The sequence below is a fragment of the Ochotona princeps genome, chromosome 27 (assembly GCF_030435755.1).
Source record: "Ochotona princeps isolate mOchPri1 chromosome 27, mOchPri1.hap1, whole genome shotgun sequence".
Lineage (NCBI taxonomy): Eukaryota > Metazoa > Chordata > Mammalia > Lagomorpha > Ochotonidae > Ochotona > Ochotona princeps.
The window spans coordinates 21,955,799-22,091,493 of NC_080858.1; the positions used below are offsets into that span (position 1 = coordinate 21,955,799).

The 135,695-nt window shown below is 53.6% G+C and overlaps 9 protein-coding genes across 20 annotated transcripts in view; 4 read left to right on the plus strand and 5 right to left on the minus strand.

Annotated features, from left to right (window-relative positions):
* Window positions 1-1,290: 1,290 nt before the first annotated feature.
* ACRBP (acrosin binding protein) lies at window positions 1,291-9,951 on the minus strand. The gene is made up of 10 exons (XM_004596459.4): window positions 9,801-9,951; window positions 9,315-9,533; window positions 9,055-9,149; window positions 8,530-8,647; window positions 6,888-7,359; window positions 6,240-6,372; window positions 3,285-3,464; window positions 3,019-3,186; window positions 2,118-2,201; window positions 1,291-1,648 (listed from the first exon to the last, which is right to left on the minus strand). Exons 1-10 carry the CDS (start codon window positions 9,922-9,924, stop codon window positions 1,526-1,528), a joined length of 1,716 nt encoding a protein of 571 aa, XP_004596516.2. The 5' UTR covers window positions 9,925-9,951; the 3' UTR covers window positions 1,291-1,525.
* Window positions 9,952-13,965: 4,014 nt separating this feature from the next.
* On the minus strand, window positions 13,966-24,119 carry ING4 (inhibitor of growth family member 4). 3 transcript variants are annotated; one of them, XM_058655850.1, is made up of 8 exons: window positions 23,970-24,119; window positions 17,740-17,811; window positions 16,012-16,178; window positions 15,757-15,862; window positions 15,484-15,589; window positions 15,058-15,202; window positions 14,726-14,787; window positions 13,966-14,620 (listed from the first exon to the last, which is right to left on the minus strand). In XM_058655850.1, the coding sequence occupies exons 1-8, from the start codon at window positions 24,004-24,006 to the stop codon at window positions 14,581-14,583; spliced, it is 735 nt and encodes a 244-aa protein (XP_058511833.1). In that variant the 5' UTR covers window positions 24,007-24,119; the 3' UTR covers window positions 13,966-14,580. The 3 variants fall into 3 exon arrangements, with proteins under 3 accessions (XP_058511833.1, XP_004596432.1, XP_058511834.1); XM_004596375.4 differs by having other exon boundaries at window positions 15,058-15,205; XM_058655851.1 differs by lacking the exon at window positions 15,058-15,202 and having other exon boundaries at window positions 23,970-24,118.
* A 2,472-nt stretch (window positions 24,120-26,591) lies between these two features.
* Window positions 26,592-50,109, minus strand: ZNF384 (zinc finger protein 384). 8 transcript variants are annotated; one of them, XM_058655764.1, is made up of 11 exons: window positions 49,897-50,109; window positions 48,725-48,784; window positions 39,522-39,592; window positions 39,011-39,248; window positions 38,733-38,780; window positions 38,161-38,494; window positions 33,126-33,350; window positions 32,220-32,402; window positions 30,361-30,439; window positions 28,800-28,958; window positions 26,592-28,018 (listed from the first exon to the last, which is right to left on the minus strand). In XM_058655764.1, exons 3-11 carry the CDS (start codon window positions 39,585-39,587, stop codon window positions 27,611-27,613), a joined length of 1,740 nt encoding a protein of 579 aa, XP_058511747.1. In that variant the 5' UTR covers window positions 39,588-39,592; window positions 48,725-48,784; window positions 49,897-50,109; the 3' UTR covers window positions 26,592-27,610. The 8 variants fall into 8 exon arrangements, with proteins under 8 accessions (XP_058511747.1, XP_058511748.1, XP_058511749.1 ...); XM_058655765.1 differs by having other exon boundaries at window positions 48,725-48,935; XM_058655766.1 differs by lacking the exon at window positions 49,897-50,109 and adding an exon at window positions 49,685-49,876 and having other exon boundaries at window positions 48,725-48,785.
* A 12,236-nt stretch (window positions 50,110-62,345) lies between these two features.
* Window positions 62,346-67,002, minus strand: PIANP (PILR alpha associated neural protein). 2 transcript variants are annotated; one of them, XM_004596382.2, is made up of 6 exons: window positions 66,865-67,002; window positions 65,198-65,257; window positions 64,457-64,968; window positions 63,960-64,041; window positions 62,958-63,179; window positions 62,346-62,687 (listed from the first exon to the last, which is right to left on the minus strand). In XM_004596382.2, the coding sequence occupies exons 2-6, from the start codon at window positions 65,212-65,214 to the stop codon at window positions 62,666-62,668; spliced, it is 855 nt and encodes a 284-aa protein (XP_004596439.1). In that variant the 5' UTR covers window positions 65,215-65,257; window positions 66,865-67,002; the 3' UTR covers window positions 62,346-62,665. The 2 variants fall into 2 exon arrangements, with proteins under 2 accessions (XP_004596439.1, XP_058511859.1); XM_058655876.1 differs by lacking the exon at window positions 66,865-67,002 and adding an exon at window positions 66,458-66,661.
* Window positions 67,003-74,797: 7,795 nt separating this feature from the next.
* Window positions 74,798-80,086, plus strand: COPS7A (COP9 signalosome subunit 7A). Its single transcript, XM_012930135.3, has 7 exons — window positions 74,798-75,251; window positions 76,972-77,047; window positions 77,263-77,351; window positions 78,071-78,273; window positions 78,758-78,863; window positions 78,980-79,131; window positions 79,272-80,086. Exons 1-7 carry the CDS (start codon window positions 75,090-75,092, stop codon window positions 79,309-79,311), a joined length of 828 nt encoding a protein of 275 aa, XP_012785589.2. The 5' UTR covers window positions 74,798-75,089; the 3' UTR covers window positions 79,312-80,086.
* A 5,261-nt stretch (window positions 80,087-85,347) lies between these two features.
* Window positions 85,348-90,049, minus strand: MLF2 (myeloid leukemia factor 2). The gene is made up of 9 exons (XM_058655754.1): window positions 89,837-90,049; window positions 89,282-89,359; window positions 88,992-89,118; window positions 88,564-88,599; window positions 88,012-88,065; window positions 87,055-87,183; window positions 86,780-86,939; window positions 86,116-86,329; window positions 85,348-85,884 (listed from the first exon to the last, which is right to left on the minus strand). Exons 2-8 carry the CDS (start codon window positions 89,329-89,331, stop codon window positions 86,142-86,144), a joined length of 744 nt encoding a protein of 247 aa, XP_058511737.1. The 5' UTR covers window positions 89,332-89,359; window positions 89,837-90,049; the 3' UTR covers window positions 85,348-85,884; window positions 86,116-86,141.
* Window positions 90,050-100,811: 10,762 nt separating this feature from the next.
* PTMS (parathymosin) lies at window positions 100,812-105,123 on the plus strand. The gene is made up of 5 exons (XM_004596386.3): window positions 100,812-101,396; window positions 103,849-103,920; window positions 104,098-104,176; window positions 104,354-104,415; window positions 104,565-105,123. The coding sequence occupies exons 1-5, from the start codon at window positions 101,352-101,354 to the stop codon at window positions 104,613-104,615; spliced, it is 309 nt and encodes a 102-aa protein (XP_004596443.1). The 5' UTR covers window positions 100,812-101,351; the 3' UTR covers window positions 104,616-105,123.
* A 2,195-nt stretch (window positions 105,124-107,318) lies between these two features.
* Window positions 107,319-113,163, plus strand: LAG3 (lymphocyte activating 3). Of its 2 annotated transcripts, XM_058655800.1 has the most exons (8): window positions 107,322-107,789; window positions 108,066-108,213; window positions 108,513-108,754; window positions 109,332-109,595; window positions 109,952-110,227; window positions 112,082-112,315; window positions 112,604-112,728; window positions 112,965-113,162. In XM_058655800.1, exons 1-8 carry the CDS (start codon window positions 107,729-107,731, stop codon window positions 113,109-113,111), a joined length of 1,497 nt encoding a protein of 498 aa, XP_058511783.1. In that variant the 5' UTR covers window positions 107,322-107,728; the 3' UTR covers window positions 113,112-113,162. The 2 variants fall into 2 exon arrangements, with proteins under 2 accessions (XP_058511784.1, XP_058511783.1); XM_058655801.1 differs by lacking the exon at window positions 109,332-109,595 and having other exon boundaries at window positions 107,319-107,789; window positions 112,965-113,163.
* Window positions 113,164-127,262: 14,099 nt separating this feature from the next.
* Window positions 127,263-135,695, plus strand: part of CD4 (CD4 molecule) — a 14,090-nt gene continuing 5,657 nt past the window's right edge. Inside the window, 1 exon segment of the mRNA XM_004596387.2 lies at window positions 127,263-127,430. The gene's annotated coding sequence lies outside the window, so the exon portion shown is untranslated.

Below are 135,695 nucleotides of genomic sequence, written 5' to 3' on the forward strand. Positions count from 1 at the left end.
TGCCTTGCATGTGCCAGGATCCCATATCGTCACTGGTCCTCACCCCAGTGGCCCTGCTTCCCATCCAGCTCCCTGCTTGTGACCTGGGAAAACAATTGAGATGGCCCAAAGCCTTGGGACCCTGCACCTGGATGGGAGACCCGGAAGAGCTCTTGGCTCCTGGCTTCGGATTGGCTCAGCCCCAGCTGTTGCAGTCACTTGGGGAGTGAACCATCGGATGGAAGATCTTTCTCTCTGTCTCTCCTCCTCTCTGTATATCTGCCTTTCCAATAAAAATAAATGAATCTTAAAATAATAATATAATAAAAGACACATGGCCAAGTGGGTTCAGGAAACACTAGGTAAGAAGGCTGCTGCGTTACCTATCTTGGGGTGCTGCTGACCGCGGGGGAATGCTGCAGGCCATGTGGTGGGGTGGAGTGGGGGTGTGTCCGTACATGTTTGAGCTTTTCTGTAACAGATACTTTTTAAAATCCTATTAATGACCATGAACCCACAGAAGAGGGAGAAGCCTCTAGTTTTCCCAGAACACACTTTGGGAGACCCCAGCTTGTTCAAGGCCAATGCTGGATATTGTCCAGATACCACCATCTACCTCCCTGTGGCAAGTTGTTGCATGAAAACCCAGGGGCTCTTAGTTCTCGCTGCAGCTCTGGCTTCCTCCCTGCTGCTCAAGTGTAAGCTATGAGGGCCAGCACAGTGGCTCAACAAGCTAATCCTCCACCTGTGGCACCAGCATCCACTGAGGCACCAGTTCCAGTACTGGCCACTCCACTTCCAATCCCAGCTCCCTGCTTATGGCCTAGAGAGCGGTAGAAGATGGCTCAAGTCCTTGGGCTCCTGCACCCACATGTGGGTGACCCAGAGGAAGCTCCTGGCTCCTGGCTTTGGGTCAGCTCAAGCTTTGGCAGTTATGGCTATTTGGGGAGTGAACCAGCAGATGGAACATCTCTCCCCATCTCTCTGTAACTCTTTCCAATAAATGAAAAAAAATTTTTTTGATGCAAGCTATTATCCTACACGCGCCATCCCAGGATGGGGCTCAGTTCAGCTCTGGTGCTTATGTAACAGAAGGACAAGCCTACATGCACATCTGATATGGGGCATAGGGCCCCTGCGTGGAAGCATGTGCCCTCACAGCCAGTGGCAGAATGCCTTGGACCACCACCCCTCCTCGAGTGGCATCCCCACGAGGCACTCTCCTCTGCCAAAGCAACTGCCTGCCGCTCAGTGCCAATCTCATGGGCTGGGTTAAGGGGCGCACCTCATAGCTCACACAGGCCACACCAGTTGAAAAGAAATGCTTTATGGAAATATAATCCTTTTAAGGGGGAAGGGAGTGGGGAGAGAGCTCCCTTCATAGGCTCTCTGGGAACCGGGAATTGCTGCCCCAACCCAAAGAAAATGCGACTAGGAGGGGCAGTGACCCTAACAAGCAGCCTGAAAGCAAACTGAGAGGTGGGGTCTTGACGCTACGGAGAAGGTGGTAAGGTCGGGCTGGGGTGGGCACAGAGCCCATGGTGGCTCATCCTATATGGCCCAGGGTCAAGGTGCTGAACTCCTGGCTCCAGCGCAGCACTATGTCCTCACTCTTGCCCGGGCTCAGCACGCTGTATGTCTCGTTCTGAAGGCACCTCATGCGGGACACCTTGGAGGAGGTGGAAGGGGTTGGGGTGGGGGACATGATGTCATGGCCAGGCTGTGTTACCACAGGAACCAGAGGCAGCAGAGGGAAGCAGGAAATGTAGTGGGGGGGCGGTGCTCCCAACAACCAGTAGCCCACCCCCCTTTTTCTGTACAGAGAGAAGAGGCTGAGAGGCCCAAATGGGGAAGTGACTTATCCTGGGCTACCTGGTGAGTAAGAAGAGGAAGCCAGCTGGGACCTCAACACCTCCTGTGGGGGCCCCACCTCTGCAGGCGGCCCTCCCCTGCCCTCCTCCCACCACAGCCTGGGAGAGCTTTGCTTATTCCAGGGCTGCCTCAGTAGAGGGAGGCGCCAGAGGTGCGGGGATGGTAATTGCCTCCCCCTCTTCCCCCCAACCCCTCCAGAGTGGCTCCGGTTTGAGTGTGGTGATGGAGGTGAGGTTGGTTGGGGGAGGAGGCAGGAGGAGGCTCACCTTCCGGTTCCGGTTTCTCATCAGACACTGCTGGCTTTTAAAGGAGCAGTAGTTGGGATACTGGACATAGTCTGTGTCACACACCTAGGGCAGGAGTCATGGACCAGGATGGGCAGGCTATCAGAGGCCTCCTGAGACACCAGCCCTGCAGGGGACCCAGGGACAGGGCTGTGGCCTTGAGTGGCTGGTCTCAGATATGTGGGCAGCTGTCTGGGGAGAGAGCACAAGGCTGCCATACTGGCTGTGCTCAGCGTGCTGGGGAATAGGGCACAGAGAAGGGGGCTCATTTCTGGCTCCTTTTGGGAACAGTGAGTGACAGGTGCAAAAATGTCTGATATACTTGGGGCCCTGCTGAGAACTCTCCAATAACTCCTCCCACATCTAGGGATCTAGGCAGGCAAGTGGGCCACAGGGCTCTCAGCTCAGTTACCAGAATATTCTACTTTTCCTTGCCTTGGTTTGGCCTGGCTCTTGGCACCTGCAGGGAATCCTACCATGGAGGTAGCTTTGGGGACCAGGGAGCTGAGCTGAGCTGAGCTGAGCAGAGCTGATGCCCTCAAGCAGGGAGAGCAAGCACCATAGGAGCCAGGGAAGGGAAACAGAGGCAGGGTCGTGTGGCTACAGGGTCAGAGAGTGCCTGACCTTTTGCTAGACTTGAACCTGGAGAAGGAAGTGATCTGACCAAAGCCACCCAGTAGCAGGTGACAACTGATGGAGCTTGGGGCACTCCTGAGCTTTCTCATCACCCTGGATTCCCACTCCTTTGCTTTATGTGTGTCTGTGTGCACAGTGGTCTGTGGAGAGAAGCGGGGTGAGTGCCCCTCACAAACCAGAGGCCTACATCCCTCCCACATTCTAGCAGCAAGTAACTGGAGGGACCTGTAGGGAGAAAGACTCTGACCTTGGTGGGGAAATCGCCATCTTGGAAGCTAAGGAACTCGGTCTGGAGCCAACCAGAGACGCGGGTGTCCTCACAGCCCTTGGTGGCCAGCCGGGCGCACCAGAAGTCCATGCGTAGCCCGCCGTACACATCGAGCCCGTAAAAGTGGCCCGCTTCTATGGGCCCAGGCTGGGATACAGGAGATAGGGTGTGGGGGATTGGGGAGGGGTGTAGGTCTGCCCTTGCACAGCCGAGCTTCCCCCACCGCCATCAAATCAGATGGGTACCTGGGTGCCCACAGACACGCTCTGGGCCGCGAGCAGGGGACTGACGAAGGGTGTCTTGTGTGAATCGTCACACTGCTGCCGTTGCAGGCTGCTTTCTGAGTTGCACTGTTCCAGCTTCAAGGAGCAGAAGTCGCAGAGTGGACAGGTGGAGGTGTGTTGCCTGCCAAGGCTGTCACAGACCTGGGGCAGGCAGGAGTGGCGGTTGGGGGCTGTGGCTGAGCCCCAGAGGCTGGTTCAGTCCCCTGCCCGTGGGCCCACCCAGAGTAGCCCCCACCCCAGCTCTTGATCTGTAGATTCTTCCAGCAGCTTCTCTGGCCAGTATCCGCCCCCGCCAACTGCCACCCACCCCTCGGCCCCAGGGTTCCTCGAGAACCTCCCCCTTGACATTTTCTTGTCATTTAAAAAAATGTATTTGAAAGGGAGACAGAGGGTATGGCACAATGGTTCAGTGGCTAAGTCCTTGCCTTGCACACGCTAGGATCCCATATGGGTGCTGGTTCGTATCCTGGCTCCTCCACTTCTCACCCAGCTCCCTGCTTGTGGCCTGGGAAAGCAGTAGAGGACTGCCCGAAGCCTTGGGACCCTGCACCACATGGGAGACCTGGAAGAGCTCTGGCCATTGTGGCAAGTTGGGGAGTGAACCAGCAGATGGGATATCTTTGTTTCTCCTTCCCTCTGTAAATCTGCCTTTCCGACATGAATAAATAAATCTTTGAAAAAAAAAAGAAGAAAAAAAGGAGGGGAGAGAGAGGCAAATAGACAGATCTTATATCCACTAGGGTTCACTCTTCCCAGAGGCCAATAATAGCCAGGGCTGGGTTAGACCAAAGCAGCAGTTAGGAATCCTAGCTGGGCCCCCCATGTGCTTGCAGGAACCTGAGGACTTGGGAGCTCACTTCCACAGCTGCACCCTAGCAGCATGCCGACATCAGAAGCACCCCCAGGACTTGAACCAGGGAACACCCATATGCCTTGTGTGTGTCCCTAGCGGCATTTTCACTGTTGCACCGAATGTTCACCCTCTAATCTGGTTGCTTCACCTGCTTTCTGGCAAGTTTTTCTATATCCAGGTAAGCCCCACCTATCTGGGGGGTAATACCCAAACATCACTAGTTCAGATCTCTCTCCCAGAGTCTCATTGCCAAGTGCCTGATTAGCTAACAGTCATCCCTAACTGAGCCCTTCTGCAAAGAACTCACAGCCCTCCTCCCTCCCACTTCACTGTTAACGTTTACGCTGCAGGGACAGGTGCTGGCGCTGTGGCTCTCCACACTCCCCTCTGGTCAGCACACGGACCCTGTAAGGGCACAGGTGCTTATGGCATCCCTAACTGCTGGTGAGGCGGTTGAAAGTCAGGGAGGCCAAGGAAGTCACCAAAGCCACAGGTCGAACAGATAATGGGAGGGCCTGGCTTTGGGTCTCCTTCAGAGAGGAAGTGCTCAGGTGCTTGCTGTCCACACTGAGTGCCCTGAGCTGTGTCAGGGGGAACTTGCTGGGTAGCATCTTGAGTCAAGCCCATCAGCAGATTAAGCCGCCCCCTGGAATGCTGGCATCCCTCATCAGGGTGCTGGTTTGAGTCCTGGCTGATGTTCTTTCAATCCAGGTCCCTGCTAATGCATCTGGAAAAGCAGTGAAAGATGGTCCAAGGACTTGGGCCCCTTGCCACCCAGGTGGGAGATCTGGATAGAGGTCTAGACTCCAGGCTTTGAGCTGGTTTAATGCAGACCATTATAGCCATGTGGGGAGTGAATCTGGCAGATGGAAGACCTATCTTTTCCTACTCTGGTTTTGTCAAGAAATTTTGTTTATTTATTTGAAAGGCAGAATGACAGGGCCCAGTGTGATGGTTCAGAGGCTAAATCTTTGCTTTGCAAGTGCTGGGATGCCATATGCCACCAGCTCTTGCCCCCGCTGCTCCACTTCCCATTCAGCTTCCTACTTGTGGCTTTGGAAAGCAGTCGAGGACAGTCCAAAGCCTTGGGATCCTGCACCCATTTGGGAGGCCTGGATAAAACTTCAGGCTCCTCCTGGCTTTGGGCTGGCTCAGCTTTAGCTGTTGCAGTCACCTGGGGAGTGAACCAGTGGATGGAAGATCTTTGTCTCTTTCCTTCTTTCAGTAAAATCTGATTTGCCTTTCCAATAGAAATAAATAAATCTTAAAAAATCAAAAGGGCAGAGTGTCAGGTGGAGAAAGAGATTTAGCCCTGAACTCCATCTGGGTCTCCCTCATGGGTGGCAGGGACCCATATAACTTGAGTCATCATCTGTGGTTTCTCAGGGTGTGTACCAGCAGGAAGTTAGATCAGAAGCAGAGGAGGTGGGACTTGAACCAGGCACTCTGGCACAGGATGTGGGCAGACCAAGCAGCAGCTTCATCCACTGTGCTCCCACTGCCTGTATATGTCTTGCACTTTATACCCACCCTTTTAACAGAACTGACCTTACCACACTGTTCGGTCTCTCCCTGACTGGATCCCAGGAGGAGAAAAGGATGGGCAGCCTGTGTGCACTATTAACATTTAAGAGACTTAATGCCCACTCAGAATTTGTTGAACAAATAGAGGGATGCAGGTCAGTCATTACTGTGCTGCAGTGCTTGTTGAACCATAAACTCTTCGGAATAGTCTGGATGGGTGTGCAGGACACACTGAGATCCCTAGACTCACTCCTGGGAATGTTCTGGAGAAAAGGTGAGCAATATTAACAAGGTAGGGACTGGAGGTGGCACACGGGATCCAGAGATGGCCCAAAGCCCAACCACACCTCAGAGAGTTACAGAGCGACTCCCAGAACGGACTTCCTCCTCTCAGCGTGAGCCAGAGAGAGCGTTCCACATGAGCAGGATCTTCACAACTGAACCTCAGGCTGCCCTGCTTGCCTCCACTTCACAGCTGGTTTAGCACAGTGCCAGGTCCCAAGGGAGCCCAAGGGCATCCAACAGCAAGGCAGGCTTACCGGCTTCCCAAAACCAAGGACCTGCTCTTCTATGTACTTCCAGGCCTTGGCTGTGGGGGTTATGACGCAATTATTCTCCATGATTGAATAGCACAGCACTAGCAATGCGTCGCTGTGGGATATCTGTAGGAGGCTGCGAGAAGACAGGACTGGCTGGGAGGATGGGCCACAGGGTTAGGAGGGAGCCTAATTTGCCACCCCAATCTCCACTCTCCCCCATCGCCCCTCCCGCATTGGGCATCTCGTCTTGATCACACACTTTCAGAAGCTTAGCATGGGGTCAGAGAGGCCCTGGCTCCCAACTGCCGCTTTCACAGAGGAGGAACCGAGAAGCTGAAAGTAGAAACAGTTTTGTGAGGACTACGGTGCTAATCAGGGACGAGACCAGACCAGACCCCGAGCTTGTGAGCTCCAGCTCCAGGGCTCATTCTACCACAGCACACCGGAAATGTACACCCAATGGCTACGGGGGTGTCAACCACAGCTGTCGACCAGGTGGGGTCTGCCAGCTGCGCCTGAGGCCACACCCAGATGCAAGGAAGTCAGGCTGAGGCTGAGGAAGTAAACTTCTGATTGCCAGAGTGGCAAGCAGGGATAGCAGGGGCCCAGGGGTGAGGGTGGGCGGGAGCCGGGACCCCCAGTGCATACCTTCCAGTGTTCTGGTTCCCATTGTAGGAGGAGTCCTCGTCATATCCTTCATTTGTGTCATCCATTTCCTGGGCTGACCGAATGAACTCCTGGATGTCCTCCATCATTGTGCCAGAGGACTCTGCTTCTCGTGCCCGACGAGAGAGTGGGGGCAAGTTAGAAGATATAGACTGGGCCCGGAAAACAGAGCCTAGGCTTCGGTGCAGCCGGGACAGGACGTCCAGGCCCTCCTCGGTGCTCTGCCCCTCTTCTTGCTTCCCCTCCTCTTCTTGTTCTTCCTCTAGTTCTTCTTCCTCCTGCCCTTCCTCCTTATGCTCTTGGCCTTGCTCCTGCTTGTGCTGCTCCTGGTTCTGGTCCTGCTTGCGATCAGGTGTTTGTTCCTGGCCCCCCAGGGACAAGGAAGACTGCAGCAGCTCCTCCACATTGTTGTTGAGGCGTTCGGGCCAGGGCTGGAAGGCCTGGCGTTCCGTGGCTGCAGGAGAGTGCACCAAGGCCCGAGAAAGACAGGGGAGAGAGCAGGTGTGTGGTGGGAAGTGGTTAGGATGGTGTTTGGGGTGCTCACGTCCCACATCTGGGCCCCTGGAACCCCATCTCCATTCCTGAGGTCAATGTCTTGCTGTTGCAAACTCAGTGAGGGGACAGTAGGTGATGACTCGGGTATTTGGGGGGACTTGCGTGAAGGCCCAGGCTCCTGGCTGCAGCCTGGCCTGCCTCTGGTTGTTATAGACATTTGTGGCATGCACCAGCAAATGGAAAATCTCTCTCTGTCTCTCCTTTGAATAGACTGAAAATAGATAATATACTTTTAAAAATTGATAAGCATCTGGCCTGAGCATCTCAGTTCACAGCTGGATATAATACATAAAGGCAGAGATAAGCATGGCTCAGCATAAAAGCCAGAAGGGAATGTACATACTAAAATAATAAATATATTTCCAGGGCTGGCATTGTAGTGTAGCAGGTTAAACAAATTCCTGCAACACTGTCAGCATCCCATAGGAGTGTCAGCTCGAGTCTTGGCTGCTCCACTTCGGATGCAGCTCCCTGCAAGTGCACCTAAGAAAGCAACAGAAGATGGCCCAAAGTGCTCGGGCCCATGCACGGACATGGGAGACCCAGATGGTCTGGCCTGGCCCAGCTCTGTCTGTTGTAGCCATTTGGGAAGTGAACCCACAGATAAAGAATGATCTCTCTCGGCTTTTCAAATAAGTAAAAAAAATAAACAATAATAATCCAACAACAACAAAACCAATTAATGACTATTCCCATGACAGTTGTGCTGGGAGTAAACGCGCTCTCCCCATTGTCCTTGCAAGAGCTTCTCTTCCCTAACTGTTGCCTCCAGTGCCACCTTCTGTCCCCCTCCCTTCTGGAACTCCAAGGATTCGAAGTAGCTAGCAACTTCCTTCACACACTGAAGATGCTGGCTTAGCAAAGTCCCTGAGCACTTCAGGCACAAGGCGCCAGGAATGCGCTCCCCTGCAAGCCTTGAAGCAGGTGTGTTTCTAGAAGCAGGGCCCTCCCTGGCAAACACAGCTGTCTGCTGTGTTGGCATCGCTTGTCCCGACCCCCCACTCCCTCACCACCACCACAGCCTTATGGCCTGGCCCTGAGAACCGTGGGAGATGCAGGGAGGTCTCACCTGTCATGTGGGATGCGAGAGAGGAGGACACAGTAGTGGGTGGGATTTCGGCTGCTGACTCTATTTCCTTGAGACTGTTAGGTGAGAGGATGGAGACCGGCTGGGAGCATCGCACCCTCTGTGGGGAGAGAGGGAAACGGAATCACTTATGCTTCTGTCCCAGGTCATTCGTGGGTGTGGCCCAGTTCCCTGGGTGCACATGAAGGAATCCAGCGCCCTGCCAGAATCCTCTAGACCGAGAGAGTCCTCCTGGAGCAGAAACCCTTAATCTGTCTCCGCTTCCCGTCTGACTTGCTTCCCATGTTTGACTTTGGTGAGACCCCTGAGCTTTTGGAAGGGGTGGAATGGCTTGCCGCTGCCTCCTGAATACTTCTCCCACGGTCACAGGCACCTGGCTGCATCTGCGCTACATCATCTGGGTCAATGATGGGTGAGAGGTGCGACCGAGCCCTTGCTCGGATCTCCTGCTGTTACCAGCCCTGTGCTGGTCCAGGGATGCAGACCCAACCTTTCCTCTGGCCTCACCTTGGCATAATAGACGTGGTTGGCACACCTGTACTGGGCGAACTGGCAGAAAGACTCAAACCAGGAGGCATAAGGGAGGTCCGAACAGACGGCACCTGGGCGAGAGGAGGAGTAACGATGAGTAGGGGGATGGGGGTGGAGGAACAGCGCCCCTTGGTGTCTGCAAGAAAACACGGCTGCACGCAAGGTGCGCTGGCCCCTGTATGCTCCGCTCCACTGTGAGCGCTGGGTGCTTGTCTCCCCACTAGCCTAGCCCTCACCGTCGGGCACCAAGCCGTGGTTTTCATACTGGTCCAGCTGGACGAGCGTGGGGTTGCGGCAGCCGTGGGTTGCTCGGAGCCGGCAAGTGGTCTCTGCCTTCCAGGTTGGAGTCAGCAGCGCAAAGAAGCGTTCATATTCAGAGGGAGGAAGAGGGCTGCCTGGGGTAGAGGATGACGTCGAATCCTCGACTGGGGCAGGTACCAGAGGTAGGAACAACACTGTGGAGGAGGGAGGAGTAGGAGGAAACTCATGGATGGATGACCTGAAGCCCCAAATGTGCTCCAAGCCAAGGACACGACCAGACTGGCAAGAGGGACTCAAGAAACTTAGGAGTCTGTGGCCCCTGGACGGATGAACCCTGTGGAGTGGGTGAAGGAACCAGGGTGGGAGTGGAGCAGAGGCAAAGGTCTGACCCCAGCGCTAAAGCGCAGACCCCAGAGACAGCGCTCTGGGTAGGTCCGTTCCAGCAGGTGGGACTGCCTTACCCTTGAGGAGCGAGAGCAGGAAAACAACAGCTAGCTTCTTCATGGCCCCGACAACAGCCCCACAATGTTTCCCCGGGCCAAAGCCGCTTCTAACGGGCCAAGTCGCAGGCCCCGGGTGCGTCATAAAGGCACTGACCGGCTCGCGGGGAGCGGGCAGGGGCGGGGCCTCGGAAACTGCCGCGCCCACGGGCGGGGCTCGCATGTGTCCCCGTGGCCCTGGGCAGGATGGTCTGTGGCAGTGGCTGCTGAGGCCCTGCGTGGTCCTTGACATGTAGCACGTTATCTCACACTCCATGCAGTTGTGTCGGACGACATGGGTCTGTGATGAGCACCTCTCTTCAATTAGCAAGGCGGCGAGGAGTTTCTGGCTGCCTGGCAAGGCCTGGCAGAATGTCTCTTTTCACCTCATTGCTGCCTCACCCCATTGTGTGGACACTTGATCATCTCGCTATATTTCATAAAATTCTCCTGAGGGTGGTGTTGTTTTTCTGCAAATGTGAAAGGATTCCTGCAACTGGTAAAACACCTCAAACTGATCAACCATATTATGGTAAAAGCGTCTTTAGCGATGTAAGGCAGTGACACACAGGTAAAAATCATACAATAGTTCAATTGAGCCCACATTGTCTGCAAACATCCTGTTATGTATCCACCTTTGTTCTGGAGCTTGCCCTAAAATAAGCAATGTTCTCCATCAGAAATGGCTTGATAATATCTTGGCAAACTTGGACATACAAAGCATTTGTTTACCGTGTAGCCTCGAACTATTTTTTTTAGATTTATTTATTTTTATTGCAAAGGTAGATATACAGAGAGGAGGAGAGACAGAGAGGAAGATCTTCTGTTTGATGGTTCATTCCCCAAGTGACCGCAATGACTCAAGCTGAGTCAATCCGAAGCCAGGAGCCTCTTCCGGGTCTCCTATGTGGGTTCAGGGTTCCAAAGCTTTGGGCCATCCTTGACTGCATTCCCAGGCTACAGGCAGGGAGCTGGATGGAAAGTGGAGCCACTGGGATTAGAACTGGTGCCCATATGGGATCAAGGAGTTTAACCACTATGCTATCATGCCGGGCCTTGTTTTTGTTTTTTAGTTTTTTTAAAAGATTTATTTTATTTTTATCACAAAGTCAGATATACAGAGAGGAAGGTCTTCCAGCCTACGGTTCACTCCCCAAGTGACTGCAACAACTGGTGCTGTGCTGATCTGAAGCCAGGAGCCAGGAACTTCTTCCAGGTCTCCCATGCGGGTGCAGGGTCCCAAGGCTTTGGGCCGTCCTTGACTGCTTTCCCAAGCCACAAGCAGGGAGCTGGCTGCTGAGGTTAGAACCGGTGACCACATGGGATTCGGTGCGTTCAAGGTGAGGACTTTGGCTGCAAGGCCCTGGTGCTGGGCCCAGGCTTGAACTGTTATAACACATGAAATGACACAGATGAAAGTCGTTGAAGTGAGTGATCAGCAACCTCTGGAAAGTATTATGTATAATATCAGTATATAAGTTTCCCTCACTGAATGCACTCTGTGCCGTTTTTTAGCTAACAGAGGGAACAATGCTTCTCAAAGAAAAATGTTCTGACTATTCACCCCCACCTGATCTGAACTCTTATCAGGGGGCCTGCAGCGCCCTTGGGTGAAGTCCCGTCCACATTGTGAATACCAACATCAATATCAATAGAGAGTAAGGAGGCTTACCTTTGTCGAGCCCCACATTGGGCGCCACTTGCTGGAGACCTGCAAAGGATGTGTGGATCAGCGAGAATACAGGAAGAGAAGGCATGGACTTCTTTGGCATGATGCTCATAATGGGCAACTCAGAAAAGCTGCCTTCTTTTTTATACACAAATCATCACAAACTTTGGCACAACATCTAATTATTTCATTTTTATTTCATTATAAAAGAATGTTTACAAAAAAACCTAAAAAACATCATTATAATTTAACTTCAGAGAAAATATTTTCAGCAAGGTATTACTCATTCAATCCTGCAGTGACCAGGCTGAAGCCAGGAACTTCATGGTTGGCAGCACATGCAGTTACATAGTGACAAGTAGTTTACTTATATCCAAATCAATTTTCACTACAGTGACCAGGCTGAAGCCAGGAACTTCATGGTTGGCAGCACATGCAGTTACATAGTGACAAGTAGTTTACTTATATCCAAATCAATTTTCACTAAAACTACACTAATATTACTTTAAAAAATATCAAGAATACAGAAGTAAAAGGAAAACTCATAAATGAAAGGAATTTATAAAGGCATATGTCATAGATTCTTTATTAAATCTTATAATCAATCATGCATTAATTACCATCACCCTCACCTAGTACTGCTTCAATTTTTTTTTTTTTTTTTTTTTTTTTGCTCTTTTGTTAAAGTCCAGTGAAAGGGATCAGGGCAACTTAGCCTTTCTACAAACAGAGGGCCTTTACAAGAAATTTCTTTTTATTTTTATAAACTGTTTTAATTGCCAATATAAGGTAGAAGTTTAAAGTCATTTTTCTTTGGGGGTTCACATTTGTTTCCCTTTAGAAGATTCCCCATTGGGCTCGGCACGTTGGCCTAGCAGCTAAAGTCCTCGCCTTGAAAGTAAAGGGATCCCATATGGGTCCCGTTTTTTTTTTTTTTTTTAAGATTTATTTTATTTTTATTACAAAGTCAGATATACAGAGAGGAGGAGAGACGGAGAGGAAGATCTTCCATCCGATGATTCACTCCCCAAGCAGCCGCAATGGCTGGAGCTGTGCCGATCCGAAGCCGGGAACTAGGAACCTCTTCCGGGTCTCCCATGCGGGTGCAGGGTCCCAAGGCCTTGGGCCGTCCTTGACTGCATTCCCAGGCCACAGCTGAATGGGAAGCGGGGTTGCTGGGATTAGAACTGGTGCCCATATGGGATCCTGGTGCATTCAAGGCGAGGACTTTTACCACTATATGATCGCACCAGGCCCCAGACCCGATTCTTGTGTGTGCAAGCCAATACAGGGTCCAGCAGTCTGTTACCCAAATCAACCTACGCACACACTGGTAGTTGCAATTGCTGGGTCAGTTCTGTTTACAGTCCAATGTTTTACACAACCTACCGGGTGTTGGAGCCCAGCCCGATCTTGCCCACCACATACTTGGCCTTCATGTAAACCAGTGGGAGCTGCAGTCTACTCAGAGCGACCCACAAAACCCCCCACCAGGCCTGCCCTGGTTCCCGTGCTTGCCAGTATATACAGCTGACTGGTCCCGTCTGTCCCACATCCCATTCAGCTCTCCTACATGTGGATGGGTATTGAAGCCCAGTTAGTCCCAACCAGACCCACCATCCAGTCCACACTGGTGCCAGTGGGTGCCACCATCTGTCTAAGCCATGTCTGTACCTGACAGAATTTGGTCCCTGTGTCAGCATCTGCCAGCTGATGCTGCAGCAAAGCCCAATCAATCCACACTGACACTGGCTTATGCATATACCAGAAGGTACAGTCAGCCCAGCCTGGCTTTTCCCTGATCAGCTCACATGTAGGCCATCGGATATGGCCCTGCCAGGCCTCGTCTGCCCCCATCCCAGCTCTCATGCTCCCCAGTGAGAGTGGTGGTCTAGCAGGGGTGCCCTCGCAGCCCCCTCACTGGAAGCCATTTCTGATGGAGAACATTACTTATTTTAGGGCAAGCTCCAGAACAAAGGTGGATACATAACAGGATGTTTGCAGACAATGTGGGCTCAATTGAACTATTGTATGATTTTACCTGTGTGTCACTGCCTTACATCGCCAAAGACACTTTTACCATAATATGATTGATCAGTTTGAGGTGTTTTACCAGTTGCAGGAATCCTTTCACATTTGCAGAAAAACAACACCACCCTCAGGAGAATTTTATGAAATATAGCGAGATGATCAAGTGTCCACACAATGGGGTGAGGCAGCAATGAGGTGAAAAGAGACATTCTGCCAGGCCTTGCCAGGCAGCCAGAAACTCCTCGCCGCCTTGCTAATTGAAGAGAGGTGCTCATCACAGACCCATGTCGTCCGACACAACTGCATGGCTTCCCACACTGGGACCAACTTCCGATTGCAGGTCTTGCCCGTCTCTGGCAGGCCATCCTCCCACCTTGTGTTCCACTCGCAGTGCACACCAAGAACACTCCTCGTGTGCACTGTGTCTCCACAATAAACACAGCAGGCCAGCGTGTATGTTTTTTATTTATCCACCTGGATTTCTTTCACACGGATGCTGTCTGTAACCACCTTGCCCCTCCCCCACAAGGCCAGGCTAAATTCCCTTGGCACAGAGGAATGGGGTGCTCTGCCAACTGGGGCCCAGGCAGGGATGGTGTGGGGCACACCCCACCATGAAGAAATGAGCAAGAAAAGGGAGAACAAGTTCATCACACCCAACCCCCATCAAAGGGGGGAAGGGAAACTAAGAAGGCTGCGGCAACCACCCCCAAGCTCCTGCCCAGTCTTTATATACAGAAAGCAAGGGGGAACAAAGTGGGCCTTCCTTCAGAAATACAGCACCAACATCAGCACAGAGGCCAAAGGACAGTGGGCAAGATGGCTTCCCTCTGAGAGGAGGGTTGAGAAAGAGCTCACCCCCCCAGTGGCTGGGGCAACCTCTCTTGCTGTGGCTGGGTGCAGCCAGGACACTCGGCGTGGGGAGCAGAGAGTAGGGGAGGAAGGGATGACAGCCTGGGCCACCCACTTCTCCCAGAACCCCTGGCCCCACACAGGCATGCCTTTGCCCAGGAGCCCAGGTAAGGGGACATGGAAGAAACTGCTGGAATCCAAGGCCCTTATCTATTTCTTCTTCCGTTCTTGCGAACAACGTGGGCAAAACCTGGGAAGGAAGAGGAGAAATGGTGAGCAGGGGTGAGTGACAGGAGCCTGCCCTGGCGCTCAGGGTGCAGGACAGTCAGCTCTGGCCACATCTCTCCTCTCTTACCATTTTCCCCGAGGCTTGGTGGTCAGCCCCACACAGGCAAAGTGGAACCACTCAATGGAACACTAGAAAAAAAGAGGAAGACGGAAGTGGTCAGAGGCCGGAGGAGGCGGGGCGGGGAGCCAGAGCCCCTCGCAGACACCCTGGGTGTATCCCTTCACTCCATGCCCTTGGGAGCATTCTTGGTGAGCCCACAGCCCCACCCCCCGGGCTGCCTCCCTCGCCCCCCCTCCTGTTCTGGAACAATACTCTGCACCCGTAGGCACCCCCTCACCGCCTGGACCCACTCCCTTTACGCCCCTCAGCGCCCCCATCTGAAGCAAAATGGCTCTCACATCAGGGTTGTCACAACCAATCATCTCTCCATAGGAGACCTGGTGACAAAGGCAATAGGTGGGTTCGTTGGGATCCACAGGCATATCCAACACATCAGAGGGGTGGACACTGCCAAAGGCCACTGCGGGCATCCCATACTCAGGACTTCTGCGTGCCAAGAGGAAGAGAAAGTGTCATCTGTGGAATGGGAAGCTGCGACCTGCGGCCCTCAGACGTGGCAGGAGGAGACCCTGGGTGGGGGGCGGGGGCGGGATGGGGGCGAAGGACTCACGGCTTCTCCTCTCTAACGAGCAGAAGCCAAAAGGAGAAGGAAAAGAAGCTACCAGCAAAGAAGCCAGACAGTAGCCAGGGCTGTGCTGGGGAGGAGTGCGGCCTGGGGAGAGGGGAGTGCGCCGCTCGGCACCGGGGTGCCCTGCTTCACTCACGTGCGCACAAGTTTTAGCTTCTTCTGGGCAGCCTTGGGGGCCTCCTCGTCCGAGTTCTTCCCTTTGGAGCGAGCACGGGCGGCCTTCTTCTCCTTCTGGGTTCGACCTTCCGGGGAGCACGCCAGGGAGCCAGGAGGCAGAAAGACAGAGAGACGGGTTAAGTCCTCTTCCTCGCCGCTCGTTCCAAACCTGCGCCCCTCTCACTGGGGGCACAAGCCGAGCTCCTGGCCTTGGGTTTCCTTGTCCCACCCTCTTTCCCCTCACTCTTTTTGCCTTTGCTCGAAGAGCTGTCACAGTCACTTGATTCAATCTGCTTCTCCTTCAGATCAGCCTCAAAACGGGCCAGGTCCGTGTCCAGGCGCCGGATGTGTTTGTCCACCTGGGCGGTGGGGAGGAAGGAGGGAGAACACAAAGAGGGTGAGCTGGTTTCAGTGGCATCTGGGCAGTGCTCCCTGTGCCCAAATAGGAGGGGGTCTACACCCCGAGGACTAGCTGGGAGGTGGGTGGGGAGCCCCAGACAGAACATACCATCTCATAGGTCTGCATGGCCAGCTGTACTTTGTCATCCCCGAACTCCTTGCACTTGCCGTAGGCCTCCTGGATCTGTTTGAGAAGAGCCAGTTTCTCCTCGGGGCTCAGGCTGCGGGCGCTGCTCATGTACTCGGTGGCCAGCTTGTCAATCTCGGCCTTCAGGTCTACAACAGAGAGCCAAGTCACAAGGGTCCTGAGTGGCTAGGTCACACACGTTTTTTCTCTGTCTCCTTAGATCTTTCGTCCACTGACCAGAACCTTCGAACCAACATGGACTGAGCCTTCAGCAGCACTGTGCCATGCACCCAAGCACTATGACGTGGACAACACATGCTCCAGAGGCGCCTTCAAGACTGGAAGCACTGCTCTTGGAGTTGGAATGGCAATGACAGAAACTCACTTTGCACAGAACGTTAACACGTGGCACACTCTGGTGGACGTCTGAGGATGCTCCTTGGTGGGCCTTACTGCTCCTTTACTTTGATCTCCAAAGATGCCTTGTTTCTTGTCTCAAAAAACATCCCACGGCGGCCCTGACTGGAGGTGCCAGCTGCTGCTGGCTGCCAGGTGGGTACATCTCTACTTCAGGGCGCAGAACCACGCCCTCCTTCACTCACGTTACAGTGCTGCCCACAGACCCTGCCGGTCCACAGCCGGCTGATTCTGCTTATCACCTGCAGCTGGTATCCATCCCCTACTCACTGTGGCTCTAAACGCTCTGATCCTGGGATGCTGCCCACAGCCTGGAACAGCCAGACTGCAGAGGTTTACTCCCTAACATTTGGTAAGGCTCATGAAAACAGCACAGGAAGAGAGCAGAGGCCCGACTGTAACAGTTACAGCTAACAGGAGGGCTCCCTCAGCACCCCCCTCGCCTCCCGGCCAAAGGAGCTCCAGAGGCGGCCAGTTCCCACAAGCTACCAGTGACCTTTGTGTGTGTGAACTCCAGTTACCTCTGTGTGACAAAGCAAGTGAGCGGGTCCCCAGGACTTGGCAGGTGGCACTCCGGGGTCTACCTCCTGGACTTCAGATGACGTTCACTTCTTCAGGGGTCCACTTACCCAGAGTAACTTTAGACACAGGTTCCTGGATCCCAACACCACAGGATGGCAGACAGGACCTCCCCGGTCCATCCTGAAGAGACCTACCTGCCCGCTGCAGTAGCCTGCCCCTGCCTCCAAGTGAACAACGCAGCCAAGCTGCCTTAACATCCAAGGCCAGAGATGCAATCGAAAGCCTCTGGGAGGCTGAGGAACACCTAGAGGCCCTGACGCTGGCTTCTGCTTTTCTTTCCCTTCTTCCTTTTTTTCTTTTAAGAATCTCTTATAGAGCCAAAGTCCTATCTCGCAGCATGAGCCACAGTCTGAAGCTACGCTGAATTCTGGGATAGGGACATGAATAATGCAGTGGAGGAGACTACGTTATCCCATGAATTGCTGAAGGTGGGGGGCAGAGATCATTCGAGATGCTCCACTTCGCATCCTTAAAATTTTTCTGGAGGGAAGTTATAAACTGCTAACATCTTCTGAGTTTGTGAGCACTGTCTCAGTATTCCATTTGTCATAGAAAAACTGACACAGAAATGAAGTTCACCACTATCCTGGCTCAAGAATTACGAGCGAGAGACAAAGAGACAGAAGCCTGGTTTCTCCAGATCATAGCACGCAGAAAAACTAATGATTATACCCACTCCCCACACCCAGCAGCACCTTGCCCTGCACGCACCTTCTGTTCTTTGGTCTAGGTCCCTCATGAGCTGGAAGTTTCTCTGTAATTCGAAGGGCAGGTTTTCAATACCTGGGGAAGAGAAAGACACCGAGTGTCACTGGGCCACACAGTGCCCTTAAAATACCTGTGCAAGTGCAGGTGGTTTTTCCCACCTGGGAATCTCTCAAGACCTGTGCCAAGATTCTTCTCTCTTTTAGAGGATCTATTAGTCTGAAAGAGTGATAGAAAAAGGAAAAGACAGAGATCACACACCTGCTAGTTCACTCCCCAAATGTCTCAATGGCCAGGGTTGGGCCAGGCTGACGCTAGGAGCCGAGAGCTCTGTCCTGGTCCTCTTTGTGAGTGGCAGGAGCCCAAGTCCTTGGACCATCCTTTGTTGCCTTCTCAGGGACAAGGGGGGTGGGGGGACTGAATCAGAAGCAGAACAGCTGGAACTCAAGCCTGCACTCCTACAGATATTGTGAGCAGCAGCTTAACAAACTGCCATACCACCAGCCCCCTCACTGTCCCTTTTCTCACAAGAGACCATTCTCACTGCCTTCCCCCTCAAATCTGCATGGCTTTCCCATTCTCTCTCTTCTCTTCTACCAGCCAACCACGCCCTCTCCCATATTTTCAATATTTGCCTCCAAACTTCTTATCTCCAATCTCCAACCTCCTTTTGTTTCCCCTCCCCTCCCCTCCCCTCTCCTTTCCTTTCCTTTCCTTCTAGATTTATTTATTTATCTGAAAGATATAATGACAGACAGAAATCTTTCACTTAGTACTTCATTCCCCAAACGGCCTCAATGGCTTGACTCAACCAGACTAAAGCTCGGAGCCTGTAATTCTATCAGGGTCCCCCACGGTGAGTGGTGGAGGGTCCAAGCACTTGGGCCATCATCTGCCCTTCCACGCATATTAGCAAGGAGTGGAGCAGCTAGAACTCAAACCACCAGCCACCCAGCTGGCAGCCTAACCCTCTGGGTCACAATGCTGACCCCTATCATTCATTTCTACAAGAGGCCACATTCATCTTCACTACCACTGCCTCCGCCTCTCCTGCCATCCTAACCCCTCCCCAAAGGCAAAGGGCTATCCTGCCATCCTCCACTCTGATGACCATACTCTACCTATTAGCTCTGCTAAGATTCACTTACTTGGGTGAGGTGATTAGCTCAACTGACTAATCCTCCACCTCCAAGAGCTGGGATCCTATACACGTATTGGTTTGTGTCCCCACTGCTCCACCTCCCATCCAGCTCCCTGCTTGTGGCCTGGGAAAGCAGCAGAGGATGGCCCAAAGCCTTGGGAGATCTGCAGGAAACTTCTGGCTCCTGGCTTCAGATTGGCTAGGCTCTGGCTATTGTGGCTGCTTGCAGTGAGCCAGTGGAAGCAAGATCATTCTCTGTCTCACTTCTCTATGTAAATCTGCCTTTCCAAAAAAAAAAAAAAAAAAAAATATATATATATATATATATATATATATATATATATATATAGCAAATAAAATCAATCTTTTCCATAAAAAAAAAAAAAACTGTTTGAAACAGAGATAGACAGAGATGACCTGTCTGTTGGTTCCCTCCCCAGGCAGAAGGCAGAACTCTGTTCTGGTCTCCCAGGAGGGGCGGCAGGGGCCCCAGTACCTGGACCATCTTCCACTGCTTTTCTAGACTCATCAGCAGGGAGCTGGGTCAGAAATGGAACAGCTGAGCTCGGACCTGGCACTCAGCAGGCGATGCTGGTGTGGAAAACAGCGGCTAGACGCTCTATTTCGGGAAGCTGGCCCCATCCCCAAGGTTCATATGGCGCCCTTGTCTCTACTGCTCACCACACACCCTGGCAGTCTACCCTCCACATGGCAGCCCGAATGTCCTTTCTGAAGATGTAAATTGGGGCAGGCTGGGCACCTGGTGAGGCAGTCTGGACGCTCACAGGCTCACCTGTGTGCTATAACCGAATGCCCAGGCTCAAGTGGCAGCTCTGCTCTTCATTGTAGCGTCCCACAAATGGGTACCAGTTCGTGTCCCGGCTGCTCCACTTCCCTTCCAGCTCCCTGGGAAACCAGTGGAGGACAGCCCGAAGCCCTGGGATCCTGTACCCGCATGGGAGACCCAGAGAAGGTTCCTGGTTTTGGTGTCAGATTGGCTCAGCTCTAGCCTCTGGCCATTTGGGGAGTGAATCAGCAGATGGAAGAATTCTCTGTCTCTCCTTCTCTCGGTAAAATTTGCTTTTCAAATAAAATAAATCATTTTTAATAGTTTACTTTTTAAAAAGACTTATTTATTTTTAGAGATTTGCTTATTTTTATTGGAAAGGCAGATATACAGAGAGGAGGAGAAACAGAGAGGAAGATTTTCTGTCCGAGAGTTCACTCCCCAAGTGGCCGCATGTAAGGCATGTAATGCCATGACTTTAGCCTCTAGACTACCATGCCAGGCCCATAAAATAACTAATTAAAAAAAAGGCCTGGCGCTGTAGCCTAGAGGCTGAAGTCTTCGCCTTGCATGCACTAGGATCCCATATGGGCGCTGGTTCTAACCTTGGCAGCCCTGCTTCCCATCCAGCTCCCTGCCTGTGGCCTAGGAAAGCAGTCAAGGATGGCCCAAAGCCTTGGGACCCTGTACTCGCCTGGGGGATCTGGAAGAAGCTCCGCACTCCTGGCTTTGGATCAGATCAGCTCTGGCCGTTGTGGCCACCTGGGGAGTGAATCATCAGACAGAAGATTTTTTTCTCTCTCTCCTCTCTGTATATATCTGACTTTGCAATAAAAATAAATAAATCTTTTTAAGACTTACTTATTTTTATTACAAAGTCAGATGTACAGAGAGGAGGAGAGACAGAGAGGAAGATCTTCCGACTGATGATTCAACTCCCCAAGTGAGCCGCAACGGTCGGTGCTGCGCCGATCTGGAGCTAGGAGCCAGGAACTTCTTCCAGGTCTCCCACACGGGTGCAGGGTCCCAAGCCTTTGAGCCATTCTTGACTGCTTTCCCAGGCCACAAGCAGGGAGTTGGATGGGAAGTGGAGCTGCCGGGATTAGCACCGGCGCCCATATGGGACCCCGGGTGTGCACTTTCGCCAGTATGCTATCGCGCCGGGCCCAAAGCTAATGTTTTCTTGAGATAGCACTTTTATTCCTTTCAGGTTCTCATCCTGCTTTCCTGAATAATTCTGTTCATTCTCACAGATATAACTGGCAGTCCTGTGCTCATGCCTACATGCAATTACACACATCGTGGGTTCTCTTGGACCTCCCAGCTTGCTGATGGCACACAGTCAACGTCATGTTGCAAGCAGGAAGAAGTTCTCTTAAATTCTTTCATCTCTCAACCACTCAGTCAGCCCTGTCATAGGTAACTCCTAAATAAACCGGCCACGTGCTAAAATCAGGCCTACATCTCTGATCTGGTCGGTTTTAACTAACTAATCCACCCTGCCACACACCCCACTCCAACAATGTTATCAGGACCCATACACCACTTACAGAAACAGCACTGAGGGCTGAGACTGTGGCGCGGCACATTGAGTCACTGCCTGTGACGCCAACACCCGTACTAAAGCGCAGCTGCGGTCCAGCTGCTCCCTTTTGAGCCAGCTCTGTTCAGAGGCCAGGGAAGCGGCACTATGTGCCCCAAGTCACTGACACTCATGCGGGAGAGCTGCAGGAAGTTCCAGACTCCTGCCTTGGCCTGGCTCACTAGCTAGCAAAATACTTGGGAACTGAACAAAAGATCCCAACCTCTGTGTCTCTCTTCATTCAGGTAAATAGGTCTTACAAAACAAAGCATAAGTTAAACACACACACACACACACACACACACACACACATTCATTCTCCTTTAAAATACAAACTCGTCAATAGAGCTTAACAGACTTTTTGCCTATGGACCCAGTGCAATGGCTCAGTGGCTAAAAATCCTCACCTTGGCCCTGGTGTGGTCACTTAATGGCTAAAGTCCTCACCTGAATGCTCCACGATCCCATATGGGCAACAGTTCTAATCCCTGGCGGCCCCACTTCCCATTCAGCTCCCTGCTTGTGGCCTGGGAAAGCAGTGGAGGACACCTCAAAGCCTTGGGGCCCTGCACCCACGTGGGAGACCCGGAAGAGCTCCTGGCTCCTGGCTTTGGGTGGGTGCAGCTCAGGCCGTTGCGCTGTGGTCACTTGGGGAGTGAATCATCAGACGGAAGATCTTCCTCTCTGTCCCTCCTCCTCTCTCTATATATATATATCTGACTTTGCAATAAAAATAAATAAACCTTTAAAAAAAATCCTCACCTTACATGTGCTAAAGTCCTTGCCTTGTCCGCACTAGGATCCCATATGGGTGCCAGTTCATGTCCCGGCTGCTCCACTTCCCATCCAGCTCCCTGCTTGTGGCCTGGGAAAGCAGTCAAGGACAGCCCAAAGTCTTGGGACCCTGCACCCATGTGGAAGACCAAGAAGAAGCTCCTGGCTCCTGGATTTAGTTCGGCTCAGCTCTGGCCAATGAGGCCACTTGGGGAGTGAACCAGCAGACAGATCATTCTGTCTCTCCTTCTCTCTGTGACTCTACCTTTCCAACAGAAATATATAAATCTTAAAAAAGAGAGACCTTGCCCAGTCTAGCCTCAGCCTCCTCCTCTAAGTCTCATTTTCCCAGTTCACTCCTTGGTGTCATACGAGACCACTTCAAAACACCTAGGGGGGAAAATTGTTTTTAAAAGTCTGTTGTGGGGCCCAGCGGCATAGCCTAGTGGCTGAAGTCCTCGTCTTGAACACGCCGGGATCCCATATGGGCGCTGGTTCTAATCCCAGCAGCTCCACTTTCCATCCAGCTCCCTGCTTGTGGCCTGGGAAAGCAGTCGAGGACGGCCCAAAGCCTTGGGACCCTGCACCCGCGTGGGAGACCAGGAAGAAGTTCCTGGTTCCCGGCTTCAGATCGGCGCAGCACCAACCGTTGCGCTCACTTGGGGAAAGAATCATCGGACAGAAGATCTTCCTCTCTGTCTCTCCTCCTCTCTGTACATCTGACTTTGTAATAAAAATAAATAAATCTTGAAAAAAAAGTCTGTTTTGGTTTCAGAATAAAACTAAGTTCACGTGCTTCAGAATATGAATTTTCTACGAACCTTTTAAAGCTCTTACATATGCCAAGATTTTAAAAAAACAGGGGTGGGGTGGGGGTGGGACCACATTTGGTACAGCAAGTTAAGCAATGGCTTGCAACGCCAGGATCCGATCAATCCTATAAGGGAGTGTCCCTTCAAGTACCTGCTAACAGGCCTGGGAAGGAAGCAGAGGACAGTCCAAGCACTCAGTTCTCTGCCCGCTGTGTGGGAGACCAGGGGGAGGCTTCCGCTGGCCCAGGCCTGGCTGGTGCCAACATTTGGGGAATGTTACTTTGCTTTACACCTCCACCCCCCACACACTGTGGACCCAAACAGACATCTTTTAATTCTACTCTCCACAAACTTGGGGACGTACCCTTGCATATATAAAAGACCCATTTTTCCATGATCTTGTCACAAACATATCCCAAGACCTTAGCCATGACTTTCTCCACGGTATTCCACTCGTCCTCCACAGCGCATGTAAACAATCTTACAGATTGTGCTCAAACATCGCTGCCTCTGCAAAAGCCTGTTGTTCCCGAGGAACCCCTGTCCCCAGGGGTTCGCACTGAACTTCCAACACACCCCTACCACATCACAGGTCACACTATTTTATGCACATTCACAAAGCCTTGCAGAAGCCGACTTCTAACGAGATCGTGTCTTCCTCGGAGCTCAGTCCCCGTAACCCAACGACAGCGCTCCGGAGAGCGGCGGCTCACAGATTTCCACGTCATGGGAACTGGGGCTTCCGCGAAAACAACTGGGTGAAGCAGATCCGCACCCGAAGACAGCGGCTGACACCGCTTCCCAACGCCCCGGCGCTGGGGCGGGCGAGGGGAGACAGCCACCCCGCGGTTGTCGAGCCTTGCAGAATGGCAGCGACAAGCACTGTCCAGGCTCCGTCGGCTAGTCCTTTCCAGCCAAAGCCCGAGCCCCGCCGCGCAGCTTCTCCCTCGTCTCCACACAGACACCTCGACGCCGCTGCCCCGCCCCCTCTTTCTTCACGCCGTTCCGTATTTCCTCCCGTGAATCCCTTTCAGAAATGGAGACATGCTCAGCCCCGGGCCTCCGAACCCACAAAGCCTCTCGGCCCCAATCCCCACGCCCATCTACAACCCCTGGACCCCTCCTCCAGCCTGTTCTTACTGTCCAGATAATGTTCCAGATACATCCCCGCAGCCATCTTGGAGCAAAACAAAGCAACTTCCGATTTGCTCCGGAAGCTATTTGGCTGAGCATTTCCGCCCTTAAAAGAAGTTCCGCCCTTAGTAAATTACTTGGGCAGACACATCCGCCTGACGTTCAAAACTTTCCTTTTGCGTGAACTGCCACGAGCGCCCGGAGCGAGGCGGCTGCAGCCGACTTCCGCCCTTACTGAGACTCCAGTACGCGACCGAGACAGGTATGACGTCACTGCAGGTCGCCATTTTGCATTCTCTTGCAAACTTTTCTTTTTCCCTCCAAAACGAATGTGTTTATGGGGGTGGAAGTTTCTCTTGAGATTGGTTTATGAAGATCTCTTTTCTGAAAGTAGGGAATCCAATATTGTTTTTCTTCTTCAGAGAATGACTCTGATGATCAGGAAAAAGATTCCGGCGGTTAAAGGACTTGCGCTAGAAGTGGGAAAGTGGTGTAAGGCTTGGAGATTGAAATCCCCGGTTTTGTGCTCACACGAACACCGTTGCCTGGTGATTGTATCTCAAGTTAAGATTTATTATAAACTTCCTACTTATAAATAGCGGCGTACTTCTGGCTTTAGTCTCCTGTCACTAAGGAGGAAATGTCACTTTTTTTTATTTTTAAACTTTTATTGGAAAGGCGGATATACAGAGAGGAGGAGAGGCAGAGAGGAAGATCTTCCGTCCGATGGTTCACTCCCCAAGTGGCCACCACAGCTGGAGTTTAGCCAATCTGGAGCCAGGAGCCAGGAGCTCTTCCGGGTCTCCCATGGGGTGGGGGGGGTGGGGGGGCGGGCCGGGGGGTGCAGGGTCCCAAAGCTTTGGGCCGTCCTCGACTGCATTCCCAGGCCACTGCATTCCCAGGCCACAAGCAGAAATCATGGCCGCTGTGATTAGACCCGGCGACCATATGGGATCCCGGTGTGTGCAAGGCGAGGACTTTAACCGTTATGCTATCACGCCGTGCCCAGAAACGTCATTTTTTAAGAAAAACACGTTACATTATTCTGAAGGGGTTGGGCCAGTTAAATGTGAGCAAACCTATAGCCCCAAGAACAGTTTCCCCTCAAGCTCCCACCGCATGGGAGAAACAAAACTCAAACCATGTAACCGAATAGTGGTTAGTTAAGTCTCCCTGACTTACACACACAGATCACAATTATTCTCAAGGCAGCAAAGTCATGTTCTGATCTTTTCAGGTACAGTGTGTGGGGAAAGGCAAGATGACCCCCCGGGTGAGGACCTCTGAGCAATGATAAGGTGCAATAATGGAATTTGAATCTCCCTTCTACTTACAGAGGTCATGCCCTTGGCTAAGATATCTTGGGATTATTTCCTTTTCTATAAAGTGGTGATAGTAAATCCTTAAAAAATAGATTGGGAGGGGGAGGTGATTCCAAAGACTAATCACCTTCAAGCGCTGACATCCCATACGGGTACCGGTTAGTGTCCCAGTTGCTCCACTTCCCATCCAGCTTCCTGATTGTGGCCTGGGAAAGCCATGAAAGATGCCCCAAAGCCTTGGAGCCCTGCGCCCATGTGGGAGACCTGGGAAAAAGCACCTTGATTTGGACTGCCTCAACTCCAGTCATCGCAGTCGTTTGAGGAGCAAACCAGCGGATGAAAGATCTTTCCTCTGTGTGTTGATTTGCCTTTTTAGTGAAAATAAGTAAATCTAAAAAAAAAAGATTGATAGTGGTGAGGATGGTCAGGCCCTTTTCACCAGGGAGTGCAGAACACGAAATAAATGCTCAGGGAGGTAACAAAACCCTGGCATATCTGGTCACAGCTGAGCCTCCTCCTAAGGCATTATCTTGGATGCCATTTACCTAGCACCAAGTCATTATTTCATAAGATGTGTTCTATGCCAAACACTGCTTACCACTAGCCCCAGACGCCCAATCCTCCCAGTCTTAAGGTGCTGGAGCTTGGTCACAACTTTTCTAGCTTTCAAAAAGTAATCTTGGACATTACCAAAAAAATTTTTTTTCCATTCTTTATATTACCAAATTCTTGAAATCTTGGGACCTGCACGGAGGGCCATAGCCAACAGGGCTTCATGTCTCCCGACTACACTCACTCCTCAGAGAGCCTTGTACACCTATCAGCTGGTGGCGTTTGCAGTACTTCCAACACTGTTTTGTATGTATGCACTCAATTAGTGGAATCCTTCCTAGGTCCTTCAAACGGGCCACCTCTGCTTAGCTACCGTGGTAAGATCTAACTGTTGGCAATGCAGTCCTTATGAGACTGTAAATCAGGATTTCACTTGGGAGAGAGCGCCCCCTTCACTAGCTGGGGGAATTACACACACAGAACCCCACCCCACCAGCACAGGCTGGAGCACCCAGAGGTGTCTGTCCACAGGCCTGTCCTTGGAAGTGTCCCCAGAGCTTTTCCCCATGCTTGCTCACACCAGCAGCCCCACTGCCTCTGATCCTTTTACATGAATTTATTTCTATACAATATTCTAAAAACACCCCTTAGTTTGTACATAAGGTTTTTTCCTTCATTTTTTTAAAACTGCTTTATAACAACTTGTTTCCTGATTTTTAATTTTTCTCTGAAATCTGCCATTTTTTTTCTGTAAAAAAAAAAAGGCAAAAGAAAATAAAAATGTCATGGTCAGAGGACAGGGTGGAGAAAAAAAAGGAAAAAAAATAAACAGAACATCAAATATGAAAATTCTCAGAGATAATGCATTTATAAACACAGAAATGGTTACAACAAAGATGGCCGTGATGAGTGGGTATATATATATTTATATATATATTTATATATAAATCCGTGTCCAGCATCTGACCGTGGCACCTAGGGGGCTAAATCCAGTCCTTGCTTGCCCTGGCTCTCCCCTTCTCTGTAACACCTCTGGAGTCTGAGAACACAACCTCCCACAGTTCCCCGGGGGTCAAGGATGGGAAAACTGAGCGTACAGGGCCTTGGCTGGCAGAGAAGGGGGAGAGGCTCCAAAGGACACTCCAAACCCACACTTCTGTATGCCAACCCTTGACCAGCCCTTGCCCCCTTACAAAGAAGAGGTGGTCTAATCCCCCCGCCACACCTGGCCCCATCTCCTTCTACCAGTGGTAGGTAGGAAGTGCAGTGAGGTCACGGAGGGCAAAGGATGGCTTTGAGGGAATAGGGCCTGTGAGAAGCGTCTGTTCTCTTTGCCGGGAAGAGTAGAACAGGAGGCTGGCTACAGTTAGGGCACCCTGGTCAGCAGGGAGGGCCAGCCTCTAGTCTACACCAGCCCACATTCTGAGGGTGAGGAGGGTGAGAGAGCATGTCCCGTGACGGGCCAGTTTCTTTGAGGTCATAGCAGATCCTTCCCGTGAGCACCAACCCCCAGTTTAGAAGCTTTGCTTGGGAGGGGAGGCTGCTGGGTTCACTGTCAGCTCAGAGTCCTTGGCCAGTCAGGAAGACTGACGTTCCTTCTCAAGAGGAGCTCAGAGTAAGGATGGCGTCTCAGTGATGGAAAGCCGGACCTGAGGCCCAAGGGGAGGAGCCAAGGCTTGTCAAGAAGAGGAGGATTTTCCCCACTGGGAGGAGTCGGAGAAGGAAGGGCCCAGAACTCCTTCCTGCTCTCCCAGCGGGTGGAAGCACGGATCTCTAAGAGCTGGCCAGGTGCTCCACCTGGATGGTGCTGGTGGTGACCGTGAGGCAGATGTCCTTATGATGCTCCGCCGTCTTATAGGGGGTCAGGTCAAAGGAGCACTGGGGCGGAGGGTTAGGGTTGCTGTCCCCACCACCCCCACTCTGGGGGGCTGCCCCAGGGGACTGAAAGTGTGGTGGTTGTGGCTGCTGCTGCTGCTGTTGCTGCTGTTGTTGCTGCGAAGCCTGGGAAGCCTGGGCCTGGGCCTGGGCCTGGGCCTGGGCCTGGGCCTGGGCTTGGGCTTGGGCCTGGGCTTGGGCCTGAGCCTGGGCTTGGGCCACTGCTGCTGCTGCCGCCGCCGCTTGCACTTGCTGCTGGAGATCAGGAGGGTTGTGTTTGCGCATATGTTTCATAAGGTATGTTTCCTAAGGGAGATGACAAAAAGAAGTTGACGGGTCAGAGACACGACAGGTTACTTGGAACTAGCATCCGGGGCTGCATTAGGTCGGGTGCTGTTTACAGATACTCTGGGCCAGGAGTCGGCAGAACTCAAGCAGCTCTGGGTTCACGGCCAGGCGGACAGCAGAAAGTGAACTCGACCTTTTGCCATGGACACTGAAGAGGGAAAAGCTGCCATTTTTCTTGCAGTTGTGAATGGAACTTTGCATTTGGCAAATACCCAATCCTTCTCTCCCCCAGATTTCCTGGGGTTTTCCTTGGCCTTATATTTAAGTCAAACCAAGAAAGATGATTTATCCATCCCTACAGGCTGAGGCATTTGGTATCAACATTCCTCAACAGAAAGTCTAATGCATTTCTGAATCCTGTTTCTTTTTTTAAATCTTTCATCCTGTTTATAATTTTATTTAATTTTTATTTCTTTTTTTTTTTTTTTAATTTTATGATACAATTCTACAGGCTCTGGGATTTCCCTTACCGAAAACCTCCCAAAGTTCTTTCCCCCCAACTTATTTCCCCCATACTATTACAATACACAATCCTTTATAAGCATTCATAATAGCTAGGATGCTGGACTGTCTGCCATTGTCTGTACTGGCACTGTCAGGACACAAATAGCAGAATGATGGACCTTAACCGCTTATGAATTTCTGAGTCCTTAAAGACTGTTAGGTTGGGGCCAGAGAGCTGGGGTGCTGCAGGGAGATTCATGTGACCGCTGGGAGGGAAGAGAAATTGAGTACTCACTGATGTGTAGGCCCGACTACAGATGGTGCAGGTGTAGACCTTGGCATGCTTCACCGTGTGCGTAGACAGGTGCACCTCCAGTGAGGCTGCGTCCGTGTACGCCCGGTGACAGTTGTGGCACTTGAAAGGTTTGTCTTTGTTGTGTTGCCGCCTGTGGGACTGAGAACACAGGGGGAAAGCAGTTAAGGGCAACAGTCACACTCCTCTGGCTGCCCCAGCCTCCCTGCCAAGCCCCGAGGTGAATGTCTCTGTTCCGTCCGGAAGCAGCGGCAGCCGTCTCCAGAGGAACTCCGGGAGCGAAGGGCTAAGGCAGACAGCCCACACCAGGAGGGAGACAGACTGACAGAGTGAGGCATGGGCATCTCCAGGGACAGGAGGATTTTTCCCCTAGGGGCCCACAAAATCAAAACTCATCCAAGTGACAATGAAATAGCATCATGCTCTCCTGACTGCAATGCAGGCATATGGCTGGTAACATCACAATGGACTGAATGCAGCAGTTAGAAGGTCAGCTTTTCTTCTGATAAGCCAACAGGAAAGAAACATGCACGAATACAACACTACTCTCCCTAGAAAGGTTTCTGCTTTTTTTCCCTAACATTTGCGAATATACCATGTAAGTTAACATGCAGTGCACTTATTATTATTTTTTCAAAGTTCTGTTTTATGATATCTATGTAGGCAGATACAAAGGCTCAAGAAGTTCATGAGAAACCTGAAATATATTAGAAACTCAACATTTTCTCTTAAAAAAAAAAAAAAGAATCACTTTGTGTATTTCAGTTGTTTGCAAGGCAGAGCGCCAGGCTGATGCAGGAGGCTAGAGCTTCTGTTGGGTCCCCCACCTGCTGTGGCAAGGACCTGAGGCCCTGAGCCACCATCTGCTGCCTCCCAGGAAGTGTGACTGGACAGTTAGACCACAAGTCCAGGAAACCAGGACTCAAGGGGCATGCAGATCTGGATAGTGTGTGTCCTCAAGGGTGCTGAAACATCTGTCACTAAACTCATCTTTTAATTCCATTTTTCCATGACTTGCTGAGCACCCTTATAATTATATAAATGAACTCTTGGGGTTCCTCACTAACTTTTTTTTAATATAAAATGGTTTTTTTTTTTAGATTTATTTATTTTTATTGTAAAGTCAGATAAACAAGCAGGAGAGACAGAGGGGAAGATCTTCCGTCCGATGATTCACTCCCCAAGTGACCGCAAGTGGCCGGTGCTGCGCCGATCCGAAGCCAGGAGCCCAGATTCTCTTCCGGGTCTCCCACGCGGGTGCAGGGTCCCAATGCATTGGGCCGTCCTCAACTGCTTTCCCAGGCCACAAGCAGGGAGCTAGATGAGAAGTGGAGCTGGCAGGATTAGAACCGGCGTCCATATGGGATCCTGGTGCTTTCAAGGCAAGGACTTTTAGCCACTAGGCCATGATGCTGGGCCCGGTTCCTCACTAACTTTTAAGTGTGTAAAGGAATTCTAAAAAAGTCTGAGAATCACTGTCCTAGTTCAGCACCACTCAGCCTATGTCTCCATGCCAGGTCTCAAGTAGAGGGTGAACGTTTACCTGCAGGTTGGAGAGTTGTGTGAAGGCTTTCTCACAGCCTGGGTGTGCACATTTGTACGGTCTATCACCGGTGTGGATTCTGCACAAGATAAGAGGGAAAGGGTGTCAGCGCTGAGGGATGGGGCTGCTTGCTAAGCCCCCGCGAGGCCGCCCTGGGCTCCCTCCTAAGGAAGCCCCGCGAGGCCGCCCTGGGCTCCCTCCTGAGGAAGCCCCCACGAGGCCGCCCTGGGCTCCCTCCTGAGGAAGCCCCCACGAGGCCGCCCTGGGCTCCCTCCTGAGGAAGCCCCCACGAGGCCGCCCTGGGCTCCCTCCTGAGGAAGCCCCCACGAGGCCGCCCTGGGCTCCCTCCTGAGGAAGCCCCCACGAGGCCGCCCTGGGCTCCCTCTTGAGTAAGCCCCCACGAGGCCGCCCTGGGCTCTCTCCTGAGGAAGCCCCCACGAGGCTGCCCTGGGCTCCCTCCTGAGGAAGACCCCACAAGGCCGCCCTGGGCTCCCTCCTGAGGAAGCCCCCACAAGGCCCAGGCCCTCTCTGATCCGCATCAGGCTGCCATGACAGCTTTCTGGCCACCACCTGCACCGCTCAACCCTAGATAAGCCCCCTCTCACTGGGGGAGGGACCGCACCTTGGCACCCTAGAGACAGGCAGTCCAGGATCTGGCATACAAGTCAGCGCCTTTAGTAGCTGTCCTGAGGAACATTCAGAAACACAAGGCAACACAACAGCAAGGAAAAAGAAAAGCACAACATTGCTTCCCTGGCCCTGCTCTGAAGTCAGAACCCAGACCTTGGCCTTGAAATACCTGCAGGGAAAGTTCTCTAGAGCAAAGGAAAGCAGGGGTAGGCTGATTGACAAGGGTAGCAACGACAAAAGTAATATACAAACTCCAGGAAACTCCTACAGGTTTTTCCCACTCTGGCTCCCTGATGGCAGGAAACACCTGGCTTAGGAACAATGTGACCTCTTGCCCCAACACTACAGGGCCCTCTGTTCAGTGAGCCAAGGACTTGAAGATGTGCTGACACCTGCTCCTCATGAGAGGTGGTGGAACCTCCTCTGTGACCCGGCGCTCTTCCAGATGGCTGGTAGAAAATCTCAGGCATCACAGGTTGTGTCTCATCCCTCTGAGGAAGGTCCGACTTTCCTTGCAGAGCAGTCATCAGGTCCACAGGCAGCTAGATGTCATGGCCTATGGCCAGGAGGAGTGCAGGTCATGCTTGAATCTGACATGGCACTGAAGGAAACTGTCAACTCTTCCCATTGGCAGGATCACTCCCGATTCCATTGTGTCAACAGTGGCCATCCATATGAATGAAGCCCAAGCTTTTTCCACTTGTCAACTTTTGATGAAGATGTAGCAGCTTTTGTTTTGTCTCTACCCGGAGCTTGGCCTGTTGCTGCATCACCAGGCTGGTACTCAGTGATGTCTCACTTTATCTCCTGCTCACAACTGGTGCCAAGTGCTAGAAGGCTGGTCTTCCCCACTGAAACGTCTCTGCTTTAGCATCAAGTAGAAAATCTTGCAAAAAGTGACTGTACAGATATTTCCAGAGAGTCAAGCACGTGAACGGAAAGCGGTCTTTGCTCCAGATGTGTGTCGTGTTCCTGCCCCAGCTGATCTATCCATCCAACAACGCATCTCCCCGACACAACTCTGATCTCAGAGAGGCTGTTTCTCTGTCAGTGTCCACTTGTGTTGCCAACACCGCTGCTTGGTCGTCTTTACTCCAGATGCCAGCCTTGTTCTCCTCCAGCCAGGCCTCTCCCCCGCCCCCCGCATGCGGGTGGTTGTGTGTGTCCGGGGCGGGGGTGGGGAGGGCATGCCAGCGGGGCAGGGTCAGTAGCCCGCCACTCTCCCTTACCGTGTGTGCTGCTGGAGGTGGGAGAGCTGGCGGAAGGCCTTCTGGCAGTAGGAACAGTTGTAGGGCTTGGCCCCCGAGTGGATACGGAGGTGCTGGGCCAGGTAGGAGGTGTTGGCGAAGGTCTTGGAGCAGTGCGGGCACTTGTGAGGCTTGATGGTCTCCGTGTGCATCTTGGAGTGGATCCTGCCGGAGAGGAGAGGAGGGAAGGAGGGAGGAGGAAGCAGTTCGACACCATGGGCTCAGCTCTCTGCTGGGTGAAATGATGTTGCTTGACGGATGAGAGCACCCCTCCTCCCTCCTCCCAAACACACTCCGGCCTTGGGAGGCTAATGAAGAGGACACCCAGAGCTAGGTTGCTGCTGATCGGAAAGTCGGTGGCTAGAATGGTAGTGGGATGATGGAAGAGCGATAACCCGTGGCTCCTGGTCATCTTAAAGCATCCAGTCTCGTCAACCCTCTGTCCTTCGCCTAAGGTTACACAACTCACCACAGTTACCCTGCTTCCAAATAGCAATCTGAATAAAGACCAATACCGCCTGGTCCCCAGGGACCGGAAGCAGAATGCACACCTTGGTTCTGAACGGAAGCATAGAGTAAAAGCAGGGCCTGCTCTGCAGAAGATTTCCAAACAGAGACACAGAGAGAAACCACAAACATTGTTCCAGACTCGGGCAGGGATGAGAGACCACAGTTTTCAAGGCCCTCCCCCCACCCCTGCAGCTACGACGACATATAGTTTGTTTATTTATTTATTTATTTTTCCAGACAGTAACAGGAGAGTTTGAGCTCCCAAAGGGAGAGGTGAAACGAAGAGAAGCATATGCGTGGAGAGTGGAGCAGGTGCGGGCCACGTGGCCTCAGGACGGGACCACAGCCTGGTGGGGTAAGAACCAAGAGCAGCCTTACCGGGTGTGCTGCTGAAGGTGAGAGAGCTGGCGGAAGGATTTCTCACAGAAGTTACAACTGTAGGGTTTAGCCCCTGAGTGTATACGAATATGCTGGGCCAGGTAGGAGCTGTTGGCGAAGGTCTTGGAACAATGTGGGCACTTGTGGGGCTTGGTCTCGGTGTGTGACTTGGAGTGGATCTGCATCTCCGACTTGGAGTAGAACGTCAGGGAGCACATCCTGCACCTGGCCAAGTGAGGGTAGCAGTTAGAGCCCTCTCCGCCACGGGCACTGCCGCGCCCCATCCCACCCCCAGTTCCATTCCCAAGCAAACCCCCCCAGCTGATCTCTCTCCTATTCCAGCTACACTTGTGAGGCCCTGTGGAGCCGGAGTGCTCATTTTATTGACTTTCTAAGCCTCTCACACAGGATCCGAAACATTATGAACAATGTCTGTTGTATGTCTGAATTCCCTGCATTTGCAAAACCAAGATTCAACAATAAGGGCAATAAGGCCAATGTACATGAAGGCCTCTGGGGGCGCTGTGGGGTTCAGAGCTAACAGTTACCCACTAACAGCTGTGTTCCTGCTGCCCCTAATCTGCTCTCAAAGAATGCCATTCTCTGATCTCTCCACGTACAAAGCATATCCTTGGCTACTCCTTAAGCCCCCTGGACACTAACAGGAAGCAACTCACTAGTTGCCCTCCGAATTCCACAGCTGGCTTTCTTCTCTCAGGCTCCCTCTACTTTCTACTTGGCAATAACTCCTTTAGGGATGGAGGTGGGACGTGTCAGGATTAGTTGGAGCCAAGTGTTCCAAGCCATGCACACTTCCTCACTCTGCACTGACTTGCAGCATCCATCTTCCAGCCTGCTGCAGCCCCTTGGCAGGCAAGGGTGAAGTACCTGCAATGAGCTCAGCATCTGCTGGCAGTGGGCGACAACCCTTAAGTATTCAGGACAAAAAGGTTTGTAAAGCAACCATTTTTGTTCTTTCCTCTTTCCTAGCACATGGGGCCAAGATCTGTACTTCGAGTCGACATTAGGAGCACCTGGACATATTTTCAGTTGTCACCCGAGTGGTGACAAAAATATCACTGTCCAAAAATATCAAACAACGTGGCCTCTGTAAGTTAAGGCATGATGACTATTACAGACTATTGGGCAGAAGCCATCATATGAGAGCTGGCACCCTGTCATTGTCACAAGGTGCACGCAGCCAAGTGACCACAACCAGTCCCTCTTCTGGAGGTTCTCCCAACTTATAGGGTGTTGGAGGGGTATGGGGTGTTGATTTTTATCTTAGGAATTTTTTTTTTTTAAGAGAAAAACTGAGATCAAGATAAAGAATACAGAGATGCTCAGAGAGTCTGGTAATATTGTTTGTTAGGGTGTGGTCTCTGCGTAATGCTTTAGCTAAAACTTCAATTATTAACATCAGTCGCCGCTTCTTTAGTCACCTGCTGACCATGAAGAAAATCGGACTGTCCTATGGCTGTAATCCCTAGCTGTCCTATGACAGGAGGGAAGGTTCAGCACGGTCCAACGGGCTCTACTCAGTCTGTTATACACTTCCTGAATAACCTAGACCGCAATTTTCTGGTCTCTAAAATAGAGTTAATTTCTTACCCCTAGAAGAGCCAAAGAGCAGATCAGAGGCTAAGCAAGGTTCTCAAGTAGTACAGCCGAGCTAGTGTGACGGCCTCCACACTGACACATCAGCTCAGACAACTAGACATTTCACTAGGACTGAGGTTGGAAACTGCGTGCACTGTCGGAGGGCAGGGCTGTTACAGCCGCAGTCATCTCCCTTGATGGCTAAACACAAACAATGCGTCGTCAAAATCTCAGTAGTTTGTGTGGGAGCGTGTCAGTACACAACTGTGCTGTTAACATGAAAGTAATTAAATCACAAAAATTAATCAGTTATAAAAGGAGGGCCAGTGCAATGGCTCAAATGGCTAGTCCTCTGCCTACAAATGCCAATACCCCATGTGGGTGCCAATTCATGTTCCAGCTGCTCCACTTCCAATCCAGCTCCCTGCCTGTGGCCAGGGAAAGCAGTAAAGGATGGGCCAAAGCCTTGGGTCCTGCACCCATGTGAGAGCTGGACTGGTTCAGCTCTGGCACTGCTGCAATCATTTGGAAGGAATGAACCAGGAGATGCAAGATCTTTCTCTCTGTAAACCTGCCTTTATAATAAAAATAAATATTTTTAAAGTAAACAAAAAAAGAAAGGGGCCAGCATTATGGCACACCAGGTTAAGCTACCTCATGGGATTGAGTGCTGGTTTGAATCATGGCTGCTCCACTTCCAATCCAGCTCCCTGCTAATGCACCTGGAAAAGTTAAGTGTCTCCCAGGTTCACCATGTGGAAGACCAGGATGGAGTTTTAGGCTCCTGGCTTCAGTCTGGCCCAGCCCCAGTAGTTTGCAGCTATTTAGGAGTGAACCAGCAGATGAAAGGTTGGTCTCTCTCTCTCTCTCTCTCTGAAAAGCTTAAATTCACTGGAAATGAACTAAAAAAAAACCAGCAGGCTGTTTCCGAAGGTTCCTGGTACAATAGTGATGGTTATACTAAGGATGATGACACTGGCTGCCCTCTGACATTGCACTGGATCCTGCCTGGCACTGGGTGAATTATCTGAAGCACTTTACTTCACTGTTCACAGCAACTTGTCAAGTTAGCATTCCTGTTTTACAGAAACAAACACAAAGACACAGAAAGCAAGTGACATGCCAAAGGGCAATTATTCCCTATGAAGTCCTGGTACTAATCCACCTCCCTAGAGGCACCTCACACCTAGAGGTCTATGAGCACAGGCCAGTCAGGCACCTGCAACAAAGGTGACCAATCAGCTAGTCCAATTCAGGACTCCTAGGAACCCAAATCACAGGGGGATAGTCCTTCAATGTGTGGTCACAAAGACATTTGATTTAGCAGAGTTGTGGCAGCCAGCAAGTTAGCAGGGGAAAGCGAAGCCAGCACTATCACCACCGGGTCCTCCAGAGACCAGCAGGCCTGCATAGCCGAGAACAGTGCCCCTTGGAGGAGGCAGCACATCACGGCCTTGGGTTCTCTGAACTGTCATCCTGCCTCCACTGCCAAGATGCTCAGAGCAATTCTAAACACTCAGAATTATTCCTCAAAACATTTCTACAAGACAGTAAGGGCATGACTGATGGGAACAGATACAGATACAGAAGTAGTCTTGCCCACAGTAACACAACTTTTTGCTACAAGAAACTCAATCCCCATCAAAGGCTGAGGAGCACTAGAATGGGCGCATCAAGACTGAGACTGTCTGCGACAGAACATCCCTTTGGCACCTGAGTTCTGAAGAAATTCTGTTCATCTAGGCTACAATTAGCCCTCCTTACACTTCTGGGTTCTTCAATCACCAGGCCGTAGCATCTTTCTAGGGTTCCTGAAATACCAGGGATATGGAACATCCTCTCAGGCTTCCTTCCAGCAGTGTATTCACGTTTCTTTTACATATGCACAATTTACAAAGTCCACTGACTGTTTCAATGTGGGACCAAAATTAAAGTCTGCAGAATCAGAACCCTGAGCTAAATAGCAGAAGGGCGGCTGGGGTGTCCCCAAACCCTCTCACTATGCCCCAGCCCCACGCTGTACAAGTGTGCATCTCCAGGTCACGGTGACCTCATGGGAAGCAGGCATGTGAAAACCCAGACAGCTGCAGAAGCCCTTTTGTAAACTAGATTTTCATTTTATGAAGCGAAAGGCTTAAAAGTGCCTTTAAATGAATCAAACTTGTCAGATACCTTTATTCTATGACATGATACAAACATTTTTCAGGAATACTTTTACTGGATAAAGGGGGGTACACCTGCAATAGTCCAGCTGCAATGAACTTCTGGATTATAAGCTGAATCCTGCAGTGCTCCACACTTCCTGCAGTGACATGCCCTCACTTATAAACACTGCAGTAGTGACCACTGACCAAGCTAAAAAGACTACACATTGACTGTCTGATTTGAGAAGTTCCCAACATTTCAGTCTTATCTGAGATCTACTCCCAAGAGACGGGAGGCAGCGACAGCAATCTCCCCATTTCACAGATGAGGAAACTGAGGCCCAGAGAGGAGGGGGGAGGACTTGCCCAGGGTCACACAGCAAGCTCGTGGTGGAGCCAGGAACTGAATCCATGAGCCCAAGGCTCTGTCCATTTCCTGTGCCGCAGTTCCCTTCGCTCCTAAAATGGGAACAACATTGCCCATCTCGGTACGCTAAGGACAGACCCATCTCCCAGCCATGCACCTCTGCCCCTGTCTGCATCAAAGCTCACAGCAGTGACCCCACTCTGCATCCTGGGACCAAACTCCCCAGACCTACATAGGCCCAACAGCTCTAAAGGGGATGCAAAGGTTTTTGCCGTTTGAAGGGCAGGGAGCTTACATCTTAGATCCTTACGTACCACATACAGATAATGCATGTAATACTTCTTGGTAATAGACAACTTAGAGAAAGCAGAGGACTCCAAGAATCAGGGAGGGAACAAATAGTCACCTTACACACATATACTCCAGCGGAAGGGAGGTGTCCTATTCCTCCCACCTGTGGGTAGCCCCTCCCATCACCCCCACCATGCAAGGTCAGGCAGGCTCAGCGCTCCCAAATGGCCCAAGAACCAGGGGCCTCAAGTTACTTCTAGAAAGACTTCCTGGAAACACAACAATGGAGAATGTACAGAATCAGCCAAAGGAGATGAGGACAGAGTCTCAAACCCACACAAGGGTCTTGCTATGAGACAGAAACTCTACTGTCATTTAAAAACAAGTCTACTCTGATGGTCACCAAAACCAGGGTTTGCAAAGGGTAGGAGTGCCAAGGGCCTGCACCCTGGGAGAAGGGCCTGGGTGAAGGGCCAGCAGCTCTGCCTTCCTAGCTCATGACAGAACACTGGACATGCAAGTAGCTCTGCAGCGGGATGCTCCAGAGTAGAGCCCTCCACGGGCAGGCCACAAAGCCAGTAGGGGAGCCCGAGGTAGTGATCCTCGCTTCACTCTGGCCCGGGCTCCGACTCACCTGTAGGTCTTGCCGTCTTTCTGATGGTCGTCGTCATCCTCGGGGGAGAGGACGTAAGGGTCGTTCATCTCAGGCAGTCCCGACTCAAGCATCCGCTTCTTCTTCCGGCCCCGGGAGGGCTTGGGAGCCACATTGCCGCCTCCCCCTCCACCTCCCCCTCCTTCCTCGGTGAGGGTGGAGGCTACCTTCTTGGCAAGATCAGGGACCACCTGCAGGGCTTGTGAGCCAGGGGGAAGAGCTGACACAATCATGGGAGCCGAGATAGGGAAGGTCTGAGCTGACGAGGCTGTGGTCACAAGAGAGCCTGAGGGGGACGTGATTACCAAACCCGGACCTAGGAGGGGGAGAAAAGAGAGATGGTGTCACGCTGCTCCATTCTGCTGCTAAGTCTCTGTCAGCTCCCCCAGACCACTGTCTAAGAAAACCCCCTCACCACCACCCCACAGCCCCGAGTTCATAGGAAATCCCAAACCCTGCGGAACAACAACGATCTCCTGACCCCTGTCCCCACCCCCCCCCGTAACAGTGATCTCCTGACCCCTGTCCCCACCCCCCGTAACAGCGAGATTTACCCCTTGATTGACTCCCTTCTCTTCTCCACCTCTGAGAGCAGGAGACTCCTTGATTCAGAGAAGGAAAGAATGTCACCTCCTCAAAGGCAGGGACCGCATCTTCTACTTCTTTGTATTCCCCACAATGCCTAGCACATGGCTAGGCACACAGTAGGCACTTAATAAAAATTCGAGTCATCAAACACATTGCCCACTCCCCAAGTCCCTGGAGCCCTCCAGCCTGGGGTACTGATCGTGGAAGATCAGCACCTCAGCTGGGAGACCACGGAGTTGCTCACCAGCAGTCATGAGCCCCGTAGACGGCACGGGGACCACCGTGATATTCTGGGTAACGGACGCCTGGCTATGTGGGGCCAGCTGCTCTGACTTGGACTCTGTGTCCATGCTGATGCCCGAGGGCAAGGACACGGAGGCAGGCACTGTCAGCAGGGTGGGATAGTGCGGAGGAGCCAGCCCGCAGCCCTTCTCCGGCAGCAGCTGGTCCTTCATCTTGTTGATGAACATGGTGTTCTCAATCTGAAAGAAAAGAAGGCAGAAGTCTTGCGTCTCATCTTGTCCATCTGTTCTGTAAGCACCCTTCAGTGCTGGGCCTCCTGACAGGCCAAGGGATGCACAGCGAGTGTCTCTGTTACTTCCAGTAAGAGGATGGAACCACCAGATGATTCCATCTGGTGGTTCATCTTATTTGGTGCCGCAGGAACAAAACTGACTACTCTGAACTGAAGAGAGTAAATGATGGGGAAGAGCAAAACAAACAAACAAAAAACAAGCAAAAACCCCACCACTCACCTGTCCTGAGACCGTGGGGATGGAAGGCCAGAAGTACGGGTTAGAATTGAAGTGAGATTCTTCCATTCTACCTGCAGACAGACAGACCTTATCACACTCAGGAATGAGTGTGGGGCTTAGACATGGAGTTGGGGGAGCTGGGAGCCCCTGGTCTCGGGCACACAACCACCTGGCTGGCTGACAATCAGTGGCCAAGACGTTCTTGTCCAGCAGCCTGGTCCTCTAAGTCACGGCTCGCAGCATGTCACCCCCATCCGGCTTAGTTAACGCTTACTACACACATCTCACTTATCCACAGAATGCCTCTCACAATGAAGAAACAGAGCTGGTCCGACTTTCCTTTGCTGACAAGAAAAGCTGGTCACAAAGGGAAAGGTGTGCACCTGTGGCCCCAGAAAGCCAGGGTATTTTTTTTTTTTTTAAAGATTAAGATTTATTTTATTTTTATTACAAAGTCAGATACACTGAGAGGAGGAGAGACAGAGAGGAAGTGGAGCTGCCGGGATTAGAACCAGCGGCCATATGGGATCAAGGCGAGGACCTTAGCCACTAGGCCACACCACCAAGCCCAAAGCCAGGGTATTGATCACTGTTCCTCCTCCTTCTCATCCCCCAAACACAATTTTTAAGCAACACGATCAGTGTGCCTGTAGCTCTGTATAGCTTGGTACCACACTTGCTGGGCCAAGCAATAACTAAAGACTGGCTGGTTAAAAAGCGTGTTCTAGTACCAGATTTAGCATCCAGGTTTCCACTCACAGGAGTCTGGAATAGGGAATAGTGGATGCATTCACAGTACTGCACTCCTGCACTCCTGTTTTATACTTATTTTTCAATTTTTATTTATTTATTTCCTATTCAAGGGAAAGAGATCTTCTATCCGCTGTTGTACTCTCTATCTAAACACTTCCAACAGCCAGGCTGGACAGGCCGAAGTCAGGTGCTCCATCTGTCTCCCATGGGTACCAGGGACCCAGGTGACCACCTGCTACCTCCCAGGGCGCGCTTCAGCATGAAGTGGGATGAGAAGTGGAGGAAGCAGAACTTGAGCCAGGCATGCCAACATGGCACGTGGGCATCACCATGGCAATGACACAAACATGGCCCCAATGCCTGCTTTTGCCTTTTCTTTTTTTTTCTTTTTTTTTGAGATTTATTTATTTTTATTGGAAAGTCAGATATACAGAGAGGAAGATCTTCCACCTGATGATTCACTCTCCAAGTGACCACAATAGCTGGAGCTGAGCTGCTATGAAGCCAGGAGTCCAGAGCCTCTTCCAGGTCTCACACGCGGGTGCAGGGTCCCAAGGCTTTAGGCTGTCCTCGACTGCTTTCCCAGGCCACAAGCAGGGAGCTGGACGGGAAGCGGGGCTGCCTGGATTAGAACTGGTGCACATATGGGATCCCGGTGTGTGCAAAGCAAGGACTTTAACTGCTAGGCTACCACTCCAGGCCCTGCCTTTGGTTTCTTAACATTGTTTCCAAGAGTTTCAGTTTGGTGTATGGACAATAAATTCAGCTGAAACTTTCTGAGGGAGGAATAAGCTTCAGGAAAAGTAATCCCTCGGAATCATGCCGTCAAGTCCTGCACAGGGACACAGGTGTCGCAGCCCTGACCTTGACACCGTGGTCACAGCTGACAGGCATTAACTTAACAGTATGTCGGTCATGAGTGGCTCCCCACGGTCCAGGACGTTTTAGGAAAGTTCTCCCCTGCAGAGGGCAGGTAAGAGAGAACATGGGACTAGGGGGACAGTGGGTAAACAGACACAGTGTTGCTACTTGAAACCAGCCTCAGGCAAGGTTCAGGTGGGGAAGGCAGACCCAGAGGGACAACCATGTTAGACCCGCCGCCAGGTTAGACCCACCAGACCCAGAGTCAGAGGGGAAGACGGGCCCAGAGACTGGGCTTTTAGGGACGGAGGAAACGAGGTACGCCTTCAGCCAAGGTGCTAAGTCCAAACACACACCACCATAAGCCCCACTCTATTTCTTCGCTTTCTCTATTAAACACCACTGTCGATTTCCCTTAAACCTACCAAGGATAGAACTAAATTCCAGCCTACTTTTCTTAAACAGTAGCAAGAAGAATGCTCCAACACAAATAACTTCACAGCTTTACCCAACAAAGTTCAATGCTCAATAACCGAGGATCAACAACTGGAAAATCCGATTCAGAGCTGGGAAACACTGCCAGCCTCAGCATCCATGGGGCACTGGCTCCAAGACACATCCATGCAAGGGGAGCCACATTTGCAGATGCTCAAGCTTCTACACAAAATGGGGAAGCATCTGGGGCCCGGTGCAACAGCTCAGTAGGTAAATCCTCCCCTCACACGCACCGGGATCCCATATGGGTGCAGATTCTAATCTTGGTGGCTCCGCTTTCAATCCAGCTCCCTGCTTGTGCCTGGGGAAGCAGTCAAGGATGGCCCAAAGCCTTGGGACCCTGCACCTGCTTGGAAGACCCAGAAGAACTCCTGGTTCCTGGCTTCAGATTGGCTCAGCTCCGGCCATTGCAGCCGCTTGGGCAGTGAGTCATTCAATGGAAGATCTTCCTCTCTGTCTCTCCTCCTCTCTGTATATCTAATTTTCTAATAAAATTAAAATAAATTTAAAAGGCATACTGGAAATAAATGCATTATGACTGGAAACTTAGGAGGGAAGAACAGAGAGTCTGAAAATTAGAAAAATTCCATGTTAAGATTCTGGTGAGGAGGCAGCGTGACAGCGTAGTAGCCTAAGTTTCAACCTGCACACCGATATCCCAGATGGACGCTGGTTCGTGTCCCAGCTACTCAACTTCCAGTCTAGCCACCTGCTCATGGCCTGAGAAAGCAGCGGAGGATGGCCTGAATCCTCGCGCCCCTGAAACCACATGGGACACCTGAAAGAAGATCCCAGCTCCCAGCTTTGGACTGGCTTAACTCTGATTATTGCAGCTATTTGGGGAGTGAACCAGTAGATGGACGCTGTCTCTCTCTCTTTGCCTCTCTTTGTGACTAACCTTCACGTAAATAAAATAAAATAAATCTAAAATAAAAAAAAATTCTGGTGAACAAGGTGCCTTCCTTCTTCCAAAAATAACATTCATGTGGGTCCTGCACAGTAGCGTATTGGCTAAATCCTTATCTTGCATGCGCTGGGATCCCATATGGGCACCAGTTCATATCCTAGCTGCTCCACTTCCCATCCAGCTCCCTGCCTGTGTCCTGGGAAAGCAGTCAAGCATGGCCCAAAGCTTTGGGACCCTACACCTGTGTGGGGGACCCGGAAAAAGCTCCTGGCTCTGGATCAGCTCAGCTCCAGTCATTGAGGCCGCTTGGAGAGTGAACCATAGATGGAGGATCTTCCTCTCAGTCTCCCCTCCTCTCTGTATACCTGTCTTTCTGATAAAAATAAATAAAACTTTAAAAAAATAATAATAAAATAAAATTCAGTCGCATTGTCCGCCACATGGTTCAATAGGGGCAAGGTCATGTGGTGGACTAGTCACCACCATCAGCATTTACCAGCTTCCTTAAGGGAGTGTGCCAAGCACCTCCGAACCTCATCCTTTCATCTAACAATTGTGTACGTGGATCCTGTCAGACATCAAAAGCACACGCACAGTACATGGCAATGCCAAGACTGCAGCACAGATGCCAAAGAGCAAATGAAGGGAAGGGAACTACGAGGGACCGGGAGTGAATGCCACACTCCCGGACGTTTCGGCCTCACCTGGGCGCTGTCACTTTGAGCACTTCCAGCACTAGCTACACACGCTTCGGGATGGTCTCGAGAATTTTTAAAACTTGTAGGTCCCGGTCTCCCAAGGGTTAACTCCACAACTTACCTTGTTTCTAAGGGGTAACAGAATGGGCACTCTTGGCCTGATACATTTAGCCCCTGGCTTGAAAGCAAGTTCCTCTTCCCTGCTTCCCCTTTGTTAAGATGCCCCCAGGGGAGCTTAGGAGTTGCTTGAGCATTGGGATAATACCGGGAGGGACTAGGCAGACTATAAAAGATGCAGGCTGACCCCAAATAAATGGCATTCGGTTTACAAGAGTGATCCACTGCGTGTTGTCTTGTGTTGTCTTGTGTGTTGTCTTTTTGTAACCCTAGTCCCTCCGCTTGGCTCAGGGTACGCAGCGAGAGCTGGGGGGGGGGGGTACACGGAACCCGTTGCTGACAAAAACTGAAGTTCTGATAACAGCAAATGACAGGCAGCCTGATGTCTCAGTCTGTCCACACCCTGTGAGCCACCACTTGGCTCAAGATAAAGTGAAGGGCTCAGGATAGAAAGGACATTCAGAGGAAAATAAATAAAAGGCTCCTCCACTCACGTGGGGGCCCAGTCCCGGTCCATCACTCTGCTTTGGTCTGCCTTGTTTTTTTTTAAGATTTACTTATTTTTATTACAAAGTCAGATATACAGAGGAGGACAGACAGAGACGAAGATCTTCCATCCGATGATTCACTCCCCAAGTGACCACAATGGCCAGTGCTGCACCCATCTGAAGTCACAAGCTTCTTCCAGGTCTCCCATGTGGGTGCAGGGTCCCAAGGTCTTGGGCCATCCTTGACTGCTTTCCCAGGCCACAAGCAGGGAGCTGGGATGGGAAGTGGAGCTGTTGGAATTAGAACTGGCGCCCACATGGGATCCCAGCGAGTTCAAGGTGAGTACTTTAGCCACTAGGCCACAGCACTGGGCCCGGTCTGCTTTATTTTTACATTTTTATTTTTTGGGAGGGAACATAGACACTCAGAGACAGATTCACTTCCAAACACTACTGACAATTAAGGCTGCTAAAGTCAGGACCCCTTGGATTATCCACAGGCGAGGCAGGGACCCAGTGCTGAGCCCTCACCTGCTCCCGCCAGCGTTCTTAGCCTTGGACATGAAATGAGGAATCACAGAATAAGAAGCTGCAACTGGGCTTCAGGGCTGGGACTTGGACCAGGGCACTCGGATGCGGGATGTGGGATGTAGGAATGGGTCAAGCAGTGTCTTCACCACCACACCAAATGCCTTCCCCTGCTTTGGTTCTTCAGAGAAAAAAGCTGCAGTTCAGAAAAACAGATTGTCCTGGGACAGGACAAGACAATGTGTGTGCTTCATGGACTTCTGATAAACAGACCAGCCCCAAACAAGGGCACATGGAAAGCACCACTTGTTTGGCTATAATCAATGGTGACCTACAAAAGGACACCTGAGAAATGATACTCACTATGCTACTAATAAGCTTAATGTAAAAGCTCTGCATGCCTCATGGGTTCAGCCAAAAAGCCAAGAACTGAGGCTATTGTCAGAATACAACATAAATGACATGTGATGGCTCAGTGGCTAAATCCTAGCCTTGTGCGCACCAGGATCCATACTGGCATGGGTTTGTGTTCTGGTTGCTCCACTTCCCAGCAGCTCCCTGCTCATGATCTGGGAAAGCAGTGGAGAACAGCCCAAAGCCTCGAGACCCTGCACCTGCAGGGGAGACCCAGAAGAAGCTCCTGGCTCCTGACTCCTGGCTTTGGATCAGCTGAGCTCTGGCCACGGCGGCCACTTAGAGTGAATCAGCAGATGGAAGATCTTTCTCTATCTCCTTCTCTCTGTTAAGTCTGCCTTTCCAGTAAAAATCAGTAAACCTTTTAAAAAAAATTCACATCACTCACTGGAGTTGGTAGCTATGAGCCCAGGTACTGGACCACCTCTCATTCTGTCTTTCATGCAGGAAATCTCACCACCCCAACACCCAAGCAGGCACACAGCAACATTCTTACAACTCAAACTCGTCACTGTATCCAGGGGCCAGCTTTGATGATTATGCCAATATATAAAAGGTTAAAAAAAAAAGTGACGGTGTCCTGGTGTAGCAGGCTAAGCCATTGCCTGAGGTTCTGACATACCACACAGGTGCCAGTTTGAGTCCTGGCTATTTCATTCCAATTCCTTGCCAACAGCCTGGGAAGGTACCAGAAGACAGCCCAAGGACTTGGGCCCCTGTGAAGACCCAGACGGATTTCCTGGCTCCTGGCTCCAGATAACACAGCTCCAGCCATTTGGGGAGTAAACCAGCAGTTGGAAGATCTAACTCTTTCAAACAAATAAATCTTTAAAACAACAACAAAAAAGTAACATGCCTTAAACACGCAGGACTTGAATTCTGGTGTCAGAGCTTTGTCCACTGACTGCAGCCTTTCTAGGTACTACCAACCACCAGGGATGAAGATGCCAGGCTGCCAGCTGGTGGTTCTGGCAGATGTGGTCAAGACTGACACTTAGGGCCCAGTGCAGTAGCCTGGCAGCTAAAGTCCTTGCCTTGAACACGCCAGGATCCCAGCAGCCCTGCTTCCCATCCAGCTCCGTTTGTGGCTCCAGAAAGCAATCAAGGACAGCCCAAAGCCTTGGGACCCTGCACCCACGTGGAAGACCCAGAAGAGGCTCCTGGCTTCAGATCAACAGAACTCCGGCCATTGCAGCCGCCTGGGGAGTGAATCAATGCATAGAAGATCTTCCTCTCTGTCTCTCCTCCTCTCTGGATATCTGACTTTCCAATAAAAATAAATCAATCTTGACAAAAAAAAAAAGCCTCCACTTACTTCCAGGTACCCACAATTGCTGCTGGTTTTGAAGTGAAGCATTCTTTTTTCCAGTTAATAACATTTCCTTAACACAACCAATCCTTAGAAAAATGAAGAAATTGTGCATCAATTAAGTTTGCATGAAAAACATGTCCCCTAGCTGGAGAATGGACCTAGCATCAAGACTTGGATTCTCATTCCAGCCCCTGCCCAAGCGGATGGATGACTGCACACTCAGCTATCCTGCTAAGATTCTTGGTACACATTAGGGTGGAGAGCAGAGGAGAGAGTTGATCAAGTTATCTGGTGAGGAGGAAGTGGCACAAAGAATCAAACGCTCCAAGCTCCTCAAAAGACAGTCGGAGAAACACACATGTTCACGTGTGGATCTCATTGGTAACAATGAATGGGGGTCACACAGGGACCACAGAACTGCAAAGGAACTGCCCGCCAGTGGTGCATCTAGAGCCTCTAGCGTAGCAGTCACCCAGGAGAGCAAACAGCAATCAGTTCAAAGTCAACCACTGCAAGAACGAGTGTAAATACCTTATAGAGAGAAATACTTTCAGAATCAACAACTGCAGAAAGCTGCAAAGTTAGCTTAGGACATGAAATGAGGAAACACCAAAAACCATGTATTTTTTTTCCCTCTCAATAAGGAAGCGGATCGTTCTCTCAGGACGCAGGGCTGGGGACTTCCTACTACAGGTTAAGCATCTCTAATACAAAAATCTCAAATGCTCCAAAATCACACTTTTTTTTGCATGCTGACACGATGCTCAGAAAGTTTCAGATTTTTCCAAAGGGGAAATATCAACAGGTTGAAATATAGGCAAATATTCCAGAACCCCAAAAACTCATATCTGAGCAACTTCTGATCCTCCGGCAGTTCAGACAAGCCATCCTCAACCTGCACGCTCAGGCAACTCTTTCAAATGCAACAACTTTAGTTACTTCAGCACTGCTGGGAAAGCCTCCTACCACGCAGACTACCAAGCAGCCTGAGCCTGTACTGGGGCAGGGGCAACCCCACAGTTCTCCCCTACCTGTTTCACTATAAACAGTCCAGGAAATGCATGGCAAAATGTAACAAGCAACTGGTGCTCCAGGGAAGACACCACTGCCCCAGGGACACCTACAGCCCCAGGCAGGGTGCTAGGGTTCAAGGCCAGACTCCACTCCCACTCCATCTTCCTGCTCATGCATACGCTGGTGACAGCTCATGTAGTTGGGTATATGCCACCCACATGGGAGACCTGAATTGAGCTCCCAGGTCCCAGAATTGACCTGACTCAGTCCCGGCTGCTCCAGGGACTCTGGGAGTGAACCAGCAGATAGGGGAATCTCTCTCAGATAAAGTAAATACAAAATTACATAAGAAGGAAGAGGAAGAAATACACACCAGGTATTTAAGCAAAAACTTGCCTAAGAAACCTACAGGGGTGGGTGGGAAGAGATTTCACAGCAATCTAGAATTGGTTCTTAACACCTCAAGGAACTGGGCACTGTGGCACAGCATGCTAGGCTGCCATATGGGCTGTCTGTATCCCATGTTCACATGCCTGGAGCAAGGTTCTACCTTAGCTTCTGATGCACTTTCCTAGTTACGCACCTGGAGGCAGCAGAAAATGGCCGGAAGTACTTGGAGGTCCAGCCACTCCTGTGAGACCTGTATGGAATTCCTGGGTCCTGACTTCAGGTGCGACCAATACTAGCTGTCGTGGGGTATTTGGGGAACAGACCATGAGATGAAAGAGATTTCTGGCACTCTGCCTTTCAAATAAATCTCAGACCAAAAATAAGTAGATAAACATACATATATTTAAATTTCAAGACATCTCTAAGACTACAAACTCTGAACTCAACCTCTTTGGGGTTCTATACATTGCTGCCTTCAGGCAAGCAAAAACCTTCAGCCAGTCGGGCTTCATCTTTCCCATTCTTCCAAGACCCCCTTCTGGAGTTCCCTCTACTCAGTTTTAGCTGCTTGACTTCACCCACAAAGGAGGCTTTTTTCCAAACAAAAAACAAAAATAAACAAACAAAAAAACCCTCATCCCTGCCACACCAGACTCTGCCTGTTCCACAGAGCCACTCTGCAAACAGAAAGGCAAGAAGCGCCACTCGCACCTCCGCACTGCATGCTCTGAGTATGAGAATTCCATGAGCTATCTAACTCCATAAGCTATCACGGGCAAGCATGGTACCCAACACAATGCCCTCCTGTGGCACCCAACACAACGCCCTCCCACAGCACCCAACGCAATGCCCTCCTGTGGCACCCAACGTAATGCCATTCTGTGGCGCCCAATGCAATGCCCTCCTGTGGCGCCCAATGCAATGCCCTCCTGTGGCACCCAACACAATGCCCTCCCATGGTTTCGCCTGGACACCTCAATCCTGAGGCATACCAGGGGACAAGGACAGTGATGGTGGGGTTTGGGCTGAGACAGCTTCCTGGGAACCTCCAAAGAGAAGAGGCAAAAGGCTTGTCTGCCCCAACCCCAACACAAGCAATGCAGTCAACACTACCTGAATTCTGACATGCTGTCTGAAAGGGAAAAAAAAAAAGCCATCTGATCATAACCCCTCTCCCCCCAAAGTAAGAAAAGTCAATATCGCCCCCCCCCCAAAAAAGGTCTTACCCTCTCTCTCTCTTCCTCCTGTTGTCTTATGCCGTCTCTTTTCCAGGGCTCCTCAACTTTCTGTAAACAAATTCTCCAGGTTACAGGGGCCAGTCAGGGTGCAGGCACGGGGAGGGCTGGGAGGAACCTCAGGGATTGTTTGCCGCTCGCAGTGGGCCCGGAAGGCAGGTGCACCTCCTGAGCCACAATTCAACCAGAGAGTAACAGAAGCCTGCACACAAGGGAATTCCAGCCAGTTCCCAGAACCAACATCACTGCTGTCACCGCCTGTGACTGACACATAGGTTCTTCTTCCTTCCTGGGGCCACAGGTAAGCAGGGGTCAGAGGACACCAGAGCTGGGGACCAGCAGGGTCCGTGACCAGAGGCAAGCTGAGGGCTTGGGGGGTGAGGGATGCAGTGCACCCCACTGTCAGGCACAGGGCCACTTCAGGCCCAGCCACTTCCTTCAGCCTGCACCCGCGACACTTCTGCAGGTACTTCGCCCTCTGCCTTCCCCAGGCCTGGCGCCAACAAGTACCTCCCTCAGTCTGCACAGTGGTGTGCCTACTGGAGACCCCAACTGTCGGACCCCCTCCCCAGAACCATCCTTCCCCTGAGACAACCCCCGGGAGCCTCCTACTGATGTCGCCTCGCCCCCTACGACCTTTTCGTCCAAGACTCCTGCCTGGGGACCCTCCAGGGAGCTGAACTCTGCCACCCACCAGACAGGCACCCGCCCCCTAGGACCCCCCCCATTCCGCCCCAGCGCCCGCTTCTCCTCCACAGCCACTTCCGGTTCCGGGACAGACACACATACTCTCACACACACACACACACACACACACACACACTCACTCACTCCCATCATGCCCCCCCTCCTCCTCGCCACCCCCCTCCCCCCAGGGAACAGGGGATGGGGAGGAGCAGGGCGCTGGGCGCGCGCGCCGGCCGCAGCGGCGCGAGACTCACCCGGCGGCGGCGGCGGCGGCGGCGGATGGGAAAGCAGGGAGACGTGCGGGGTGGGAGGACCGGGAGGAGGCGAGGGAGGCGGGAGGGCAGAGCGCGAGGCGGGGCGCGCGGGAGGCGCGAGACATCAACCACACACACTCACACGCACGGAGCGCGCGACAGACACCCGCGGGGCGGGGGCGCCAGGCACCGGGGGCCCTCCCGCCCGCCCCGAACACTCACCCGGAAGTGGTGCTGCCGCTCCTGCTCCCCCAGAACTCCGATTCCTCCACGCCCCCCTCCCTCCCTCCCTCCCCCCTCAGGCTCAGAGCCGTCTGCGGCGAAAAGAAGGCGGGAGCGCCGGAAACGAAAAAGGGGGGAGGGAGGAGAAGGAGGGAGGGAAAGAGCAGTGCGTGTGGGGCGGGGAGGGGGGGAGCGGTGAGGAGGGACGGGAGGGAGTGCAAAGGCCGAGTCACTTCCGGCGCTGCTCGAGCTTCAGGAGTCTCAGGGCGGATGTGACGACAGAGAGGGGCGGAAGGAGTTTTTCTGCCCCAAGACGCTGGAGAACTCTGTGTGGATGTGACGCCAGAGCGGAAGTGAAAGTGGGTTCAGTTCTGGGCAGAAGATGAACCTTCGGAACTGCGGTTCCGGGCTTTCGGAAGGGCGGAGGGAGATGGAGAGGCGACAGGTTCATGAATTATGCATCAAGGTACTGAGGGAATTGTGAATTCCTTTTTTTTTATGATACAGTTCCATAGGCTACTGGTATTTCCCTTATCCCAGCCCCAATTCCCTACCGCCACCTGGTTCCCATATATCATTACTAAAGTATAGTTCTTCATACACAGTCATATATCCATCATTGCGGGCATGGACAGTGGCAGAGTCCAGCATCCTATTGTCAAGATGTAGTAAACAGTTTCATGTAAGTCCATCTTTGTCTGGAAGTAGAAATGCATTGGATGGAACGTGGACCAGCTGGGATACAAACCAGCACCCATATGGGATTCCTGCGTTTGCAAGGGGAAGATTAACCCATTGAGCCATCATGCAAGAGGGGAGGGGGCCCTCGCCCCAGGTGGCGGCTTTAACTTGCAACACCACAATAATGATCCAGCCACTTAACGCATCTCTGGGTAATCATTTGCTATTTTTTTGGTTTTGTTTTGCTTTTTTACTTTAAAAGCAGAAGCAGGGCCTGGTGGGATAGTATAGCGGTTAAAGTCCTTGCCTTGAACACGCCAGGATCCCATGTGGGCACCGGTTCTAATCCCATCCAGCTCCCTACCTGCGCCCTGGGAAAGCAGTCAAGGACAGCCCAAAGCTTTGGGACCCTGCACCCGTGTGGGAGACCTGGAAGAAGCTCCAGGCTCCTGGCTTTAGATCAGCTCAGCTCGGGCCGTTGCGGGCACTTAGGGAGTGAATCAACAGATGGAAGATCTTCCTCTGTCTCTCCTCTCTGTATATATGCCTTTGCAATAAAAATAAATAAATCTTTAAAAACAACAACAAAAAAAAAAGCAGAAGCAAACAGATGGAGAGAGATCTTCCAGCTTTAGGTTGCAACTCTCCCAGTGTGCAGAACTTCATCTCAGACTCTCACATGGGCAGCAAGGACCCAAGTCCCCAAACCACCACCTGCTGCCTTCTGGGTACATGATGGCAGGAAGCTGGGGTTGGAAGCGAGACCAGAACACCAATGTAGGCACGAGGTCTGGGATACAGGCAAGATAACTGCTCTGCCAAATGTCACTCTCACGAACATTGGCTTTTTTTGTTTTTAAATTTACTTATTTTATTGGAAAGGCAGATGTAGAGAGAGGAGGAGAGACAGAGAGGAAGATGTTCCGTCTGATGACTCACTCCCCAAGTGACCACAACGGCCGGTGCTGTGCTGAACCAGGAGCCCGGCCAGAGCTTTCTCCTGGCCTCCCACACGGGTGCAGGGTCCCAAGGTCTTGGGCCCGTCCTCGACTACTTTCCCAGGCCACAAGCAGGGAGCTGGGATGGGAAGTGGAGCAGCCGGGACACAAACCAGCGCCCTTGTGGGATCCTGGCACTTGAAGAGGGAGGATTAGCCTGTTGAGTCATGGTGCTGCCCCCTCCTTTTATTGCTCTTTTACATCTTATAAATGTGATCCCCCAGCTCTTCCAGGAAGAAGCTGCTCATGTGTTTTTGCGGAGCTACTGGTAGATGCTGAATGCACATTTTGCTAGAGCTGGTAAACGACCACAGCCCTGCACCCGGCTCCTGCCAGGCTTCCTCGGTGCCCAGCTCTTCTGTGAGATCTCTCCTGACAGTGAGGAGGCAGAATGAACCTTCCGGGAGATAAAAATAACAACCTTCCCGAGATAAAAATAGCACTCTGAAGTTTTTAAGGGAATTTCTCCAAGGTCCTCAAAAGGAAGTAACAAAATTATACCTTTAAACTAAATGTTTAAACAGGTGATACACAGGCTTGTATGGCTGGACAATTGGGAGACATTCTGAGACCACTGTGGCACTGTACTAGGCACTACGATCTCCTGGGTCCTTCACTGGTACATGTCCTTAGGCTTACGCATGCCCACCTTTAATCTGTAATTTAGAATATGACCTTGTATCCACTGGTTGACTCCTCAGCTGTCTGCAGTAGTTCGGGCTGGATTGGGCCAGGCCAAAGCCAGGAGCCTGGAATTCAATCCAGATTTCTCACTTGTGATGGTAGGATCCAGCTGCTGAAGTCATTATCTGCTACTTCCCAGGTGCATACCAGCAGGAAGCTAGAATTGGGAACAGCCAGCCAGGTTTCATACCCGGGCACTACGACAGGGGATCCAGGCATCCCGAGGAGCATCCTCACCACCAGGCCAGATGTTTACCCCTGCATTTGTTTTAAAGGTTTATTTTATTTTTATTTCAAAAGCAGAGTTACAGGCCTGACACAGTAGCCTAGTGGCTAAAGTCCTTACCTCACATGTGCTGAGATCCTATATGCACACTGATTCATGTCCCAACTGCTCCACTTCCCATCCAGTTCCCTGCTCGTGGTCTGGGAAAGCAGTCGAGGATGGCCCAAAGCCTTGGGACCCTGCACCTGCATGCAAGAACTGGAGGAGGCTCCTGGCTCCTGGCTCCTGGCTTTGGATTGACTCAGCTTCGAGCCCTTATGGTCACTTGGGGAGTGAATCATCGGACGGAGGATCTTCCTTTCTGTCTCCTCCTCTCTGTGTATCTGACTTTCCAATAAAAATAAATAATTCTTTAAAAAAGAAAGAAAAGGAAAGAAAGGCAGGGTTACAGAGAGAAAGATATCGTCCATCCACTGATCCACTCCCCAGATAGTCACAATGTCTAGAAGCTGAGCTGATCAGGAAGGAGCCAGGAACTTCTTCTGGGTCTGCCACTAGGGTACAAGGTCGTAAGGACTTGGGCCATCCTCCGCTGCTTTTTCAGACCATAAACAAGGATCCGGATTGGAAGTAGAGCAGCTGGACTTGAACCAGTGCCCATATGGGATGCAGTGCCAAGGGCAGAAGCTTGCCCTACTGTGTTGCTGCATGTGAGAGAAACCACACCAGACAAGTTTAGGCTTCTCTGTCCATATTCCATTACTGCTTAAACCTCACCTTTCCCAGAACTCTTGAAAGTACACAAATTAGAAATACAAAGTATCCTAACATTGACATCTTCACTGACTCACCCAAGCAGTGAACAGAGGGTGAAGAACATAGACACAGGGGCCATGCTCAGGGGCTACCTGTGCTAGGAGTCTGTTTGGAGAGCCAGAGAGCAAGCAGGTACTGGGGAGGTCAAGAGTCAGAGAGCTAGAGTGACAGAAGCACATAACCAAGACAGAGAGCCTCTCCCTATCACTAGCCTTTATGGGAGCTTGGGTGGGGACTGGTTACACAACAATGCCATACCACCCCTCTCGGGTTCCAGGTAATGACAGGTGAGCATCACCGGTGGGCAGAAAGGATTACATAGGTGGGAAAGGAGTGGCTTCCAAGTGACCCTGGGCTAGCTAAGACCACAACTAAACCTTGTTGTTGCCCTCCAGCCCCACCACAGTATCCTTTTTTGAAGTGTCTGTTCGTTTTGTCACATCTTGAGGATCAACTGCATTAGTCTAGTCGCAGTAGTTGACAGAATGAGACCTGATGACTCAGATGTGCCTTGACGCATGGTTTAGAGACTGTTGACATGAGAACTGTGACTCTGAGGGCTGGAAGCAAATGGGGAGCAAAGTAGTAATTTCTGTAAGCCCAGATTCTTCTGCTCTTGTCCTGTTGATGTTACTGACACTTTTTTAAAGATTTATTTATTTTTATTGCAAAGTCAGATACACACAGAGAGGAAGAGAGACGGAGAGAGGAAGATCTTCCATCCGTTGATTCACTCCCCAAGTGATCACAATGGCCAGAGCTGTGCCAATCCAAAGCCAGAAGCCAGGAACTTCTTCCAGGTCTCCCACACGGGTGCAGGGTCCCAAGGCTTTGGGCCGTCCTTGACTGCTTTCCCAGGCCATAAACAGGGAACTGGATGGGAAGTGGGGCTGCCAGGATTAGAACTGGTGCCCATATGGGATCTCAGCATTGAAGGCGAGGACTGGCCACTTTCTTTACATCAAAGTCTCAGTCAGCCTGTTCTTGCTGGAAGAACTGTTAAGGGCTAGTGTTGTGGTACAAAGGATAAAGCCACCACCTGCAATACCAGAATTCCGTATGAATGCTTGTTCATGTCCTAGCTACACCACATCCCATTCAGCTCTCTGCTACTGCACTGTAAGGAGCAATGGGAAACGGTTCAAGGGCTTGTGCCTTGTCACCCACATAGGAGATCTGCAAGAAGCTTCTGGACTCTGTTGCAGCTATCTGGGGAAAGAACTATTTCTCCCTCCCTCCCTCCCTCCCCTACTCTCTGTTAACAAGGACTTTCAAAACAATTAAGTAAATATTCTATTAAGGCTTACGTTAGAGGTTGGCACTGTGCTGCCAGTAGTCTGTGGTGCCAGCATCCCACATGGGCATCAGTTCATGTCCCAGCTGCTCCACTTCTGATCTGATCCAGAGCCCTGCTTATGGCCTGGGAAAGCAGTAGAGAATGGTCTGAAGCCTTGGGCCCCTACTCCACGTGGGAGATTTGGAAGAAGTTTGTGGCTCCTGCCTTTAGAATCAGTTCAATTCCAGCTATTGAAGCCATTTGGAAAGTGAACCAGTGGGTGGAAGAATTTTCTATCTCCTTCCCTCTGCAAATCTGCCTTATAAATAAAAATAAAATAAATCTTAAAAAAAATACTCATTGGGGGTTGCCCCAATTAGGCTGGGTTTGTGGTAGGCTGGGTTGGGCTAGGCTGCAACACATATTAGTTAACATGGGAGATGGAACTGGAGGAAGAATTGACTAGGCATCTATATCCAGCTATGTGCAGATGATGGACTAAACTGGACACTGCATTAGCTGGTGCACACAAGAGTTACACATGGAGTCACTCCCAGTGAGGTTTCTTGGGGGACTCCCCAACTAGACCACTGAGCTCAAACACTCAACCCACAGGGAAAATCATAGAATGTTTAGTCCAACCTTGGAGTGCACAAATAAGGACTGGGCCTCCTTGGCTGCTGATGCCTGTGCATTGGACAGCATACCTGGATGCACATGAGGGGCAAGACAGCCAGATGATCTGGGCTAGCAGAGGACACTGAATGCATGCTCAGAGGTGGAAAGCAGAACAGATCGGACAACTCTCCTGGCCAAGCTTTGCAGCCAATGTCTGCACAAAGTTGGAGTTTGTCAAACAATAGATTTTGCAAAGACCTCCACTCTGCAGCAAAGAAACCAACAACATGTCAGAACTATGACAACCACTCAAGTAACACTGTCAGAACACTCTGGCCCATACCAGGGTCCCTAGGATGTCATCAAATGACCATCCCTCATCCCAGGATGCTGATGTAATATAGCAGTAAGGAGCAGCCTGCCCCTTGCCTGCCCTTCACCCTGTGCAGATACAGTAGGAAAAAAACCTGGAAACATTTTTGCCACCCATCTTCTTCCATACCTCAACCTTCCCCACCCTAATAGGTAGACTACATGGAAATAACCTCCCTCTCAACTATGTAAAAAAACATTAAAAATTACATTACAAAAATAAAAAGTTTAAATTATTCCTTTTTTTCTTTTAAAAATCCATTTTATTTATAATATTGTTTAGATAGCAGAGAGGGATGAGAGACCCCGATGTGGAGAAGAATATTCTGTGAGTGTTCTTGAGTGGTCTTGATAGTTCTGAGACATTGTCTTCCTAGTTCCACTAGGGTTGAGAAATCTTTCTAAGGGGTATTGGGTGACTTGGCTCCCCTCAAATAGGCTATACCTAATGCTGGTGAGCACAAGAACCAGGATTGGGCCCAGTGCAATAGTCAGTAGCTGAATCCTCACCTTGCATCTGCCAGGATCCCATGTGGGTGCCATTTCCTATCCCAGCTGCTCCACGTCCCATCCAGCTTCCTGCTTGTGGCCTGAGAAAGCAGTAGAGGATAACATAAGGCCTTGTGACCCTGCACCCATGTGGGAAACCCAGAGGAAGCTCCTGACTTCAGCTCAGCTCCAGCTGTTACAGCCACTTGGGGAGTGAATCAGCGGACGGAATATCCTTCTCTCTGTATCTCCTTTTTTTTTTTTTTTGAAAGATTTACTCATTTTATTACAGCCAGATATACACAGAGGAGGAGAGACGGAGAGGAAGATCTTCCGTCCGATGATTCACTCCCCAAGTGAGCCGCAACGGCCAGTGCGCGCCGATCCGAAGCCGGGAACCTGGAACCTCTTCCGGGTCTCCCATGTGGGTGCAGTGTCCCAATGCATTGGGCCGTCCTGGACTGCTTTCCCAGGCCACAAGCAGGGAGCTGGATGGGAAGTGGAGCTGCTGAGATTAGAACCGGCGCCCATATGGGATCCCGGGGCTTTCAAGGCGAGGACTTTAGCCGCTAGGCCACGCCGCCAGGCCCAGTCTCCGTATCTCCTTTTCTCTGTATATCTGCCTGTCCAAGAAAAATAAAATTAATCTTAACAAAAAGAAAGAACCAGGGTTGGAGGCAGGCCAGGCTGGACAAGGCAGCAGCACCTGTTGGCGTATGTAAGGGCTGCTTCTGAGGGCAGGTGAGGCAGAGCTAAGCCACAGCACCCATGGGAGTGCATGAGGGCAGGATGGGATGTGGGCTGAGCTGGGCCACAGCAGAGGTTCACATGCACAAAAGCCGAGACTGGGAGTGGGCCTGGTGGAGGTTGCTGGGGGGTCGCCCCAACTAGGCCATGGCACCTGCTGGTACGCGTGAGGACCAGGTCTATAGTGGGCTGGCTGGGCTAGGCTGAAACATCTGTCGTTTTGTACAAGATACAGTTTTGAGGCAGAACTGACCAGGCAGCTGTATCCACTAGTATGTGCATTGGCTTGTGCATGTGACAGACTGCACCTGACCCTGTACTGGTTCATCGCTTGTGGTAGCCAATGCATATACAGGTGCATGCAGTTGCCTGGTCACTTCCTCCAGCCCAAATTCCCATGCAAACTGACAGGTTCTGCAGTCTAGTCCAGCCCAGCCCTTCACAGACCTGGCCCTCATGCACACCAGTGGGTGCCGGGGCCTAGTCAGGATGACCTCCAATAACCCCCACCAGGCCCACCCCTAGTCTTGGTTTTAGCATGTGCCAGCATGAGCTAAGCCATTGCTTGGTCCATCACACATCCCATCTGGCTCTTGTGCACACCCATGGGTGCTGCAGCTTAGGTCACCTTGATCTCTTCCCAGATCTGGCCCAAACATATACTGACAGGTGCTGCCATCTTGCCCAGTCTGCCCTTCCCCAGACCCAGCTCTTTTGCTCACTCATGGGAGCCCTATCAGGCCTACTCTGAGCCCTGTATCTTGCACTACCCAAGGAGTACTGCAATCCAGGTTGTCATGGCTAACCTCTGGTCCTGGCTCTTGCCAAGGGGTGCTATGGCTCTTGCCAGCAGGTGCAGGAGCCTAGCTTAGCTTGGTCTACCCTTAGATCTCACTCTCATGTACCCAGCAGGTGCCGTTGCCTAGGCTGTCCTGTCCCATACCCATGCTGGCTTTCGTGAGCAACAGTAGGTTCTAACCATCTGGCCACCGCTAGACGCAGCATGCTGATGGGTACTGCAGCCCTGCCCAGCCTGGTCATCCCACATTCCAGGCTCTCACCTTTACCAACGGGAGCTGAGCCCAGCAGGGGAGTCCCCAGAGTTCCCCTACCAGTCCCATTCCCATCTCTGGATCTTGCATGTGTCAGTGAGTCTTTGACTCAGCCTGGCAAAACTGACCCTTGTCTCAACTTTCACTCAGGTTAGCAAGGGCCATACCTTGTCCTTTGTCTTGCATGTGCCGGTGGGTGCTGCAGCCTTGCCTGGTCTGGCCCTTCCTCAGCCCGTTTTTGTGCCGTCTAGCAAGAACTATACCCAGCAGAAGAGTTCAAGTTTCCCTACCAGGCCCACTCCCTAGATCTCACACATGTTGATGAGTGCTGTGGCCCTGCTTAGCATGGTCTGCTCTCAGTCCCAGCTTTCTAATGTGCCGGGTGCTGCTGCCTGGCCCAGCCCACCCTCTTCCCAGACCCGACCTTCTCCCAGCCCTGGCTTCCACAAGTTCCTGTGAGTTCCAGTGTCCAGCCTGACTTGGCCCATCACCAAGTCCAGTTCTCGGGCAAACCAGCAGTGTTCTGCAGTCCCACAGAGGTTACGAGCCCACAAATAACCTACAGAATCTTCCCCCCAGATCTGGGTCTTTGGCTCATCCTGACATAGCCCACCCCTTGCTCCAATACTTGTGAGCAGGCACCATGGCGTAGCCCAGCCAGGCATGCCTCCCAGCCCTAGTTTTCTTGTGTGCTGGTGGGCAGTGGGTAATGCTAACTTTGGCTAGCCCAGGTCTCCCATGGGGGTGGGCACACTGGCCTGACCCAGAGATGCCCTCAGTTTCCCCCCTCTAAACCACCTTATTTCAGCACCCTCACCTACCTGCAAATGCAATGGCTTGGTCTGTGGAAACCCCCAGAAGTCATTCCTCCTCTGTCAAACATGCCCTCACCCCTTCCCACTCTAACATGCCCTGAAATCCCTTTTCCTGGGCAATCTGCAGCCCACACAGCACTGCAGTGGTGTTCATAGTAGGAGGGTGGGGGTTGGGAAGCATGTCCTGGCCCTGTGTCTCCCACCTTCTCCAAATATCTTTTTTAAAAAGTAGGAGTCTGGCACAATGGCTCAATTGACTAATCCTTCCCCTTCATGTGCTGGGATCCCATATGGGTTCCAGTTCATGTCCCAGCTGCTCCACTTCCCATCCAGCTTCCTGCTTGTGGTCTCGGAAAGCAGTCGAGGACGGGCCAAAGCCTTGGGACCCTGCACCCACTTGGGAGACTCCTGGCTTTGGACTGGCTCTGCACTGGTCATTGTGGTCACTTGGGGAGTTCTTCTGGCCAGAGGATGGGAGATCTTTCTCTCTGTAAACCTGCCTTTCTGATAAAAATAACTAAATATTTACCAAAAAAAGTTGAATAGGTAACTATCTGGCACACAGATATAGTCAACATAAATTTGGCATTAACTAGACCCAGAGCGCTCACCAGCTATTGGCTACTTTTCTCCCAGCAGTGTAACACTTGCCTAGGTGCAAGTCAACCACAGCTGGGGAAAAATAAATTACTTATTTGAGAGACACAGAGGTGCCATCCATTAGTTTACTCCCCAAATACCTTCAAGGTTGGGGACTGGGGTTGGCCAGGAACCAAAATGTCATTCAGGTCTCCCATGTGTTGGCAGAAACCCAATTCCTGGAGCGGTCACTGTGGCCTCCTAGGACCAGTGTCAGCAGGAAGTTGAGAGTCAGGAGCTGGCGCCAAGAATAGCACCCAGGCACATCCACTGCCCAGCTAAGCACGGACTGCTGAAGTCAGTTCTGAGTGCTGTGAACTCTTCACAGAAAACTTTGAGAGCCAAAATGTGGGGCGGAAAGGAAGGAGGTTTGTTAATTTTAGCCTAGGGTTCTCCAGATGGCACAGTTTCCATCCTGAATCATTTCCACATCCTTAGCCCTGCCTGGGGGAGCACTCCTGCCGAGGGGTGGAAGGGGGCCCTCCTCTGGAAGGGGAGGCATCCCCATTCCCTAGTGTGGTGTGAGCCACAGCAGTGAGCATTCTGGAAAAATGCAGATGCCGAAGACTGCCTCTGTAATTAGCATATTGTTGAGAGGCACCCAGCTCCTCCAGCACCCATGAGGTGTGGCCCCACACCCGCAAGGCGTGGTATGGCTGCTGTTTTGCTCTGTTACATCGTAGTATCTGCCACAACTCCAGCAGAGAGAAAAGTGAGGGCCTCTCCCCTGGGTCCTGGGGCTCTTCCTGGTTAGGAATGACCAGGCGACTTCCTTTGGAACAGTTTGGAACTTTCCAACTATCTCCCTTCTGGCTTCCTTGCCATGACCTGACTTTCCATGGGTAAGTGGGGGCGTTAGTAGGGAGATGGAAAAAGCAAAGATTTCCACAAGTCTTGCCCATTCATTGAAACTGGGAGAAACAGTGGTCTCATCAGGCAGTAATTGATTCCTTCTGCATCAGGCCCTTCCTGTGTGCCTTCTGCATATGGATGAGCCTCCATGTCACACCGTCCCTCTGAAGGTGACAGCCCAGTGTGCACATTATGCTTTTGTGCCAGCGCCATTCTTCTGTCCCCTCTCTGCACCCAACGACTAGAGGCCAGAGGGTACCGCAGCACTCCACCCTACGGGGCCCTCTTCAGCAGCTGGTGTGCCTGGCAGCCTCCTACTTTAGATCAGGTGCTCACCCCCTTGACCGCTGGCTGCTGCTCCCTGCTATAGCAGTCTCTTCTTAGGGAGGAGGATGCCCTCTCTTCCCCACTGCTGCCATGGACTCTGCCATGCATCTCTGAACACACAGTAAAGCTCGCAGCACATCAGGCCAACCACGACACATGCACTGCCTCCTGTCTTCCTGGGGGTTCTACCCTCCCCACGCCCCCATTTCCAGGGAAGGAGTGGGGCACCAAGGGGGGAAGAGGGAGGGCTGGGAAATGGCACCTGGGTGGTTACCATGGCAACGGGGCCTAGCAACAGCTCAGCAGCTGCCGCGTTGCTGCGTGGGCCTCTGCAGGGTGGTTACAAGAGCCAAACCTGGACTTGGAAGGGTCTTGCAGGTGACTGATCCCTGCTGGGTAGCCTGTGTCCCGTCGCCCTTGATCCTATGCCCACACCGCAGCCCTGTCAGCTTTCTCCAAGGGGACAGAATGAGGGGAGTGAATGAGTTAGTCACAGGGCTTCTCATTGCTGCATGGCTTTGGGCAGGGGGTTGGGGGGTGAGGGCAGCCGTGGGTGGGGGCAGGTCAGGAGCAAGGCGGAAAATAAACGCAAGAGGCCGGCCTCTCCCTCCTTTCCGCCTTCATCTTCCGCTGGTCTCCTGGGCCCTCGCCATCCTTCTCACACCGGCTCCCTCGTTGTCCTTTGGCCGAGTCTTTCCGTTTCTGTCACCTCCTTTCTCAGGCGCCTCGTAACCTTCCCTGGCGAGGAGCGAGCAAGCCACCATGCTGATGCCAGTGTCTCTCTCGCACCTGCTTCTCAGGCTGCTCCTTCCCGTTTCTCTGCATCCCCCCTCCCATCCCATCTCCAGAGAAAGCCCTTGCTGATCCACAGTTTCACAGCAGGCCAGGCCCCACGGGCTCCCGAGCCTCCCCTCCTCCCCTCGGTGGGTTCCTCTCCTCCGGGGGGTCAGGAGCGGGGGTAAGGTTCCAAGGCAGAAGCAGGGACTCAAATATCTTGCAAAGGCTTTATTTGAAAATTTTGAAACTTACATCCCACAAGAATTCAAGATTATCACCACAAGAAGAAGAGAGAGAGAATACAAAAATATATATCACAGCATAGGAGCCAGGGAAGAAGAAAGGTGGGGAGACTGTTGAGAAGTCAGAGAGAACCTGAGGAGTGGGGGGGGTGGAAGGGAAGGAGGAGGGAAGGAGGAGGAAGTCCTGGAAGGAGAGGGGGCGGAGTGGGAGGCAGAGCTCCTGACAGCCTCGAGCCAGCTGGCTCCAGTCCCGGCTGCCTAGGTGGAGTTAGGGAGGCCCAAGGAAGGTGGGGAAGTGAACAAGCTCAGGGGCTCTGAATTCCAGAAGGTCACATGTACACACACAGCCAGGACAGACAGGACAAGAGGGACTTGAGGGGAAGGGAAGGGCAAACAGGAGGTCCCTTTCTCATGTAGTGCAGCAGGCGGTGCCCCCAAACCCATCTATCAGAAAAGAGAACTTAGCAGTGGGGCCAGGGAGACTTTTGGGGCCTCACCACCCTCATTCCTACGGGGGAGCCCTCAGGGCCCTGGGAGTGGGACGGGGAGACAGACATGACATGGGATGGGACGGGGCAGGTGGGGGTGCTAGGAGCCCCCAGCTCAGCTCCCACCCACCTCTGGGACAGCATGCAAGGGGACACAGAGACCAGACTAGCGGGAGGCCCGGGAGGGACACAGCGGGCATCACGCAACACCACCACAGTGGGCCAGGAGATGGCACAGGAGACGCTAGGTGTGCCTGGAACTCGGGCCACCCAGGGGCTGAGCTGGGCACGGAATGTCATGGAGAGCATGGAAATGTGCAAGAGGTGGGGGCGGGCACGCGAGAGTCACCGAGCCGACCCGCGTGGATGGGGAAAGGGCGCCACTAACGATGGGCCGCGTGAGAACACAGTGGCCTGCGAGGGTGGAGGTGAGTGTGCAAGGCTTTCATGTGAGTGTGCAGGGGTGGAGATGGGGACCCAAAGCCACAGGTATGCGAGGCCCCCACCTATGAGGGGGCGAGCAGGTGGGCTTACTCCCTGGGGTGTGGAGCCAGGGTGGCAACTGGGGACACCTGCGGCCCCAGCTCCTCACAGCAGCCCTCCCTCATGGGATGAGGGCTGTGCTGGCCCCTCGGCCTCCTGCTTGGCAGCCCCCCAACATTGGGAAGCATCACAGATTCACCAGGGGAATCCTGAGAGGAAAAGGGAAAGGATACAAGTCAGGAACCAAGGGGGAGGTGTGAGGCGGAGCAGGGAGCATGGGGGGACCAGGGCAGAGCTGCGTTCAAGGGCAGGTGAAAACAGGACAAAGATCTTGAGAAAAGAAGGAGAAGGAAGGATTTCCCCACCCAGCAGGGCCTGTGGGAAAACCAGACCCACCCAAGCTAGAGCCCCACCCTAGTTCTGGGTACCCGCAATCACCTTCCCTCCTCACCCTCCCAGCCCGTTGCCCCTGCCCTCACCGGTTCAACTGGAAGGCTGGAGCCCCCTTGGCCTGGGACATCCCAGGCCGGGGTCCCCCTCGGGGCTCCTCATGGTCAGGGGTGGGGGTGGGCGAGTCCCCGAAGGCCCCCAGCACAGTGACTCCCGCCGGGGACAGGTCGGTCAGCGGCTGCTGGCTCTCCTCCTGCCTCAGGACACTTTGTTGCCCAGAGGGCCGGCGCCGCTTCTGGCTGCGGTCCCAGCTGGTGCATGGGGAGAAAAGTGGTTCCCTGGCACATCATGCTCAAGTGGTCCTCCCCCTCGGGCCCTGCCTGGGACTCTGAGCATCCTCCAGCACAGAACGTGGCCTCTGACAGCTCTCAACAGGAATTCTCATAGGGCTCTGTCATAAAATCCTTCCTCGTTTCTCCAAGGCAGGGCTTAGGGACATATGCACCCTCCCAGTCCAATCCGGACCCCCCTCCCCAACAACATATAAGGTTACCCCCATCAACACCCCCCACTCCCTGCCCCCATGTGTGTCTGGAAGAGTCACTTCCATCCTCGGAAAGCACCTGGTAGGTGGAGTTCAAAGTCAGGTAATGAACCAGACACTCAGCAAGGTGTGCAAAGAAAGCTCCAGATCTTCCTCCCTCCCCATCTGCTGGCAGCCCTAAGAAGGGGCTCTGCAGACTGGGGATGGAGAAGGGGGTCAGCTGTCCTTGTCCCTCCCTGATGGAACTAGGACACGTGGTGAACACCAGAGCCCCAGTATACATAAATAATCTCCCGCTGCTATTGAACTTCCTAGGTGAGGAGGAATGCGCCCTCATTTCTTCCCTGTCTTCCCCGACCTAGCCCTTAGCTCTTCTAAGGTTTTACCTTAGGTCTTACCTAAGATCCACCCCTTCCTCCCCCACCCCTAACAAGGCTGATGCCTTTGCCTCCCGGCCCAACCCCAAGCTGCAGCCTCAGCCACCCAGTACTCAATGTCCTGCTGCCAGCACCACCTCCCCCCCAACCCCTTTCTACTTCGAACTTACCAGAACTTGAAGATGATGCCCGTGGCCACCAGCACAATGATGATGGAGATTGTAATTGTGACATACAACTGGGGGTCCACACCTGAGTGGGGGGTGGGGGAAGGAAATTGGAAAAGGGTCAGGGGAGGGCCAGGTGTGGCTGAGGGTTGCTCTGTGAGTCACTCTGCCCAGCTCTTTCTAGTTCTTCCCGTGGAGTTTTCCACTCTCCCAAATATGTTTCAAGATGCTCGACACAGTCGTGTTCGAATGTCAGTTCTTGGAAGCTGTCCCCAGCTTGGGACCGAAGTGACTGCTCCTCCTCTATTTTCCTAAAATCATGCTCTCCAGGTCTCTGGGGTAGCAGCAGGGCTCATACATCTACCTCCTCTAAGAGACTCCTGGGGAGGCTGGGCTAGCTGAATTCGAGGAAGATGCTAACAGAGCCCTCTGTTTCTGCCCCTGGGGTCCTAAGCCAGCCTCCCTCCCCAGCGCCCCCCCCACCAGTTTCTCCCACTCACCTTCCCCACGGCCCCCGAACAGGAATGGCCGCAGGGTGGCAGGAGCTTCTCCCAGGATGAGCCCGTCTCCATCACCCCGCATGGAGTCTGAGTTGGGGTGTGGGGTGGCAAGCCCGTGGGGGGCTGCGAAGCCATAGTCCAGGGGCAGGAAGCCAGGATTGGCAGAGTTGGGGTCACCCCCATCTTCTCGAGACACTGTAGGGCCCCACACAATAGCCCAGGGATACTGGGACGAGGGCGGCCCCTCCTCAAAGCCTGAGGGGGTGGCAGGGGGTGCAGTGCCTGGCAGGATCTGCCTCCGTGACCTTGGAACCCGAGGGGAACGGCTGGGTGGAGGTGCTCGCTCCCACACGCACACGTGACGTGGGGCTGAAGGGCCTCCCCGGGCACACGGAGGACGGGCCGGGGCTGGTGGGGTGCGAGGGGAAGCTGAGGAGCCCTGGGCAGGCGGTGGCAGGGACAGCAGCAGCAGCGGCCACAGAGGGAGAAGGTGGAACAGCAGCAGCACAGGCCTGTAAGGAGAGACCGTGGGTGGGGGGCCCAGGCGTGGGAAGGGCTGCTGCCCTCCAGGCGACCCAGGGAAAGCAGGTACACCTCGGCATCGGGTACTCCTGACCAGTCCTGCCAGGGCCTCATTCCCAGGACGGAAGGCTCCAGGGTTGGCTAGGAAGGAAAAGGTCCAGAACCCCCCCTTCCACCTTGGCAGAGTGGTCTAAGCTCCCTCTGCTGGGCCAAACTTACCACATCCTGGACTCCATGTCCGAGGTCTTCCTCAGCTGTGACCCAGATTTGTAGCCTTCACTGGGGGGCAAGAGGGGACTGTCACATCGTCACATCACAGCCCCACCCTGTGCTTGTCCGGCCTTACTCTTTAGGCCCCCAGCCCTGTGTACAACCACCCAGGTCCCTGTCACCTCCCCACCCAGGGTCATTGTTTCTCGGGCTGTTTTCCTTCTTGCTTCCTCTGCCCACAGCTCCAGGCTTTTCTTGATCTTAATTTAGAGTCAAGAACCTTGTGATTTCCTTGAGCACCCACCCTGAAGGAGGGAGCAGGGCGAGGGGGGGAGGATGGCACTGTGGGTGAGTATGCAGGGGCCCTGTCCAATGCCCTGCCAAACCCCTGGGGCAGGGAGCCTCTTGCTCTTAAGATTGGTCCCAGGAGTCTGTAACCTCGGGAGAAAGGGAAGAGATACAAATGAACACAATGTCATTTTTGCTTTCAGAGTGCAATTCTGGGAATGCATGAATGCCCCCTGAAAGGAGGGGCAGTGGAAAGAGGCCACCCCCCCTTCCCCAGAGGTAGCTTTCCTGGGTAGAGACAGTTGGGGGAGGGAACAGAGCTGAGGATGGGGGAGATGAGGGAATGAGGCTCCACACCCTGCATACTCCCCGGCAGAGTAAGAGGGGCAAGTCTGGGTGAGGGCATGAGGAGGTGGGGAGATGGAGCGGGGCGCGGGGCTAAGAGAACGGACGGTGGCCCAGGGGGTAGGGGGCGGAGACTGGAATGGGGCCGAAGCTGGGGAGACAGACTAGCTCTGGGAGAAGAGAGAAGGGGTCCGGGCTGGACAGGCCGCAAAGTGGAGTGGAAGCATCTGGAGCGGTGAGGGGGAAGGGCCTGGGGAGACAGGGGACAGAGTCTCCCAGATGACAGCCTGAGGAGAGAAGAGGACCTGGGCACATCGCACAGGAGCGGCAAAGATGGAGGGGCTGGGAGTTGTCTTCGCCAATTTGTGGGGCGATGGAGACAGGGGTGGGAGTCTGGGGGAGGGCGAAGCAAGCTGGCGCAGGGAGCCAGCGCCTCTCTTGCGAACCGGTGAAGCGGACAGGAGCTCCTGGGGACGTGCGCAGCCCCCATCTCTCCACCCGGCGCAAATCTAGCCGCCCACGTTCCCTCCAGCCCCTGGCTCCCCGCGTCCCGTTAGCCACCCCCTCCAGGAAGCCCGCAGTCCCCAGGCTGGCGTGCCACCCCCAGTATCCCCCCCGCCGCCGTCGCTCACCGACCTGTTGTGCGCAAGAGATGCGCGCGGGAGGTGGGGGTAGGGCGAGGGGTGGGGGCCCGGACCCCCATCTCCGGCGACGGCGCCCCCATCCCGCCCATCCCACAGGCCGGCGCTCCCCAGGCACGGTCTCAAAGCGGCGAGGGTCCGGAGAGACGCGGAAAAGGCGGTCGGCACCAGGCTCGCGGGAGGCAACAGCGAGCGCAGAAACGGGACCCGAGCCGAGGATGCTGAGTCCAAGGCGGGGATGGCTCTTGCCGCACCGGAGAGGGCAGGGAGGCGGCGCGCCGGAGAGGGGGAGGGGGCGCCCGCGGATGCAGGCTCGAGCCCGGGCGAAGGGTGTGGAGTCGGGGCCAAAGCAGGGCTAAGCGTCCTCGGCCGGGTGGCAAGGGGGCGGTCTCTGTCACTCACCTGCCTGTCTGGCGCGGCTGTGAGACGGCTGCGGACGGCCAGGGCTGCGTGGGACTGGGGGCTGTCAGCAGCGCGTGGGGCGCGGGGCATGGTCAGAGGGTTTGGCCGGCGGCTGGATGCGGGAGGCGGGTGGGGTGGGGGCGCGGGCGCCCGGGGCGCTGGACGGCGGCGGCGGCGGCGGCGGGAGATGCTCGGCTCTGCTCGGCTCCGGCTGCGCTCGTCTCGGCTGAGCTCGGCGCGGCGGCTGCGAGCGCTCGGTCTCCGCCTCTCGCCCTCCCGCCCCTTCGGCTGCGCGCGGTTTAACCCTCCCGCCGCCGCCGCCGCCTCCGGAGTCACGCCAGGCTCTGTCCCCGGCCCGCTGAGGGGCCGGAGCGAGAGGACGACCGGGGGCGAGGCCCAGCCGCCTCGCGCAGTGCTGGCGGTCGGCGTCCCTCCCCGCTGCGCCCGGACGCCGCGGACACGCGCGGTCGCCTGAGCAGTGTTTCCACGATTCTGAGTCACTCCCGGTGCAGCGCTCGCGGCCAAGGGGTGGAGAACGAGGCCCCTCAGCCTCGTTGTTGAATTGCCATCCCCCAAGTCTGGTCCTTTAGTATACCTTAACTGCTCTCCCTGGAGCACCCCAAATGCTCTGGAGCAAGGGGAGGGTCGGGTCGCACTTAATCAGCTTGGAACCTCCAGACCCTACGGTGGCTTAGGGGACCCTGCACCGCCCACCTGGCAGCCTCCTACTTGCTTTCTTAAGTATTGCTGTGCCACAGTCACAGCCCATCTGGGGTCCTGGAAGGAGTCAAACTTGACCTGCCGTTGCGCTTGGCACTCCTCTGTGGGAGCTAATTCCTCCCGGCTTTTCACAAGGATGCACGCCGCCCTGATTTCCTTGCAGGAGATGCAGGGGCTGGTGAAAGCCCCCCCCCCCCCCCCCGTTCCTGTCACAAGTCTCTTGCCCCTCCGTACCACATCACTCCCCTCTCCTGGGTTGCAATTCCAGGGCCCCGCACATGTCAGGGTCCTTTCAACCTCCCTGACTTCTTTGCTGGCCCTTTCTTGGCTCTGACCTCTAAATGCTGCCTCCTAGGGCTTGGTCCCTTGCTCTCTCCTCTTCCCACGTCGTCCTCCGGCTGGTGAGCTCATGCAGTCCCGCGGCTTAAATACTATGTAAATGTCAGTGAGTCCTAAATTTGTATCCGGAGCGCCAGACTCATTTATCCAACAGCCTGTTTGACATCTCCACTTGGGTGTCTAATAGCCATGCCAAACGGACGTGACTAAAATAGATGTGCTGCACCCCCATTACCCCCAACCCATTTTGCTCCCTGTCTGTTCCCAGCCTGGAACATAGCAGCTCTTGGCTGCTCCGCCTGGCAGTCTGGGAAGCTTCACCTGCCTTTTCGGCAATTTCCTCCTGTGTATTCACCAGCAAGCCCGGGGCCTTTGCATCTGAAACATGTCCTGAATCCATCGCATTAGCTTGCAAATCGGCTCCTCTCTTCCGCCCTTGCTCTTTACAAAGTAGCCTACACAGTATCAGGAATATGTGCTGTGTCTAAACCATGTCATGCCCCTCTCATTTCAGAGTGAGTGAAGCCTCAGCCAGGAAGGCATGGACTTGGGCCCTTCCACTATCCACAGAAGAGACCCAGATGGAGTCCTGGGTTCCAGGTTTCAACATGACCTGGTCCTGGTTGTTGTGGGGTATTTGGGAGTGAACCAAGAGATGGAAGATCAGCCTCTTTTTCTCTCTGTCCCACCCTTCACTCCTGATACTCTGCCTTTCATTAAAAAAAAAATTGTATATATAGGACCTGGCACAGTAGCCTAGTGGCTAAAGTCCTCACCTTGCATGCACTGGGCTCCCATATGGGTGCTGGCTCTCATCCCAGCTGCTCTACTCTCATCTGGCTTCTGATTGTGGTCTGGGAGGACAGTTGAGGGCGGCCCAAAGCCTTGGGACCCTGTGTGTGCGTGGGAGACCGGAAGGAGACTCCTGGCTGCATGCTTCGGATTGACTCAGCTTGGGCTGTTGTGGCCATTTGGGAAGTAAACCAGCAAATGGAAGATCTTTCTCTCTGTCTCTCCTTCTTTCTGTACATCTGAATTTCCAATAAGGATAGATGAATCTTAAAAAAAAAAAAATGCTGGTGAACTCCTTCAAATGGCTACAATGGTGGAACTTGGCTGGTCTGTAGCCAAAGATCCAAGAGCTTCTTCCGGGTCCCCCCACACGGGTGCAGGAGCCCCAGCCTTGGGCCATCCTTCACTGCTTTCCCAGGCCACAGGCAGGCGACAGAATCCGAAGTGAAAATACAGGGACCCGTCAGACCAGAGAGGGTATACCTAAGAAGCCGTTGAACTTGACGGGACAATAAGATGCTGGACTCTATGTTTGGTATACGCTTGCAATGGGGAAATCTCAACTGAACTTGAGCTGTGGTTATGCAGCAAGGTGGAGGAATCCACCATGGAGGGAGGGTTCGGGGAGGGGTGGGGAGAACCCAAGTATCTATGTAACTGTGTCACATAATACAATGTAATTACTGAAGTTAAATAATAAATAATTTAAAAAAAGAAAAAGAAAAAAAAAAATACAGGGACCCGAACCAACGCCTTTATGGAATGCCAGTGTTACAGGTGAAGGCTTAACCTGCTATGCCATGGCACCAGTCCTTCTCACTTTGCCTTTCAAATGCATAAATAGGTTTTACAATTATTTTCATCGTTTTTACAGTAATTCTGAACTTACTATAAGGAGAGACTCCCAGCTCGCACTGCTATACATACACGATGTTCCCACCAGGCTGGACTTCCTAGTGCATTAGTCTTTTTTATTTTTTTAAGATTTATTTTTTTTATTGGAAAGTCAGATATACAGAGAGGAGGAGAGACAGAGAGGAAGATTTTCCGTCTGATGATTCACTCCCAAGTGGCTGCAATGGCCAGAACTGAGCTGATCCAAACCCAGAAGCCCATTGCCTCTTCCAGATCTCCCACGCAGGTGCAGGGTCCCAAGGCTTTGGGCCGTCCTTGACTGCTTTCCCAGGCCACAAGCAGGGAGCTGGATGGGAAGCAGGGCTGCCGGGATTAGAACCAGCACCCATATGGGATACCGGGTGTAAAAGGCAAGGACTTTAGCCACTGAGCTATCTTGCTGGTCCCATCCCTTGTCTTTTCAGCGCCCCCTCCAGGAATTGCTTTGCCACTGCCTGCCGCAGCTTTACCTGGCTGCTTCTTCCTGTCCCTCAGAGGGCCCCTCTCTGTTTCAAGACGTTTCATTGTCTTCCTGTTTGGGCACTGTCATCTGTGTCCTTCTGTCCCACAGACCCCACAATGCACACAACTCAGCTGACTTCCTCGCTCTGCCTGCCAACTGCTGCTGCTGTGGTGCTCTGAGACAGAGAGGCCCTACACTTAGTGCTTAGGTGGCTCCTTCTGGGGCCACTGCCTACGCTCAACTCTTCCCCTTCTCCCCTCAGCTCTCCATCTGCCTGTCCGCCCTCCGAGCTCTCCAAAGTCAAGCACTGCATTGTTTCTGTCACTAGCCAGGGAAGCAGGCTGTATTGAATGACACCTGCAGCAGCCCTCCAGCCCACCCATCTGTTTTCTAGGGTCACAGTAGGCATGTGTGAGCTGTCCTCCTGGCGCCTCCCATTGGCAGAGGAAAGCTGGCACACATTGGTTGGAACTAGGCCAGGAAGCTATATGCAGCAGGATGCACCCTCCAGGCATACCCTGGGCCCGGTAAGCCTTGGTACATTGTCGCTGTCCCGCAGCGATGGACTTGGTGCACAGAGCCAATAGTAACACGCGTGGACCATGACTGATGGTCAAAGCCAAAGTTTGTTAGTGGCATCAGACTTTATACACTGAGGGTCAAATGGGATAAGGGAAGAAGTATTGAGCTGGGCCTGGTGGCGTGGCCTAGAGGCTAAAGTCCTCGCCTTGAACGCACCAGGATCCCATATGGGCACTGGTTCTAATCCTGGTGGCTCCACTTCCCATCCAGCTCCCTGCTTGTGGCCTGGGAAAGCAGTTGAGGACGGCTCACGGCTTTGGGACCCTGCACCCATGTGGGAGACCTGGAAGAAGCTCCTGGCTCCTGGCTGCCAGATCAGTGCAGCTCTGGCCATTTCGACCACTTAGGGAGTGAACCAGATGATGGCAAATCTATCTCCCTGTCTCTCTTTCTCTCTGTATCTCTGCCTTTCCAATAAAAATGAAATATAGCTTTTTAAATTTTAAATTAATAAAATACTTTAATAAAAATTTTAAACATTAAATTTGCATACTAAAGAAGACACTCATCCTTAATTTGCTAAGAATTTTGTCAAAAATAGGTGTTGGCTTGAATATTTTTAAAGCCCATTTTAATGAAATATAGCACACATACGAATGAGTGCAACAAACCATAAGCTACAGTGAGTACTTTCAGAGAAAATACACATAAAGAGAACAGCCACCACCCAAGCCCAATAAAAGTGCCTTGCCTATTTCGCAAAATTACAGTGTGTCTCTATCCAATTATAAACCATTCTCACCTCGCTGGAGGTAAGCCACAAGCTTTTTAAGAAAAGATTTATTTATTTATTATTGGAACGGCAGATATACAGACAGAAGGAAAAAAAAAATCCTCCATCCACTGATTCACTCCCCCAGTAGCCACAATGGCCAAAGCTGAGCCGAAGCCAGGAGCCAGAGCCTCTTTCAGATCTCCCACACAGTTGCAGAGTCCCAAGACTTTGGGCTGTTTTCTGCTGCCTCCCCAGGGCACAAGCAGGGAGCTGAATGGGAAACAGGGCCACCAGGATTAGAACCAGCACTGCTATGGAATCCCAGTGCATGCAAGGTGAGGACTTCAACCACTAGGCTACCTCACTGGGCCCAGCCACAGACTTTATGACAATCATAAACTTCCCTTCTTAATAGTTTCTCAGGATGTCCTTACTTTCCTTCATAATATATTTTCTCTTGTTTGCTTTATTTTTAAAGATTTATTCATTTATTTTTATTGGAAAGGCAGATTTACAGAGAGAAGGAGAGACAGAAAGATCTTCCATCTGCTGGTTCACTCACCAAGTGGCTGCAACAGCAGAGCTGATCTGAAGCCATAACCCTCTTTCAGGTTTCTCACCTGGGTGCAGGAGCTGAAATAGTTGAGCCATCCTCTGTTGCTTTCCCAGGCCACAAGCAGAGAGCTGGATGGGAAGTGGAGCATCTGGGACATGAACTGGTGCCCATATGGATCCTGGGTGCTTGGAGGTGGAGGATTAGCCTGTTGAGCCACAGCACCAGCCCCCGGCCCCACCTTTTTTTTTTTTTTTAAAGATCTATTATTTGAAAGGCAGAATATTGGAGGGGGCCAGAACAGCTGGGACTTGAATAGGCACTCCAGTGTGAAACGCAGGCATCCTAAGCAGTGACTTAAATTGCTATGCCACATTGCTATGTGTTCAGAAGTACCATGCAATGGCTTTAATTTGCATTTCTCTGATAACTAATGATATTCAACATTTTTTACATGTTTGTTGGCATTGTGGTTTTCTCTGGTGAAATGTTAGTTTACATCTCTACCTCATGTTTATATTATATTCTTAAATCTTTTAAAGATTTATTTATTTATTTGAAAGACAAGGTGACACAAAAAGTTTGGACTAAGATAGAGGTTTTCCATCTGCTGGTTCAACCCCCAAATGGCCACAAAAGGCAGGGCTGGGCCAGGATGAAGTCAGGAGCCTGGGACACCATCTGGTTCTCCCACACGGGTTTCAGGGGCCTGACTTAGGCAGACTGCTGCCTTCCCAGGCACATCAACAGGGAGCTGGATTGGAAGTGGAGCGGCTAGGGTTTGAACCAGTGCTTCCTAATGAGTGATTGGAAAGTGAGGATTTAACAATTGAGTTGTTGTGCCAGGCCCCTCACAAAACCTTTTTTTTTTTTTTAAGATTTATTTATTTTTATTGGAAAGGCAGATATACAGAGGAAGAGAGACAGAGAGGAAGATCTTCTGTCCGATGGTTCACTCCCTAAGCGGCCGCTATGGCTGGAGCTGAGCCAATCTGAAGCCAGGAGCCAGGAGCTCTTCCGGGTGTTCCACGCAGGTCCAGGGTCCCAAGGCTTTGGGCCGTCCTCGACAGCTTTCCCAGACCATAAGCAGGGAGCTGGATGGGAAGTGGAGCAGCTGGGATTAGAACTGGCAGCCATATGGGATCCCGGAGCGTGCAAGGCAAGGACTTTAACCAGTACACTATCACACCGGGCCCTCTCACAAAAATCTTTTAATCTGTATCTCCCGCTTGGCCTTATAGTGTAGTGGCAATTGACTTTTGCATGTGGTTTCAGCTTTAAGATATTCTTGTAGATATCCAATTGTCACAGTGTCGTTAAAACACGCTTTTTCTCCCACTCCAAAGTGCATACTCTCATAAGCCATGTCCTATATATGTGTCTATCTGTGTCTGAGCTCTGAATTGTGGTCCAAGGGTCAGTTTATCTATCTCCACACTTATACTATACATCTGAATTCTCATGGCTTTGTTATATGTCCTGGAATGTAGTCCAACAAGCCTTTCCACCTTGTTTATGTTCACGGCCTATTCCTGGTCTTTTGCAGGAGTCAGCTTATCAGTTTCATGTAGCCTCAAAACCTTGTTTAGATTTCTAAAAAGTGCTCAGTGTCCAAGACATGGCCCACGGGGGAGCTTGGGACAAAAGTCTGGATTTCAAAATGGATGGGCAGGACTCCTGAGACCAGCATCCGCTGCTTCCAGGGTGAGCAGCAGGAAGTTGAATCGGAAGCAGAAGTGCAGGAGCTGGGACTCCAGTGGCACCCTGGGGTGGACAGCAGCAGCTTACCACAATTCCTGTCCCCATTGTCCAGCTTTTTTTTTCCCCCAAAGATTCATTTCATTTTTATTGGAAAGTTAGATATACACACAGAAGAAAAGACAGAGAGAAAGATCTTCCATCCACTGAATCACTCTCCAAGTAGTCACAACAACCAGAGCTGCGCTGATCCGAAGCCAGGAGCCAGGAGCTTCCTGCCAGATGGTTTCTGCCGCAAGGCTTTTGCCATTTTACAATAAGATTTATTTTATTTTCATTTGATAGAGGTACAGAGAGAATGGAGAGAGATACAAATATATCTTCCACTGCTGGTTCACTTCCCAAATGGCTGCAGAGTGAAGGTGGCCCAGACTGGAGCCAGGAGCTTCTTCTGGGTCTCCTTTGTGGCTCCAGGGGCCCTAGTCCTTGGACTTGCTTTCCTAGGCCATAAGTAGGAACTGGATTGGAAGTGAAGCAGTCGGGACTCAAACCAGCCACTAGATGTATGCCAGCACAGCAGATGGAAGCTTAACAAGCTGCACCATGACTCCAGCCGCAAAGCTTCTACTTTTAATTTGTTTTCTTTCCATTGTCCCCCACCTCCCTGTCCTGCCATGCCAGCCTCGCAGTGCAGCCAGGAGTCCCGGCTTAGCGCTGACAGAACCGTCTGTGATACCCTGAGACCCCCCGCCGGCCTCGACGTGTAGTCCTAGCAGCCTTCCACCAATAAAGTTTTATTGAAACCAAGCGGCAAAAGCGGTTCCCGGCTCTCTTTTCCAGGCAACCAATGAAAAGAGCCGGTCGCACGGCGGGGGCGGGGCGTGCCGCCCCTGGCAACTGCGTCGCTAGGGCGGATGGATTCCGGCCATAGAGTGTGGAGGCCAGAGCGGCCCTGCGGGGAGGCGGCAGGAAAGGCTGGGAACAGCTGCCGGAGGTGACGGCACGACGGCCCCGCCCGGGACGCTGCAAGACGGAGCGTCCAGGTAGCGGCCGGCGCAGGCTGACCCCAGGGTACGGCGGCAGCCCGTGGTCCCTGGGCGGCCTCTTTAAGGGAGGAGGTGGAGCTCCGCGGCCGGCGCCGAGGGGTGAGGTCACGTGGCCGGGGGCACGTGCGGGACCCGCGTGGGCGCCGAGGGTTGTGTTGTCGTTGAGGGTGGCTGTGCCCCGAGATCTCCGCCCCTCACCCAGCTGCGTCCTGTGCCCGGGGGAGGGCATGGGCGTGGCCGCCCCAGAGGAGGCTGGTTCTTTAGGGTTCAAGTTCGCCTCGGCTCCTGCTGGTGGTGGCAGCTGGGCTCCAGCCCCTCTTGGCAGCGTGCGGGGCGCCTCTAGTTTCACATCCTCTTTGCTTGCAGCTCTAGATATCCTTGAGCCCAGTTCCCGTGCCCCCTCCCGACCCCCGCAGCTCAGCCATGAGTGCCGAGGTGAAGGTGACGGGGCAGAACCAGGAACAGTTTTTGCTGCTCGCCAAGTCGGCTAAGGGCGCTGCGCTGGCCACACTCATCCACCAGGTGTTGGAGGCCCCCGGTGTCTACGTGTTTGGGGAACTGCTGGATATGCCTAATGTCAGAGAGGTGCGTGGCTGGCCTGGGTCGCCCCCACGGGGGGAAAGCTTGGGGGCCAACGTCTGGATGTGAGGATGGGCGAGCGGGACTCGGCTCACCACCCTGCAGCCGTTCTGTTGTGCAGGGATGATTGACAACTTGCACTAGTAAAATGAACAGGTCAACTTAGTTTGTCTTGGCAGATAAGGGAAAACCCAGTACTTGCACTTCTAAGCAAATAGATAAGCCATTCCAGATAGGAAACGTGGAGACAGAGTGTAATAGCTCCTAGCAGGCATCTCATTCAGGTCTCCTTGGGGTTAGGGCTTCCAGTTTCTCTTTCAAGGATGGAGATGGCGCTTCCCAGTCACTCCAGTCAGAAGACAGGAAAGTGCTAGGTGCGGTGCAGATGGGATAAACAGGCTACCGTAACCAGCAGCCGACCCGGTCGCCCTGCACAGCCTAGGCAGATCCACCTAAGAGAGGGAGGAGGAGGAGGTGTACTTTCCGCTAAAGGCAGTGGCCGACTGCTAGGACAGAGCAGGGAACTAAACAGAAATGGCAGAGTTTAAAGTCCAGATGAGTCAGCATGGTTTGCAATGCCAGCAGTACTCACCTGTGCCAGGTAGGTAGACTCATAACCAAATTTTTAAATTTTATGTTTTGTTTTGTTGTCATTTTTAAAAATTTTACTTGAAAGGCAGAGTTACAGAGAGGCAGGGAAAGAGGAGACGACAGAGATCTTCCATCTGCTGGTTCACTCCCCATAGGACTGCAGTGGCTGGAGCTGTGCTAGTCCCCAGCCAGGAGACTCTTCCAGATCTCCCACATGAGTGACAGTGGCCCAAAGTCCATCCTCTGCTTTCCCAGGCCACGAGCAGGGAGCTGGATGGGAAGCAGAGTAGCCAGGACACAAACTGGCACCCATATAGATGCACTGCAGGTAGAAGATTAGCTTGCTGTGCCACCGTGCCAGCCCATAGCTGGTTTTTGAGGGTGTGGCATTGAATAAGTGGATATGGTTTTCTGAGGCCATGATGGTATGCAAATAATTTTTTTCATCTGCATTGAATCCAAAAAGTATCATCAGTTGAGGGGTCCCTGTCTAGTTGTCTGCTAATGTCCTGGGAACCCCAGGGGAACCACCCCTCTTGAGCCGTACAGTTCAGGGGAACGGATGACCGGGTTCATGACCCACATCAGCCGCGGCATAGGCACAGCAGTCCTGTGGCTTAGTGGGACATCCAAAGCTTGGTCTGAGATGTTGTTGAAAGCCAGCTTGATTTCAGAACATTCTGAGTGCCAGTCGTAGAAGCAGAGGGCTGGGGAAGGGGAGGTACCTGCCATGAGGGAGTGGAGAACGGTGTGTGAGACAGAGGCCACCCCTCAGGCCTGAGGCAGTACTATGTGATAGATTAGGAGGTATGGAGACACCTGAGACCGCTCAGATTCACCAAGAGCAAGGGCTGGGCCAGGCAGCACGAGCCACTCCTGGGGGATGTGGCTGTTGCCTCTTGGGCCTTGAGTTTTCCAGCCTTGAATTTGGTGGGGGCGTGTGTGGATTGGGGAGGTAATTTAAACAAAGGTTTAGAGGTGGAAATGAGAGAGGCAGAGAACTCCTCTTGGGAAACTGGGGGTGTGTGGGGGTAACATCGGCCAGCACAGATGGGGCCAGAAAGTGTGTGTCCTCGCAGAGGGCGGGTGGGGAGGGCAGCCCCTCCGTCAGCGTGCCCCTTGCGTCACCTTGCAGCTCGCAGACACCGACTTCGCCTCCACCTTCCGGCTGCTCACGGTGTTCGCCTACGGGACCTATGCTGACTATTTAGGTAACCGGGCCGGCCGGGGCCCTGCAGTGCTGGGAACGGGAGAAGGGCGATTTCTGGAGGGAACTTGATGTTCTTTGGGATGCCTTGGGTACACAGGGTCAGAGTCAAAACCTGAATTAGATTGGAAACCTCACCAAAATAAACAAAAAGTAAAGAAGGCACAGGCTTGCCCCCTGAACTGAGAGGGGCTGCCTCCTCTTTGTCCCCTTCCCCAGCTGAAGCCCGCAACCTGCCCCCACTCACGGAGGCACAGAAGAATAAGCTTCGACACCTCTCAGTGGTCAGCCTGGCTGCTAAAGTCAAGGTGGGTGGCGCCCCCCAGGATGGTCCTTGGCCAGCTGTGGCCTTGTCCTGCCCCCTCTAGGCTTGTGTCTAGGTGGCTCCCTGCCTGTGTGTCCGTTCACCTGAAATTTCTAAGGAAGCCTCCTTTGGATTTTGATCCAAGTGGCAGCCAAGGTGCCAGGGTTTGTGTTGCCCAGCAGTAGTCCTTGTTGCCACAGGACTGGAGCTGGAGCAGGCTTCTGACGCAGTGCCAGGCCCTTGCAGGGTGGTATAAGACACGCATGAAGCCCGGATGGAGCTCTGTATCGCTGCTAAGCTCTGCTTGCCGTCAAAGAGCACTCCTGCCCCACCCTGCCCCCACACAGCCTGCGCTTTGCCGCGAGTTTATTCACACGGAGCTCTCCGCTGTGCAGTGCCTGAGAGGAGTGTCTGCAGAAGTCAGACCTGTCCCGTGGTGGGCAAGATGCCCTTGACCAGGAGCCGCATGATGTGCTTGAATTGCGGCCAGAGGAGTGACACCAGTAGGTGTCGCGCTGGCTTGCCCACTGGGCAGCAGGAGACAGGGTGGCAGGGGAGCGAGAGCCTTGCATTTAATGGAAGATGATCATGGTGATGTGATGTGGCTCAGAGGTGGAAGTGCCTGGATTTAGTGTGCCCTAGAGCTGGCGTAGGGACGACGGGCAGGAGGAGGGAAGAGGCAGGGATCCTCATGTACCCTGGGCTGCCCTCTCCGGGTCCCAGTGCATCCCATACGCAGTGCTGCTCGAAGCCCTGGCCCTGCGCAACGTGCGGCAGCTGGAAGACCTGGTGATTGAGGCCGTGTATGCCGACGTGCTGCGCGGCTCCCTGGACCAGCGCAACCAGCGCCTGGAGGTAGATTACAGCATCGGGCGGGACATCCAACGCCAGGACCTCAGTGCCATCGCCCGGACCCTGCAGGAGTGGTGAGCCCTGGCTTCCTGCGCTGTGCCTTCCCTCCTCGGCCCTGGAAATGAGGCTAGAGCTGCAGGGCAGATGAGCAGGGGCTGGGGTGGGCTGCAGCCCGAGAAGCTGAAGGAGAGAGCGCTCATTCCTCTCCTGGGGCTGGGAGGGAGCGGGGATACCCCTCTGGAGGTCACCTGTCTGGCCTGGAGTCCATCTGGAGTGGCTCTGACTGCCACTGTCCCCAGGCCATGGGCCTGTGTGCTCCTCACTGTCTGTCTACAGCCATTCCTCTAGCAGCCTTTGCACCCCGCTCCCCCATCCCTGTGTTTGTCGCCGCCGCCTCTGCCCAGCACTTGTTCTCCCTGTCCCATCTCACTGCTGTCGGTGGCTGCCACGTGCCCTGGGGAAGGGCCCGACTGGGACAAGGGGCTGGGAACCAGCGGCTCCTTAGGAGTCTGTTTGAGCGCTCTGTGCTGACGTGGTCTCGTTGCCCCACGCCCGCAGGTGTGTGGGCTGTGAGGTTGTGCTGTCAGGCATCGAGGAGCAAGTGAGCCGGGCAAACCAGCACAAGGAGCAGCAGCTGGGCCTGAAGCAGCAGATTGAGAGTGAGGTGAGTGGCCCCGCCCATGCGGCCCCACCTGGGGCACCAGCCTGCAGCAGGTGAGAGAGGCAGTCTGTCGCATTCTAGAAGCTTCTTTGCTTCCCTTATTCCTTCCATCCTGGTAGGTTGCCAATCTTAAGAAAACCATTAAAGTCACCACAGCGGCAGCGGCCGCAGCCACCTCCCAAGACCCTGAGCAGCACCTGACGGAGCTGAGGGAGCCAGCTGCGGGCACCAACCAGCGCCAGCCCAGCAAAAAGGCCTCCAAGGGCAAAGGGTGAGCCAAGGGGCACCCTACCCCACCGCAGGGGCCCTGCCGCTCTCCCCTCTCATCGTCCTTGTGGGGTTAGGGGGTCGGGGGAGGATGCATGGGGTAGGGAGTCCCCACACGCATTCTCTGTCTCTTCCCCTCGCCAGGCTCCGAGGGAGTGCCAAAATTTGGTCCAAGTCAAACTGAAGGGACTGTCATTTCTTGCCTGGGACTATGGGGTCCCAGCTGCCTGCCTGCCCTTAGGAGTTCTCAGAGAGCTTTCCTGTGCCCCTGGCCAGCTGATAATCTTCAGGTCATGACCTTTCACCCCCACAACCCACCAGCCCCCAAGCCCAGGCATAGATCACACCTTCTCTGGGAAGGAGGCAAGTACAGGTCACATGTTTATGGGTACTTTGGTTTTACATGACTTTTCTAATGTGTTGCCTTGTCGCCTTCCCCGTTGTGCTGTGTTAAAGAGAGCACGCGTTCCTTGCTGTCCCTAGCAGGGGAGCAGCTCTGCTGGGGTTGCTCTGCTTCCAGCATAGCCTGCAGGTGCTCCTGTGCCCTGTAGCTGCATGCCTGCCATCACCCCCTCAATCTGCTTCCTGCCCCTTTGTGTGGATCGCATCTCAAGAGCCGGAGGGCCCTTCCTCGGATGCCCTGAGTTCCGGGAGCCAGCCTGCCACACTCTCACACTATGGTGGTCTCCTCACCGCCCTTCTCTCCCCTGGGATCCTGGGAATGTTGCTGCGTGTGACGCCCCGGGAGCCCGAGGAAGCGGTTGTTCTGAAGATGTTGAGACAAGGTTCTGTTAGCCCTGAGCATCTTGGGAAGCCTGGTGGTGGTCCTGCAAGGCTTGGGGTACCCTGTTGTGACTTTGGTGGGGGAAGGGAAAGGGATATATATTGTATTTAAAAAGGTCTATATGCACATAGCTATATATAACATGACACAGAAATAAATCTATGAGAAGTCTACATACATGGCCTACACTGAAGTTTCCTTGTGTTTGGAGGGAATGTAAATAAGACTCATACCCAGTCTACTCTAAAACAGTGCTGGAAAAAATGAAGAAAACCTTGGGGCCGCTACTGTGGTATACTGCAGTAGGCCAAGCCTCCTCCTGCAGTGCCAGCATCCCATCTGGGCTCTGGTTCGTCAACTGCTCCGCCTCCTGTCCAGCTCCCTGCTATGGCCTAGAAAAGTAGAGGAGGATGGCTTAAGTCCTAGTGCCCCCGCACGCATGTGGGAGACCCAGAGGAAACTCCTGACACCCGGCTTTGGATCAGCTCAGCTCTGGCCATTGCAGCCATGTGGGGAGTGATCAGCGGAGGGAGGATCTTTCTCTCCATTCTACAGCTCTTCCTTTCAAACAGAAACCTAAAAAATAATAAGAGAACCAGCTACTATTTCCAAGTCCCGGCCTGGCAGCCTGGGTGCCTGGTTTCCTGTGGCTTGGGGACGTTGCTCCGTGCCTCAGCACTTCCTCAGAAATGGTTACTTCTTGGTACATTTCCTTCTAAACAGCATTATAAAAGAGGAGAACTCGGTAATGAACTTGGGCTTTCATGTGAGAATTACAACTGAAATACCTGTGGCAGGAACACACGGATGGGCTCCTGTTCTCATTCCAAGTTCAGACCTGGCAGGAAGTGTGCTGGCCGTTGGGCCCCTTGGTTGGCCCAGAGTGCCAAGTTGTCTAGGTGGGCACTGAAGATGAGTCACTCTACACCAGGCCTGAAATGATCAGTCACAGAGCCAGGAGCTAGGCGTGGGATTCTGGGTTTTTTGGTTTTACTAAAATAGACCAGGTATGCTTAGTGTCATTTTCTTACACCATCTACTAGTCCACTCCCCAAATGTCCTCAGTAGCTGTGACTTGGCCAGGACAAAGCCAGGAATGCAGAACTTCATCCCAGTCTCCCGCAGCAGGGCTGGGGACCCAAGTACTGGACCATTATCAGTTGCCTCCAGGCACATCAGCCTCCTGCTGTATTGGAAGCACTGGGGAACCTGGGCTTGTCAGGAGACTGTTGGATCGCAGGCTGTGTGTCCCAAGGAGCGGGTCCGCCCACTGCAGCACAGCACCAACCTGAGCTCGTGTTGAGGGGAGTGAAGCTGCAACAGGACTGGATGGCGAGTCTCAGACCCTGACACTTGGCTCTGCCATGGATAAGTGTGTCGAGCCTGTTTGGAGTTGGTTCTCTGTCCCTACCTCTGAAATCAACCCCGTTCTTCCTCTTCCACTCCAGTTGTGTAGGAACTGTGAGTCCGTGGTTCTTACAGCCTGGTGCCTTGATGCCAGCTTTTCCTCTGGAGTTCAGTATCTGCTCTTCTGGTAAGCTGCCCCCAGCCTTCAGTGACTGGCTCTGAGGGCCAGAGGCAGAGCTGGGCGGCGACTGGCACCCACCCAGAGAGGGAGAGGTGTCCCCCCATCGGCAGGGCCGTGCAGTCGTAGCTTGGACTTAAATAGGGGTCCTTACAGGAACTATTATGGTAAGTGGCGGCTTAACCTGCTATCTTACAATACTGGCTCTGAAATCTTAATTTTTAAAAAACATTTATTTGTATTGCAAAGTCTGATATACAGAGAGGAGGACAGAGGAAGATCTTCCATCTGATGATTCACTCCCCAAGTGACCGTAATGAATGGAGCTGAGCTAATCCGAAGCCAGGAGCCCAGAGTCTCTTCCAGGTCTCCATACGGGTGCAGAGTCCCAAGGCTTTGGACCGTCCTTGACTGCATTCCCAGGCCATAAGCAGGGAGCTGGATGGGAAGCAGGGCCACAAGAACACGAACTAGTGCCCACATAGATCCCGGCACATTCAAGGTAAGGACTTCAGCTGCTAGGCTACCGTGCCGGGCCCAATCTTTTTTTTTGTAAAGATTTATTTGTATTGCAAAGTCAGATATGCAGAGAGGAGAGATAGAGAGGAAGATCTTCTATCTGATGATTCACTCCCCAAGTGACCGCAACAGCTGGTGCTGTGCCGATCTGAAGCCAGAAGCCAGGAACCTCTTCCGGGTCTCCCATACAGGTGCAGGGTCCCAAGGCTTTGGGTCATCCTCTACTGCTTTCCCAGGCCACAAGAAGGGAGCTGGATGCGAAGTGGAGCTGCTAGGATTAGAACTGGCGCCCATATGGGATCTGGTGCATTCAAGGCAAGGACTTTAGCCACTAGGTCACCGTGCTGGGCCCCTGAAATAAGTAAATCTTGAAAAGAGTCTCAAAGGGCAGTGAGGGGAAGGAACCCTGAATGTGGATTCAGCTCAGTCACCTCAGGGATTGTCCTGGGGTTCCAAGCCTAGAGATCCAGTATCAGACAGACCCCAGTGGTTAGGCAGGCTGAGCCATCTGCTCACGCTCTGTGGTGGAGGGAGGGGGCCAGGGCCTCTTCTGCATCCCTTAGCTTCAGCTGTGGCAGGTAGCACCCACCTGCTGAAGCTCACCCAGACCAGTCACAGGCTCCACAGCAGAACCTGCAATGCCAGGTGTCCCTCCAGTCTCCTCGGTCGTCCCCATGGCAGCCACACCGGCTTCCCTCCTTTCCAACCCACTCCGTGATGGAACTGACACTGGCTTTGTTCCCACCCAGGCCTGCCCAGGGTGGCCTGAGATGGAACCCTTGTTGCTCCTTGAGCTCCTGGAATGACACTGCCAGGACCAAAGCCTGAGGGTGGGAAGGCAGGTAACATTCAAGACATTTGGAACACATGTGGGCTGGGAGGCCAGAGCACCGGGTTCTCCCTGTCAGCCAGCTTTTGGCTTCTGGGCGGCCTCACTTTAAATGGTGGAGCTTTGGGTAAGGGATAGGGAGAAAGGGGCTCTCTAGAACCCAGACCCCTTACAGTAGCAGAGACAACATCCCAACCTGCAAAGAGGTTGTGAATCCAAATGACCCAAGACATGTGTTACTACCTGTCTGTGTGGGACTGAGGCGGGACAGCACAAAAGATGCCAGTCGGTGGGATGATGTTGTAAGGTGTACCATCTTGTGGTGTCCCGAGGAGGCGGTGCTGGAGGAGGGACCACCAGAGAGAATGGAAGGAACAAGTTAAGGATGCATCATTGCTAGCTTGGCCAAGGTGTTTCAGCAGCTGCAGTGCCAGAATCTCATATGGGCGCCAGTTCAACTCTGTTCAACTTCCCATCCAGCTCCTTGCTAACATGCCTGAGAAAGCAGCAAAAATGGCCCAAGTGCTTTGCCCCCTGTACCCACATGGGAGACCTGAAAAGAAGCTCCTGGCCCCAGTGCCCAAACCAGCCTGGCTCCAGTCGTTAGTCATTTGGGTAGTGGATGGAAAAGCCCTCTCTCTCTACCTTTTAAGTAAACAACTAAATCTTAACTTTCCTAGACTGGTGAACATTTGGTGCAATGGTCAAGGCGCCCCTTGGGACGCCCACATGATACAGCGCCACTGTTTCCGACCCAGCTTCCTGCTCGGGTGCAGAAGCAGCAGGTGACTCAAGCACTTGGCTCCCTGCCACCCATGAGCTTTCAACCAAGCTCCTGCTGTTGACAGGCATTTGGGGAGCGAACACGAGGAGAGAAGAGAAAATGCCACCGAAAGTTATTCCTTTGTCTTAGCCCAAACACTGGCTTCTTCCTACATGATGATCTGGAACGGAATGGGTAGGGAGCAGGCTCCAGGCTCTGTGGAGGGGCAGCGGCTGTGCACAGCACAATGGCCCTCCAGAGCAGTCCTTCCCTGTCTCCACTCCCTGGTCCTCACCTCACAGTGGCAGACAGGCCAGAAACCGCCAGCGGCTCCTGCACTGCCAGCACTGGATCCCCAACACACATCCCTGCTGAGAACCAGTCATGGGCCCTGGTGCCAAGTGTGTACCTCACCCAAGAGGGGAGCCAGGAGCATAGGCCGAGAGCTTGGGCCACACTGAGCCTGCTCACCTAGACAGAAGCTGCAGCCGCCCTGCTCCAGTCCCTGCTCAGAGCTGCTACTCTGAGTGCAGGCCTGCAAAGCAAAGCAGACTGCTGGGCCAGGCCTCAGATTTTTTTTTAAAGCTAGTCTTATTTGAAAGGCATAACAAAGTAACAGTAAGATTCTTCTACCTACTGAAGGTTCAGTCTTCGTGTGCCTACAACACCCAGGGCTGTCCCAGCCTGACACCAGGAGCCAGGAACTCCCTCCTGGTCTCTAAGCACCTGGCCTATCTTCTACCACTTTCCCAGGAACTGGATTGGTGGCAACTCAAACTGACACTCCAATAGGGGAAGTTGGTGTCGCAACGGCAGCCCCACAGCCTGAGATTCTGAAACTAGAATGATCCTAAGTAAATGAGGTCTGGGGAAGTGAATGACCTGTCCCCAGCATGGTGGCAGAAGCGCTGGGCTGGGGCCCCAGCCTCCGGGTTCTCACCCATCTCCTCAGGAGCCTGCTGGCAGCCACTTGCTACCAGGGAAAGCATGTCCCTGCCCATCTGGACAGACCACAGAGGGCCAGGGCTGCTTCTGGTCCTGCCACACACAGCGCAGAACCCAGGGAAGTAATTCACACTCATGTGCCTTCTGACTCCTTGGAGTTCTGGATTCGCACATGGTTTCCCAGAGCAGTTTGAAGAGTTCAGCCACACTGGGAAAGCCATCCCTTCCCAAGACCCAGAGAATCTGTCTTTCCCAGCTGCAATGCACAACTGAGGATGTCTGTGATGTGGTCAAATGAGGCTCTCGCACGTCTTCTCCATGATTAAGTACATGCCCAGGAGGAGCGGGCTGACCCAGCCGGCCAGTCTTACAGGAGTGGGCGTCTTCAGAAACCTGAGCTCCTCCCAGCTCCGTCTGCTCAGGTTCCAGCTCATCCATCTTTTCCGTTCCTTCACAGGCTCAAGTTCTCGTCAACTGGGGGAGGTGGGTCTGAAGAATGTCGCTGACCCCGCAGCTCCCTCCCGCCTGCCCAATGGCCTGTGTGGGGTGATCTGGCCCCTCTCCCCAGGCCCAGGGACATACTCTGCTAGGGGCCAGGGGCAATCCTCCCTCAGGCACCTGGGCCCTCGGTGCTGCTAAAGGAGGAGCCACAGCAAAACCACAAGGCCCCTAAACCGGAGAGGGTGCTGTCCTCGCCAAACCAGCTGACCAAGACTGGCCGCCCTGTCCTCCTGTTCTGGGCTTGAATTCTGGGCTGGGGGCTGGGGGCTGGGGGGAGGAGGGGAAGTGACTAGGCAGACAGGAGGGTCAAACTGAACAGGAAGAAGGGCCCAAGCAGAGCAGAGTCTTAGTGGGTCTTTTTCCTATTCTCTTTTATTCCATAACCACCTAGTTACAAGTTGCACAAATCAAAAAATAAAGGCAGAGGAGGATGGAGGGGCAAGTCTGTGATGTGTGTGAGGGTGGAAGGGGGAGGGCAGGGAGGGTCGGGCAGCAGCCCACGCCTTCCATAGCCCCAAACGGAATTATGCTACGGGGGCTCTGAGGAAGAGGTGGGCAAAGAGCCAGACTGGCTGAGGGCTGGGGGAAGACCCCTGACCTCGAGCTCCCCTTCAAAGACCCTCCAATGCACAGCAAAGGGGAGAGGGGTGGGAAGGTGAGGTGGTTCCAAGACGGAGCAGCAACCTGAAGAGTCAAGTTAGTGGATCCAGGACAGGTGGCGTGGGCGTGGCCAGGGGCTCAGCAGTTGAGGGGGCCATGAAAGGTTCTCCCTGAGACCCCCAGGGAGGGTGGGGCCAGCTTGCCTGTTAATTTAATATTAAACTGGGGGTGGGCGTTGGAGAGGAAAAGTGGCCTTGGAGGATGGTGTCACAACAGCCTCTCGGCCTGTACCTGGATGGGGAAAGACAAGCACAGGTCAGAAGGAGGCAGCAGCACGGCAGGGGTGCTGAGCTGCTCAGCTGCCTCTCAGCATGCCGGCCAGAGCTGATGGCATGGGTCAGAGGGAGCACACGGCCGCGGGGGCATCCCAGCTCGCGGGCAGCAGCACAGGCTCACTCCCCATCCCTCTGGGAGGTCACTCCTCCCAGCACACCCCCAACCCACCCAACCCACAATACTTACAAGAGAGGCTGGGGACCTGGGGTCCCTCACCAGTCATAGCGACGGGACTGTCGGGAGGGGGAGTCCTCAGGTCCCTGGATGGCCAGGCGGGGAGGCCCCTCAGCCCGGCGGCCCCCACCTGCTGAGGCCTCATGCCTCCGAAACTCCAGAGGGCGCTGCTGCCGGAACCGGGATGTTTCCCGCCGCCACTCATCATCGAAGGCCGCGGCCTCACCTGAGGAAGACATGGCGATGGAAACACCTGCCAAAGGCCCTCACCTTCGCAGCCCAGAACACGTGGGGCGGCTGATACACACACACATATATATCCTTTCGTGTGTGTGTGCGCACGCGTATGCATGTATCTGTGTACTGGGGCACATGTATCTGTACACGTACATGTATTTGTGCAAAGCAGTGGCTTTCATTAGCAACACGGTGAGGGTAGTCACTGGCAGGTCTGGGCCACACCCATGGAAGAAGTGAGGAAGGGGATACTGAGTTGGGGCACAGCGGTATTTCATAAATAAGATACAGTGAGGGTAGAAACATCTCGAGCCACATGGAACCCACTAGAAGACTATCTCGGTGACCAAGTCTGCCCCCCTTGGTGCCTGGGCCGGCCATGCAGCTAGCTCCCCCATAGCTGTGCTGGAGAACTGTCACGGGGGGGGGGGGTGCTCACTCTCATCCAGGTTGATGTAGTCCTGCCGCTCCTCCTGGTCGCCTGTGCGGTGGTTCCGGGAGCGCTGCAGGATGTGAGCCCTGTCCCGGATGTGATGGCCGATGGACATCTGCTCGAGTCCACTGTCAGAGTCCCGGACGGTCCTCCGCGTCTCCCGGATCTGGGGGGTTGGGACAGCAAGGGGGGAGAGTGGCCAGGCCACCCCAAGACAGACACGGCAGCCACAACCCCATCCCTAAGAAAGCAGCCAGGGTCCCTCCCATGCATGCACTCACCCCGCCTGGCGCTGAGCGCATCTCCGAGGTCTCTTGATAGACCTTGGGGGCACCGTCCCCTGTGTTGGAGTAGGAAATGACGGTAGAGGACGAGAAGGTCTGGCAGTTGCCGCCAGCTGTCATGTGCTCCTGAGGAAAGGCCAGAGGGAGGCAGAATGGGGGCGTGCAGGGGGTGGGTGCCCAAATCCCACACTGGAATGCCTAGGTTCGAGTCCTAGAGACACTTCCGTTTCCAGCTTCCTGCACACTCCCCGAGACACAGCAGGTGATGGCTCAAGCAACTGGGTTCCCACCACCTGCTCCAGGGGCCACCCAGACGAGTTCCTGCTTTCTTTCACCTGGCCCAGCCCTGGCTGTTGTGGGCATTTGGAAAGTGAGCCAGTGAAATTTTCTGTCTCTCTGCCTTAAAAAAACAAAAAACAAAAAACAAAAAAACACACAATAAACAGATAACTTCTTTAAAAGGGAGAGTGTTGGAGCACAGGGTACTTGGGACCGAATCTCATCTCCTATTCCAACCGACCCTCCTTGCTAATGTAATGCACCTGGGAGGCAGCAGACATTGTTCCAAACACGTGAAGTCCCACCATCTACCAGGAGACCCCAAGCATGTCCCTGGCTCCTGGCCCAGCTGCTGTAAGCATTTGGGGAGTGAACCAGCAGATAGAAGAGCTTTCTGTTTCCGTCACTTGTAAAAATAAATAAATAAGTAAATCAGGCCCACTGGGGAGGAGCCCTCACCAGCGCTCTCCCTCTTTAGCTCCCCTTAACTTTGCCCGAGTTTGTCATAACCAGGCGAGCCCTAGGGCAGCCATAACGGTGTGAGGACACAGACAGGCTCCCAGGAGACTCTGGGCTCAGCCACACTCTCCAGGTCCAGCCCTCCGCCACCCACCTCCCCAGTGCCCCCTCACCACGGATAACAGCTGGCAAAGGACGCAGGGGCCAGAGTCTCACCATGTTCCCAATCATGTCATTCATCATTCCAAACATGTCCATGAAGCCGCCAGACTAGAGGCAAGACAAGACGGGACACAGGACGTCCGAGTCAGCAGCCAGGGACGACTTCCAGGCGCCCCTTGCCACAGGCCATCCTTCTCCCCTCCCTTCCCGCCCCCCCATTCTCCTCCGAAGGATGAAAATGCTCGCCCTCCTCCTGGAGACAGCTGACCTTCTTGGGTCTCTCTGGCCGCAACAATCTATTTTCCTTTGCCCAACTGCTGCTTCAGCTCTCAGCTTTCAGAACCCAGCTAAAGCTAACGGAGTCTAATTGCTGAAGTTGGAGGGGCAGGAAACTACTGGAACCTACTGGATACCCAATCTAGCTGCCCCCTCCTCAAAAGACTACACTGTCTTCCTTGTGGCTGAGTACCCCTGGGGGCACCAGTGCCAGCCAGCACCCACAGACTGATCTGGGTGTACGTGACCAGAAGATGCCGGGGTGAGCTACAAGACTGGTCCACAGCATCAGATTTGGAAATGACATCCAAGGTGACAGAACGTACTCACCATTCCCAGCATTCCGAAGGGGGAGACAGCCCCAGCCTGCAGCAAACACAGCAGGAAGTGAAGTGAGCCCACATCCGGCTATGGCTCCTGACTTCCCAACTGCCCTTGCCCAAGCCCTCTGCACACCCCTTCCCCTGGCTTGCCCACAGCACATTTGCTAACACTGGCTGTGGTGCCAGGCAGTGTGGCGTGGGCATCTGCTGCAGCAGCCACACTGCCTTTGGCAAAGCCTATCTCTAAGCCCTTGCCGGGGGTGCCTGGAGCTTGAGTCCTGGCTCTGCATTACAGCCAGAGCGTCCTGGTTAGACACACCCTGGTAGATAGAAGGTGCCGGCTTCAATGGTTGGGTTTCCGGGTGTGGGAAACTGCATCCCCAGTTCCCGCATGCCCCCACCCCATGGCAGCTGAGCTGTGTTCCCCCTGCTCACCTGCACCCTGCGGCTGGCAGGCCTGCTCCCTGGCACGTTGCCATCTGTGACGCTGAGAAAAGGGCTGTATCCGAAGCCCCCGGGCAACATCCGGCTCATGTGCTGGCGGTGAATGGCGAAGGGGTCCCTGGGGGGGTGAATACCGGCTAAACTGTCAACACCCCACGCCCCAAACCGTCAGGGGAGAGGGGCTAGGGCAGCTAAGCGCCGAAGCCAGCGAGGCAAGCCCAGGTGCCCCGGGCCGGCCGCGCACGCTCCATCTGTCGGAGTGAGGAAGAGGCATTACTCACATCAGGAACATGGGATCCTCGGGCTCCACGTCCCTCATGAAGCGGAACATCGTGATCTGGGCTCCAAGGGGCTCCACGCTAGCAGGAGGCAGAAGCTCGGTGACTCGCCCGCAGCGCACCCTTCCCTCCCTGGGCAGCACGCTTCTGGAAGGGGCTCTCAGAGCACCCTGGCTCCCAGACGGCTGTCCCTGACCCCCAACTCTCCGGCATCGCACACAACACTTCCACTGAGCGCCTTCTGTCTCCGCTCTTCCCCAGGCTGGGTGCACCCTGCGTCCCCCGGCACGGTTACGGATGAGAATCTAATCCCGACCACCTCGGCCCCTTGGCCCACCGACTGCAGCGGCCCGGCCTGGCCCAAGCTGACCTCCTCTCGTCCCCCACACCCGCCGCGGCCCGGCCGGCCGTCCCCCACCTCCTCCTGCCTCCCTGCCGGCCGGCCGGCCAGCAGCAGAGCTAGGCCGGACCCTCTCCCCTCCCTGTCCGCACCGCAGGTCGCCCCGCAGCCTGCAGTCCCGCGGGCGCGCTCCCGTCCGGCCCGGAATCCAGCCTTACCGGTCCCCGACTCGGCCTCAGCGGCCCATCCGGCCGGTGGCGCGTGTCGGCGCGGCGGGCTCAGGGCAGCGGCCCGGGACGCGGAGATGGGGACGCCTTGCGCTTCCCCGGCCTGCCGCACAGCCTCTTCCCACGGCCGCCACCTCCGAACCGCCCCCCGCCCTCGGCCCGCCGAGCCCGCACCTCGGCCAGGCCCGGGCGGAAGTGACGTCACGGCGCGCCCGCCCACTCGGGGCCGTGCCGAGCGTGGGGGGGAGGGCGGCGCCGCGCCCCGGGGGCGAGTGCGGGGGAACGTGGCCGCGGGGGCGCCCGGGGACGCGAGGGCTAGTTCATAACCGGGGTTTGTGGTCATCTGTGGACGGGAAGAGGCGTCCAAGCACGGGTCGGACGCCCTCGTGCGTTCCCTTGAGAGGCCCGAGGTGGACGAGGCACGCTCCCCTGGGGCAAGAAGGGGCGGGCGCTCTGTGGGCCACTTAAGAGGGACACATCCCTGCGAGGAGCTTGAAGTAGATTGTCTACGGAGGCGTGGGGCCTAGCGGCAGGAAGGGCAGCAAGGCTGTGGCGGGAGGCGGGAGGCGGGAGGCGGGAGGCCTGCTCCCCCTGCGAGCAGGGCGAGGTCCCCCGGAGGGACGCGAGTAGCCCGGGTCAGCTTCACGCTCGGCCCGAGTCCGACGGGGGCTGAGACGGCAGTGCATGGGACTGGCCGCCAGGTGGCGCGCCTGGGCCGGGCTGCAGCTGGCAGCCGCCTGGCGGCTGGAGGACCCCTCTGTGCCCCCTGGGAGACCAGTGGGACTGGGGAGGTCTGCGTCTGAAGTCCTTTTTAGCCTTTGCATTCATATTTTGCCCCAGCTCCTGTGTCCTTAAGGGCTCCCGGGCCTGCGTGGGTGGTGTTTTTTTCTCTAGTAAAATAGGTAGGTCAAGGGTTTAACAGCTTAGGAGAAGACAGGGGTGGAGCATTGGATTTAACGGGCTCCCTAGCAAGCAGAGCTCCTAACCAGACCCCCAGAGACCTGACTCCAGGCCAGACCGGATACCGATCTTTTGACATACTCAGAGTCTTGCATAAAATTTGGCTGTGCCAGTGAGAAGGCCCTCCCCCCCCCCCGGGGTATCAGAGGATTTGGACCTTTTAGGATGGACTTTAGACCGGACACCCAAACTCCAACTCTTCCTAGTTCTTTACTCTGGCTGTTAGCCATAGTAATGCTGTGTGGAGCCTGACCCAGAGAGAATGACTTGCTCCCATTAACTCCCTGCTGGAGGAGGAGGAAGAGGACAGGGTCCCAAGTGACCCGGGAAAAGGGGGCTGGCAGCAAGACTGCTTGGATTCCCCTGAACTCCACCACTACCAAAGAGGAAAAAGCAGTAGTGAGGGTGGGGACAGAGACAGATAATTCAGATATAAACCAGCTGACAAGCGGCTGGCATAGTGGCTTAACAGGCTAATCCTACACCTTCAAGTGCTGGCATCTCATATGGGTGTTGGTTCATGTCCCGCTTGCTCCACTTCACATCCAGCTCACTGCTGATGTCCTGGAAAGGCAGCAGAAGATAACTAAAGGCCTTGGGACTCTGCACCCATGTGGAAGACTTAGAAGAAATCAAACCATCTCACTCTCCTCTGTAAAATTTGCCTTTCAGGGCCCAGTGCGATAGCGTAGTGGTTAAAGTCCTCGCCTTGCATGTGCCGGCATCCCATATGGGCAACGGTTCTAATCCCAGCAGCTCCACTTCCCATCCAGCTCCCTACTTGTGGCCTGGGAAAGCAGTTGAGGACGGCCCAAAGCTTTGGGACCCTGCACCCATGTGGGAGACCCAGAAGAAGCTCCTGGCTCCTGGCTTTGGATCGGCACAGCTCCAGCCGTAGCGGTCACTTGGGGAGTGAACCATCAGATAGAAGATCTTCTTCTCTGTCTCGTCTCCACTCTGTATATCTGCCTTTCCAATAAAAATAAATAAATCTTTAAAAAAATTTTTGCCTTTCAAAAAATAAGGAATCAGCTGAATGGCAAAGTCAAAGAAAAACAACAACAAAAAAAGAATCTTGTTGTAGATATTTCTAGGGGAAAAAACTTCATAAAATCCTTATCTTTGAAATGCCAGTGTGTTTATTTTTTTAAAGATTTTTATTTTTTTTTTGTTACAAAGTCAGATATACAGAGAGGAGGAGAGACAGAGAGGAAGATCTTCTGCCGGATGATTCACTCCCCAAGTGAGCTGCAATGGCCGATCCGAAGCCAGGAACCAGGAACTTCTTCCAGGTCTCCCACGCGGGTACAAAGTCCCAAAGTCTTGGGCCATCTTCGGCTGCTTTCCCAGGCCACAAGCAGGGAGCTGGATGGGAAGTGGAGCTACCGGGATTAGAACCGGTGCCCATATGGGATGCCAGCACATTCAAGGCAAGGGCTTTAGCCACTAGGTCACTGCACCAGACCCAGCAGCACCTCTTATGAGTTACAACCTGGGGACTCATGTCCAGGCAGGGGGAAGCAAGTATGGGGATTTCCTCACATGCTTGGTACTGGGGGTGGGGAGGGGAGTGCCCTAGGTTAGTACGCTGGCGTGGTGTGCTTGTGGATCAGGCTTGGGAAACTTTAATTGACCTGGAACTTGGGTATGTAGAGGGTAAGCTCCTAGAGCAGCCCATGTGCCAGGAGCTTGGGACCCTAGTGGGTGGGCAGAGCTCCAAGCCAGCACCCCATCCCATAGGAAGAATGAGCTGCAGAAGACTGTGCTGAGGTACCCATGTGCTCCCAGGCACAGGAAAGGATTGATTAGGAAACGGGGTCAGAAGCTGTGTGAGAAGGAAGCCCGCTGATAGAGTATGTTGCAGGTGAGGAAAGATTTCTGAGGGACTTCCATCAACAAAGTCACTGTACTTGCAGGTAAGTGGGGGCAGGGAAGAGGGAGGCTGAGACCGAGTGCTTTGGAGAAGTGAAGCTGGAGGACTTTTATGGATCACCCTGATGCACCAGCCCACTTGGGAGAGCTGAGCTGGGCTAGTTAGCACCCATCACTGCTGACCACCACTCACCAGCACACTGAAGTTAGGCTGAAGGCCTACCTGGAAGGGCTAGATCACAGTACCTGCCAGTGAGAGTCAGAACAGGGGATAGGTAATGTTAGGCTGGGCCGTGACACTAACCAGCACATGAAAGAACCAGGTCTGGAGGCAGATTCTGTGGGGGATAGGGGAGCCCACCCCTGTGGAATTGCAGTTTCTGCTGGGAGTAGTGAACAGGATGCCTAGGCATGACCTTGAAACCCTCAAATACTCATGGGTACTGGGGTTGGGAACAGACTGAGCTGGTCCAGGCTGTAGCTCCCAGAAGCACACCCAAGAATAGAGTGTGGAGCAGGGCAGAACACAACACCCACCAGCTCATATATAGGCTAGAACTGAGGGGGCACACTATGCTGGGTAAAGGCCTAGCACCTGCCGGCACATGTGAGAACTGGGTCTGGGAGTGAGCTTGGTGGGGAACTTGGGAAACTCCCCTGGTGGGCTGTAGCTCCTGCTGGCAAGGTCTGGGTGTTGGTCAGGCCAGGTACGGTAGCTCCACCTGTCAGCAAGTGTGTGGGTTGGTTCTGGATGGGGGTGTACTGTGTACTGTGCAGGGCTGGGTAGAACTTTAGCACACTGACGTGTGCAGGAGCCAGGCTGGAGTATGGGCCATACCAGGTTAAATTATCACACCTACCAGTTTGCATGTGCCAGGAATGGGAGCAGATTGAGCAGGGCTGAACTGCAGAACCTACCAGAGACAGTTGGGACTGGGAACAGGCCGTGACAGGCCAGGTTGCAGCATCTGATGGCAAAGACCAAGACAGAGGATGGACTATGCCAAGCTGGGTCAGAGCAACCGCTGGCACATGCAGGATCTTTGGCTGGGAACAAGCCACAGGCCTGGTTAGTAGCTAAGGGACGCTCTAATTGGGTTGTAGTTCCCACTGGTGAACATAAGAACTGGAATGGGTGTGGTGATCTGGGCTGGACATGACCACAGTGTCCCTTGGCATGGGTGTGGACTGGGCCTGGAGTGTGCCAGACTGGGCTAGACTCCAGCACCCACTGGTACTCATGAGAGCCAGGGAGGGTGTAGAATGGGCTGGGCTATGTCTCAGTACCCACTGAACCACACAGGAACTGAGGCTGGATGTGGACCAGGTGTGACTGGGCTGTAGCACCCAACAGTAAAAACCAGAATGGGTGTGGGCCAGTTGGGCAATGCCACTGTTTCTGCCAGGACAGGACGTGGACTGAGTCTGGGCCAAGGACTCGCCAGTGGGCACGAGATTTGCCACTAGCAGGTGACCTGATAGAGGAGCCTGGGGAACTACTCTGTCACAATGCAGTCCCTGCATGTGAGTACAAGAACCAAGGCAAGAAGCAGCTCAGACAAGGCCAGGGAATGGTACCCACTGGCATACGTGTGGGTCAGGCGGGCCAGGCTGGGCCAGTTCATAACACCCACTGGAAGATCCAAAAACCAGGACAGGGTGCAAGGCAAGTTGGGTCAGGCTGCAATAACAGCCAGTTCACATTAGGGCTGGGTGGGACTGGGGGCTGGCTGGGCTGAGCTAGGCTGTAGCACCCACCAACTTTAGGGGGAACTAGGGGCAGACCGGGCCAGGCTAGGCCACATCTCCCTCCCATTGACAAATGCTGAGATGAGGCAGGCCATGCCAAACTGGGCCTCAGCATGCACCAGCACATGTGAGACAGGTAGATGAGGCGGGGAAGCTGTGCAAGACTAGTAAGTGGGCTGCGGGGGCCTCTCTTGCTGAGCCTCTGCTCCCACTGGTAAGCATGAGAACTGGGACTGTGGGCAGACCAAGCTGGGCAAGACAACAACACCTGCTGGCCTTCATATGAACTGGGTTGGGAGAGTCAGGCTAGGTTAACTGACTATCTGCTGGTACATGCATGAGCCAATGTAAATGCAAGCTGGTTGGGCTTTGCTACAGTATCAGCTGGCAAGTGCTGGGACTGGAGGTAAGTCCTGTCAAATCAGACTGCAGAACCATCTGGATAGTGCAAGATCTGGGAGGTACTGGGAGTGGGCCCAGTAGGGAAATTGTGAGCACCTCTCTGATGGGCTGCAATTCCCACTGGTGAGTGTGAGAACCAGGGCTGGGAGCGGGCATGACTAGACAGGCAGTGGCAACACTGGCACAAGTGTACGCTGTACAGTGGAGTCGGTTGGGTTGAGTCAGGCTTCAATGTGCATTGGTGTGTATAAGAGCTGAAAGGGATATGGGCCAGTCTGGGCCAGTCTGCTGCACATACTGGCAAGCACAGGAATCAGGGCTGGGGGCGGGCCTAGGGGGAGTTACTGGGGGTCGTTCCTACCGTTCCAACTAGGCTCCAGTTACTGCTGATGTATGTGAGGGCTGCGTATGTGCTGGGCAGGGCTGATCTTGGCTGCAACATCCATTGGTTTACATAAGCGACAGGGCTGTTTATAAAACTTACCCAGCAATTGCAATTACCAGTGTGTACATAGGCGGATGTGGATGACAGACACAGCCATACCCTGTACTGGCAAGCACACACAAGAGTCAGGACTGGGATCTCCTCTGACGAGATTACTATGGGAATCCTCCCAACTAAACTGCTAGACTCAGAACTCTTATCATGGGGAAAATTGTAGGATCTGTGGTCTGACCGTGGAGTGCATGTGTCAGAACTGAGCCTCCTCAGTGGCGAAGATGGAGCAGTGGACGGCATGCCCAGATGCACGGAGGATATGGCAGTCCATTGTGGCCTGCAGGGGACACCTGGTACCACAGCAGAGGAATGAAAGCAGAACAAATGGGTCAACTACCCCAGCCTTGCAAGTTTGGACATCAGTATCTGGATGAATGGACACTCCAAGGTGGACTATGTTAGCCAATGGACCTTGGAAGTATTTCCTCATCCTTGGATCAGCAAGATAGATGGCATTTCAGAAGTATCAAAACTATTTGAGCAGAATTCTCGGAGCATGCTGTACACCAGGGACCCTGGAATGACATCAGATGGCCATTTCCCTTCCCCGGGTACTGGGGCAGTTGAGAGGGTGGGTGTGGTGGCTTCTCCCCGAATGTTCCCCCTTTCCCCAGAAGAAGAAAAAGAAATTTGGAAACAGTGGTCTCACCCACTTTCCCCTAATCCTTGACCCTTCCCACCCTAGTCAACTATGTAAACATCATCAAAAATAATTTTTAATTAAATATTTTTAAAAGAATATATTATAAAAAATAAAATAGGGCCTGGTACTATGGTTCAATGGTTAAATTCTCACCTTGTAAGCACCAGAGTTTCCATATGGACACCAGTTTGTGTCCTGGCTGCTCCACTTCCCATCCAGCTCCCCACTTGTGGCCTGGGGAAGCAGTGGAGGACGGCCCAAAGCCTTCAGGCCCTGCATCCAGGGAGACCCGGAAGAAGTTCTTGGCTCCTGGCTTTGGATCAGCTCAACTCTGGCCATTGTGGCCTTTTGGAGGAGTAAACCAGCAGATGGAAGATCTTTCTGTCTCCTCTCTCTGTATATCTGCCTTTCCAATAAAAATACATATAAAATAAACATTTTTAAAAATTAAAATCTAGCTGCTCGGGTTGCACTAGTGACAAATTCAAGTGTTCAATAGCCTCACAGGACAGTGGCTACTATTCTGGAAAGTTCAAGGGTACTTCCAAGAGTACTTTTACAGAAAAACAGAATGAATAGATAAACTGTTTTCTTCATAATACATACTTCTTCACAATGTGTTAACAGAAACCCTTGTATATAAAGACCATTTCCATCATCGTGGAAAGTATTATTGGACAGAGCTAGAAAGCAACCATGTTGTCTTCTGTACTTTAAAGATTTATTTATTTGAAAGGCAGGCAGACATATAATCAGAGAAAGAGAGAAAAATCTTCCATCTGCTGGTTCGCTTCCTAAATGACTGGGCCAGGTTGAATGAGGAAGACAGAAGCTCCATTCGGATTTCCCACATAGATGCCATCGGCCCAGGCCACCTTTGGCTTCATTCCCAGGCCCATCAGCTGGAAGCTGGATCAGATGCCGCTTCCCAACACCAGTTCCACAGTGCCACAACCCAGTTCTCTTGGGGACTTTTTAAGTGCCCATGAAGGTTTTTTTGAAGAATGCACATTGGGGACAGAAGAAGGTTGGGAAATAACAAACCATTCTAGGCATAAAAACCAAAGAGGCCATGAAGGCAGAGTCCCAAGATTCCAAAGGAGAGCCACGATGTGAAACTTCTTGCTGGAGAGAGCTCACAGAGAAGCAGAGGAGCCGACTATGAACTGTCACTGCAGCACCGCAGGTTAAGCCACTATTTGGGATACTGCACTGGTTCAAGTCCTGGCTGCTCCACTCCTGATCCAGCTTCCTGCTAAGCCCCAGGAAAGCAGCACAGCATGACCCGAGTATTTGGGCCTCTGCCACTCACATGGGAAACCCAGATGCAGTTCTAGTCTCTTGGTATTGGTTTGGCATAGCCCTAATTGTCAGGGCCATATGGGGAATGAAACAGCAGATGGAAACTCTCTTTCTCTCATCTCTCGTTCTGAATTGCCTTTCAAATACATTAAAAAAAAATCAGTTGTGACATTCAAATCATATCAGACGGGGACCACCGGAACATCAGCAGTTAATGAGAAAAAGGCAACATGCTTTGTTTTCACAACCTACTTAAAGGAATCAGGTTGAGCGGATTTGGAAATTCTGAGTCCTAAATGGTGTATCAGGCTATTGAGAGCATCTTGTTTGGGGCCCAGCATTGAGGTAGCATAGGAGATGTCAGTAAGGATGGAAGGCCAAGGTCAAACAGAGGTCCTATTTGGTGCTGAGGACAACATGTAGAAGTAGAGTCTACAGAGTGTGGAGAGATTTGGGAAGCATTCCGGAAACGAAGCCCTGCAGAGACCACGGAGACCACCACTGGGGCTGTCGGCTTGCCTGGCGGAAAGACAGCCCGAGATCCACATCCCTTATCAGGCTGTACTTTGACTCGGTAAAGCTGGCTGCATCGATTCCTGGAGTGCAAAGACCTTGTTTTTTTCACTTTCTCTCCCAGCAGAGGCCGGTGCCTGATACCTAACAGGAGCTTCAAAAAGCTGAAATGCAAGACTTCAAGCTGGACATGGAGGGCAGAGAGAAGCCTGTTGGTTTTCAGTGAACTTGAGACATGAGCGGAGTTGAGGATGGAGAAGATTGGCGAAGCTGATCAATTGTGCTCACACTCACTGTTCATGCTTTAGTGGTATTATGACAAATAGGGATCCAAGTTAGGCTGGCTTCGGTCTCTCTCTGGGAGTCCCACCTCCACTAACTCCGCTAAGATTTGAGGGGAAGGGGAACAGAAGGCAGTCCCTGGGAGTGGAATGGAGCTAAGACGCTTGTGGAGATAGCCAGGTACTCAGGGTTCTGTCCTCCAACGTCCTGGTTGAGGACTAGCCCTATCCTCACACTCAGCCTGTCGCTGGACAGAAGGAAGCGCTGACCAAGAGGGACCTGAAACCAGCAGGGTCCAGTGCCTTCTAAGCACAGCAGCGATGTCAATCTCCAGTCTGTCGGGGCCCCAACTCAGAGTTTCCAGGGGGCTCAGCCTCCCTTGTTCTCAGCCGCTCTCCTTTTCCCACCTTCAGAAAAACATGTAGGAAACACAGGCAAGCAAGCAAGCAGTAGACTTTCTCAATCTGACTCTGGAGTTCCGAATTCTAGGAACGGGCGAGCCTCCACAAAGGCCTCAAGAAACAGGTCATAGGGAGGCATCAAGCATTTCCTTCCCTGGACCCTGGGGGACACTGACCCCAGGAATGTGAGGGTCGGTCTTCAGTCACCTGCCCGCCCCCTCCAAGTCTCATGTCCAGCTTCTTGCGAGGCCAAGACTGCTAGGCACAGGTCTGCTGTCCAACCAGAGCGGGAAGACAAGAGGTCAGTCCCTTAGCTCGCTCGTGTGGGATGATGATCCAATCCCATCCAGGCTCCAGCTTCTGAGGTCTTGTCCCTGGAGTCCCCGAGGACCTGGGTGTCCACGCTCTCAGAAACAGCGCGCTCTCCCTTGGGCCTTGGGGCAGGATTCTCATTCTCTGCTTCTCCATCTCCCTGGAATTTTCCACTGCAGCTGCCTCGCTCCTAGACACCCCTCCCCGGGAAAAATTCCCGGCTCACTCCTCCTCCCCTTCCCTAATCACACCTCGTTCCCACCCCCAGCCCAGAGGCCCAGCCCACAGTCCGGCCCACCCCACACAAACTCCTGGAGAAACCAGGGACCTAGTTCCTCAATAGACCGGGAGAGGGAGGGTCCCCCTCTGTCTTCGGGGGGCGTGGAGGAAAGGACCCTGGAGGGGCTGGTCCCTTGTGGGGCTGGAGTGGGGGGAGTGGCACTCCTCACATCCCCATATAAGGCAGGGCGAGCAGTGAGGCTCCTCGATTGGCTGATTCAAATGAGCATTCCACCTGGCAACAGGGTTTCTATTGGCTCTTAGGAAAAATAGGAGGAAGGTGGATGGAGGTTGTTGGTGGCGGTGATTGGAGGGGGAAGGGGAGTGGAGGTGACCTGAGTGGGGGGCGGTTACCAGGGCAACAGGGTAAGAGCCCAGCAGGGTGTCCGAGACTGCGGGAGGGGCCGGGCGGTGGAGGGAGAGGCAAGAGGGAGAAGGAGGGCTGGAGGGAGCAAGACCGGGGAGATGAGGGGGTGACCAAGGGTGGGGGGAGATAAATGGAGCTGGAGAGAAGCACAGAGATGGAGACGTGAGCCAATGACTCAGAGAGGCAGACTGAGAGATGGGGATGGAAAAAGCTCCGAGGAAAGATGGACTGAGTCGGGCCAGGAAAAAGCTGGGTGGGGCCCGAGATCTCGAAGCCGGTCAAAGAGTCAGAGAAATTGAGAGGTGTGGACACTCAGGGACTCAAAGATGATGTTGTTCAGCGTTCGAATATTAAGCAATGATGACTGATTAGCGTATTTTTTTAAAGGAAATGAGCAGAACTATGAAAGATGAATACGTGTACACACACCAGATATGTCTTTTACGCTCACGCACGTTCCGATCGCTACTTAGCAGACGTCCAGGTCCCAGACCCCGAGTTCCCAGGCTGTTCCGACAGATAGGAGAGCAAGGTTCTGGGGGACCTGGACCCCAGGAAATGTGCAAAGGAAGCACCTAAAATGCAGAAAGGTTGGGACAAGCTGGCAGCAAAGAGCGAAGCAGAGAGGGAAGATAAAATTAAAAAAAAAAAAAGAGGACATCAGAGTCGTGAGAACCAGCCAGGGACAGAGCGCCAGGTGAAGAGTCGACACTTTGGGAAGGAGCGGAGAACTGGACGGGCGGAACGGGGTCCCCGCGAGCACGGGAGAGAAGTCAGGATGGCAGATGTGCCAGGCAATTAAACAAACGGCTGCGAGAGAGGGGTCGGGTGGAAAAACAGAAGGATCGGGCAAATAAACAGGCGAGGTGGGCGAGAAGGGGAGGTGGACGTCAGGTGCGACAGCGCACGGGAGGCTTGGAGAGCCGCTGCCTCCCTTCAGCTCCCAGGAGCCAGAGAGCCGGGGCGGTCTAGGCAGGAGCCAGCTCTGCTGCGCGGCCCTTCCTGCCCTCGCATCCCCTTTCCCCTCTTGCCACCCAGAGCCTGTAGAGGGAAGACGAGAGCCGAGAGCCAGCGTGGTGTGGAACTAGCCCTCCTCCTCCTGGGCAGCTTTTGCCTTCTCCAATACCTGTGCTGCCTCGCCATCTGCTCCCCCTACACACACACACACACACACACACCCCTTGGGACGACAACGGCAGGGCTTTTTCGGGGTCAGTAGGATTCTGGCCACCTCTCGAGTCCGCCCCCAGAAGACAGACTCCGGCACTGTGGCAGACAGCAGGTCGGGACTGGGGAGAGGCGCCTCCCCGCAGGAACCCCACCCCTTCCCACCTCCGCGCCCCACTCCTCTCCCGGCGGCCGTCAGTCTCTCCATTTCCCCTCTCCACCACCACCACCAACTCCCCGGTCTCGGCCCTCCCTCCCGCCTCTCGCTCTCCCTCCCCTCGCTTTCATCCTCCTATCCCCACCTCTCCAACCTCCTCTTTCATCCTCCTCCCCTCTCCTCTCCTCCCCGCTCCCGCCTGCCCCACCCCTGGGAAGCCCCTCCCGTCGGGCAGCGCCGCCTTATAAGCGGGTTCCCTGGCCGGGGGCGGCAGCGGCTGGTCGGCGGCAGCTCTGCTGGTTTGCGGGGGCGGCCGAAGCGGCAGGACCCAGCGACCGACCGCGGCCAGGGCGCGCCGGCCACCGCCCGCACCGCCCTCCGGACGGCCGCAGCCCTGCGGGTCTCCGCTCCAGACCCACCTCCGCCCCACCCCGCGCGCCTCTGCCGCCTCTTCCAGAAAGCCAGCTTGCCGAGCGGCCGCCGCTGCCGCTGTCGCCGCCGCTACCGCGCCAGATTCCGGCCGCGGCCACCCTCAGCCGTCCAGGGCTCCTCCGTCTCGGCCCCGGGACCTCGGCTTCCCGCCAGCCCCGGCCCCGGCACCATGTCGGAGAAGAGCGTGGAGGCAGCGGCCGAGTTGAGCGCCAAGGTACGGGCGGGGGCGGCTGCGGCCCGGACTCTGTGAGGCGGCGCCCCCCCACCTCACTGCACCCGGCCGCCCTCTCCCGACGGCCCCGCGCGGCCCTCACGCCCGGGTGTCCCCGCGGACCCCACGGCGCCCCCTCGGCCCCCCGCCCGCCGCGCCGGGCCTGGCGCTGCTCACCCCGCCGCGCGCGCCCTCTAGCGGCCGCCGCGCCGCGCCGCTGTCCGGGCCTCGCCAAGCCGGGCCCGCGCCCGCGTCCCCACCCTCCGCTGCCCACCCGCGCGGCCGCCGCGTCCAGCCCGTGCTGCATGCCGTCGGAGCCCTCCGGGGCTCACTCGGCCGAGGCTCCTCGCGCGCGTTCCCGGCCTCTGCTTGCAGCTCGCCCCACGTCACCCGCGCTGGGCCGTTGGGGGAGAGCCCTGCGTGTCCGCGGGACGCTCCCGGGAGGGGGCTGCTCCCCGCCCCTTCCCTCGCCGCCCAGGACGGCTGCAGCCTCTGTGTTCTGCTTGCTCCCAGCTGCCCGTCGGCACCCCTTCTTCCCTCGCCGCTAGCGTTCAGCTTTTTTTTTTCTCCTCCTCCCACCGCCCGCTCCCATTAATTCCTCAAAATCAGAAGGGGGACGGGAATCCCGCAGGAAAAGGAGGAGGCTCGGCCTTGCGGGACTTTTGCCTGCAGCCCCCCTTGCCCTCGTCGGCTCTGGTCTCCTCCCTGTGCCCTTGCCTTGCCTGCAGCCGCCTTCTCATTTCCCTCTGGAGCCTGCCGGGAGTGTCGCTTAGGGAAATGAACGCGGCCTCGCTTTGGGGGTTGGGAGCCCGCTTTTGCAGGGGTTTGCCAGGGGTCCCTCACAAGCCTGTAAGGGAAAGGGGCACCTGTGGGGTTTCAGGGCCCTGGGGGCTGGACTGTGAGACCCCTCCCCCAAAGATGTGTTGGTGTGGCCCCTCCTTGGGGGGAGGCAGCTGGCAACGCGGTGGCGGCACGTGACGTCGCGAGTAGGTGTCTTTGTATGTCTGAAATCAAGCAGGCGTGCGGGGCTTCTCGTGCCAGGTACATGCGTTCGGGTGGAGAGGGAGCCATGTCGCGGCTTTGTGGGAGTGGGTTGCCCAGCCATGCTCTGGCCCAATGTCCCAGCGGCAGCCAAGTGTCCGCCAATGGCTGAGCACCCCCTATGTGTCTGCGTGGGAGCCGCTTAGCAGGAACTGACCGTTAGGGCCCAGGTCACAGGCCCGCTTGGAAGACGGGTCACGGCAGGACGGTGACCAGAGGACAGGACCCGCCCCTTGTACTTTGCTCCCTGGCATCCTCTACCCCTTCCACCATCAGTCCGCATAGGAACCTTGGGGCAAAAAAAAAAAAAAAAAGAGGAACCTTGGGGCAGGGCCCTGCACACCTGCTGTTGGGTTTCCAGGAGGAGGCCCATGGCCCCTTGGCTGTCCTTACCTAGACTGTAGGTGGGAGCTTGCCAGGCTGTGGAAAATGCCACCCCAAGTTTGTGGCAAACATGGAGACAGCGGAGGGGGTGCAGGAGGAAGGCAGCCTGAGGGAGCTTCAGGTTGAGTACAGCCCGCCTCCCTCCCAGTGCTCTGCGCATGGCCACCCACCGTGCACCAGGCCCCACTCCTAGTCCCAGGTCCTGTTCCAGAAGGGACACACGCAGAAAACTTCATCCACTCGGGAGGCAGGGACACAGTGAGTGGATCGAATCATGCAAAGACACCTACGGTGTCAGCTCATGCCTGGGGTGGAGTCCAGAGGGGACTCTCACGCGGATGTCCCCTGCCAGTCCTATCAGAGTGGGACATCGAGGCTCTGTCCATGGGGATCTGGAGAGGAGAAGGACAGGCGCTTACCCCCTCCTGCCCCTGCCACAGGTCTTGCTGCTCTTTCCACCTCCCATGTTAGGTTTCCACTGGCCAGGGCTGCTGCTCCTCCCCCTCGGTCCCTGCACAGACCTGGGGAGGAGGAGCCAGCTGTGTTTGGATGGTGCAGGATGGAGATGGGGGACCTTGCTCTTGTGGTGTCTAGCCAAGTAGGAGCAGGAGGCTAGGGGAGACACAAAGGCAATAGAAGCTGGGAGGGCTGCCCAGGAGGCAGAGGACTCAGGAAAAGGCCCCGGAGGTAGACAAAAGGGAGAGCTGGGCGGGCCCTGGCGGGAGGGGGTGGGGCCTGGAGCCAGGGGCAGGCAGATGGAGGGACTGAGCAGGGACAGGCGAGGTTCGGCCGCCTCCAGGCTGTGGGAACCAGCTGCTCCTGCTCCCTGCTTCCCTTTCTTGGCCACTTGCCCAACCACCTCAAGTCTCAGTCCCTTTGTGATCCCGACATGAGGGACTTGGGACCTCCAAGTGGCTGCCTTCTCCCGTCCTTCCCCTGGGGATTGGGAGAAGAACCGGCTCGGGGAAGGTGAGGAGGGAAGGGCCGCGGGCTGTCATGGTGATGAGTGACTGCCTCCCTCCCTTGCCAGGACTTAAAGGAGAAGAAGGAGAAGGTGGAGGAGAAGGCCAGCCGGAAAGAGCGGAAGAAAGAGGTGGTGGAGGTGTGTAAGGTCATGGGCAGGAAGCCACGCATGTCCTCCCTGTGGGCATCCCTTCCTGCCAGTGGGTCCTCTGGGGGGCTGGCCCTACCTGCCCCACCGGGACGCCCCTCCTAGCTCCTGTCACCTGGTGGTGGGTGATATGACCTCTTCTGCATCCCCCCACCCCTCCCCTGCCAGGAAGAGGAGAACGGAGCTGAGGAAGAGGAGGAAGAAGCAGCTGAGGATGGAGAAGAAGAGGATGATGGGGAAGAAGAAGGTGGGGAGGGGCAGGGGAGGTTGGGCTGGGAGTCAGGGCTCAGAGGACCAGCAAGTATGATAGGCCAGGGTGCCAGGGTGGGTGTGCCCAGCTGGAGCAGGGATGAGGGCCACCACGGCAGGGGGTCCCCGCCGCAGCTTCCTGCCCTTCCCCAATGACCCATTTCTGGCTCCTCAGATGAGGAAGAAGAAGAGGAGGATGACGAAGGGCCCGCGCTGAAGAGAGCTGCCGAAGAGGAGGTTTGGGCCGGGCCGCGGGGCCTGAGGGGCTGTCGGAAGCAGCTGGGGCTGGCCGCAGAGCCCGTGACGGCTCGGGTGGGGGCTGGAGCCTGAGCCTGGGGAGGTCTCTCCCACGTCACAGCTGCCCCTGTTCTCTCTCCTGCCCACAGGATGAAGCGGATCCGAAGCGGCAGAAGACAGAAAATGGGGCGTCGGCATGAGCCCCCACCTGCCAGTGGCCGGGGCAGGAGACCCTTGGTGGGGAGCTGGAGGGGGCTGGGGACAGCAAGTGCAGCAACCACTCTTTGCCTGGCTCCCTGCCCTGGGCGCCATGCCAGAGCTACCCCCTCTCCCTTCTGCCCGGCTCTCATTTCCCTTCTCCATCACTGCCCCCTTCCACCTTTACTCTGCCATGGTTCTCCATCCATCTCAGCTCCCAGCTGGTCCCCAGTGCGCCTTGCTTGCCCCTTCCTTCTCCTCCTCCCCTTCCTCTTCCTCTTCTCTCTCTCAGCCCTCTGGTGGCCTCCGCTTCCTTACCACTGCACACACACACACCCCAGCCTCATGTCCCACCACATCCATCCCTCTCCTGCCTGACCCCTGGCTCTCCCTCAAACCCCTTCTCAGACAGCGCCAGGCCGGGGTGGGCCGGGGTTTGGGGCCAAGCCCCACAGCTGCCCCCCTCCCCTCCCCTTTTTGTATAATTTAATAAAGAAACGGTCGCGCTTCTGTTTTTAACCTGTCTCCTGCTTTCCCAGGTTCCGTTCAGTGCAGGTTAGGGCAAAGGTGGGGAGACAGAAGAGAGGCAAGGGGCTGACCTCACTGGCTACTGGGATGCTCCTGTGGACAGCAGAGCCCTCAGCAGCAGCTTGGCACAGTGGGCAGGTCTCCACTCCGGCCTTGGGATGCAGCTTCCTGCCAGTGATCACTTTGGGAGGCAGCAGGTGGTGATAATGGTTGAAGTGCTTGCATCTCTCCCACCCGTGTGGAAGGTCTGGGTTTCTGCCTTCAGCCTGGCCCAGCCCCTGTTATTGAGGGCATCTGGGGAGTGAACCAGTTTACCACTCTGTTTTAAATAGTTTTTTTAAAAAAACAACGGTACTACTCATGACTCAAGAAGACAAGATCAGCCCTGGAGTTGGGGGAGGCCAACTTCATCGTACAGGCAGCCAGAAGTCCTGTTTTAATTTCTTGGAGCTGCCACTCCCCAGCCGTACACACTTCCCTGCTAACCCTCGCGAGAAGCCCGACACTGCTGAGCCCAGTGGAAAGCTACCAGCTCTATTGTGCTGAACCAGGCAAATAGAAACAGCCCCAGAAACAGGAAGTCCCGCCTCTGGGGTGGGAGGGGGCTGCCAAGTCTGCCAAGCCTGGGTGTGAACCCCCTGGGATCTGCTGTGTAAGAGCTGCCTCTGACTGGCAGGCAGGTTGAGCAGGGATCCTGGCTCCCAGGCCTGCTGTGTGTTCTGTCACCTGCCCTCCAACTGGCCCAGTTTGGCTCCTCCGGCTTGGCTGGGGAATAAGTACTGTCAGTAAAAGGCTTCCTTCCCTAATTCTCTATGCACATAATCCCAGCACAGAAGTGCTGGATGGGCGCAACAGGTGGGCAGAGACAATCTCCCCAGCGGGTAAGTCAAGTGAGGGTGAGAACTAGACAGCACTCAGCTTCAGCCCTCTTCGTATCCCCCACTGAACCTGACAGGTATTGAGTAACGCCTTACTTTATACAACAAGCAGGGAGATGTTGAGATTTCACAAATTCACATCAAGTGTCCCAAGACAATACCTAACAGAAGATGAGGGTTCAGTACACTGTCATGATTCTCACCAGCCCATGGTCACACCTCTTCCCAGACCTATCGTTTTCAAAAAGATCTCAAACAGAAAGGCAAAGTGATAAAGAGAGACAGAGATCTTCCATTCACTGGGTCATACCTCAAATGCCCACTAGAGCCAGGGCAGGGCCAGACCAAAGCCAGCAGTCAGGAATTCTATCCAGGTCTCCCACGTGGGCAGTGAGAATCCAGGTGCTTGGGCCATCACACACTGTGTCCAGATGGTTTAGCAGGTGGCTGGATCAGAAGCACAGGCTTGAATGAGGCGCTCTTATACAAGCTGTGAGCATCCCAAGCAGTGGCTTATCTCCTGCAACAGCATTCACCGAGACCTACATTAAAGAAAATTTACTGATTTGAGAGAGCTCTCTCGTGATCAGCTGGCTCGCTCCCTCAATGCCTGCAGCTACAGCCAAGAGCCTAGAACTCCGTCCAGGTCTCCCACATGGATGACAGGGACTCAGGTTACTTCTTTTCTAAAGATTTATTAATTTTATTGGAAAGAGAGACTTACAGAGAGCAGGAGAGATAAAGATCTTCCACCTGCTGGTTCACTCCCCAGATGGCCACAATGGCCAGAGCTGAGTGGGAAGTGGAGCAGCCAGGACTGAACCAGCTGCCATACGGGATCCTAGAATTTGCAGGTGAAGGATTAGCCAGTTAAGGCTAATCAGGCCGGCCCAGGGACCCAATGTCATGGGTTACCATTAAACTGGAATCACAGAAGAGCTGGGTCTTGAACCCAGGCACCCCCTTGCATGGGGTGCAGGCACCCTAAACAGCATGAGCAGTGAAGCCACTGTAGGGATGGGTGGGGAGGTTAAGCGAACAAAGGAGGAGAGGAGCACCCAGAATGGAGCTTGTCAAACCTCACAGCAGGTGTGACTGGTAGGGCAGGAGGAAGGGCAGTTGGAGGGCAGTGTGCTCCCGCGGGCAGTGGGAGCCTGGGGCAGACTTGGGGGAAGGAGAGGGCACAGTGGGGAGACCCAGGGCTGAGCAAGTAAACAAGGGCAGTGAGGCCACAGGGGTGGAGGGTGATGCTGCTGGGAATCAACCCCCTCAGACTTTCCACTGCGAAGCGAAACCGTGAGCCCTGGGGTGTGGGGGGCGGGCAGCAGCATCGGGGAGGGGAAGTGGGGAAGGTGAAGGGAAGACAGAAGGACCAGGCCAGGACCCGGGGAGCAGCAGAGCTGCCCGGCTGCACTCACAGCCTCCAAGGAACTTCTGCGCTCTGCACTCCCCAGCTGGGCTCCAGGGACAACACCCACTTCCTCCTCCCAAGGCTGTAATCCATCTTCCTCCCCCCAGCTCCAGCTTCAGCCTGTGGTCGTTGGTCCTTCACTGCTCTCTCTCCTAGTCCCCCCCCCCGTCCCACGCCCCCCACCCTTTCCTCTAGCGTCCCTTCCTCCACGTCCCTCCTTGCAGAACTTCTGTTGTACCAAGCCCCCTCTCTCCCGGCTCTAGAGGGCTGGCTCCGTGTGGCCAGGGTCTCAGGGGAGATGAGGGAGGCTCCCTTCCTGGGTTTGCTGCTTCTGCACCTGCTGCTGTGGGCAGCTCCAGGTAAGACCAGGACAGCGGGAGGGCTGACCTCCAAGCCTACTGGCTGGGGTCTGCAGCGGCCACCCAGATCCAGCATGGACATCCCGCGCCCTGTGGCAGATTCTTCTGACACCTTTCTTGGGATGTTCCTTCCACCTGCCAAGCCTAGCTTAGGGTCCCCCTGGGCTGGGAAGGGACAGAGACCCACAGCCCAGCATCCGGCACCCCTGGGTAGGACTTGGGGCTCCTCCTTTGCTCCTCTGTTCCCTGCCTACTCCCTTCTCTTTTGGTCCCCAGTGGTGTCTCCAGGGCCCGAGTGGGAGGTCCCAGTGGTGTGGGCCCAGGAGGGCGCTCCTGCTCAGCTCCCCTGCAGTCCCGCAGTGCCCCCGCAGGATCTGAGTCTGCTGCGAAGAGGAAAGGTCATCTGGCAGCATCAACCGGACAGGTAGGAACCCCAAAGGTGGGCACCAAAGCCTCCCAGACTTGGGTACAGCAACCCCTCACCCAAGCTGCTGTTTCAACTTTTCCTGCCATCACAAACCTCTCCTGCCCTTCCTTGGCCTTTACACCTTGTCCACTGTATTGCGTACACGCCTCTCCCATCTGGAAGCCATGGTGGCCCCGGGGGAGGGGGGGTCAGGGACCTGGCTCGGCAGGGCGCTCTGCTAGGGTGGGCGCACTCATCCTCAAAAGTGTGACAGCTAGCCCCTCTCCAAGCCCTCAATCCCACTCCCCGCCCCGCAGCGTCCCGCCCGCGGCTCCCCAGCGCTACACCGTACTCAGAGTGGAGCACGGAGGCCTGCGCAGTGGGAGGCTGCCCCTGCAGCCCCGCGTGCGGCTGGAGGAGCGCGGCCTGCAGCGCGGGGACTTCTCACTGTGGCTGCGCCCGGCTCAGCGCGCCGACGCCGGCAAGTACAGCGCCGTCGTGAGCCTCGGAGGCCGCCACTTCAACTGCCGCCTCCGGCTGCGCGTGGGCCAGGCCTCTAGTAGGTGGGGCCGGGATGAGGGGGAGAGGGACAGGGGAGGAGGGCGCCCAGAACCCCGCTGCGCTCCCCCCACTCAGCCCGCCCCAGATCGGGTGGGGGAGGGCAGGAAGCGCCCAGGCTGAGGCTACGCCCTAGGTCCTGCCCTAGCGCTTCCCGGAGGATGGAGGAAGGGGGTGGGCCACATGATGGAGGGAGTGAGAGGGTACCCCTGGGGAAGCACGTGTTAGGGGTGTCATTTGGAGAGGCTGTGTCACCCTGTGGGCTCCCCGTACCCGCAGCGGGATGCCCCGGTAGAACGGGGAGGCGAGGGAGGGAGGAAGGAGGGTGTGAGGGACTGGAATGATTCATTTCAGACATCTATAGCCCAAGGGGGTGGGCTCCTCAGGCAAGAAGGGGAGGAAGTCCCGGGGCCTGCTTAGGGGAACCCCCCCCCCCACGTTAGCAAATCCAGATCTAGGTGCTGGTCAATGTGCTGGAGGAGGGAAAGGTCTGTATTTGCAGGGCCTTCCCACGTGGTGGGCTGCCGTGCTGGGAAGTGGCGGGGAGGGACCGAGCAAGTCTCCTGTGTCCCTGGCAGTGACGGCCAGTCCCCCGAGGGCTCTCAGGATCTCCGACTGGGTGGTTTTGAACTGCTCCTTCAGCCGCCCAGACCGCCCAGCTTCTGTGCACTGGTTCCGGGGCCAGGGCCGAATCCCTGTCCTCAAGTCCTCCCAGCACTACTTCGCGGAAAGCTTTCTCTTCCTGCCAGAGGTCAGCCGCCTGGATTCTGGACCCTGGGGCTGCGTCCTCACCTACGCAGATGGTTTCAATGTCTCCATCACATACAACCTCACTGTGTTGGGTAACTGACACCCCTAGTTTGCCCTGACCACAACCCCTTCCTGCCTCCCCCTTTCCTGCCATGAACGTCCCAGGGCCAGGTTTTTGGCAACTTGTGTTACCTCTTATTGCTCTGGGCCGCACTGTCTCACCCTTTCAGCTGCCACCTGTCCCCTCTGGCTTTTCCCGGGCTGTTCAGCTTCCCTTGCCAGCCCACCTTGGGCATTCCCGAGCATCCTCTGTCGTCCACCTGATGTCTGCCCCAAGTGCTGTGGAGCCAGTCTATCTGCTGCACCCTTTGCTACACAACCCCCCCACCGCCCATCTCCCCGCCCCCAACCATGGGCTTTAGCTCCAGGGGTTGCCTTTTCTCTCCAGGTCTGGAACCTCCAGCCCCCTTGACCATCTATGCTGAAGCAGATTCCAGGGTGGAGCTGCCCTGTCACTTGCCGCCTGGTGGGGGGAGCTCACCTTTCCTCACTGCCAAGTGGACCCCTCCTGGGGGACGTCCTGACCTCCAAGTGGCCAGAGACAATGGCAACTTTGCTCTTGAACTGGAAGCTGTGAGCCAGGCTCAGGCTGGCACCTACATCTGCCAGATCCACCTGCAGGGGCAGCTGCTCAGTGCCACTGTCACCCTGGCGGTAATCACAGGTCAGCCTCAGGTGGGGAAGGAATGGCTCTCATCCTAGGAGAGCCAGGACAGGGCTGGGACTGTGCAGCTGCGTCCGGGGGTCCTGCTCCACCTCTGTTCTGATCCCTGTTAGAAGCCAAAACAGAAAACCTCCTTCCTCTGACCCACACCAACCAACTGACTGGATATTCCACATGTATCTAAGGGACGCCCCTGATCTAAACTGAGGTCTGGGGCATCAGAAGGAGGAATGCAGGAGCTGAAATAGTTCCAAAGAGGTGGAATATGTTTTCTTGCATCATCATCTCCCACTTTGGGGTGAGGGCTTGGGTTAAAGTCACAAGAAGTGGCCTGGATTTGGAAGGAGTTAATAAAACATGCTGAAGGTCAGCATATGTTTTAAGCCAGAGTTTTCCAAGACAGTAAAAGAAAAAAACACAGAAAAAAAATTATATATAAAAGTATGTTTCCTGCCTGGGAGTTATCAGCTGTTTCAGATTAGCTGGATCTGCCATGTTTACCCCTGGCCACTAACTAGTAACTCCACCTCGTAGGTGCTTACTCCTGTGTTGGTTGGGTGACTTAACAAGCTGAGGGCTGACCCCAGGTCGCCCTTCCATTTTCTGGGCATCTGTGTAGATAATGCACCCACTCCTCAGCCTCATGCGGAGTGCCATCTTTTCCCACGCCAGCCTCTAGCTGTCCTTCCCACATGAAGCCTACACCCAGTGCATACCCACCTTGTGTCCAGCATCTTCTAGAAGACTGACTACTTAATGTTGAACAGCTCCAGAACAGCTCCTTGGAAGAGTTAGCGTGAGCTCTGTGAATGTGAGCAGAAACTTTCACAAAGTCAGGCTCAGGGTCTGGAGTCAGCTGTCTGGGTTGCCAAGTCTTCACTGTGCTGGACACGTGCTTGGTCACAGGGAAGCCCTCCGCACTTGAACTGTACAGTTTTGGGAATGCTCTGTCTTCTGGGGGGGCAGTATAGCGTTCTATAAACATCCAGAAGGGAGAATGATGTTCATTCAAGCGGCAGCACCAGGCACAGTCTCTGATGGGAGTCAAGGAATTATGAAAACTGCAGGGTATGTATTAATGCTGGTCCAACCCGTCTGACTTACACTGAGCGTGCTCAACACAGAAGAAGGCCTGGTGTGGTGGTACAGCCTGCCACACCAGCATTCCATATCAGAGTGCTGGGTTCAGGCCCTGGCTGCTCCACTTCTGTTCCAGCTCCCTGCTAATGCACCTGGGAAGGCAGCAGAGGGACCCCTGACGTGGGAGACCCAAATGGAGTTCCAGGCTTCTGGATTGAGCCATCTGGAGAGTGCAACAGAAAACGAGATGTTTTTTCTCTATATGTCACTCTGCCTTTCAAATAAATACTTTAAAACAAAAGATCTAAAATAAGATTTTTGAAAAGATTAATTTATTTAATTTGAGAGGCAGATTTACAGAGAGAGAGAGTGAGAGATCTTCCGTTTGCTGGTTCATTGCCGGAATGGCTGCAGTGGCCAGAGCTGAGCTGATCTGAAGCCAGGAGCCAAGAGCGCCTTCAGGCCTCCCACCTGGGTGCAGGGCTCCAAGAATGTGAACCATCCTCTGCTGCCTCCAGGCACGTGTGTCAGCAGGAAGCTGGGATCTGAAGCAGAGTCAGACTTGAAGTCAGGACGCGGGCATGCCAAGGGGTAGCTTAACAATAGTGTCAAGTGCCTGCCTGTGGAGTATTGCCTGGGTAAGATTGATTTAGCCATACGCCTCACTCAGTCAGAACCTCAGGGTTCTAGGATTTGGGATTGAACCTGGGAAATGGGTCAGAAACCTAACAGCTTTTGTCCCTCTGATTTTGTTGTTGCTGTTGTTTGTTTCAGTAACCCCCACGTTGGCCGCTGGCTCCCTGGGGAAGTTACTCTGTGAAGTGACTCCAGCAACTGGACACGAGCGATTTGTGTGGAGCTCCCTGCATGGCCCCGTCCGGTGGCGCATACCTGGCCCCTGGCTGGAGGTGCCGGAGGCCAGGCTGCTGGAGCCTTGGCAGTGCCAGCTGTACCAGGAGGAGAAGCTGCTAGGAGCGGCAGTGTACACTCCAGAGCCCTCAAGGCCAGGTCTGAACCCCTGAAGGCCATGGCCCCATCACAGAATTCATCTCTTCCTCTTCCAGACCACTGTCCTGGCCCCCTTCCTGGCTCTGGTTTGTTTATTTTGTTTGGTTTGGCAGTCAGGGACCTTGAGTTTTTGTCTAGGCTTTTAACCTACTTCTTCTCCTAACGAGCTGATTGACCCTGGACAAGCCCCTCCAACCCTCTGAACCACACGCTCCAGCATGAGGAGGCGGGGACAAGGTGTTCTTTCCAACCCTTGACCTTGCACCTAACCCTGCCCTTCCTCCATAGGTGCCCAGCATGCTGGGAGAACCCCAGATGTCCTCCGAAACCCACTGTCTGCCTCTGTCATCCTGGGAGCCCTCTCACTGCTCCTGTTACTAACTGTAGCCTTTGGCATTCTGTGGAGGAGACAGGTGAGCCCACCCCCTTCGGCTCCCCTCCCCTCAGTCCTCAGAGGGCAGTCTAGAGCCCCTACCTGGGTAGCAGGGTGTGTGTGTGTGATCAAGGTGGGCCTGAATTTGCACTCCAGGGTCTGCTTGCGCTTGAAGAATGGAAAGAAGGCTGGGGAGCAGGTGGAGAAGGCAAAGGGGTGGGAAAGCTTGAGCGATCTGGTTCCCTCCAGTCCTCCCTCCTCCTTCTCTTCCCCCAGTGGCGACCAAGACGATTTTCTGCCCTAGAGCATGGGGCTCCCCCTCCTCATGCTCAAAGCAAGACAGAGGAGCTAGAGCCGGAAGAACTGCAGCCTGAGCCGGAACCGGAGCCAGAGCTGGGACTGGAGCCGGAGCCGAGCCCTTGAGGCAGCTCTGAGTGTCGGGTGGTCCAAGCAGCCAGAGCTTAGCAGCTCCATCCAAATAAACCCCTGTCAGCAGCAAGCCGGACTCTGGCTCTTTCTTGTCCCTGCTCGGCGTCTGGGGACTCCCTTCTCCCAGCCCAGCCGCCTAACCTACTTTCAGTCCCTGGTTGGCTCCCTCCTCTTTCCCCCTTGCTGGCTTCAGCCTCTGGCTGGGTCTCACCCTCACTCTCTCCTGAGAAATCATTTCTTTGTGGTTCCAAAAAGCCCTCCCCTCTTCCCTCCCTGGCCCTCCTCTTTGTCCTCCCACCTGCAGTGTACTGGCTGCCCTGGTTTCCTTTATATTTCTGTCCCTCTGGCCCACCCCAGCCCACGCTCAGCTACACGTTGGCACTGGGGCTTGGCCTCCTGGCCGTGGTAGGCAGACACACGCACACGCATGCACACGCGCACACGCACATGGTGGCAAAGACCAAGTCCCATAACCTTTCTGGAAGGCCTGCTCCTTCCTTCCTCCCCTGCCCCACCCCCACCATCCTCAGCCCCCTGTGCTCTTCCTGGTCCCAGGCGTGAGAGCACACTGCCATCCAGTGGTCACTCCTTGTCACATCCCAGCCCAGTCACTGTGCCTACTGTGGGAGGCAGAAGGAGCTCACCAGCTGCAGCGGCTGAGGCTGAGTCCAGATGGGCTCCTGGCAGGCACTGTCTTTGTGGCGAGCATGCAGGCAGCATGCAGGGGAGAGCCCTGCGGTTGTCACATGTCCTAAGATCCCTGCGGGAGAGGGGGCTGAACAATGCATGCTTCCCATGCTTCCGGGAGATGCAGCCTTGTCCCCCCACCCCCACCAAGGTTATAATCCAAGGGTGACAAAGTGGAAGGTTGCAAACAAAGACTGCACGTGGGAGACAAAATCAGCCGGCAAGACAGCTGGCCCTGACGGCAGCTCTGGGAGTCGGGAACCCGGCTTCTGGTTGCAGCTCTGCGGATGCCAGCCTCCTTGAGGCTGGGGAAGTTAAATGGGGCAATGATGGCTGCCCACCAGAATGGGTTGTTGTAAACACTGGGCAACAAAGAGGCTGTGAAAGCAGAAATGTTTCTTTTTTCTTTTTTATTTTAAAGATTTATTTATTTCATTACAAAGTCAGATATACAGAGAGGAGGAGAGACAGAGAGGAAGATCTTCCGTCCGATGATTCACTCCCCAAGTGAGCCGCAACAGGCCGGTGTGCGCCATTCCGGAGCCAGGAACCTGGAACCTCCTCCAGGTCTCCCACGCGGGTGCAGGGTCCCAATGCATTGGGCTGTCCTCTACTGCTTTCCCAGGCCACAAGCAGGGAGCTGGATGGGAAGTGGAGCTGCCAGGATTAGAACCGGCGCCCATATGGGATCCCGGGGCATTCAAGGCGAGGACTTTAGCCGCTAGGCCACGCCGCCAGGCCCGAAAGCAGAAATGTTTCTGCCTACGGCATAGGGTTTGTCTCATTATAACTCACTGGGGAGGAGAAAGTAGGCCTTCTTGGTCATTGAAGACCCCACACCCAGCTGTACCCCCTTGCTACGCGTCTGCTAGAGAATCCTCATAGGTGTCACTCCCACGACCCTTTTCAGCAGAGGGCATCCTCTAGCCTGCCCAGGGACTAAATCCTAACTCTACAGTTGGAGGGGCGGGGAGTAGAAGGATAGAATGACAAGGGACACCCTTGGCTCAGTGCAGAGTCTCGTCTGGGGGAGACAGGGGCACCCCCTGAAGGTTGAATCATGAACTATTTTAGGTAACTGAGACTGAGCCCCAGGGTGGTGGTGACTTGCTTTGTCGCAGGCAGAAGCAGTGACACAGGAAAGAGGAAAGTACAGGCTATGCATGGCCTTGGGATGCTCCTCCTTGTCCTGGGCTATCAGGTCTTCAGGGACCCTAGGAAGTCTTCGGAGCACCCCTCCCACCCTCAGCCCTGGGCCAGAGACAGGTGCCTCAGGACCCGGCCCTGGCCCTCCGCAGCCTGGGTGGAAGCCCCCATGCCTTCACAGGTCAGGGTTTCCCTGGAAAGTCCCGTGGGTGGCAATTTTTCCTTTCTGCTAGCTAACATCCTATGCCCTTTGGGCTGATGAAAAGAGTCATCGAAGATTCTCTTGGGGGGGACTTCCCCAGGCTCTTTCATGAAGAGGGATGCAGGGAGGGGGCTGACAAAAAAGCAAGCACCACCTGGCTCCCCCACCCCCTGGAGAAGAGGGGCACAAAGGGTGGGAGGAGGAGGGAGCGTGAAACCAGCCTGGGGGAGGAGTGGCCTGCTCCCACACCCCTCCTGGGGGTTGGGGGAGCTCAGTTGAAGAGCCAGCAGGAGAGCCTGCAGGCCTGGCTGTGTCCTGGGAAGGCCTGCAGAGAGCTGGGTTAGTTCATGGGCATTGCCAAGTCCGCCTGAAAACCTGTGTGCCAGGATGGGTTCTTAGGGGAGAAAGGGACCTCTGGGCATCTCAGCAGTTGCACACAGCATCCCTGGGCCCCAACAGGAAGGAAGGAGGGTGGTCCATCAGTATACTTAATGATCAGCTGCTTGTGGGACTCCTGCAGGGACTGGGTTGCAGTCCCAATTCCATTTTTTTTTTTAAGATTTATTTGTTTTTATTGGAAAGGCAGATATACAGACAGGAGGCGAGACAGAGAGGGAGATCCATCCAATGATTTACTCCCCAAGCTGGCGCAACAGCAGGAGCTTAGCCAACCCAAAGCCAGGAACCAGGAGCTTCTTCTAGGTCTCCCACACAGGTGCAGGGACCCTAAGCTTTGGGCCATCCTCGACTGCTTTCCCAGGCTACAAGCAGGGAGCTGGATGGGAAGCGGGGCTGCAAGAACATGATCTGGCATCCATATGGGATCCTGGCAATGTTCAAGGCAAGGCCTTTAGCCACTAGGCTGCCAAGAGTTGAACTCAATCCACTGTCTCCCACGTGGGTGGCAAGACCACATCATTCCGTGGCCACCCAGGGTGCCCACTAGCAGGAAGCTGGGATCAGGAGTTGTGCCAGGACTCTACCTAGGCCCTCTTATGCAGGAGGTGGGTATGCTAAGCAACGTCTTAACTGCAGCATCAAATGCCTGCCGCCAATAACTTGACCCTGAAAGCCCCATGCCAGCGTTTCTGCTTTGTTCTCAGAGTCACACAGGCTAACAAGGAACAGTGCGTGTGTGAGGCTGGGAAGAGCACAGGGGGCCTAGCTGAGGTGGTGGGACTCACCAGGGCTAGCTATGGGAGAGGAAGGGTTGGAGAGTCAAGAGGGCTCTCTGAGTGTCCCCATCCTCCACCCCCCTGTGGACTGGACAGCTGTGCTCCCCTCCATCTACTATAGAAGTTTCTTAAGTTCAAAGAGGTCCCTTCACAAGTCAAGGGTGTCAGACGAGAGGCATTGAGAAGAACTGTTCACATGTGCCAGGGCCGCTTGCTCCCCTGACCCAGTCTCCACCTCACAGGGAAGGCAGGTCCAGAGAGCTCCCGGCCCCTCCTACCACCAGTGAGGTTCAGGCCTGAACCCCCACACCCCCACCACACACACCCCCACCACACACATTCTGGAAGGGAGAAGGGCAGAGAACTCAGACTTCATGCCCAAGAGCTTCAGGGTGGAGACACCCCCACTCTCCTTTGAAGAGATCGGGTTGGGGTGGGGCCAGGGTCCAGCTTCCCTGTGCTCTGTGGCTGACGGTTTCCTGCAGGTGGCAGCTGGCTGAATGGAGGCTGTGTTCTGAACATGCCTCCAGAACTTCCCATGGGGCAGGGGAAATCCAGGCTTTACTGCTGGACAGTTGTAGGAAGTGTCATGGGGCCGGGGTCTAGGTGGGCATCATGGAGGTGAGGTCGGCCTCCCCCAACCCCCTGCCCTGATCTCTCTGTCCCGGCCCTGCCTCCACCCACCCCTACATAGGGGGTGGCAGATGAACTGCAGGTGGTTCTGGTAAGGAGGGCACCACAGGGCTGCACCTGGGCCTTTCAACGCCCGCTCTGGCAGTAACCTGCTCTCCAGCACTGTCAGTTGCCCCTGTCGAGGCTGGGGTCCCTGAGCATCCCCCCACCCGCCTCCTTGGACACCTCCCCTCCTCCAGACTGGAGACTCGTAACACAGACACATAGACAGACACACACACACACACACACACACACACACACACCCCAATACCAGCTCTGGGTCAGGAACCACAAGACTACTGGAAATCCCCGGGTTCCGTTCCAGCTGTCATGTGATGGTGCAGAGAGCGCAACTCCAGTTTCTTTTCCTCTCCTCCTTTTTTCGGAAGAGGTTTATTTATTTGAAAGGCAGGGTGTCAGAGAGTCAGAGAGAGAGAAAGAGAGAGAGAGAGAGAGAGAGAGAGATCGATCTTCCATCCTCTGGTTCATTTCCCAAATGGCTGCAACAGCTGGGGCTGGGTCAAGGAGCCTGGAACCCCATCCTGGTCTCCCAGGTGGTTGGCAGGGACCTAACCACCTGATGCCTTCCCTGGTGCATCAGCAGGGAGCTGGATCGGAGATGAAGGAGCTGGCATTCAAACTGGCACTCCAATTCGGATGTCGACATCGAAAGCAGAAGCTTAACCCACTGAGCAAAATGTCATTTCCTCTAGATCCTTCTGATAATGAGGCCTGATGTGTGCCTATGTAAGTGAAAGGACCTTGACCGTGGGAAATGGTACTGTGGATATGAAGGTCATGGTGATCTTAAGCCTTAGAAGGTCCACATGAGGCTGTCAGCCTTGTGACCCCTCCATGGCTCGTGTCCTCTCCACGGCTATGGGAGGAGACTTCTCTTTGCCATTGGTATGGCTTCTCTCAATGCATAGGAGAGACAGTGTGTGTGTGGGAGCACACCTGGGAGGGGTCCAAGTCGGCGAGTTGAAATTCCAGTCCCATCAGTTCTACCTTTAGCAATTTGTAAGGAAAAAAAAAGAATTAAATAATTTTCTTTTATTTGAAAGGCAGAGGAACATAAAGAAAGGAGACACACACATAGGGACAGAGAGAGAGAGAGAGAGAGAGAGAGAGAGAGAGAGAGAAACGGATCCTCAGTCCAAAGCCTTGGGACCCTGCACCCGCGTGGGAGACCTGGAAGAAGCTCCTGGCTCCTGGCTTCAGATCAGTTCAGCTCCATCCATTGCGGCCACTTGGGGAGTGATGACGGAAGATTTTTCTCTCTGTCTCTCCTTCTGTCTGTAAATCTTCCTTCCCAATAAAAATAAATAAATCTTAAAGAGAGAGAGAGAAGAAAGAAAGAAAGGGATCCTCCATCTGCTCTTCTAGTTCCCTCCTCAAAGGCCTACAGCAGTCGGGGCAGGACCAAGCCTAGGCCAGGAGCCCAGGACACAAACAGGGCTTCTGAGGGGAGCAGGGGTCCAGGGACTTGAGCCAATATCACCTGCTGCCCGCCAGGGCACTGACAGAAAGCTTGAACAAAGAGCACAGCCAAGATTCTACTCCAGGTGCTTGGATTCGGGCTGTGTGCTTCACAACCAGAAACAACTTGCTACACCTTTCTTGAAGTCTCTGTTTTCTCATCTTAAGAACAACAAACCCATTGTACCATAAAATAAAATTAAAAAAAAAAGGGCCCGGCGGCGTGGCCTAGCGGCTAAAGTCCTCGCTTTGAATGCCCCAGAATCCCATATGGGCGCCGGTTCTTATCCTGGCAGCTCCACTTCCCATCCAGCTCCCTGCTTGTGGCCTGGGAAAGCAGTTGAGGACGGCCCAATGCATTGGGACCCTGCACCCGTGTGGGAGACCCGGAAGAGGTTCCTGGTCCCGGCATCAGATTGGCGCGCACCGGCCTGTTGCGGCTCACTTGGGGAGTGAATCATCGGATGGAAGATCTTCCTCTCTGTCTCTCCTCCTCTCTGTGTATCCGGCTTTCCAATAATAATAAAATCTTTTAAAAAAATTAAAAAAAAAAAAGAAAAAAAGAAAGAAAGAAAAAAGAACAGCAAATCCAGAGGCCAGTGTAGTGGCTCAACAGGTTAATCCTCTAGCATACAGCACCAACATCCCATATGGGCACCGGTTCTAGTCCCAGCTGGTCCAGTTCTGATCCAGCGCTCTGCTTGTGGCCATCCATGAGTTCAATCCCTAAATGTGCGCAACAGCTGGGGCAAGACCAGGGGCCTGCAACTCCATTCATGTCTCCCACGTGGGCGCCTGGCACCTGCATTCTTGGGTTACCAGCAGCAGCGTTAGCAGGAGGCTGGGCGGAAGCAGATGCAGGGCGATTCCTGGCACTCTGATACGGGGTTGTGGCATGCCCAGCTGTGGCTTAATGTGTAGTGCCACAAAACCCCTTTGGAGCCAGGTTCTTGAGCCCACTGACTCCAAGGGACCTGTTTTCCTACAGAAGTTATCATCTCATAAGAGCCACCAACCCAGCTGGACCTGGCATTAAGGATGCCGTTAGAATGCTTTATTTGGTCTAAAACAATAAAAAACAAACAAAACAAAAGCACCTCATGACCAACATTGAAGGTTGGTTTGCAGTCTCTCCAAATTCTAACCAAGTTGGCAGTTCCAGTTCACATCCTGCTGTAAGCACTCCACCAACACATACCACTCGGCGCGTCCCTACCCCTGTGTCTTTGTTTCTGCTTTACCCAAGAGTTTTCTTTCTCTGGCAGCGGAAAGAAACCTTGCAATGCTGGTGACACGCCTGTCCTGGTTGATGACAGGCTCCGTGGCGGTGAGGTCTCCCAGCAAGCATTTTTGCCTATGCAGCATTTACACAATTACGATGACGTGCTTCCTTGCTGAGGGCCCCTGGCAGAAAGCAGCGTGCTGAGCAGATTCGTCTCATTCCCATCAGCGCCTAGCGGAGTGCCTTGGGCTGCTGGACACTTAGTGGTAATGGAATGTGTGAGTGAAGGAATGGAGAGGTGCCTACGAGCGCGGGGTGGGGAGGGATCACACTTAAATGCTTCAAGGAGCCTGCTACGTAATGTAAAGGAGGAAAGGGGTTGGCTGCTAACAGTAGGAAGGTTGTTTGCATTCCAGCCTGCGCCAGGAAAGGCACAACACACCCAGCATTTAAGGGGCCACTTAGAGGGAGCAGGTGTGGCTGTGGCAGGGGGTGCAGGTCCATTACCCAGACCTACTGCAAGGCAGGCAGGAAAGCATCACTCATATCTAAGTAGCTGTGAGCTCAGCTAAAAGTTGAGGGTTCAAGTACTAAGAAGAAGAAAAAAATCAGATTGGGTGATGACTAACGAGAAGATCTGAATACGAATAAAAATGGCTTTAGAACCTGCATCGTGGCACAGCTGGTCAAGCCACCACCTATTGCATCAGCATCCCTTAGGAGTCCTGGTTTGAATCGAAGTGCTCTTCTTCTGATCCAGCTCCCTGCTAATGCGCTTGTGAAAACAGCATAAGATGGTCAAGTTCTTGGGCCCCTGCCATCCACGTGGGACACTCCTGGCTTCCGCCTGCCCAGGCCCAGTTGTTATGGCTATCTGGGGAGTAAGTCAGCAGATGGAAAATTCTTTCTCTGTCTCATTCTGCCTTTCAAATATAGAAAGAAAGAAAACTTTTTTTTAGATTTATTATTTTTTTTAATTACAAAGTCAGATATACACAGAGAAGGAGAGACAGAGAGGAATATCTTCTGTCCGATGATTCACTCCCCAAGTGAGCGCAATGGCCGGTGCTGTGCTGATTCGAAGCCAGGAGCCAGGAATTTCCTTCAGGTCTCCCACACGGGTGCAGGATCCCAAGGCCTTGGGCCGTCCTCTACTGCTTTCCCAGGTCACAAGCAGGACGCTGGATGGGAAGTGGAGCTGCCGGGGTCCATATGGGATCCCGGCATGTTCAAAGCGAGGACTTTAGCCATTAGGCCACCGTGCAGGGCCCAGAAAGACAGAAAACTTAAAATAAAAATAAAAAGTGACTGAAATCAGTGGTTTTCAAAATGTAAGGTAGGGCTCACGGGGATTTTCAGCTCCGAGCTGTTTTGATAAGAATAACAGGGCCATAACTGCCTTTGTCACTGGGTTGACATGGCAATGACATTGCGAAAACAACCTGGATGAAACTGCTGCCTTAGCAGAAATCAAAGTAGGAGTACCACACCTTACTGTGGTCAGGTCCTCAGTGCCAGACACTCGTGTATAAAAATGGAAAAAAAACAATGCCCTTGGTTTTGCAATAAATATTAGTTTTTATTACATTTCAACCCTTGAGTACAGTGTGTTATGAAATGAGAAATAGCTGCAAGCACACGGGCTGCCGATGAAGACAATGGTCGTCCCCAGTAGAAGCACTGGTGGTAATCGCTGGCATAGTGAGCTCAACTAGACGCTTACTTCTGAGTAGGCAAATGGCATGCTCACATGCGTATCGTATTTGGGTTTTTGAGATAGAAAAATAGGTAACCAGATATGGAGACTGCCCACTTCCATCTGTGGGTTTAATTCTCCAAATGCCTGCAATGGTCGGGACTGGGCTGGGGCCTGAGCCAGAAGCCAAGAACTCAATCCAGGTTTCCCACATGGACGTCAGGGGCCCAGATCTTTGAGCCATGATGGCAGCCTCCTTGGGTCTGCAGTGGCAGGAAGCTGGAGCAGGAGTAAGAGCCCAGTATTGAACCTAGATATTGTGATATGGAATGCCCAAGCAGTGCCTTCAAGGCTGGGCTAAATGCTCACCCTCATCTGTCAAGGGTTACACTGGATGGCCAGGAGGAAGGCACAAGTGAAAGTCCAGGAGGCCAGTGGGGGAGGCAGGAACTGTATGTAGTCAAGTCCAATGCTGGATGATGGGGGATGCCAGGACAAGCACAGTGGTAGTAATACGGAGATACCTGCATAGATAATAGATTTCTTTTTTTTTCTTAGATTTATTATTTATTTGAAAGACAGTGTGACAGTACAAAAATTCAAAATGGCATCAGTCATATCAGGCCCTCTAAATCTAAATGAGTCTCTAATTGGATACTTTGTAATATATACCATCTGAGTTGATTGGATGACCTATGGGAGCTTAAAGACCCCGGCCAGTCAGGGGTTCTCCCTTCTTCCACCTGTGGTATGGGACAGTCTGTCAACCAGTGAATAAAGACTCAAACTTCTAAGAGTCTGCCTCTGACTCATTTTTGAGATAGAACCAGTTAGTTCACAACGTTGGAAGGCTCTAGTGAGATCAGGAACTTGATCTCTGGGGGCTTCCCTGCTGAGGCTTCCCTGCTGAGACTCCCCTGCTGCGGCTGCAGGGCTGGCTCCCCAGAGGATAGCCACTGAGAGACATTCCTCAGCCCCAGTGTGTCCAAACACCCTTGTGGCAACAGTTACAGTCCACAGAGATCAACTCCCGCTGGAGTCTGCAGTGGAGATCTCTCCCTCAGGCCTGAATACCTCTGGATGTTAAGAGTGCATTGCAGGGAAGACTGGACACAGTACTACTTGCTGAATCCAGACCAACATTGCCCCACGCCCACTGGTCTGTTTCACTCTGATTATTGGTGGTCCAGCGTCTGTGTGAATTGCCTGTGCTATTTTGAATTGATTCCAGGTCCGGTAAAAGATTCTAATCACACCACGGACCAAGGACACGCTAGTAATACTCCTTGACAATACAGGACTAACAATTTTTCTTCCAGGAAAAAAAAAATCTGATCTCATGGCATCCATTGGCTAACTGGAGTGGCCCTCTTTCAATGTTGGGTGGCCCACTGCCTATGGCATCCAGTACATCATCATTGACTGCCCAAGTCATCCAGATCAGGTCCTTAGATTCTTGTTTGGGTTGAAATGCTTACTGAAAAACCCTCTTAAAGAAATGTTTTAAAAATATGAACCATCCCCAACACCCTTGCCAAAGCAACATTCTTTGCCTCCTAGGCTACAATCTATGGAGGCTCTTCCCAAGTCGGGATAAGGAGCCTTCTACCACTTCTTCTTTTCCTTTTTCTTTTTTTTGGTAAGATAATTATTTTTATTTTTAATGATTTTAATATAGTTGATTAGGATGATAAGGATTAAGGGCTACAGGAAGGTGGGTGAGATCACCATTTCCACATTCTTTCTTTTTTTTTTTTTTGCTTCCTGTATCTGGGGGAAGGACAGAGATAAGGGGAGAAGCCACACCCAGCCTCCCAAATGCCTCTGTACCCTAGGATGGAGGACAGCTACCCGACACCACCCCAGGGTCCCTGATGTGGGGCATTCTCTGAGGGTCCTGCTCAAGTGGTTTTTATATCTCAACAGTTCTGAATTACTGCCGATCTTGCAATCCAAGCACATTGAAATTGCTCCAGAACCTAGTGGCTGACATAGTCCACCCTACAGTCTCCATTTGCCCAGATATTCACTGCCAACACATGGCTGGGATAGTTGATCAATCTGTCCTGTCCTCTGCTGTGGTAACAGGTGTCCTCTGCAGGTTCCAATGTGCTGCCATATCCTCCATGTGCATCTGGATATGCTGTCCACTGCTCCGTCTAAGCCAGTCAGGAGGCCCAGCTCTGACACATGCACTCCACGGTCAGACCGTGGAACCTGCAATTCTTTCCATGGTTGAGTTTCTGAGCCCAGCAGTTCAGTTGGGAGATTCTCAAAGAAACTTCATCTGAAGTGATCCTAGACCTGATTCTCTCTCTCTTTTTTTAAGGTGTCATTTATTTTTATTGGAAAGTTAGATATACAGAGAGGAGAAGAGACAGAGACAGAGAGGAAGATCTTCTGTCTGCTAGAGCTGAGTTGATCCAAAGCCAGGAGCCAGGAGCTTCTTCTAGATCTTCCATGTGGGTGCTGGGTCCCAAGGTCTTGGGCCGCCCTCGACTGCTTTCCCAGGCCACAAGGAAGCTGGATGGGAAACGGAGCTGCCAGGATTAGAACCGGTGCCCACATGGGATCCTGGCACATTCAAGGCAAGGAGTTTAGCCACTAGACTACTGCGCTGGGCCCCCAGACCTGATTTTTGTGTGTGCTTGCCAATATAGGGTCCAGCACAGTCCGTCACCCAGTCAGCTTATGCACGCGCTGGTGGCTGCAGTAGCTGGGTCAGTTCCAGCCCTGTCTTTTACACAAACCAATGCTACCACTTCTTCCCTATCCCAACCCCAGGATCAATGTTCCCCTTAGTCCTGCTCTTTCACCCCATCAGCCCGCTGACTCATCCTCACCCCCCACCAGATGTTCCCCTCCTGTCACCGTGCCAGGGCCCCGCACCAGGCGGAGCACTCTTTACAATAATGTTCCTTTTTTCAGTTCTAATTTTTATAACTGCAAAAATCAAAACTTCTCAGAGAAGCCACAGGCTTAATCTCTCTTTTAGAAACCATGTTTTCCACCCACCAATCTACTTGGGATGATTGCCAGCAATTCCTCCAAACCCTCTTCACTTTGGAGAAAAGAGAGCTTATCTGGGCGGCGGGGAAGGCTGACGGGGCACCGTCCAATGACCTGGCACAACTGGATCAGGCCTTCCCAGTCTGCCACCTGAGCTGGGATCATAATTCAGAAAGGGTAGCTCTCACCAATTCTCACCATTTTTTGTTGGCAAGAGTGTGGGTGGCTGCCCAGATGGCTAACAAATGCTCACCTAACTCAATACCAAAGTTTACTCAGAGCAGCACAGGATAAGAGTTTTAAGAACTTCAGCCCTCAGCCCTGCCACTTTGTCGCCTGAGGAAGACCTCTCTATCCAATGCACGACTATGTGCCCGTGGTTGCACCCAGATCTGACTGCTGTGCCTTGGGCTGATCCACATGGGGGACTGCATACCGACAGGAGCAGCTTCGTGCAGGAGAGAGTCAGATACGTGGGAGCAGTGGTTGTTAGTAAGGAACAGACTGGGCTCAAGCCCTGGACCATGGAACTCCTACTCAAAAGGCTGGGCTAACTGCTTCGACCCAGGCCTTGAGGTATTAAGTAGGGGGGAAGTGGCCCACATTCACACTGCCAGCTATTATATTTTTTACCATTGCCCACGTGCATGGGTATCTGTATTAGGACAGGGGGCTACTAACCTTGGAAAGAAAACAGATTAAAAATGTTCCTGAGATACTGGCCTTGCTGAAAACCCCCTAGCTCCCAAGAAGGTGGCTATCATATACCGCAAAGGCCATCAGAAAGGAGAGAGCCCCAAGGCAGTCAGAAACCAGGACCTGGCTGCCAGTGAAGATTTTTAAAAGATTTGTTTATTTTTATTACAAAGTCAGATATACAGAAAGAGGAGGAGAGACAGAGAGGAAGATCTTCCATCCGATGATTCACTTCCCAAGTGAACGCAACGGTCAGAGCTGAGCCTATCCAGAACCCAGGAGATTCTTACGGGTCTCCCACACGCCTTGAACGTGCCAGGATCCCATATGGGTGCTGGTTCTAATCCCAGCAGCTCCACTTCCCATCCAGCTCCCTGTTTGTGGCCTGGGAAGGCAGTCGAGGATGGCCCAAGGCTTTGGGACCCTGCACGCGCGTGGGAGACCCGGAAGAGATTTCCGGCTTCGGATCAACCGTTGCGGCTCACTTGGGGAGTGAATCATCGGACAGAAGATCTTCCTCTCTGTCTCTCCTCCTCTCTGTATATCTGACTTTGTAATAAAATAAATAAATTTAAAAAAAAAGGAAAGATATTTTCCATCCAATGACCCACACTCCAGTGGCTGCAATGGCATGTGGGTGGCAGGGGCCCAAACACTTGGGCCGTCTCATGCTTTTTTCCCAGCCCCATTAGCAAGGAGCTGCATGGGGAGTGGAGCACGTGGCATCCACATAGGACACGAGACACAGGTGACAGCTTTCTCTACTCTGCCACAAATCACCCTACATAGCTTTCTGAACCATTTAAAGCAAAACTCAGGTTTGGTGCTATGGGATAGCACAGAAGGTTAAGCCTCTACTTGCACTGTAGGCATTCATATAGGCAATCAGCTGCTCCATCTCTGATCCAGCTTCCTGCTGATATTCCTGGAAAAGCAGTGGAAAATGACCCAAGTCCTTGGGCCGCTGATGGACATGGGAGACCCAAAAGTTCCTGGTTCCTGGTTTTAGATCAGCTCAGCTTCAGCTGTTGCAACCATTTAGGGAGTGAACTAGTGGATGAAAAATCTCTCTTTCTCCTTCTTTCTCTATAAATCTGTCTTCCAAATAAAAATAAATAAATATATATTTTTAAAAAGTGTAAAATTCATAAGACTTGGTAAATAAACACACAGAAGGGGTTTGGCAAAGAAAGGGCCAAAGATCATACTTAATTTATTTATTGGCTTGGGCAGCATGGTGGATTGTGAGGTCCTTTCTGAACAAGTTAGTTGGAGAAGTAGGCCTGCAGGTTAGTGGCATACAGATGGTTCAACTTAGTGTGGGACAGGTTGAATTCGCTGTGTATGGTGAACATCCAGTGAAGATGTCCAGCAGGCAGGTGGATACCCACATCTGGAACTCATGAGCCATCTGGATTGTAGAAAAAAAATTTAAAAATTATTACTGATGTATTTTCATTTTATATGAAAAGCAGAGTGAACTTCCAACAACTGGTTTACTCCTGCAAATGCCTGCAACAGCAGGGCTGGGCCAGGCTGAAGCCAAAGAGCTCAGAACTCAAAGCTCTGCTGTGTGCATGGCAGAGAGACCCGGGCAGCTGAGCCATCCTCTGCTGCCTCTCAGGGTGGGCACCAGCAGGCAGCTGGAGTCAGAAGCAGAGCTGGGACTCAGGCTAAGTGTTCTGATATGGAAAGTGGGCAGCCCAAGTGGCAGCTTAACTGCTGTTCCACTCAACACCCGCACCACAGCAAAACCATCCGAGGTTTAGCCAGTGTTAGTGGTCCAGAGGAAAGTGGTCCAGGGTCCCTAGGGCATCTCGAAGTCCGTTCAACCAGGCCTCTTATGCCACCTGGGCCTCTTGCCACACACGCCCTGGAGGCAGCCATTCAGCAAGTGCTCTCAGCATCCTGGGGCAAAGCGCTGCTCACCCCCAGCTCACTCCCTCTTGCCTCCTACTTCTCCTTTCTCCAAAGTCCTACCAAACAGTAACTGGTTCCACGGCCGGTGGCAGCCGCACTCAGGGCTCCAGTCTGACTCAGCTGTAAGTTTTTCCCTTGACTTCAGCGTTTTCACTGTAACATCTGCTCGAGGAACCAGGGGGTGGAGACCCCAGCCCCAGATGGTGACGTGGGGGGGGACCCGCCCAGGCTTGAGGTGCGGAGGAACTTCACTACTGGGCTTCCTGTCTCTCTTTGCTGGAGCCCGACTCTGTATAAGCAAACGAACCCTCTCCCCCACCGGGCTGCTGACGGTAGAGTCCCAAGCTTGCACCCAGACACACCTGTGTGAGAGAAGCAGAGGCGAAGGAAGCCTTGGGCCCAAGAGGTAAGTGGATGGACTTGTTGCGGAGGACAGAAGAACATGGCGGCAGGTGCACTGAACTGTGCTGGAGTCTGGGTTTTCTGCTCACCACTCTGGTCAGTTTCTCTTGAGTTTTTCCGGGCTGGGTTGGGACAGTAATCTCCCAAGGAAGCCATGAGCTTCAGGAGGCTGTCGCCTATACTGCACTTCCTTCTGCACCCCACTACACATAGCCAGGGTCCAGTGCTGGAGGGCTTGGGGGACTGACCCCAATCTCAAGATCAGAGGGAGGAATGGGGACTTGGGGCCACCTCAGGATGAAAAAAGGCAGTGGCAGTCAATTAGATATGGGGCGATGGAGAAGGCGAAGACTGGGAGAGAGAAAAGAGAAGAAAAAGTTTGTGTGTGTGTGTAGAATTAGAACAAATGAACTTTGGGGTGAGAGGAGACCTTGCAGAAAGAAATAGAGAGTGAGAGGAAAAAGGTAAAAGTAAGAAAAAGAGAAGAGGAGTAGAATCCTGCTTAGAGACAGTTCTCCCCAAATCAATCTTCCCAATGACGCCATCACCGAAAATTCACCCCAAAAGTTCTCCCTGCTTGCATTTCCCAAGCGAAACACTCTTCCAGTAGCCGCTTAAATATCTCTCGTGTTTATTTCAAAAGGTAGGCCTAGTTGCGCACATTTTTAAGGATTTGTGAACCACAGGTCTAAAGACATTCTGAGTTTGACTTTAAAAGCAGAAAACAAGCAAGTTCAAATTCTCAAAGCATTAAATGGAGCTTTTCCATGTAAGTGTTGCAAAAGAGATACGTATGTTGAGGAAAATGGGTCAACACAAGAATAGCGGCTAAGGGACCAGGTTTTAGGGGCACTGAGGCAAAGGATCAGGAAAGCATTTGCAGGTCTTCCCGGGTGCTGTGCGTTATGTGGGGAGAGGACGGACTCTGTGATTCTCAAATCGGGTCACCCTGTGCCGCCTGGCCTGCCATCACCACGGCTTTGCCCTTTCTTTCTTTTTTTTTTTTTTTAAAGATTTATTCATTTTATTACAGTCAGATATACAGAGAGGAGGAGAGACAGATCTTCTGTCCGATGATTCACTCCCCAAGTGAGCCGCAACGGGCTGGTGTGCGCTGATCCGAAGCCGGGAACCTGGAACCTCTTCCGGGTCTCCCACGCGCGTGCAGGGTCCCAAGGCTTTGGGCCGTCCTCTACTGCTTTCCGAGGCCACAAGCAGGGAGCTGGATGGGAAGTGGAGCTGCCGAGACTAGAACCGGCGCCCATATGGGATCCCGGGGCATTCAAGGCGAGGACTTTAGCCGCTAGGCCACGCCACCGGGCCCCTTGCCCTTTCTTGATCCTAGCACCTTCAGGCTTGCAGCCAGGCAGTGCCCTCTGGGGATGTGAGGGAGTCCTCCACTGTCCCCCTCCTGGACTCAGCTGGGGATACATCTCTCCTCTTCTGTTCCCTCCACACAGACAGGCCCCCTTTTCGTAACACAAAGTTGCCACCATAAACTGGCCAGCACTTTCTGAATGGCCGTGCCCTCAGGACACCAGTTTTGGGGTGCAAGCACCGCCCCAGTAGTAGAAGATGCTGTTGGGACCATTGCTGCTTCACACTTTGACAAAAGATGTTGTACGTGTGTGCTTCTGTGGGTGAGACAAAATGGCCACCCTGCACAGGTGCTGAAGGCTCTGCAGGGCAGGCTCTGCAGGTGCTCAGGCCATGTCCCTCCTCCGGTCTGGGACACGCTTGTGCATGGGGGAGGTCTAGCTCTAAAAACCCTCCCCCGCATCAGATCTGGGTGGGTCAAGGGTGCTGAGCACATCAGACCCCACAATAAAGAGAGGTACAGTGAAGTTGCACGGGGTGCCTGGCAGGCCTGGGTTGGGGTCATGGCTCCGGAAGGCACCTTTCAAGCATGAGGGCAGATGGGGGGCACAGCTACCCCCACGTGGGTGTCTGAGGCAAAGGAGAGGATGGTGGAGGTTGCAGCCACCAACCGCACAATCCCTTAGAGGGTCCTGGTCTCTAGGAAGTTTGCATGAAGCCGATTGCTGTAGACAGGCTGTGGGGGCTCTGGGGTGGGCTGAGGGTGGGTTGAGGGGGGCCTCCAGAGAGGAGATGAAAGCACCCCGGGACCACAGAGTGTCGCTGCGGTGGCTGGGTGCCGCATCCCGTCCCTGCCCAACCCCCACCCCTCATGCTGAGGCCCAGGGCGAGGCGGAGGTGCAGGTGACAGGGACTCCTAGGACTCGCTGCCGGGTCTGTGTGCTGCCTTGTGGGTCTGCTCTTCCACTGGCTTCCTTCTTTCTCATGCTCAGATGGGAAGTGCAGAGCTGCTGTTTAGCCTTGGGGGTGGGGTACTCACTCTCCCCCCCAAGCTCCCTAGAGGCCTGGGAAGAAGCCAGGGTCTCTTAGGGAGTCTGGGAGCACTTGGAGGAGGGTGGCCTCCTGGGGGGTGAGGCCCTGGAACAGCTGCTGAGACACCCTGGGGACCAGGGAAGCACCAATGCAGGAACACACAGAGAGGAGCAGGTGTGTGTGTGTGTGTGTGTGTGTGCGCCCGGGCCCTCTTCCCAGCCTCTCAGGCAGGGGACCACAGGATGTGCAGCGCTGTGCGGATGCAGTGGCAGCGGAAGGAAACCCGGCTACAAAGCAAGAAGCCGCTGGAAACCCACAGCCGCCTCCCCACTCCCCTAACCCACTGCTCCACGAAGGGACAAGGAGGGGTCCGGTGCTAGGAGGTGTAGGCAGGGAGGCTGGGCTCTTCAAGGGCCCCAGGACCCTGGAGTGTAGGTGTGGGGGAACAGCTGGGGACAAGATGGCCACCCTAAGGGGAAGGGGACCAGAATGCCCCGCCTCCCCAGCCCTGCCCTCCGCCCCCCAGCCTTCCTCAGGCCTCTGGAATTCAGGTTGAGTGTCCTGGGAGGAAACTAGCCTCCTGCGACCTTTTTCCCACTGATGGCACAGTCTGGAACAGGCCTGGGGGGGGGGATGGCAGAGAGGCAGTGGGAACCTAAGTGTGAGGCCACCCCCACTCTGCTCACTCCAGTCTTCCCCTAAGTGCTTCCTGCCCTACAGAGTCACTGGCAAATACTTTGTGCTTCGCAGAGTGCCCTGTTCCCCGGGTTAAACAAAGTCTTGAATCGACCCTGCCTTGGGAGGGGAGGAGGGTCCCTGGCGATTCCTCCTTCAGGCAGGAGGCGGGGTTACAGGAGGGCTCTTCAGATCTTTTCCCAAATCTCAGTAGCAGGATTAACTTCCCAGCACTTCTTCTGAGGGCTACATCCCTGACTAGCCTGTGTGTGCCCAGCAGGAAGCCTCATACTCCCCAAAGGATCTGGGGAGACTGTGGGAGGGGATGAACACAGGGGGAGGAGGCAACTACCGTGCTGAGGCACGTAGACATGGCAGACTTGGGCAGGGTCCTAAAAAACCGGATGGGAGCGGCAGGGGAGGGGTTGCCTAGCAGCAACTGTGCTTAGGTGGGATGACACGAGGGTGGACACTCAGCATTGCCAGGAAAGACACCCAGAGCAGGAAGAAATACTCTAGCACTCCTAGTTCACTTCTCCTTTGTAAAAACATATTTTTGGTAAGATTTGTTTATTTGAAAGGCAAAGTGAGAGAGGGAAACAAAGAAAGATCTTCCATCCACTGGTTTACTCTGCAAATGGCCGTAACAGCTGGGGCTGGGTCAGGCTGAAGCCAAGAGCTAGAAGCTTCTTCTAGGTCTCCCACGTGGGTTCAAGGGCCCAAGCACTTGGGCAATGCTCCCACTGTTTTCACAGGTGCATTAGCAGGGAGCTGGATCAGAAGTGGGGCAGCTAGGACTCCTGGTAGCACTCTGATACAGGATGCTGGCACTGCAAGCTGCAGCTTAACCCACGGGACCACAACACACCCTGCCTTCTCCTCTCTCATGGCATGGCCTTTTGGCCAGCACTCCTGGCAGCTGCTGTAGGGTGAGGGAGACTGGCTGTCAGTCTGTGGCCGTTAGCTTGGGTAGAGAGCAGGGCAGAGAGAAAGTAGCTAGCAGGGCCTCCTAGGCAGCAGCAGGTGTAGGACGCCTGGAGCCCAGACCAGGGCTGGCGGTATGGACACATGTATCTGATCAACCTGATGGACTGATTGATTGATTGTTTTTATTTGAGTGGCAGAGAGAGAAATGAATGTCCTATCTGCCCTTCCCCAAATGCTGGTAACACATGCAGCTGGGTCAAGCCAGAGCCAAGAAGCTAGCACTCTGCCTGGGTCTCCCCATGAGTGGCAGGGAACCAAGGTGTAGCATTAGCTGCTCTCTCCCAAGGTATGCATTAGCAGGGATCTGGAGTTGAAAGTGGAGCTGGGACCCAAACCCAGACACTCTGTGTGTGTGTTGGTGGGGGAGGCACCCCAAGGGGGCATTTTCAGTGCTGGACGAGAGGTCCAGCCTGAATTCCAGGTTTTCAAACTGGGCCAAACCTCAGTAACCCACAGGCCCATGGAAACACCAGTAACACAACCTACCTCCACTTTCTAATTCAGTACGTCTGAGGCCAAGCCTGAAAATTGGCATTTTTATTTTTTAAAAAAATAATTTAGGGCCCGGTGGTGTGGCCCAGTGGCTAAAGTCCTCGCCTTAAACGCCCCGGGATCCCATATGGGCACCGGTTCTAATCCCGGCAGCTCCACTTCCCATCCAGCTCCCTGCCTGTGGCCTGGGAAGGCAGTCGAGGATGGCCCAAGGCTTTGGGACCCTGCACCCGCGTGGGAGACCTGGAAGAGGTTCCTGGTTCCCGGCTTCGGATTGGTGCAACACCGGCTGTTGCGCTCACTTGGGGAGTGAATCATCAGACGGAAGATCTTCCTCTCTGTCTCTCCTCCTCTCTGTATATCTGACTTTGCAATAAAATAAATAAATCTTAAAAAAATAATAATTTATTTATTCATTTGAAAGGCAGAGAGAGAGAGAGAATGGATTTCCCTTCTGCTGGATAATTCTCCAAATGCCTACAGCACCTGGGGCGGGGCCAGGAGCTGGGACTGACTCCGGTGAGCGTGGACATTGGATAAGGCTGTCCTGCTGGTGTGACAGCCACTCTAGAAATGCCCACCCCTGGCATCTCTTTCTGATCCCACATGACAAGCAGCCCATTCCTGTACCAGGCACAGCATATTGTTCAAAACTTATCTGAGTTTTATTAAAAAAACCATGTACACCCAGACTTTTTCCACTTCCTGTTGGTTGTTTTTTTTTCAGATTGCTCAATGCTTTAAAGTTCAAGGACATCTCCATTTTAAACCATGCATGGGCCTGCAGCACCCTAGCTTTTAACAGGCAGGCAGCAGACTCAACAAAAATTGAAAGAGAAACAAGGCAGCTTGGAGGCGGCTTAGACCAGTGTTACAGTGCAGCTGGCTAAGCCACTGCCTGTGACGCCGGCATCCCACATCAGAAAGCTAGTTCTAGGCCTGGCTGCTCTGCTACTGAGCCAGCTCCCTGGTAAGGGTTCTGGGAAAGCAGTGGAAGATGGTGCAGATCTTTGGGGTCCTGACATCTAGGGATGGAGTTCCTGGCTTCTAGCTTCAGCTGGTTTGGCTCCAGTTGTTTCAGCCCTTTGGGGAGGGGACCAGCTGATGGAGGAATCTCACTGTATCTCTCTCCCTCTCTGTCTCTCCTCCCTCTCTGTAACTCTGCTTTTAAAATAAACAAATGTTAGCAATAAATAAATAAAAGGAACAAAAAATTTTTATAAAGTGCAGCTTACACCTGGGGATATATTCTATGCTTGCAAATTTCAACATCAAAATGATGCAGTTCACAGAGGAAAGGAAGTTGTCTGGAGGATAAAGTTGTTGTGGCCTAGCAAGTGAAACACCTGCTTGGTCAGTTTCCTGCTAATGCATCCTGGGAGGCGGTAGAGGATGATCCAAGAGCCTGGGCCCTGTCCACAGGGTGGGAGACCGGACGGAGAGTCTAGGCTTTTGGCTTTGTCAGAGACCTATCCTGGATGGTGTGGGCATCTGGGGAGTGAACAAATGGATGAGAAATCTTTCTTTCTCTCACTTCCTTTCAGGTAGATGGAAATAGATAAACATTAAAAAAAAAAGCTATCTGGCTTATCACAAACTTCTGAACCCTGATACAAATTAATATGCACAAATAAAGACAGAGGTGCACATGGGGCTCATGTGTATATGCTGGTGTAAAAAGTTCCTGGGAAAATGGAATTAGAAGATATATTTATTTTGGTGCAAAATATGTAACTGGTTTTTTCTTTATATACACTTCTGCATGAACATTTTGAAGATCTCTTACATGCAGTGAATTTCTTTTTTTTTTTTTAGCCAAAACAAACATTTCTTTTAGTTTTAATAAACTTCTGAAAACCCTCAGATAGATAATGAATGAAAAGTTCTGTTTTAGGGCTGGCATGGTAGCCTGACAGCTAAAGTCCTCACCTTGTATGCACTGGATCCCATAAGGTTGTCGGTTCTAATCCCGGTGGCCTCGCTTCCCATCCAGCTCCCTGCTTGTGGCCTAGGAAAGCAGTTGAGGACATGCAAAGCCTTGGGACTCTGCACCCGTGTGGGAGAACCTGAAGAGTCTTCAGGCTCCTGGCTTCAGATTGGTTCAGCTCAGGCCATTGTGGCCACTTGGGAAGTGAACCAGTGGACAGAAGATCTTCTCTGTCTCTCCTCCTCTCCGTATATCTGACTTCCCAATAAAAATAAAATAAATCTTTTAAAAAAAAAAGAGAAGAGTTCTGTTTTAGCCAAGTGGAATTGACAGTTCATCCTTCTGTTTTTAAAGTTGAAGCATGGAAGAAATGAAGATTGAAATGACACTTCTCTATTCCGAGTCCAACAGCTTCTTTCACAAACTAATTGTCAAACCTCACATACTCAGCAAAACAAGAAAAATGATCCACAATGCTCAAAAGTGCTCATCTCTTTTTATTTATTGTATGTTAAATTTTTTTCTGCAATGCTGGAATTCTTTTTTATGTAACTTTCAAATATTTTCTATTTGCCATGCTTATTAAAACATAAAAAGTTTTTGTACTTTTAACACAATTTTGATTTGATTTATTGGAAAGGCAGAGTGAGAGGGAGTAAGACAGCATTTTATGCACTGCCCAAATGCTTAGAGCAGCAGGGGCCGGGCCAGGCCAAAAAGTGAAGACCATGGAACTTAGTGTGGTCTCTCCTGAGGGTGGCAAGCCCAGGAGTACTTTGGCATCACCCGGTGTCTCTCTGATTGAACACTGGCAGGAAGCATGAATTGGGAATGGGATCTAGGCTCTCTGGTATAATGTGAGTGTGACAGTGGCATCTTAACCCCAGAGACAAAAAAAAAAGATAACAAAATATTTAAAAAAGAGAGAGAGAGAGAGAGCAGAGTGTTCCATATACTGGTTCACTCCCCAAATGGCCACAATGGCTTGGGCTGAGCTAGGCCGAAATCAGGAAATAGAAACGTCTCCCCCTCTCCCATCTGGGGGGCAGAGGTGCAAAGAATTGGGCCATCTTCTGCTGCTTTCCCAGGCACATACATCACCAAGGAGCTGGATCGGAAGTGGTGCAACCGGGATTCAAACTAGTGCTCTGAACTGGGATGCTATAGTTGCAAGCAGTGGTTTAACCTGCTGTGCCAAAGCATGAGCTGCACCAATCTTTTCATTAGCAAAAATAGGGTGTGTTTTGCAAGTATAGTGTCACATTTCGTGTGTATACAACGTGTGCTGAGGAGATCAGTAATTAGCATTTCCATCCCAGCGTGTTCTTTCAGGATTGGAGACTGAGATCTAAACACAGACATTTCCTAAGCAAAAGGGCGCACAGCAGAAGGGACTGCTTTCCCCTAAAGGCCCTGGAAATCTGGACAACACTAATTAAAGACTGAACGTTAAGGGGCAAGTAGTGTGCTATGGAGATTTAGTCACCACCTGTTAAGATAGCATCCCGTATGGGTACCAATTCATGTTCTGGCTGCTCTTCTTCTTCTTTTTTAAAGATCCATTTTATTTTTATTAGAAATACGGAGATATACAGAGAGACGGAGAGAGGAAGATCTTCATCTCCTGGTTCACTCCCCAAGTGGCTGCAATGGCTGGAGCTGAGTTGGCCAAAGCCAGGAGCCAGGAACGTCCTCTGGGTCTCCCGCGCGGGTGCAGGGTCCCAAGGCTTTGGGCCGTCCTTGACTGCTTTCCCAGGCCACAAGCAGGGAGCTGGATGGGAAGTGGGGCCACTGGGATGAGAACCGGCTACCATATGGGATCCGGTGCATGCTCAAGTT

What these genes read in the sequence shown, in the direction of transcription:
- MLF2 (XM_058655754.1), bottom strand. Translation starts at nt 89,331, where the DNA reads ATGTTCCGCTTCATGAGGGACGTGGAGCCCGAGGATCCCATGTTCCTG. An exon ending in CCTTCGGAATGCTGGGAATG is followed by an intron (nt 88,066 to 88,563) that starts GTGAGTACGTTC and finishes TCTTGCCTCTAG; the next exon opens with TCTGGCGGCTTCATGGACAT. An exon ending in CTACATCAACCTGGATGAGA is followed by an intron (nt 86,330 to 86,779) that starts GTGAGCACCCCC and finishes TGTCTTCCTCAG; the next exon opens with GTGAGGCCGCGGCCTTCGAT.
- ZNF384 (XM_036497401.2), bottom strand. Translation starts at nt 39,587, where the DNA reads ATGGAAGAATCTCACTTCAATTCTAACCCGTACTTCTGGCCTTCCATC. An exon ending in AGCTTGCTGTGTGACCCTGG is followed by an intron (nt 33,351 to 37,234) that starts GCAAGTCCTCCC and finishes TCACTTGGCCAG; the next exon opens with GTGCAGGATGTGCTCCCTGA. An exon ending in CACCTTCAGCAGCACACCCG is followed by an intron (nt 32,403 to 33,125) that starts GTAAGGCTGCTC and finishes CCTCTCCGGCAG; the next exon opens with GATCCACTCCAAGATGCACA.
- PIANP (XM_004596382.2), bottom strand. An exon ending in GTTCGGGGGCCGTGGGGAAG is followed by an intron (nt 64,042 to 64,456) that starts GTGAGTGGGAGA and finishes CCCCCCACTCAG; the next exon opens with GTGTGGACCCCCAGTTGTAT. An exon ending in CCAGCCTTCCAGTTGAACCG is followed by an intron (nt 62,688 to 62,957) that starts GTGAGGGCAGGG and finishes TTTTCCTCTCAG; the next exon opens with GATTCCCCTGGTGAATCTGT.
- ACRBP (XM_004596459.4), bottom strand. Translation starts at nt 9,924, where the DNA reads ATGACGCACCCGGGGCCTGCGACTTGGCCCGTTAGAAGCGGCTTTGGC. An exon ending in CCTGCTCTCGCTCCTCAAGG is followed by an intron (nt 9,534 to 9,800) that starts GTAAGGCAGTCC and finishes CCTCCTCCACAG; the next exon opens with TGTTGTTCCTACCTCTGGTA. An exon ending in TGAGAAACCGGAACCGGAAG is followed by an intron (nt 1,649 to 2,117) that starts GTGAGCCTCCTC and finishes ACCTCCTCCAAG; the next exon opens with GTGTCCCGCATGAGGTGCCT.
- COPS7A (XM_012930135.3), top strand. Translation starts at nt 75,090, where the DNA reads ATGAGTGCCGAGGTGAAGGTGACGGGGCAGAACCAGGAACAGTTTTTG. An exon ending in GCCTGGCTGCTAAAGTCAAG is followed by an intron (nt 77,352 to 78,070) that starts GTGGGTGGCGCC and finishes TCCGGGTCCCAG; the next exon opens with TGCATCCCATACGCAGTGCT. An exon ending in AAGGCCTCCAAGGGCAAAGG is followed by an intron (nt 79,132 to 79,271) that starts GTGAGCCAAGGG and finishes TCCCCTCGCCAG; the next exon opens with GCTCCGAGGGAGTGCCAAAA.
- PTMS (XM_004596386.3), top strand. Translation starts at nt 101,352, where the DNA reads ATGTCGGAGAAGAGCGTGGAGGCAGCGGCCGAGTTGAGCGCCAAG. An exon ending in GGAAGAAAGAGGTGGTGGAG is followed by an intron (nt 103,921 to 104,097) that starts GTGTGTAAGGTC and finishes CTCCCCTGCCAG; the next exon opens with GAAGAGGAGAACGGAGCTGA. An exon ending in GGATGATGGGGAAGAAGAAG is followed by an intron (nt 104,177 to 104,353) that starts GTGGGGAGGGGC and finishes CTGGCTCCTCAG; the next exon opens with ATGAGGAAGAAGAAGAGGAG.
- LAG3 (XM_058655800.1), top strand. Translation starts at nt 107,729, where the DNA reads ATGAGGGAGGCTCCCTTCCTGGGTTTGCTGCTTCTGCACCTGCTGCTG. An exon ending in CACCCTGGCGGTAATCACAG is followed by an intron (nt 110,228 to 112,081) that starts GTCAGCCTCAGG and finishes TGTTTGTTTCAG; the next exon opens with TAACCCCCACGTTGGCCGCT. An exon ending in GCATTCTGTGGAGGAGACAG is followed by an intron (nt 112,729 to 112,964) that starts GTGAGCCCACCC and finishes CTCTTCCCCCAG; the next exon opens with TGGCGACCAAGACGATTTTC.
- ING4 (XM_004596375.4), bottom strand. Translation starts at nt 24,006, where the DNA reads ATGGCTGCGGGGATGTATCTGGAACATTATCTGGACA. An exon ending in CCTAGACCAAAGAACAGAAG is followed by an intron (nt 16,179 to 17,739) that starts GTGCGTGCAGGG and finishes TCTCTGTTGTAG; the next exon opens with ACCTGAAGGCCGAGATTGAC. An exon ending in ACCAAGCCTCGGGGAAAATG is followed by an intron (nt 14,621 to 14,725) that starts GTAAGAGAGGAG and finishes CTTCCTTCCCAG; the next exon opens with GTTTTGCCCACGTTGTTCGC.